A 121,896-nucleotide genomic window follows, 5' to 3' on the forward strand; every position below is an offset into this window, starting at 1 on the left:
TCCAACTCTTAATTAACTCTTTAATCCACTGTTTATTTCTGCCTTTCAAAAACTGAAAATTAACTTAATTGAATGGTCTGGAAACCTCCGTGATTTACTTGCTGGACAGTTTATTATTTCATATAGATGCCTTTTTTCTTTGTTCAGAGCAACATGCATAAAACATGCATAAGCCCTTAGTGTCTATATGCACTCATTAGATAACATAATACCAATCCGCCTTCTCATGAGCAACTAGAAACCTAGCTGGATTTTCAGGGTGAACACTCAATACTACTAAATGAGAAATCAATACAGCTCACTAGTGTATTTTGCAACACAAGTGCTGCTTTTACTCCCGACCCCATGCATGTAGCTTAACACAAAGATATCCTACTCAAGCAGAGAATGTCTCACCTACAGTCACAGCAGAGAACATGCTGCACAAGCAGGCTAAAATATCAATTCAGTCAGATATTTGATTGCATGTACTTGATAGAAAGAGTTTAATTTCCCTGCAGCAAGCAAGATATTCTTGAGAAATTTGAAAATGCACTTAAGTATCAGTTAGTAAAGATACTGTCGCTTCAATAAAATGAATCACAGGGCAACAATTTAGAACAGAAATGCTCATCATTTTAAAGCCAAAATCAGTATTGTACATAGTAGTTGTTGAATAAATATTCCTGGAAGATAGTACAGCCAGAAATAGAAGTCTATACATTATATATAAGGCCTGCATTGATCAAAGACTGTTTCTGCACAAAAGGATTTGTCAAATAGAAAAGAATCACAGTGGTGTAAAGCTACTGGTTTTAATCTATCTTTAGAAAATATACCTTTATTTTTTTAGTCTATATCAATGTCTATATCAAAGTCTTTATCAATTATCAGTGTGATATTCTGCTCTTGAGATTCAATGAGCAATGTACTAGGGAACCCACAAAACACACCCAGATGGCACATTCAGTCTGTGATGCAAGGCTTTCTCACTGTTGCCATAGTTCCAGCATTGGCAGCCACCTCTTGCTATGCTGGGCTAAGAGCATCTCAGGCTGCAGCAAAGAGGAAAACACTCATATCGACTCCACAGCACATAGTTTAGGAGGCTTTCCTACCTTTATAGAGGACAGTGCAAAGGGGAGAGACTGGTTTTATTACAAGCGATAGTCTCTCAAAAATTACTAGACTGTTACAAAATAAAAAGCCTTTAGAAATACCTTCTATTTGTGGTTTGTCTAAAGTTATTTTTAATGTCTCTTCCTCATGCACAGAATGTGTAACAAATGCAGTAATGGAATCATCACATTTATATACAGCCTGAATAATGCAATTTTTGACCCTTGTTGCAACCATCTTGACATGAACCTCAATGGAGATGACAGCACGTATATTTCTATGAAGAGTATACGTTTCCTCAGAGATTTTTTCCAAAAATCTTAACTACAGCCTCTCTGGCCTAATATAATACATGTCTTTATTCCAGTTCAATAGTAACATGCATATGCCAAACCCATATAGATTATGCACTCATCAATAAGGTTTTGTATCTACAACCATTATCTCCAGTCAGTCAGACAAGATCAACATTGCCACTTCCCTGCCTTTCACTGCTCATGGTGTGAACTTATTTACTTTTTTATGTCTGGCAAAATGCAGTTTCAAGGGGTCTTACACTCTCGAGATTTTCATGGGTGAAATTTCATCAAAGTACTTATGTTTTTGGAGTTTACTGTTACATATCTATAAGGAAAGTCTGGGAAAAAATTAGGACTAAGGGACAGACCTGTTTTTAACCCAGTAAGTATGGAGAGAGAAAAACTCAAGCTTTTAGGCTTAAGTGCCCCTGTTGTAGTACAATGGAAATTTCAGAGAAGAATAGTCAAAGAACAGTGTTGATTTTCTTAAATTGCTTGGATGACTGACTTCTCTCTCCAGTGGGCAGACAGATAGAGAATGGGGAGTCTCCTGCAACCTCAGGTCCCTACAAAAGTAGTGCATTGAAGGCTGTAATCACTTTCGTAAACTCACCAAGCTCACCAAGCTTTCTTTGAAAGCAAGAAGGTAGGTAGCCAACTGAGCAAATTGGGATCCAAAATGGTAAAGACTGATCAACCCACTTGCTCAGTTAAGCTCTAATAGGCATGACTTTAAGAACATCTAAGCTTTTTATGATATATCACAAGGGTATATCCCAAGAAGGGTCAATTTCATCCCAAAATCGCTATCATATTAACCTAAATCATCTTTTTCTCTGAGGATGTTTTTATTCCTGAGGCCACACATTTCCTCAAAGATCTAACACTGAGCACTTCATTCAGAAAGAGAGATGTATGCAAGCATGCAAACAGTACAAGCACTGCTCTACACTGAATATCTGTCCTTTGCTATTCCAAATTCAGACTCCTCCTCATGCAGGGCCACAAACAAAGGCTCTGCAGTTTATCACCAGGCAGTGCTCAGCATTCAATGTCTAATGCCTTGAACACTTCAAGAAATGTGTAACGAGGCAGAAAAAGGAAAGAAAGGATGGAAGGTCATCTTCAGTCACAAAACATCTTCATATTAGAAAAACATATCTGGAACATGTTCTTGAAAAACTCAGAAAATTAAGTCCAGTCTCTAGAATTGTTCTATTGTGGCTGCAATAGAATTGAGTGAAATTTTTATCTGCTAGTAATCTTGAGATGAAATTTAATTTGGAAAATATCTAGGGACTTGAGGTGAGATTTTTTTTTTTTGAGAGGGGCTTGCTTTTGGGGTTTTGGGTTTTTTCAATTTTTTTCCCTAACAGAAAACTTCTGTATTTAATATAGGATACTCAAGGCAAATAAATACATTAATTATATATAATAAAATCCTATCTACATATTAAATAATCAGTTATTTACAAACTTTATTGATTTATTTTCCATGCTTTTTGAAAGGTACTTGAATGTGACTCTAGGGCAAATAACAATGAAAAGCTAACAGTAAGGAAATTCTTTCGCTGTCTCACTTAGCATCACAGTCAAGAAATAGCTACAGTGGCATCTTTGCCAACTCTGTTCATGTGTCAATTGGTACTTGGATTATTTGGAGGCCACAGTCCAAAGAAACTGTCCTAGTGAGGACTGCAAATTAGTGGATCCTTATTCCTCATTTCAAAAATACTTAGGATTACTATATGAAGTATCAAACAAAATAAAATTTGGGAAATACCACTTCTACATGAGCCTGGAGCAACATAGCATCTAGATTTAATGGATGTCTTGAAAGGATTTAATCTGAAAACCATACCAAAAAATATTATTAAAAATCTACATTAAGAACAAAAACTAAAATATTTGTGTCTCATCTTCAGCTCCCCTTCACAGCTCCAGCATACATAGGTAGCTCTCTTCATGGTTAAAAAACAAATGTACAGGTTCCATTTTTCCATTTCTGTTTATAAAGAAAGTGTATAGATCTACGTCAATTCTTCCACAAAGACTGATTGAGAGAGAGAACACTTTAATTTAAAACCAAACCAAGCTCATGTGTTGCCAGCTCTGACAATGAGCAGGGCAAACCTGAGTCTGTTTGTACCTTACATCTGTCCCAGAGGATGGCAGAGAAAGGATCAGAAGAAATGCTGTGGCAGCTCCCTCAATCTCAGTTCACTGCTTTCTTCCTGTCCATTACAGGATTAAAAAGATGCTATTTCAGATTTGACAAAAAGATATGTATATCCTTCTTTTGATCTCTTTGGATTCTAACTGTCATTTCCTGTCCTCTCACACACACCATTTCTGCACAGTGAAACCATGCCAATACCACTCAGAAGACTTTTGCACTCCCACAGACCAGAAGCTAGACATGCATTTCATAAAGGTTAAAATACTGATGCTGAACATATCTTAGTAGTAGCAAGACAATACAGTGTTCCATACCAGATTTACTAAAATTTTCGGGAGCAAATGAAACCCAGTTCCATCCCACCAGGGAAAATAAGAATGAATATTCTGAGATAGAACTCAGCAAGGGCACTCTTTTAAATTAATAGTGTTAATTATTCCAATACATCGTATTGGAAGAGTAGCAAGAAACCCAGATACTCTACACAATTGAAATACATGCAAAATATTCCAACTGAATTTGTCACAGTATTTAAAGATCAAAGATAAAATTATTTCAGACAGGATGCTTTTTTTTCCAGACAACATGCTTAAGACTTAAAAAAAAAAAATTAATTAAGATTTTGGCACTGGCTTTTGAACATCACAAGTTTGTTAATTTTATGTAGCCCAAAATAGAATTATATTCTCAATAGACTTCAGCAAATTAAAAGAAAATATTTCCAGCAGCTAATTTGAAAAGGGATATCATTAAAGCACTGAATTCAATCTTATCTGTAGCTACCACTTAAACTTCTAGTCATGACACATTCATACAAAACAAAATAACAGATTGTAATGTGGGCTGATATCTGAAGGCATTTCATAAGCATACTCATGCTGAAGCCTAAATTTTACATGATCACTAGAGATTATCTTTGAACTACTTACAAAATGTTTAAATGCCTTTGTTCTGTCTCTGAATTGGCATGTGACATTGGAAAATTCAATATTATTTCTTACCATTTACTTCTTTGACTAGTTAACTAAAATAATATGCAACACAAAACTGGAGATAATTTTCTCTTCAAATAGGAGTGGTATTAGAGGCAGAAAAAAGATCAATCAGCTATTCAATTTACATAGCTTTCAAATTTACTGTCCAAAAATCCCAGGTTAGGGACATAAAGAATAGATATAATGGCCATTTTCTGCATTAGGATTATGATTTTCCTGTTTGTACTGGGTAACGCTGATACTTCAGTATGTTGTTGTGTTGGTTTGAAAGCAAAACCAGTGCGAGACTTCAAGTCAGTAATACAATTTAATAGGAAAAAAAAGAGAAAAAATAAAATACATGCAATAATACAAAAGAAAAACCACCGACAGAGTCAGAATACAACCTGACACCCAGTCAGGCAGAGTGTTGGCAGCAGTCTGTATAAATGGTGGCTGCAGTCCTCCTGGATGACAGGTGTGGTTCAGTTGAAGCAGTGCTCCTGTAGAAGGTGCAGTTTTCCTCCGAAGATTCAGTGATGATGTGGAAAAGGTTTGACTTTCCTCTGGGATCCAGTGGAAAGGTCTTCCTTCGCGTCCCAAACCCCAGTTTTTTATCTAGGTAGGAAAGGCTTGGCTCCTGCCCCTGGCTGGGGCATCTCCCAATGGGATGATGTAATCTTATCAGTCACACAATAGGACTTAATGGCCCATTAACAGAATACATCTTCTGGAGGAAGGATGGGTTGTGAAAAGAAAACGATGATCATCCCCCTGATTTTATCAGATGGCACATCAGCAGAGGATATCTCCCACAGAGATAAGGATCACCACCCCTCCCACATTTTAAGAGATGGTGATAGAATACACATTTTTGCATTGTACCCCAGGACAGTTGTTACATGAAAAAATTGCTTTTACACTTGTCACTGGATCTTGAGCTAGAAAATTAGTGAACACTGAAAACAGTGTTCTTAATCAGAACAGACAAAAGTACTGTACTGTTTGATGAAAACTACAATTTCTAACTGTCTCTATGTAAACCATTCACACTTAATGCCAAGTCCTTAATGATGAGTGCTGCTAGGAAACACTACTGGGCAGCTCTGTGCATGCACTCAGTTAATGATGACTTCAGTGGAGAACAGTTAAGGAGATTATGCACAGTTACAACACAATTAACTTATTCATAATTTCTTACATATCTGCAATGTTTGTCTATGTCTGGAGCACAGATTGTTTGCATATAATTTTAACCTTTCGTCAGAGGGGTCCAAATCTGTGAGAGTCCTGGTTTGAAAAAGACAGGTGTTCTAGGGAAAGCAGGGCCTTCCCTTGAAATGGAGAAAGTAAATCCCTCCCTCTGAATTAGTATAATTTTGAAATTAAGGGGCTCTCAGGCAAGGTTATGGGGATAGGAATTACAGTTCTTTACTAATATATATAACAAGGCAAACAAAGCAACAACAACTATGAAATTAACAACAAACAGAACAGGAACCCAGTAACAGTTCTTTTGGTTGTGGACACTTTTCCCCTGTGGTGCAGTTACCGTCCCAGTTGGCAGTCAGTGCCAGCCAGCTCCCGGTGGGCAGGGGCAGATGTGGTGATCCTGCGCAGCTGCAGGAGTGCTGGGGGTGATGGTGGCTGAGTGCCGCATGGGAAGGGTGGAGGAGAGACTCTGCTCGTGAATCCTTGGAGCAGTGTCGGTCCTGGTGCTCCAAACAGGATGCTTGGAGATGGCAGGCTGAAGCAGGAGAGCGTCTGAGCAGGGGTACGGGGTCTAACACCGGAAGAGGCAGCTCCCGGTGTTGGAATGGCAGGGCGAGGATTTCCTCCTTCAAGAGCCAAAAGCGAGCGAGAGCCAGCAACTGCCCCTCACCCTCCTTTACCTGCCTCTAATCTCGCAGTGTACCCCCTTTCCCTCCCCGCCAACCCCCCCCCCCCTTGCCCTGTGAGAGAAACTCCCAAAAAAACAGGGAGGCTCCCACTCCTGAGACAGGGAATTGAAAAGTAAGGAATAGTTCATCAAAAACCAAGGCAATGAGGAATGCCTGACATTTACTAGGCTTGCAAAAATCGGGAGGAGAGGCAGACTGCTTTGTGATAAATGGAGCCAGGACCTGCAAACAGGGTGAGGGGTACAAGGCTACCAGTGATAAGTAATAAATCCAAAACCCTAAACCAGCAAGAACTAATCTCACGGTCTGGAATGTGCCCAAATGGCTAAGACACATGCTCCAGAGACAAAGTTGAAAAGTTCAAGTGCGATGAAGAGTTTGGAAGCCTTCATCAGAGACCCCCGACAACCCCTGAGTTGGGGAGACGCAAGCACAAGAGGACTTTTGGTTCATTTGAATACAAAGCGAGAGTGGGCGGGACTAGTACATGAATACGTTTTAGGCGTATTGTGTATTCCTAGGCTTTTAGGGAACAAATAGAGCAGTAGTTTGAAGTTTCGGTGTGCATGCTTTGGGAGGAATTATCCCCGTGCACCTCAGCGCTGAATAAATACATACCTACTTTATAACTCTCATTTCCTATGAGTTATGGAGCCTTTTCTGTGTATCACTCCCCCCTTTCACTCGACATTAGTGACCTAGCCATCAGTGCATGTTAATGGAAAAAAAATTCCACAGACAGAGAGGAAAGGAAAAACCAACCCCCAACAAAGACTTTGTATGCCTTTTCTTTTTAATAGGAAAACAGACTAAATCACAGTGTTTGCAAACAAGCTTTGTCTCTGTCTCTTGTTTTTATGATTCCATATATAAAAATTAGCTAGATCTGTGCTTATTATAGTCACCTGCTGAAATTTCAACACCAAAATAAGATCTATAATTTGCTATGCAAAAAACAAGCTCTGAAATTACAGCATAGGCCTAAAATTTACAGCAAGGGTAGTGAAATTCTGCAGCAGTGTTTATATGTGGCTATCAGTAGCTGTACACCCACAGAATCTACCATTAGCAGTTTAAGAAGCCATGAAATAAAAAGATCCCTCACACACAACCTTCTACTTTCAGCAGGTTTGTGTGTTCTTGCAGGACCTTTACCATGTTCCCTCTACTGCTCTAAAAGGAGAGTATGGACCCCATGCTGTACAGGAGAAATGCATGCCATCTTCTCCATACCATATTTAGGAATCTAGATAAAGGAGAGATAAGAACATTTAATTCTTCAAGGCTTCCTCAAAATACTGTTGAAAAATATTCTCTTATAGCATGACAACAACATTTTTAGCTGATCTATTTTTAAATAGAACCTGTTAATATTTGCTATCAAGTCATGTATTTCTGTAATGATTAAAATCTATATACAAGACACAGGTAGAGAAATAGTCTCTTCTTCGTGTATAGCCTTAGTTTGTAGTTTTATTTATAGAATATTTTGGCATTTTATTTTTTAATCTCCCACTGAGTATAACTCCAGAAAAGCTCCTTGTACAGAAATATTGGCAGAAGTAAAGGATAGAGTTTTAGGAGTTTAGCCACTGTGTCACTTAAATTCAACCACATTTTGACTCAACAATACTAGTGGTTAGAATAATAACAGTTTGATTGGCAGTCACTAGCTACAACACCTAATTCTAAATCCATTGGAGAAGAATAAAATAAAATACTTCTACTATCAAATCATGGCATGGTATGTCATGACATACTACATTTGATACTGGAGACACATCCAAAGTTCAATCATGTTCTAGATCTTACAGATCCTGCTCCGGGTGGCCTCAAAACTCTGAGAACAAACCTCAAAATTCTCCAACATATATTGTGGACCTGGTCCAAGGTCTCGGATCAAATTTCATTCCCAATGATGATGGTAAGCAGAGAATTCAGACTGAAACATCCCGAAAATGTTATCCTGACCATGTAGAGCTCTGGTATGACTCAGAAGAGAAGGACAAATCTACTGCAAGTATAGATGTTTGTACAGCCTCTCCTTCTGACAGCTCCTTTTCCTCTGGAAGCAGAGAAATCAGTCAGAGGTGTTAATAGGGTGAGGTAGAACTGATAAAATTATTAAGGATGTTCTCCTTTCTGCCTCTCCAGATACGGTGGTGTTGACCAGGGAGTTACTCATACCATTTCCACAAGAACTGAGCATAGCTTTGTCTCGCAGAAAATATGGAGTGCTCTGGTGTTCTTGCTTCTCTTTCTCTCTGGCCTCCAAGAGAAACAATGACCCATAGTTGCCTATACAAGTTATAATAGTGCAAGGAACATACAAAATCAAAGAAAACCAGTTAAAATGAGGGGGGACTGTGAAAATAAAGTTAGTAAACAGAAGTGGGAAAAGAAACTTACAACCTCAGAACCTAAGTGAAGCTGCAAGCCGCATATGGCAAGGACACATGAATGTGTGTCCTGTCTCTTAGTTACACAGTCCAGAGAGGGCTTCTGTAAGCATCAAAAGTACATCACAGCATCAGTCTGACAGCCAGTAGCATTAACTAACTTAGGAGAAGCTGGGAGTTCAAGAATGGAGGAAGTTTCATTTTATGTTTTTAGCACACATATCAGCTTAAGGACCAAGCCAGTCAATGTTGTGCCTGTGAATGCAGGGAACTGACAATCCTATTATTGACAGGTACTTGTGAGTCCCTCCAAATGCTGTGGTACTAAATATACTGACTTTGGGAGTTGTAACACTGCAGGTGTACTTTAGCACAGGCAAACACTATTAGTTCACTAGGCCTGCTTGGGGCCCAGATAAGAGACTATTTATTTATTTATTACATTCCATTTCTGAACAATCTGATCTGCTTCATGGATCTGTTTTCTGAATACTGCAATATTTCCCTCACATTGCAAGCAGTCCAGATACAGAAAAGTCAGCTCTATCAAGCTCATTGAACTACCATTTTGGCTTGGGGTTTTCTTTACTTATCATTTTGGCTTTTCAAAAATCTTCAGTCATGGTAGCTTTTATATCATTTATATGGAAACTTAAGCATCTAATCTATTTCCTCACCTTTGCGTCAGTCAGATGGCACAGCAATTGTCACTTACTAACGCTTATAAGAAATACATTTTAAGCTATAGGAACTGCCTGGATAATTTACGAGTCCTAATATCTTAGCAGTAGCAATGCAACTTTAAAAATTACATTTTTTCATTTCTAGAGAAACCAAAGTGTTATCATGGCCAATTAGACCTGTATATTAGCTCAGATATTTACTACATTGTATCTTTATTCTTTCTCTCATTTTGGAGCTTATTGTACGCCTTCTATGTCTTCAGAGGGACAACCTGCACTGTTCAGTGTGCACAGCTTATTAAGAATGGTAAATTTGCTAACAGCACATTTTCTACTGCACACATTCATGTCTTTGGCCTATGTTTTTTGCTGCTTCCATCCTCCAAACTCACAAAACAGAACTCTCATTCCCTAGCACTGTGCCCATTGTGACATTTGTGCTTCCCTGCATCCTGTTACTTTTCATCTTTCAGTGGAATATTGTTGCCCTTGGGTTCAGCCTTCTGATCGTTGACAGATATTTTCTTGCAGTTTCTCACACTCTGTTATTGTAAATAATTAATGTTTTGCATTCCTCTTTGGAGGAAGAGAGAATTGATGGACTGTTGATGAGACCTATGGGGTCAGGAGGTATTTTCCTCACTGGCCAATCCATGGTCATTGTTGGAATTCTAGAAATAGACATGAAATGTAAATAAAGTGGTTCCTTTCCTGCTTGAATCCTCGGAGTCAGGGAGGATGAGTGTCTCTCTCTGCATCATTTGGTGACAGAACATCTTTCAGTTGTTCCATTTAACCCATCATCCTGTCCCTGAGAGTGAACGTAGGGAATGCTGTTTAGATAACACAAGAAAGAGTAACAGTATCTGCAACTCATTCCTCTAATATTCTTTTAACATCGGAAAGGGTTGCATGAGAGAGGCTAAAGGATACATTCCTGCCTAACCCTTCAGTATCCTTTTATAGACCTGTTGTATGTTATTTATTCTAATCTCTTGCAAATCTGCTGAAATTGTCTGCTTCTGAAACATGCTGAAAGGAGCTTGTACAATTCACTGCCTGCTGAGTAAAATACCAGGGCTTCATATAGTGCCAAGATCCTGCCCTCTGTCTTATTATAATGATCCCATTTTGCTGGTTCTTTTGGCTGTCGCACATTCAGCCATCAATTTCAGCAGTCTCGCAACTGACAGTGAGATATTCCTTTTGAGTTGCAATTGTTTGTTCTGAGCTGGCATTGTGGGGGAATCATTTGGGTGACTTTTACTTTGATCCATTAGATCACTTTAATCTGCTCTGAAGCTTGATCTGCTGCCTTCCTCCTCCACTGCCCCTCCCTTCACCCCAGCACTTCCTGAAGTCCTGCTGGAATTCCTCACCCTTAGCATACCGCATTTGACTTCTGAAACAAACTTAGTGACTACACTCTTGCAGACTTCGATGTTTATCTCCTCTGTTTCACTGACTGTGATTCCTGAGGATCCCTCTCTTGCCTCTTTTTCAACCTGAAGTGATGACTAATATTATGCTCAGACACAGTAGCAACTTAGTTTCCTTGATTGTTGAGAAACTTTCACCTGAGTCCTTGCTGTTCTTTCAATTCTGGAAGAGCAGAATGGGAAGACACTACAGAATTTTTTCTCCCTTTGATGATCATGATACTTCCTTGTGCAACTGAAGCACTGTTGCTTCCAAAGTGAGTTTAAAACAGTATGATTAACAAAGACAGAAAACTGACTATTCAGATATCTGCCCCTCCCTGCACCTGAGGAAACATTACTAATTGTTAAGAGCCATCTTTCCCCATGTTCCCCCAATAGCAACTTTGATCATTGGCTCTATATCAGGCCATGTAAAAGAGACAGGTAGACAAATTTATTCTTACCATAACCGAAACCTCTTCTCCTATTATAAAACTTTCACAGAATCACAGAATCATTAGGTTGGAAGAGACCTTCAAGATCAACGAGTCCAACCTATGCCCTAACACCTCGACTAAACCATGGCAACAAGTGCCACATCCATTAATGGTGACTCCACCACCTCCCCAGGCAGACAATTCCAGTACTTTATCACTCTTTCCATTAAAAACTTTTTCCTAATATCCAACCTATATTTTCCTTGGTGCAGCTTAAGATTATGTCCTCTTGTTCTACCAGTTGCTGCCTGGAGAAAGAGACCGACCCCCATCTGACTGCAACCACCTTTCAGAAAGTTGTAGAGAGTGATAAGGTCATCCCTGAGTCTCCTTTTCTCCAGGCTGAACAACCCCAGCTCCCTCAGTCGTTACTCACAGGGCTTGTGTTCCAAGCCCCTCACCAGCCTTATTGCTCTCTTCTGGATACACTCAAGCATCTCAACATCCTTTCTAAACTGAGGGGACCAGAACTGGACACAGCACTCAAGGTGCACTCACCAGTGCCAAGTACAGGGGCAGAATGACCTCCCTGCTTCTGCTGGCCACAGTATTCCTGATCCAGGCCAGGATACTGTTGGCCTTCTTGGCCATCAGGGCACACTGCTGGCTCGTTCAGTTGGCTGTTGACCAGTACCCCCAGGTCCCTTTTTGCCTGAGCACTGTCCAGCCACACCGTCTCCAGCCTATAATGTTTCAGGGGGTTAATGCAGGACTCGGCACTTGGACTTATTAAACTTCAACTTATTGGACTCTGCCCATTCATCTAACTGTTCCAGGTCTGTCTTTAGAGTCCTTCTACCTTCCAACAGACTGACACATGCTCCCAGCTTAGTGTTGTCTGCAAATTTACTAATGAAAGACTCAATACCTCATCCATGTTGTCAATAAAAATACTGACCAGAACTGGCTCCAGCACAGACCCCTGAGGAACACCACTGGTGACTGACTTGCATCAGTCCTCACCAAGAATATGTCTCAGATCAGGCGGTACTACATCTGGATAACAACCCCACCCTGTGAGGGCACATGTGGTAACCACACACAGTTCAAGAAGTCCTGATAAAAAACTGGGTTCTTAAGGGAAGAAATTTTTTTTAAGTCATGCCATGCAGACACAGCTCTGCATAGCATGCAACGGAACTGAACACTGTAGTGCCTTGTGGGAAAGAAAAAGACCCGTAGAATCAGGGTGGGAAAAACGCAATTAGGCTAGCATTTACTGCAAATTAGGAGGAAGAAATTCGTTGACTTGGAAGAGAGGGAAAGATGTGTGTCTTTTTCCTCATAGTCCTGTACCTATACAGTCAAATTGTACTTGATTCCTTTTCTGAGAGGAATTAGCATGTCATCCAGACACACCTATTTCTTTATTAAACAAATTCCTGTATAAAAGACCAAAACCTTTTCTTTAAGATCAGGGAGAATCATTCTGTGCCCATGTCATTCTTTGACCTTTGATAAAATAAAACTACAGGAACAATATCCATTGGATATATCCAAATAAACTCAGCAGTGTTGTTAGAGGATTAATTATTTGTAAAAGCAATGCTTGAAGAAAGTAAAAAAGAATGAAGAACAGCGTTTACTTCCTTAATGAAATTGTGGCAGAGCCTCAGCAGCTTCATCTGTTTGCTGAGTTTAACTGTTAGCCTCAATTGGGATGTACACTTGCTTCTTGACTGGCTTGATGACCTCAGCTACAATAGCTATGCGCAGCAAAAGTCAGACGTTTATAATGCCTTGTTCTCTTCCTAAAATGCCAGCTTCAATTTGCCTAAAGCCAGGGGTTCATATATATGTAGCACATAATTACATTTTAAAGGGTTATGGTTAAGAGACAAGGAAATGTGTGCATTTCAAAAGGGGAGGGAATTATTCCTGTGAAACAGTCACTGCTTTCAGTTTTCCCAATGGGAAACAATAAAACCATCAACTCTGCATCATGCAGAGGCAGATGCTGAGGATCTTGCAAGAAGTCTTACTTCTGTAGCTCACCAGATATTAAAGCACGTAGTGTCCTCAGTTCACCTCATTTTGTACAGCCACCACAGCACCTGAAACTGCCCATCACACCACTGCTACAGCACATTTAATTTCCTTTAACTTTGTTTTTCCTAATGACTGTAATAAGGCTCATTTGGTTGAGTAGGGGTTTGTACTTCAGCAGTTAAATGAAATTTAAGATTGCTACAAAACCTACAATGCATCAGAGCTGGCATTCTTTAAAAACACTGTTTAACAGGAACATTATTATTTATGAGGAAATGTTTCTGAAAATAAACTCCTACACATGTTTAATGTCTTCTTTCCTATATTTTTAGTCTATGCAGCAGGAAAGATTTAGAAAAAGAAAACAAGCCAAAACAATGAAAAATTACTTAATGGCCAGTAATAACTAACTATATGCAATATTGCTTTAAAAAAAAATCAGTTCAAGAGTTTGTTAATCTACCACATATCAATAGATAAAACACGACAAAAATATTAATTCAGTAGAACCTTAAATTAAAATTCAATCTAATAAGGGTCATTTGTCTTCGTGATGACTTATATCCAGGAGTGAGGAAAACACAATGTAAATTCTCTTAATCATCATCCCTTTTTGTGGAGGCAGATAAGCCTGCCACAGCTCTGCTCACAGCCCTGCCCTGGAGGGATGTCCCTCGAGTGGGCTGTGATTAGCTTATCTCAACCGTCCCCTGTGTCATGATCTGCTGTTAATACAGGCGAGAGTCCTGATGGTTCGTTTTAATCTCAGGGGCGAAAAAGACACAACAGGGAATAAAAACAGTTTGCTCACAGCACTTTTATTGAGTGCCAAAAACTCAGTTTTTCGATAGAGGGAGAGTTAAAGGAAACAAAGTAGAGAGAGAGAAAGAGAGATAGAGAGAGAAAGGAGGGAATGGGGAATAGCTACCAACAGATGAGACAGTCGTCCTCGTGGTCTGGCCAATAGACACTGGCATCCTCGTGGTCCCACCAATAGATGTGTCTTCTGTGGGGAGATCTCAAAAGCTTCTCCAGAGGGTCACTTTTCATAGTCCTTTTCCAAAGCGAGTGGCATCCGGCCTGTAGGTGGGGAGATTTATGGACTATTGTGAGAGTTGCTCCAAGAAACAGATGTACAGAACCTGCCACTCCAGATAGTGCCTGCTAGAGAGCAGTGTACCATGAAGTACAGTGAGCACCAGCAAACAGTCCCTTGGCAAGCCTCCACCTCGACCAGGCCAGAAACTCTTGTCCAAAGCTGACCAGGCCAGAACTGGGTGGGGGGTCCTTGGAGTCTTAGCCTCTATCCTCCCAATAGTCGTGAGGCATGTGAGGGAAAAATTCTGGACCAACTCTTACACCCTGGAGAATGGCCCTTAGGATTCTCCATTGTGATGGTGAGCTATTCCAAGGGTCCCAGTTATCCCACATGCCTTAGTACCCATAGTAATCCTTTGTAACCCACTGGTCTTTCCCCATTTGGTACCACCCTTGCTTTCCCCCATAAAAACCCCAGCATCTGCCCAGTTCAGTAGTGAGCTGTCGTCCCTGGCCCCCTTCATAGAGCTGCTGGATAATAAAGGAAGGTCTGTGGAATTTGCCATATGACACTTCTGTCTCTCTGTCCCTGCGTCAGCCTGGGATAACCTCACAAGCAGAGCTGAAATCACTGAGTTGACCTCACTGAGAGCTGACCACTTGCAGTCCCTGGCTGCAGCTTGCTGAGGTTTATCCGGCAGCTAGGAGACCTGCTAGAAGACTCCCCTTAGAAGGCTGTCTCTTGTAAAACCTTCTCTCTGGGAAGGTTGCAGCTTTCTGGTTTGGAGCAACAGACCTCCACAGACCCCCCTAGCCACTACACCTTTTTCATTTCTTATTTGCTGATGTATATCACATTACTGAATTTTAGAAAATGATGAGAAGAATTGGTGAGTGCTTCACCCTGCAAGCTTTCATTATTATTTTCCATTTGGCATATTGAATATGCTCAAGTTTCAAACAAATTTGAAGTATTTCTTTAATTAAGCCATTTTAGTTCTTCAAGTTAACAGAAAGTCACATGTAAAGCCCAATGTAGGCTGTGTTTCCTTTCTTTGTTCCATAAATCCACAGTTATGTGCCTACAGGTCATCCCAGAAACTACAAATTGCTCTTCTATAGAGAAAAAAAAATATAGAGGGTTATCAAATACCACACTGCTTTTAAGAGGAGGTGCACATCCAGATCATGAGCCATGATCCCTACTTCTCCCATACACAAGCATTCCCTTGTATTTCAGTATGCAGTGGAACTATGAAATGTGAGCTCCTTGAATTTGGCTGTCAATCAATGCAGAAGCCAGACTCCACTTCACATACACATAGCTAATCATAAGGAATCCACCACGGCTAAGAGGCTGTGTTACCAGAGATGCCCGGCACTTCCACTGCACATTTCTGCTTCCTATTTACGTGAGAAAAATGAGACTTGTTTGAATATCCTGTTTTCAGTCTGCAAAAGCCATTCTCTTGAAACAAACAAGTGGTAAAACCAGATACCTTTTCTGTTGTTCAACTTGATAGTGTAATTACACAAAAAACTGCAATATACCCAGCATGATCTTTGTTGATCCCTTCCAACTAAGGATATTCTATGACTTTATGAGTCCATCTTGTGAGGTGTTTTCAGTTAATTTAACTTGAAAAACTGCCTACTGCAGTTAGTTCCATCAGAAATTTAATTCTCAAATCAATAATGAACCATAGATAAAATTATACGTTCATCAATGTGAAAGTTAACCTACTTGGCATTTATATTCCTTAAACAGATAGATGGCATGTGTCTTTTCTATGAATATTGAAAAGTCAGAGGGAAAGCTCTGTTAAAAGATTTTATGGTTAATGCTATGACAGATGATTTTGACTGATAAATCAAGTTCTAGCCATGAGAACTTTGTTTTTTTATTACTTTATACCACGTCCTGTGATATGTCACATCTCTCTGCCTCAGTGTACCCAGAAGGGAAATATCTACTCACCTCACAAAGCACTGTTAAACGGAACCAATTTATAAGCCTCATGTAATCTAGGGTGTATCAATATAAGTGGAAGATATGTAGCACTTCTTAATAATGCTAGTGCCTTGCAGAATCACGTCTGTGCAGCTCCTTGAAGATCAAATACGTAGTAATCAAATGGAATCTATTTGCAGGCAAAGTTCAAAGTTGGCCTTCAAAACTTTGAAGGGAAATGCTACATATATTATTAATATTAGTCATCATTAGTCATCATGTCACTGGTTTGCATAATAGTAATCGCAGTAAGAGCTCCAGATTTTTTAATTATACTAGAATTAGAGTTAGATTGAATAATGAAGAGTAATACAATCAGATTTCAAAGGATTTGGACCATTTTGGTAATAAGGCCAGCAGATGGCAAATGTAGTTGAGTGTTGCAAAATGTAAAATAATTGGTCTGGGAATATGAGGAACAATCTGGGAATAAGAGGAACAATCATGTAAGAAAAAACATTATTTGGGGGGGTGGGGGGGTGTTGGGGGGAAATAAATCAGAGAAAGAGGGAAAGAAGCTGTGAGAATGGTGTGGTTTAGTTGCACCCAGGAACTAAAGCACCATGCAGTTACTTGCTCACTCCACAGCTCATCTGCCTTGGGAAGAGGGGTAATGGTACTGGAGCATGTCCAAAGAATGGCAAGGAAGATGGTCAAGAGGCTATCACATGAGGAGCAGCTGAAGGATCTGGTAGTGTTTAGCCTGGAGAAAAGAAGGCTTAAGGAGGGACCTTACTGCTCTCTAACAACTTCGTGAAAGGAGGTTGTAGCAAATGGGGGTCAGACTCTTCCCTCACATGACAAGAGACAGGGCAAGAGGAAATGGCCTCAAGTTGCACCAGGGGAGGTCTAGATTGAGAAAAATTTCTTCTGTGAGGGGTGGTCAGGCATTGGAATAAGCTGCCCAGGGAATGGTGGAAACAGCATCCCTGGAAGTGCTCAGAAAATGCATAGATATGATACTAGGGACCTTGTTTAGTGATCAAGATGCCAGTATTTGTAAGGTAAAGAATTGAACTTGGTGATCTTGAAGGTCTTTTCCAATCTTAACAACTTTATGATTTTAAAATGGGTCAATTTAGACCAGATATGAGGAATCTTTTTACAATGAGGGTGGTGAAATACTGGAACAGGTTGCTGAGATGGATACCCCATCCATCTCGAAACATCCAAAGTTAGGTTGGACAGGGCTCTGAGCAACCTGACATTATTGAAAATGCCCCTGGGCACTGCAGGGGCATTGGGCTAAGTATCTGTACAGATCATTTCAAGCCCAAACAAGTCTATGAATAATAATAATAATAGTAATGAAAAAAAGCTCCAAACAAAACAAAAACAATACAAAAAACTCCAAAACAAACAAAAACCCCCCCAACCGAATAAATAAAAATACCATATATCCCCCAAACACCTAAAAACTGAGGGGAAAAACTCCACGAATGATGCATAATACAATTGCTTACAACCTGCTCACTAATGCCCAGCTCAGCCCCAGCAGCAATTGCACCCTGTCAGCCAACTCCTCCTGCATTATGAGCATGACATTTAACAGTATGGAATAACCCTTTGGCCAGTTTTGAGTCAGATGTCCTGGCCATGCTATCCTGCCACTTCCTCATTGGCACAGAATGGGAAACTGAAAAGTCCTTGTCTTAGAATAAGCACTACTCAGCAACAATGAAAACATCAGCTTGTCATGAGCATTATTCTCATACTGAATCCTTAACACAGCACTGCTTCAGCTACCAAGAAGAAATTAATTTTATCCTAGCCAAAACCAAGACATCAAAATGATAGCTAAATAAGAAAACTGTTAAAAGGATTTGGTAAAAGGGATTTATTAGAAACTACAAGGTATAATGCATGTGAATTACTTTTTATAATCAAGTGATTCAGTCAGGAAATTATTTAATTAGGTAACAGAACCAACTAGTGTGAAAGTGCAAGTAAAATCAGAAGTATGCTACACCTAACAGGACATATTTGGCACCACATAGTATTAAATCTAAAGTCAGTAAAGTTCTTTGAAGATCAAGTGCACTAGGATATAACTAAGACCTTTTGAAGTTTGAAACCACAAACGAAAGAAAGCCAAGATGAAATGAGATACACTAACCTACCTGATGAATATTCAATATCCTGATGAAGAAATAACTTAGGAGTGTGTTTGTGTATGACACCAAAATTGCAGGGTCCTCATCGAAACTAGGCAGACCAAGGACTCTAAACACAGTCTTAATGACTGTATTATCAGTTGTTCCAGAGAGAGTTTCCCAATTCTGTTCTAAAGCAAAGATCCCTTTTCTTTAATTTCATTTAAAAGGTTGTAAATTAAATTTTTTCATAAAACCTGGAAAATCTACGCCCAATTTCTCTAGTTATAAACATCATGGATCACAACAGCACCGATATAATTGAAATAGGACAAAAACCTTGGTTACAAGCACTGTCTTGTACTAAAAAGACAGACCATGATAGCAACAGAAAGTAATCAGTTCTAGGTCACAGCAATGTAAAAGTATTGCAGAGTTGCCAGTTCTGGTACAAAGTGGTCCTCTTAAAAATGGATATAATGCAAATATGAAAACAAAAGGCTAAATTAAAAAGAAAGATCTGTGGAACACTGACAAATAGCACTGCTACACTTAAAGGATGCTATTACATGGGATCACTGACATTTCAAAACAATGAAATATATGCAAGCAAGTACAGGCAGTCATTGCCCATTTTCACTGAAAAAAATGGCATGGATATATGAAGAAAATCCTATTTTGTCACAACTACGGCCTTTTGTTTGCTATTTTTTCACACGCTAAAAGGTAAAAATATGTAATTTTTAAAAAGTCAATCTTATTTTGCCATCAGGGATATTTGCAGGTGCACAGAACTGGAGCAGGATTCCAGTCAAAAGTTAGAATTTGCAGAACAGGAAGCTAAATAGAAGAACAGCAGAAAGGCTGTAAAAAGCAGACAGGTAGGATTAAAGTCTCAATAAATATTAAACCCCACATTTCTAATCCTAAAATATCAATATTTCTTTTAATAAAATGGAAGAATTCTTCCCTTACACCATTAATTTCCTTCTTATCTGAACCTGCTAACTATATTTTCTGCTGACGCTATGATATGAAAGCACTTTGAGTACTTTTCTCTGTTTGCACTGGCAGAGTTATATGAACCATTACCTATCATTACTTTTATTTCAAACCTGTCAGTTTCCCCTCTTTGTAGCCAACAAGCGTAAGAAGGAAAAAAACGCAGTCTCTGTCAGGGAATAAAAACACATATACAAAAATGAGCTGAAAGGAGCACCTGAACAAAGGAGAAAGGAGGGTGAAGAAAGAGAGAGATAAGAGATTGATAAATCTGTTCACCCTCTCTGCAAAGGGCATTCTACTCTCCTGCCATTAGAAATTAATAAATAAATAAGATCATAACACTACCACATAATGCATGGTAGATGTAACTTCTGCCCCTGACTCTTCTTTATTCTTCCATACCATGCACTTAAAATACCTCAAACATTCCATAAATATTATGCAAATAAAACTAACATCGATACCACCTCCTCTTGCATGGAAAAATGCACATGAATTGAGCTTCAGTACGTGAGAGATGATGTGCTTCCCCCAGAGCTGTGTGTATCTTAGGAGGTGCTTTTCAGTAAATCCTTTATCAGCCACACATGTGATGAGTAAGTAGTGTTAATTAAAGAGCTCCCCTAACTATAGTGCTGCCAGGGACAAGTTAATGACCTCAAAACGCACTTGGATTTGAACCTCCTTTTCCTCCAGGTGCACGCCAGGCTGCCTTACCTCTGTAAAGCTGTGGCATACTGCAGCTGCCACCTCATGCATATGGAATGCCATTCCCATTTGCAGTAACATGCACCGTTCACCAGACACTGAAGTAGCCATTATAGAAGGGCACTGCAGACACAGCTCCAAGACTAAAACATGCCAGTAAGTTCTGATTTGTCTGCTTGAAACACCCAGGGAAGCCACATGCAATGACAAAATGACACCATACTGACAGGCAGACCACCACAAAGGCACAGGCATCCCCCCACCCCCCTGAGAGAGAAGACTATAGCTACTAGGTGTAGCCACAAATACTTAGCATAACAATGGGAAAAATTCCACAGAAAGAAAAGGGAACAATTCAACCCCCAACATTATCCACCCCTGAATTTTTCCCATACTAATATGCTATATCAAATTAAACCGTTACATTATATATATACATACATGCAGTTAGAGATATAGGCACAGTACTATAGGTATTTCACCCTAAAACACGGTCTCCTTGGGGTATGCATCGAATCTCTCCATCCCTTTGCATCACCCACCAGGTGCAACCTGGTCCCTGAGCGAATACAACTCCACGGATGGGATTGTCTTTGTTGGAGGCAGGATTCACCCAAACAGTTTTTCCTAGCATACCTCTCATGTGTACCACTGGAACCTTATCTCCATCTGATATTCCCAAGGGCTCAGATTGGGCAGGGCCTGCTCGGTTAGTGGAACCTCGGGTGTTCACTAACCATGTGGCCTTTGGTAGATTAATCTCCCAGTTCTTGAAAGTCCCCCTACCCAGTGCCTTCAAGGTGGTTTTAAGCAGGCCATTGCACCGTTCAACTTTGCCTGCAGCAGGTGCATGGTAGAGGGTATGGTACACACACTCAATGCTGTGCTCTCTAGCCCAGATGTTTATAAGACTGTTCTTGAAATGAGTCCTGTTGTCTTACTCAATTCTCTCAGGGGTACCACACCTCCAAAGAACTTGTTTTTCCAGGCCCAGGATGGTGTTCCGAGCAGTGGCATGAGGCACAGGGTAGGTCTCCAACCATCCAGTGGAGACTTCCATCATAGTCAGTACATAGCGCTTGCCCTGGCGGGTTTGAGGCAGTGTGATGTAATCAATCTGCCAGGCCTCTCCATTCTTATATTTGGACCATCACCCCCCATACCAGAGGGGCTTCACCCACTTGGCCTGCTTGATGGCAGCACACGTCTCACAGTCATGGATAATATGAGAAATACTGTCCATGGTTAGATCCACCCCTCGGTTTCGTGCCCACTTAGAGGTGGTGTCTCTGCCCTGGTGGCCTGAGGCATCATGGGCCCATTGAGCCAGGAACAACTCTCCTTTGTGCTGTCAATCTAAATCTATCTTTAACACCTCTATCTGTGCCACCTGATCTCCCTGCTCATTGTGTTGGTGTTCCTCATTTGCCCAACTCTTGGGGACATGGGCATCTATGTGACGGACTTTTACAGGCAGCCTCTCTACCCGGGTGGCAATGTCTTTCCATTCATTGGCAGCCCAGATTGGTCTTCCCCTACATTGCCAGTAAGCCTTTTTCCACCTTTCCAGCTAACCCCACAGAGCACTGGCTACCATCCATGAATCAGTGTAAAGGTAGAGTTTTGGCCACTTCTCTCTTTCAGCAATGTCCAGGGCCAGCTGAACAGCTTTGAGTTCAGCAAGTTGACTCGATCCACCTTCTCCTTCGGTAGCTTGTGCAACCTGTCGTGTGGGGCTCCATACGGCTGCTTTCCACTTCCAGTTCATCCCCACGATGTGGCAGGAACCATCAGTGAAAAGAACATAGCATGTTTCATCTGCTGGCAGTTGGTTATACGGTGGGGCTTCTTCAGCCTGGGTCACTTGTTCCTGTTCCTCTTCGTCGGCAAGACCAAAGTTTTCCCCTTCTGGCCAGTTGGTAATAATCTCCAAAATCCCAGGGCGATTCGGGTTTCCAATACGGGCACGTTGCATGATGAGGGCAATCCATTTCCTCCATGTGGTGTCAGTGGCATGGTGGGTAGAGAAAACCTTTTCTTTAAATATCCACGCCAGCACTGGTAGTCGGGATGCCAGGAGGAGTTGTGTTTCTGTGCCAATCACCTCTGAGGCAGCTTGAACCCCTTCATAGGCGGCCAAGATTTCCTTCTCCGTTGGAGTATAGTTGGCCTTGGACCCTCTGTAACTTTGACTCCAGAATCCCAGTGGTCAGCCTCGCGTCTCACCAGGCACCCTTTGCCAAAGCTCCAGGACAGACCATGGTTCCCGGCTGCAGAGTAGAGCACATTCTTCACATCTGGTCCTGTCCTGACTGGGCCAGGGGCTACTGCATGAGCTTGATCTGGGCAAAGGCTTGCTGCTGCTCAGGGCCCCAGTGGAAATTGTTCTTCTTGCGGGTGACCAGGTAAAGAGGGCTCACAATCTGGCTGTACTCAGGCATGTGCATCCTCCAAAAACCTATGGCACCTAGGAAAGCCTGTGTTTCCTTCTTGCTGGTTGGTGGAGACATTGCAGTAATCTTATTGATGACCTCACTGAGAATCTGGCGCTGTCCATCTTGCCACTTTACTCCCAGGAACTGGATCTCTTGGGCAGGCCCTTTGACTTTGCTCTTTTTAACGGCGAAGCCAGCTCCCAGCAGAATCTGGATGATCTTCTTTCTGAAATACTTCTATTGCCGTGTCCCCCACACAATGATGTCATCAATGTACTGCAGATGTTCTGGGGCTCCACCCTTCTCCCTAGCTGGGGGGCGTTGGGCTCTACTTTTGGGATCCATGACTCGCACTGGTGCTGCACTGATCTTCCTCACCTCTTCCCTTATATCCTTGATTTCCTCTTTGAGGTCCTTAACTACAGCAGAGACATGAGCCTGCACTGGGCCAGCCATCATACTCTCAAAATTCCTGAGCCTGTTGGCAACAGAACCCACTGTCACTTGGTTGGTATCAGCAATAATCATTGCAATAAAGATGGTATATTGAGATGGGCCTAGGTTTGCCAGATTCCACAACATCTGCCCTGTGCACCTGACCTTGTCAGAGTCATTGTCATGCTGTCCATCCCTCCCAAAGAGCACCTCCAGTATTGCTGCTTCTCTCAGCTGTTGGATCCCTTCCTCAAGGGTAGTCCAACCCGTTCTCTGGTGGTGCTCCTGCATTCTCTCTCTGTGGACAAACCTCTCTCACACCCCTTAAAAGTCGCTCCCAGAGGGAAAGGAGACCTGTCTCCCTTACAAATACCTGGTCCACACCTGAGTCCTGGGTCAAGGATTGAAAATTCCTTGCCTCAGTACCATCCAGTTGCACACCTGTATCCATAAGGTCCCAGACCCACAGTAACCAGGTTGTAAAAGCCTCACGGCCCCGTCGTACAATGTCTTTTCGCAGGTTACAGAGACTCTCGTATGACAGGGACTCAGTGATGATCTCAACTTCTGGCTCACCTACTGGTTGTGAGGGGCCTCCTTCCTGACCCTTATTATCTAGGTGCCTTGTTTTCATCTTAGACTTCCTAGTTTCCACAGGAGCAGCTGCTGCTGCTGAGTGCCCTTGCAGTTCAGCTGGAACCTGGACAGATGTAACATCTGTAGGTCCCACTGCTGCACCATCAGAGTCTGCCTCTTTAAGGCAGGGGGAGTGTTTCTCACCAGCTGGGGAAAGGTACTCCTTCAGCATCTGGCTCTTCTCACATATCCTTCGCTAGAACACCCACCGCTTCTGAGTGGTTTCTTTCCAAGGTGGGCTGTGGGGCAGGGTCAAACTCTGGGGTAATATCACTAGTCTCTGGAACAGGGTCAGGCTCTGGGGCAGCATCACTAGTAGTGTAAGGGTTGGTCCAAAGTTCCCCTCGATTTTGCCTCCTGACCGTTGCAAGGAGACCTTGAGGACCCCCACCCAGGCTGACTCCGAACAATGGTTTCCTGGCCGGGCCAGGTGGATGCTAGTGACTGTGTGCTGGTGTATTGTGTTCACTGGACTGTGCTGTTGTGACACCAACCAGAGGTTGTGTTGTATCAACTGAGGACTGCTTGTCTGTACCTGTCTCCTGCAGCACCACACAATGGTCCATAAATCTTCCCACCTCTTGCCCAGAGGCCACTTGCTTTGGAGAAGGACTATAAAGAGCGACCCTCTGGGAAAGACCCTTTGAGATCTCTCCACTGATGAAGACCCCCTGGAGAAGACCCCTGAGATCTCCCCACGGATGAAGACTCGTCTATCAGATGACCCGTGAGGACACCCGTCTCGTCTGTTGGTAGCTATTCTCCCATCCCTTTCTTTCCTTCCCCTTTCCCTATACTTTGTTTCCTATACGTCTCCCTTTTACCGTAACTGAATTGTTGGCATTTGATGAAATGCATTGCTGTTGTTGAATAAACTGATTTTCTGCTGTTGAATAAACTGATTTTGTCCCCTGCATTTTGCCTGTTTGCACCTTTGAGATCAAAAGAGCCATCACGACCCCCACTCTGCATTAATAGTGGAACATGACAGGTAGGTATCAGGGTTGTTATCCTAGTCAATCTCCCCTTATCTCTGAATGTTAGATAGAACAGGTTTAACAGGGATATCAGCAACACCAGCCACAGTACAATGTCATTAGCATTTAGAGCAGATTTGAACCCCTTGAAGACTGGTGGGGTGGACTTCAAAAACTGTGTGATGGGCTGGGAGAAAATTTCACCTGCTGTCACTTCCTCACAGTAAGTACCATTATTGAAGTAGCCCCAGAAACACACACTTAGAGTGTGATAGCTCTGAATCCATGTGGCCATCTTCCAGAGAAAATTAAAAATCCATGAATTCCTCAACTGATCAACCCACAAAATGAACCAGATAATAGCCACAGTAACCTTGGTTATGAGACTCATATTTTAAAAAGGGCTTGCAAATAGGAGAGATATAGCAGTGACCACATGGAGGGCAAACCAGGGTAAGCTGGACAGCATGGTGTCACCTACCACAAAGTTGGGTAATTCAAGAACTGTTATTCCCTTTTCTACCCCTCTCTCAATGCCCTCAGGCAATGCCCCACATCCTGGGCGCCAAAATCTGTCTTGGTTTGAAAGACAGGTATTTTTCTAAGGAAAGGCGAGAACCCCTTTCCTGAGATGCAGAGTGCAACCCCCTCCCTTCTAATTATTTTAGATTCAAATCAGAGGCTGTCAGGCAGGAGAAATGGGGATAGGAATAACAGTTCTTTACTGATATCTAACAAGGCAAAATAGCAGAAACAACAACAGCTATAAAAATTGACAACAAAACAGAACAGTATAGCTCACTTCCAGTCCCTTTATTTGACCACAGGCTCCCTCTCCCTGTGCTCAGTTACCGGTGCTGTGGGGGCAGGGCAGGTCCCGCGCAGTCGAAGAGGGCTGGGTGATGGCGGCAGCGGCCCAGGGGTGAGAGGGATGGAGGAGCGACTCCTCCCTGACGGTGTCAGTTGTGGTGCTCGGCAGAGTGTCCGGAGGTAGTAGGATGAAGTGGAAAAGCAGCAGAGCGATGTCCACTGGCAGGGAGCATGGATCTCGGTGCTGGGAGGGTGGGGGAGATGCTAGATCGGAGCACTGGCCGTCCTCCTTTCACTCCAGAAGTGAAGCGAGAGCCAGAGCCCGCTCCAGACCCCTCTCCCACCTTTCCTTTTCAGGTCTCCCCCCATCCCCCTGCAAGAGAAGACTGTAGCTACTAGGTGTAGCCACAAATACTTAGCATAACAATGGGAGAAATTCCACAGAAGGAAAAGGGAACAATTCAATCCCCAGCAAAGGGGAACAGCCAGGACTGTATCCACGTGCAGGGTGTGCAGCATGTCTGAGCAATTGCTGGATTGTATCATGTGGGGATTTCTGTGTTCCTCAAGGTTTGTGGATTTCTACTGAAATAGATACAAGTACTCAGAAGATCCCAAATTAAAAACCTTACAGACTATAAACCTTTCACTTTCTAAAAAACAGTATTTCCAGTCTAATTTTTACTGAACTTGAGGGCCATAGATTGAAAGTTGAATTAATGCATAGATTTAGAGTGAATACAGAACACTGCATTAAGGCAGTTCACAACATCTCTCCAATAGAAAGAAGAAAGTAGAGAAGCTTTCACTTTCTTCAAGGTATACCTCACATGCCACCTGCAATGAGCAATGCTCAGTAACCCACTTATCCATCACTGCAATCACTAACATACTTAAAATCGTCTCCTGACGAACGAGATTATATTAGTGCTTGAATCAGAGCTGATGGGAACTTGAAGCTTGAAGTACTAACCACCAATCAAAAAAAAAAAAAAAGAAAACTAAAAAACCCCAACAAACAATAAAACTAAAACAAAACCCCAATCAAAAACAAACAAAAAATAACCAAAAAAATACTACACCAAAACCCACAAAACACCAAATAGTGGACTGGTGGCACATATCTCACCAGCATTCTTCACCACTGATATTGCAAGAGAAAACATGAATAAACAAAACAGCAATCCAGGAAAGTATCACCTGCTTCTGCTGTGGAAAAACAAGAGCAACAAATTCTTGAAGTTAGTAGGAATGCTACAACAGCCTGGTTTTTATTCATTTGTCGTTTGCATATAAAGCCACGTTGTTAGTGTCCTGAAGCTTGATCTGATGATGAGTGACATTCCTCCAATAAAATAATTTCTTGCTTTCCTCATGAGTGTGTTGGATGTCATAACACTCACAGGAGCCATGCACTATGGAGATGTCTATGAAAGAAACTATTCACAAGATGTAGCCATTCCTGAACATGACAGAATGAGTCTGAAAAGAGGCCTCAGATACATTTGAGTATTTCCAAGTCTTCTCTTGCTCCTTCAAAATTTTTTTAAATTTTGCTTCACTTACAGAGAGCTAAAAAAAAAAAAAAGCCAAATTCAAAAACAAGCCTGGGCAAGTGAGCTAAGGATTTGATCTTCATATGAAATAATACAGGCAGGTACTGAAGTGCTGCCCAATACCACATTTCTATTATCCACAATGGTGCAAATCATGCCCAAAGACCACCTTTATAAAGAAATGCAAAACACTTAGAAAACAGTATCTATTTTTTAATTCTATGCAAGCTGAAAAGTTTTATTTTTAAAAATCTGTTAAAATTCCTGGCTACTTCAGTAGTCACAGTATTATCAGCCAAGTATAATAACAACTCCACAGAACTTCATGAGTCATAGGATTGGTAACAAAGTCGACTGATATCAAGGTGAAATATTATCTTCTCATTGACTTAAGAGTTTTGACTCAAGCCTATAGCAAAAGATATGAAGTGAAGCAATGCAAAAACACATGAAATAAGATAAAACACACCTTAAAATTAAAGACAAATTATTAAATGATATAGAATCTCCAGCACTCACTGCTATCCTTGTAGGATTTAATGCTATTTTCTATAGTTTCTATTCTGCAATGAACTAAGATTATTGGCAGCAGAGATTCCTGTAAGACATATCACTCTGCGATTGCAAATCCATAACCTTTTCCACCAGATTTTGTTATAAACTTCAATCTCACTCGTCCTTTGTAACAGCATACTAATTTAAGAAACTACTGAAACAAGCCTTAGCATAAACAAGTCAAAGTGTAATTTGAGGACAGAAAGCAGTGAAATCCAAAATATTTTCAAAATAAAAGTGATAAAGGGTTAGCTTTTGTGGCTGGAGGAAAGGTGTTGCAAATAGTCCAGTAGGGTTCAAATTATATAGGTGAACAAATACCTTCAACTAATATCCTTCTTTTTTTAGGTCTTAGAGTTTACTGTCAGAATTCACTGGAGGAAAGAGAGAGAATCTAGTTCTTCATAACCAAGTTCTAACTGACAAGCACAACCCAACATGAATTCTAACTAGTATTAACAAAGCATCTTAAAAGTTGTTTTCAATTGGTTGCTGATAGGCACGGGGCTAATACTACATGAGCTTTTTACTTTTTTTTTAATGCATTCCTTTTGAATTAGAAAACCTATCCAAACTGGAAGAAACTTTTTCAAAACTCATATCAATACTCATTTTCTGTTAATTGATATAAAATTCCACCTCATTAAGAAATGACAGAAATACTGTTGTAACTAATACTACAGATTCATTAGTGCCCAGAAGTAATAAGTGAGATATAAACAGAAGCAAGCATTGCTTTTCTAAGTGAAATCCACAGCAAATGCTAAAACTGAAAACTGCTGAGATCTGGGATTATCAGAGATAATATAGTTACATGCCACACTGTAACACACGCTAATTGCAAGTTTTGCTCTGACCACACCTTCTAATCACACTTTCCAGCCTGGCACTTCAGCGCATGTAAAATAACATATTGAAGTGCAACAGGACTTGACTGCCAAGTCCTGACACTGCACAGCAAGACAGCAAAGTAAACATTTTTAGTTAACTTTCCCCATGTGCTAATCTCTGTATTCTCAGTGATAGGCTTCCTGTGGGGGCACGTGATAATTTAAGGTGCTGGAAGGTTTAGCTGACAGCAAAACATATACTTCTCATTATCACAGCAAGGACAACTGCTGACTGCAAAACTCACTCTAAACCATGCACTTTTGTACTGGTTTGAAAGCAAAACCAGTGCGAGACTTCAAGTCAGTAATACAATTTAATAGGAAAAAAAGAGAAAAAATAAAATACATGCAATAATACAAAAGAAAAACCACCGACAGAGTCAGAATACAACCTGACACCCAGTCAGGCAGGGTGTTGGTAGCAGTCTGTATGAATGGTGGCTGCAGTCCTCCTGGATGACAGATGTGGTTCAGTTGAAGCAGTGCTTCTGTAGAAGGGTGCAGTTTTCCTCTAAAGGTCCAGTGATGATGTGGAAAAGGACTGACTTTCCTCTGGGATCCAGTGGAAAGGGCTGCTTTTGCATCCCAAACCCCAGTTTTTTATCTAGGTAGGAAAGGCTTGGCTCCTGCCCCTGGCTCGAGCATCTCCCAATGGGATGATGTAATCTTATCAGTCACACAATAGGACTTAATGGCCCATTAACGGAATATATCTTCTGGAGGAAGGATGGGTTGTGAAAAGATAACGATGATCATCCCCCTGATTTTATCAGATGGCACATCAGCAGAGGATATCTCCCACAGAGATAAGGATCACCACCCCTCCCACATTTCAACAGATGGTGATAGAATAGACGTTTTTGCATTGTACCCCAGGACAATGCCCTATCGTTCTCTGGGTTCATTTGTCAAATAAATTACTACATCAACCAGATAATCTGATTCCCCTCTCAAAGTGTATAAGAATTTGTTCATCCCTTACAGATTATTTAGCAGCTCTAGTATTTATTAATGGAAGGAGGAGGTGGCAGAGAAGCAGGAGTTAAGAAGAAAGTTTCAATGGATAGCCCAGTCGCACTAATAAATATGGGGGCAGATTGAGAGGAATGTTGAATTTGTCTTTACAAATGAGCTGTGGATCTGCTTGTAGATAAGGCTAGCACTGAGAGATAAAAGAAACAATGGGATGGATTCCACTGATTGATGAATGGAAAAAGATATTTGTCTTTACAAACAAACTGTAAGGCTGCTGATAAATGAAATTGGATATCGAAAGATGAAAGAAGCAACGGGGGGAAAATTATGGATTCTATAAGAATTAAAAATTAAAAGGGAGGGTTATACATTAGAGGGGAATTTCAGGTATCAGGCGTTCCGGGAAGTCTGTGCCTCTCAAGTACCTCAGCCAATGGGGAAAGAGAGAGGGAAATGCGGCCGGGAAAACAGGATGAAAAGGAGTCTGCGTCCTCCAAAAATTTGAGCGAATCCAGGGGAATGTCCTATGGCCTCTCCCTTTATTCGAATAAAGCAAAAAGGAGTCCTCTGTCTCCTTTTTGGACATAAACCTCTGGTGTTTGTGGATTAATTTTCCTGACAAGATGGTGCAAATACTTTGGTAATAAATAATAATTATTTGAAGTGTTGCAAACAAGAAGAAGTCTCTAGGGGTCTTGTGTCCTGGTTTAGGGTAAATTTGGGAGAAAACTCTGAATGGGGTCCCTCTAGGAAACAGATTCAAGCAGTCCCTCCCCCAACTGGTCCAGAGAAATATTTCCTCAGAGAGAAGTGGAAAAAAACCTGTTTATTTAACAGGCAAAGCACTTCCCAGCACAAAAATGAACAATACTAAACAGCAAAACCTCTCACTGCTTCGAAGAAATGACAAATTCAGAGGAGTCCCTTTCATGGGTTGCAGCCCGGCTCACTCAGTCTGTTCTCAGTCCCGCCAGTGTTGGGAAATGCCACAGCCCAGGCCAGGCCCGGTGGGCCATGGGTGCAAGCTCCTGGTGCTCCTCTGGGTTTTCAGTCCAGAGCAGGTTCAAACAATTCCAAGAAAAAGGGGAAAAAACCCACAGCCCAGGGAGCTTCTCTCCTTCAGCTAGCCAAAATAAGAGCAAATGAGAGCTCTCTCCTGCTGTCCACTGCAAACAACACAGTCTGTGTGAAGGATGCTGGAGAGTAAGTGCAGTCTCTGATAACAAACTCCACACCTCTTCTCTCCCCCTTCCCTCCCGGAACCAGTCTTAAAGCTGCAGAACTCACAATATTTAACACCAACAGAACAGAAGAGTGGGGATACAAGCATCATAAAGTCACAGCAAGGCATCTTGATAAAACAAGTTCTTGCACCACTGCACTGATTAACTTCTTGCTTCAATTATTTTATATACCTTTCAGTGAGAACTGAAAAACAACAGGATTCCTACAGGCTCCAGTAGGATGAAGGTTACAAAGTTTCAGGCAGCTATGCACAACAAACCTACCACATGAATCAATATTACAGCTGGACTTCTACTTATGTTTATTTTATGTTAAATCTTGCTACATTTTAAGCACAGTTTTGTTTAATGTTTCAAGATACACGTGTCCTCTTGATTAAATAGTACCAATGAGTGTGAAATCTTATGGGACTCTGGGAAGTCAAGAATTTATCCAAGGTAGGAAAGACTGAAAATTTGATCCAAAAATATTTTTCCTCCATTTTTGAGATAAATTGTGGAATGAGTAACAATTTCAGTCCAATACTATTATCTGCATATGAAACTTCATCTACGTTTAGGAAGGACAGCATCAAATAACATATGTATAAAGAGTACTAATTTATACCTCAGTCTTACTGCTTTAAAGGATCAGAGTGAGGCATAGAATAAGAATAGCTTAATTTTACTGCTTGAGTAAATGCAGAAGCAACACAATTGGAATCCTAGACAGGATGGCAGAACAACGACTGTATCTCAGCTAGCCCTCCAGCACATTAGCACAAACCTACCCTCTGTCATGGCTTGTGCCAATACAGGAAAGCAAGGACATGCGCCTCGTTTCCTGCTGCAGGGAAGGTGGTGTCTACACCTGGCACACAGGTGGAGAATAGGGCTGATACTGCAAAAGTTACCTCCCCAGGAGCTAGTAGCACAGGTGACAATGTTTCTGTCACCTACAAGAGACTCGTTTGGTGATTGTATTCAGATTGAGTCAGAATATGGGTCTTACTATTTCTTTCTCTCTTGCATGAAAAGGGAAGAAGAGACAGAGCACTCACTTCCCCTCTCATAAAGAATTTCTCTAAAGGCCCATAGACAAATATATATTCACACATTTCAATAAACCACGTTTCCTCTGCTGACTATATTTTCTCTCTACTTCCATTCCAACCTAGTTGAATGGGTTGTCAGTCACTGTTTGGCTAACTCTGACCCAATATGTAAATTAGACTCCTCCCCCCTTACTTTAATTCCCTAATATCCGTGGTTGGAGAGATGAGGGCATTCAAGTTTGGATCAGAAGCTGATTTTATTGAGTATTCAAGGCATTTATATAGAATTTTATGGCACTTATATAGGGTCCTAATTTTGCTAACAATTTCCCTTTGGTTACACATTCTTCATGACATCACATCACCTGGTAACCTTATCACAAAATTTCACAACATGTTTCTCGGTCACTTCTTGCCTAGGGAGCATTTATCTGTGTCCATCTCTCCCACGGCTTTTGCTCTATCAGGCCTAAGATATCAGGCCCCTTTATCAGTTCCATTGTACTCTCTGTTTTAATCCCTATACCCTAGAGAGGTATTTTTCTTGTATTTAAGTAATTTTACTACTTATTACTTGGACAATGAATCCAGACCTGGATGTTTGCCTATGCTAATAAATATATAACAATGAAATGAAGGTTTCTAGTGCTAGCACAGCGATATAAGAAGTACAATAAGAGTTCTAAGGTTTACTAATGATGTACTTAGGAAACATGTGGACAAACTGTAAAACTGAAGGTCAAAACATCTTTGAATCTTGACCAAAATCAAAATATGCAAAAATGAAATAAAAAATTAACATGCAACACCCAAGACCCAATTACTTTACTACACCAGTAGCAATTACTGAGGCAAGTCAGTCATCCAAGCAGGATCAGCCCTAGCCATAGGATATCAGGCACTGCATTCACCAGTTTACTACCAGGCAGCAGAGCAGATGAAGTCCATTCAGAAAATCCTCTACCCAATAAACAAACTTTCTAGACTGAATCCCAAACTTGACTACGTTTACCTAGTTTCAGCTGCACCACAGTTCTGTTTACTGCCACTGATAATGGGAAGAAAACATTCAGCCATGTCCGCACTTCACTAGCACAAAGAACTGTTGAGAATCAGATTCAGTTTCATTTCTGCCATAGGACTTTAACAGTTTCTCTGAAGTCCAGGATTATCAGCACTCAAAGGAAGAACAATAATGCTTTATTTCTTCAATCAAAACCATACCACCTCTTCAGTATCCTCACACCAACTTTGTGACAATCTGCTTACAACTGCAATATCTGAACAGGCTTTCCTTACTGGAAAATCCTCAAAGATTCAGTTCTTTTCTGAAGGCCCCACTCCAGGTCCCCAATATATTTCTTTTGCATTGTTAATGCAACTGTCTCTGAAATCAAAGTCACTGGAAATAATGTGACCTGGAGCCCAGACCTAGTATAACTGTGCTGGAGAAAAAAAAGTAGAAACAATTGTTTCTACAGTTGTTTTTGTTCCTTGACATCCAGGTGGAAGATTTCTATTACTATTATCCTCTAGATAATTCCACAGTGGGATATGAAAGCCAATATAGAAAGTGATTTTCAGCTCTCTCTTACAGAAGTAATCTCAGAGAAATAGCCCAATGGATGAATACTGAAGGTCAACTGTTTTTTTTTTAATTTTAAATTTTTTTTTTGGGTTAAATAAGCAGGTAGATTAGTAGCATTAGATAAGCCTTGTTCAGGAAACCTAAGTTAACAGTATGTAAAATGTACTGTGCTGCATAGACAGATATCTTAGAGGAGACAGCATTTCTTGGCATCCTGAACCACTTGGTAAGTTATAGTGGAGGGTCTTCTCCGGAGTGCAGAGTTTTTGAGAAGGTGAAGGTACATAGAGTCTGGAAAAAAAGAACTACTGCTACTTACAGACTGCATTGCTGGGTGGCAGTAATGGAGATTGATGATAGAAATCTGCTGGGCTCACCCATCCAACCTAGAAATCCAAGTAATATTAAGAGCTTTCCATTTTCTATCCAAATATGTACTTTTCTGGTCTAGCTTGGCCTGCCCTCCATCTTATATTAGTGGCTTCCAGCCACTGCAGGGGAAAGCTAGACTTTTTTCATGTTCAACCAGGTGTCAATGTGAGAGGTGTAGAATAGATATTTAATTGTTGGGGGTTGAATGCTTCCCTTTTCTTTCTGTGGAATTTCTCCCATTGTTATGCTAAGTGGCTACACCTTAAGATAATGTTCTCTAGCAGGGAGGTGGGTGGAGGGGGGGGGGGGAAACCGGAAAAAGGAAAGGTGGGATGGGGGTCGGGAGCTGGCTGGAACTCTCTCATTTAGCTCGTGGAGGGAGAGGACGCCCTGTGCTCGGATATGGCATCTCCCCTGCCACCCCAGTGCTGAGATCCACGCTCCCTGCCGTTGGACATCACTCTGCTGCTCTCCCACCTCGCCCTACTGCCTCCGGACACTCTGCTGAGCACCACGACCGGCACCGTGAGGGGGGAGTCACTTTCCCCATCCCTCTCACCCCTGGGCCACTGCCGTCATCACCCAGCCCTCTTCGACTGCGCGGGACCTGCCCTGCCCACAGCACCGGTAACTGAGCGCAGGGAGAGGGAGCCTGTGGCCAAATAAAGGGACTGGAACTGAGCTACACTGTTCTGTTCTGTTGTCAATTTTTACAGTTGTTGTTTTCTGCCTTGTTAGATATCAGTAAAGAACTGTTATCCTTATCCCCACATCTCCTGCCTGAAGGCCTCTGATTTGAAACTTTACATAACCCATATAGAAGTAAACAAAATGCTTCCTGAACAATTTCCCGTCTAGTACCATGAGACAGGAGATCATAATTGGAAAAATAAAATGTGTTCATAGACAGATATATTTCTTTCAGTCATGCATAAGGCAGCTGCATATCTATTCAGAATAATGTGTCATTGAATTTCTACCTCAGTAACACAGGAAGCCATAATCCAAAGTATGCCTTTGAGACGAAAGGTATATCATGTAACCTTCGTAGTTCCTACTGCAGGCCTGGCCCAGCAGAAAGATTCTTCTTTACATGCAGTAAAAACATAAGAATTGTCTTGTGAATTTGTAGAGTATCCCTTCTCCTGCAGAAACTACCCTGATGAAAAAGGCTTCCTATGCCATCACTCATGCATTGCCTTAATCTACACAGTAGCAGAAAACAACGGAAGAGAGATCAAAAGCGTTGTTAGAACAGCAACGTATTCTTATGCCATTACGACTACTTTTGGCCACTACTGTGAGCATCAGCAGAAAGAAAATACTCTGAAAGAGAAAGCTATGCTACCATACTAAAATGCTAACATCTAGAAAGGAAAAAAAAAGAACATATGGCAAAGCTGGAAGGGTTGGTTACTAAAGTTCCTTTGCCAAAGTTATTATTGCAATAATCTAACACATACTATCTCCTTTGGGTTTGCTTTAGCAGTGGTTTGAGGTGTCAAACCCAAACTCTTAGTCAAATCCCCCAGAGTTCTGTTTGAACAAGTCCTGTAGAAGCAGCCCTTTGACACAGTCTAAGTGTCCTGTGCTACTGTGAATTCCCTGCACATGTTGCTATCCTGGGCAAAGCAAGGAGGAAATACACACTTCAGAGATTATCCAATGTATTAAAACTTAATGAGCCATTGCCCCAGTATGAGCAAAGCACACAACAGCTCTAACATTCTGGCTTCAGACTGCAATTTACTAATCGGCTATTGAAGCTGAAGCACCTCAGCCCCAAAACAGTTACCAATTGATTGGCTAATAGTGAATCATGGTTTTAAAAAGTTAGAATTTTTGCTAAGGGTAGAAGTAGTTTCCATGACCAAGATGTAAGTTAGGTAGGTAAATGGTAGGTTAATAATTACTAGATGCTTAGGCTAGAGCTAATTGGTATAATTATTTGCTATTATAAATTTACGTACAGAAGAACGTAAAATAAGTAAACCATTAACCATGAAGCACAGGGCCTTGGATCGTGCCAGAGGGTCACTGAAACCTGATGAAGACTCTCCTGACTTCATCCTCCGAGACCACTGACCCATTTCGAGACCACCGACCTAATTCAAGAGAAGAACTGCGCATGCGTGGAGGACTAATGGGCTCATTTTAATATGGGGTGGGGATGGGAGGTGCTGGGGTTGTGCATGTGTATTGTATGTAAGATCTTAGGAATAAATAGATGGCAAAGAACCTTGTTTGGCACGGTCACGCCTTTCGGAGGTGACTCCCATGCCGCCTCCCGGTGAATAAACATACCATTTTCTAACTAATTAGTTAGAAATTAGTCTTTGTCTGTGATTATACCTTTTTTTTTAATGATTCAATAGAAGTTCCTACAGAGAGAATCTCACTTCCATAACGTAAGAATTTAATCCAATCTAAGATGATGAAACCACTTGCTGAAGCACTTCAATCCCAGAGTAGTTACTGAACTAATTCTGCAATTTGTGGTGATCCTTCAACCACTTGGACATCAGACTCCCACTTCTGTGTCTGGGGATCCTTCCACGTCATCACTGACTTGTGGGAGGATCCTGAACCGTCAGTAAAAATTGTCAGTGCTTTGAGAGGAGATTTACTTTGAATCAATTTAGGAACCAAATTAAACACTGATTTGAACAATCTGTGGCCTGGAAGGTGAATTGAAATTTGGCCTGGGTAGCTATCCAAGGCAAACTGGAGGCTCTCATTGAATTGGAGCAAATGCTCCAAATCTCCAATGGTTGCCAATGGGAGCATTATACATGTGAACTCATACCCTGCAAGAGAGTGGAGGCGAACCCTAGCCCTTTTTATTAAGTCTACCATTAGTTCCTGAGGTATTGTGATGGTTTTAGTGGGTTGGTGGTGTAAAAATACCCATTCTAAGATAATTAACGGGTGTCTTAATTGGTAGTCCCACTGAAAGATCGGCCCATAAAATCGAGGGACCTTACCCAAAATTGCCAGCTGGAAAGGTAGGGTCAGCTCAAATTGATGGGCTTGCCTCGATGACAAGGCTTCTTGTACCTTCTGGATGGAATCTCTGGCGTTGTTAGTAAGTTGATGTGGAGAGTCCAGGTCCTCGCTGCTGTGCAGGAGATTGAAGAGTGGGGAGAGGTCTTCCATCATAATTCCCAGGAGCGGATGCCCCCAGTTGATGGACCTGCAGAGTTGGTGGAGGTCCCGCAGGGTCTTGGGGTCATCTCTGATGGCAAGTTGCTGGGGTACGATGGTTTGTTCCCAGATCTGGAGGCCAAGGTAAGTCCAGGGACTGGTGAATTGTATTTTTTCTTTGCTAATTTCAAAGCCTGCAGATTCAATGGCTTGTATAGTTTTATTTAGTGTTGTATTTAAGTAGGTCAAGTCTGATGCACACATGAGAATGTTGTCCATGTAGTGTAAAATTATGGCATCAGGGAACAGGCTCCTAATTGGTGATAATATTTTTGCAACCATTTTGTACCATTGGCAAATTGTGGGTGAGTTTTTCATTCCTTGCTGGAGGACAAGCCAATGATATCGTTTTCAAGGGATTTGCCTGGTAGGTGATGGTACCGAGAAAGCAAATTTTGGGACATCTTGGGGATGGAGTGGGATGTTAAAGAAACAGTCCTTGATGTCAACAATCACAAGTTTCCAGTCCTGGGATAACAATGATGGTGAGGGCAAACCGGGCTGCAGGGGACCCATATCCTCAATGACCTCATTGATTTTTCTGAGGTGGTGGAGAAGACTCCACCTGTCTTTGCCAGGCTTTTTCAACACAAAGACAGGGGAGTTCCAAGGGCTGGTAGTTGCGACTATGTGGCCCTTGGAAAACTGCTCCTCCACGAGGGCCTCCAAAACGCACAGTTTTTGGTTGGAGAGGGGCCACTGGTCTACCCACACTGGACAGTCTTATTTCCAGGTGAGTCAAGGGGTGATAAGTGGTGAGTGCTGCTCAGCAGTGGCCCCCACTAAAAATCCCCACAGATTTTCATGGAGGCTCCCTGTTGGGCCAAGAGCTCCCTGCCCCAGAGGGTGATAGGTGCCCTCACTTCATATGGTCTGATGGCAGCCAATTTTCCCTCGGGACCTTCCACTACGATGTTGTGCTTGCTGCGCATTGATACCTCAACCCCTCCAATCCCAGATATCATGCCCGCCACAGGCTGAAGCTCCCAGTTGGATGGCCACTCGGAGCAGGTAATGATGATAACGTCTGCTCCGGTGTCCACCATGCCTGGGTGGAGAATTTTCTCCCCTTTAAAAAAAAGATTGCATTCTATAATAGGTTTGTTTGAGCCCGCAATTTGCACCCACATTACAGTTGGGTTGATGGGAACCTGTTCCGAGTAACTTGGTGGTAAGAGGAAGGCTTGGGCATTGGCGGGAAAGAGGCCATTTTGGGGTTGAGGAGCAGGAAAACTTGGATAAGAAGGGTGCAAAATGGTGGGGCTGGCCATGTTGCCGGTGCCATTTTGTGGGGGATTAACAGAGGTAGGAACTGGGTATGTGGGCACTGGTAAAAGGTTTAGGGGTCGGTGCAGAGTGGCACGGCCAGTGCCACTCCAGCAGGGGAAGAGAGGGGACTGGGAGGTGTCAGGGAGATGGAGGCAGCCCTGCATGTTGGAATGACCACCACCCATCAAACGCCCCTCGACAGAGAAGAGGGTTTAGGAGAACGGGGAGAGGAAAAAGGGGAAGGGGTTTGCAACTGAGGGCCCAAAACTTTCCCCATACTTTTCCCCATCAACTCAAAAGCTTTAACAATATTATGAAATAAAGGAAAAACTTAGCGACTGAGAGATTCCTGCTGGCCTGAACTTGATATAACCTTTTTCCCACATCATCCCAAAAAGAACTCAAACGAACAGAATTCCGATCCGTATTAGGAAACTGTTTAAAAACCAAATTAATAAACCTTTTTAAATTCCCCTTAGAAAACAAATCCTCTCACCAACAGGGTACCCACAACTTGGTAGTAAACATCTCTCTGAGGAGGGCTGAGCTTAGGATGGCTCAATCAGTTGCCCATCCTCTAAAACTCCTCCCTCCCAGCGTAAAAGAGAAACAGAAAGGAAAAAGTCCCAATGTTCAAAACTCACGGTTTTTCTTCGGGCTAAGCAATGCCCGCTGGGCTAACAGAAGAGCTGCTGGGGGGTTGTCCGGCCATCGACCGGTCTTTGGTGGTGTCTGATGAAGGTCCCAGTCTTCGCCCCACAAAAGAAAACATGAGACACCCTCCTTGGGGAGCTGGCTACCTGAGAGTGGCTTAATTCCTGCAGCCAAGGCTGCAGGAGACACTTCTCCAGGAACCGCTCCAAAGACAGCCCCTGTTTGAGCACCAGCCATCGTGGTGGGGCCTAGGGTGATGGTGGAGTTCCACTACCTTCCAGAGAAGCACCCTTAGAGTTTTGATTTAAAAAATTAATTTTTGACTAAACGAATAACATTATTATAACCAGTTTACTCCCAGCATTACTTTGCTTGACAACTCCTTCAAACTATTCCTTCACTTTATTCATGAAAGAGAAATCAATAATTGAAGGCTTTGTTGATTTAAATACCATCTCTTAGTCAGGGAAAACACTTTGATGCATATTCCCAACTCAACTGTTCAGCTAAATTTTTTCTTCTTTAACAAATTTAGCATAGATCTTTGTGTCTACTTTTTCCTATGTTGGGCCATCAGCTGGAATCTTATAACTGAGAATATGACATTTCTTGTTTGAGTATCAGTTATGAAACTGTGCTGCTGAAATGTTAGATCCATGACTTTTATATATACATAAAGTCATAGAGAGCCTGCAACAAGAGTTACAGCTCTTAATTTAGGAAGTAACAGGCCTCAGACACAACAGCTCTTTGAAAATTTCAGTTGAAAATTATAAGCAGAAGAACATTACACAAAATGCAATGCAAATGAAGCACAAGAAAAAAATAGTCTCGTTTCTACATGCTTTTCCCTCTATTCTTCTATAGCAGCCCAGGCCTGGATGGTATGGTCAGGTGCTACCTCAGAATCGGCAAAAGTCCAAAGGCAGAAAATAGAAAAGAGATGGACACAGTTCAGTGACCTGAAACATAAGAACTTTATTAAAGAGAAAACAACAAACAGTGGAATGAGAACTCAGTGTGGAGTGCACCAGAAAGGATGAGGAAGGGGTGAAACAGTAACTTATAAAAGGTAGGTTAGGGGCAGAGTCTGAGGATGAGGGTCCAATGAAAACTGGGGATTACAAATATGTAAAACAATGCACCATTTTTTAACCAATAGTAACAGGCAAGAAAAGAACTTACTAGAAACAATAATAGCTCCTAGGGGGCAATGTGGGTGAACTTCCACTCACTGTGACTAAGGGGATTTTTCCTACAGCCTTAAGCAGAACTCTTTGTCCTGCTCAACCCCTATATCTCCCCCTTTTTGTTTTTCTAATAAGAACACAGAACTCCCCAAAACTCTCAACACACAACTCAATAAACAAGGGAACAACACTACTACAATTATAACAACAACAAGAATTAACAGTCCCATCTTGATTAAAGACAACAGCCGCTTTGGCCAACTTGAAGCCTTGAACAGTCTGTTGATCTTTCTGTCTTCCTTTCTGTCTTCCTTCTGAAGCTTCTGGACTCCTTCCTTAAGAACCTGGATGCTGTGGTAGATGGACCTGCTGTGGTCGGAGAGGTTCATGCAGCACATGCCCTCAAAGTCCTCACAGCCATGTCCTTGGGCTAGCAGAAGGAAATCTAGAGCAGCCCTGTTCTGAAAGGTGGCATGCCTAACGTCCGTCAGTAGCTCACTTGGAGCAGGTAGCTCACTCAATGCCTTAGATGTAGTGTTGGTTTGTCTACTCAGCCAACACCCAAGATTATCCAACATTCTCAATGCTTTTGCTGCAGCACCCCAAGGGACCAAAGAGGATGCTGCTACTCTTTGGCCAAAATTCCAAAAGTCAATTTTGTCATCACAACCTTCTTCAAATTAATGAATAAATCTATTTTGCCTAATCTTTTTGCTTTTGATCATTGTAATGTTGGGTGTTAGTATGGTAAGTCTCCTCAAGCTACATGGTCTGCCCTCGATATGAGATAGAATGGTGGGCCATAGTCTGTCCCCACAGATGAAAAACATTCCCGATGGTAGTTGTAGTGGGGTATTCACCGGACCAAGAAAGAATGGGTGAGGTGTAATTACACCACATGCTTTCATTTTTATCGATGAGGTGACAGGGAGAAACATTCCACCATACTGTTCACTTATCTTTAATTTGTTGAATATCAATGCCATTTTGTATTTCTTGTACTGCTTCTGATTTGTCTACCAAATGAAATTTAACACAAAAGTCCATTTTAACCAACCCCAAAATTTCCAATTCTTAGGGTTCCGGTAGTTCATGCGGAAATTTCCAGGCCTAGTAATCCCAGTTATCCATGGGATTATGAATCCACTTATTTTGAGGGTGCAATTCACAGATGTCATCCTTAGTTAATGGCCACTTATCCCCTGGCAACCTCACTAGACAGGTGAAAAAGGGGTTGTTCGGAGTGGCCAGTGACGGATATAAGGTTTCCTGCTGCATGGTGTTAGCTAGTGTTACCCAAACATTTTATTTTGGCTGTGGGACTTCCCAGGTCTTTACGAGGAGCATGGCATTAACCGAGATGATAACAGCGTGCAGAAGTCCTTTAAGAGTCATGTGCAGTTGCAGTCTTGAGTCTGTCTTCCAATGAGGCATTCTGTGGTGTCGTGAGCTCCTGCAGCAGCTGCAGGTGGGGCTTGATGTTCTTGGCAGGAATTCACTTGGGTTCTGTATCTGTGAACACACAGGCAAATCTCTTTCCCCAGGTGATAAGAGGGAAAGGCCCTGAAACTTGTCCAGTTTCAGGGTCCCTTATTAATACTGGTGGTCTTTCTTTAAATTTTGCCTGTGTTATGTTTGTGAAGTGTCTGTAAATTGGTGGAACAGTCTCCATAAATGAATCGTTTAAAAAATCAAAAACATACATGGCTTTGCACAGTCTCTCCACTGTAGATAGAACCTCTAGTCCCCCTTTTTGTTTTTCTAAGAGGTCTTTTAATGATCTGTGGGCCCTTTCAATAATTGACTGGCCTGTAGAGGAGTAAGGTATGCTTGCTGTATGTTTGATGCCCCATAATTTGAAAAATTACGGCACTCTTTGAGAGGTATATCCTGGCCAATTGTCAGTTTTAATTTCTTAGGGAAGGCCTAAAGCTGAAAAGGCTTGGAGGAAGTGTTTCATTATATCTCTTGCCTTTTCTCCATTATAGGCTGAAGCAAACATGGCTCCCGAAAAGTTGTTAATGGATACATGTAAATATATAAATTGCCCAAATGATTGATAATGAGTTATATCGGATTGCCAGATTTGTAAGCTATTTAGACCTCTAGGATTAACCCTGTCTCCATTGATGGTATTGAATGTTTTTGGCAATCAGGGCAGGAGTGGACAATCATCTTTACCTGATCTTTAGTGATATTAAAAATTCTTGTAAGTATAGGGGCATTCTGATGAAAAAATGAATGACTTAAATGGGCTCGTTCAAAGACATTTGGTAATGTTTGTATGGCCATGGTTAAAAGGTCTGTGTGTGCATTACCTTCCACCATGAATCCTGGAAGAGAGGTATGAGACTGAATGTGTGTGATAAAATAAGGTTGTTGTATAAAGGAAAGCAGAAAAATTAATTTTTAAAGTAAAGAATATAATTTCTTGTTAGAGACTGTGTTGGTGGTTGAATTGTTCCCATTGTTATGCTAAGTATTTCTGGCTACACCTTAGCTAGTAACAGTTTCTCTTGCAGGGGGGTCAGGACAGGGGGAACATCAGAAAAGGAGGTGGGACGGGCCTGGGCTCTCTCTTTCGCTCACTCATGGAGTCGGAGGAAGATGGCCAGTGCTCCTACCTAGCATCCTCCCCACCATCCAAATGCTGGAAGCCACATTCCCTGCTGTCAGACATCGCACTGCTGCCTTCCCGCTTCATCCTACTACCTCTGGGCACTCTGTCAAGCACCACGACCGACACCGTGAGGGGTGAGTCCCTCCTTCATCCCTCTCACACTTGGGTCACCGCCACCATCACCCAGACCTCTTCAACTGCGCGGGACCTGCTCTGCCCCCACCATTGGCAACTGAGTGCAGAGAGAAGGAGCCTGTGGCCAAAAAAGGACTGGAACTGAGTTATAATGTTCTATTTTGTTGTCAGTTTTATAACTGTTGTTGTTTCTTTTGTTTGCCTTGTTAGCTATATTGGTAAGGAACTGTTATTCCTACCTCCCATATCTTCTGCCTAAAAGCCCCTGATTTCAAACTATAAAAATGGGGAGAGAATTGCACTCTCTATCTCAGGGAAGGGGATCTTGCCTTTCCTTAGCAAATACCTATCTTTCAAACCGAGACAGACTGTTTTAAGCAAGGATCCTTCTGCCCTTTCCACCACACCTGCAACATAAAAAGAATTGGTAATCAAATTAAAAGGAAACATAAATTTGGAAAAGACATAGACAACAGCTGCTAGTTCCATGATTTGTGGCGAGCCTTTCACTTTCCTGATGTCTGACTACCATTCTTTTGTATTCGGATTCTGCCATGTAATTACTGATTTTTTTGAGACTTCTCTGAGCCATCTGTGAAAAAAGCAATAGCATTAACAGGGGTATGACTTCCTAAAAGCTTTAAAATTAACTTAAAAGAGGAGTGTAATAACTTATGCTTGGGATAGTGAACCGAAATTTGTGTGGTAAAATTTACTTAAAGCAAATTGCAAGTATTCAGATTGCTGAATTAACCACTCTAAATGATTAGCAGATAATTATATAACTGAAAAATCTCTCCCCAAAAGGGAAAGAATCCAGGATCTAGCTTTTATAATTAATTGAGACATAATTTCAGAATTAGTTGTTATTATTTTGCTCAATTGGTATGATAGAAAGACCCATTCCAAGATCAATAAAGGGTCTGGTACTTCTTGATCCCATTGAAAAATGATACCATAACGTTGGGAGCTTTCCCCTAAAATCACAAATAAGAAAGGTAAATCAGGGTTGAATCTGTGTGTTAGGCATAGTTGGATGGCTGTTGACACTTTGTCTAAAGCATCTTGGGCTTCTTTGGTTAATTCCCTTGGTGAATTTAGAGCTGTGTCTCCTTTTAGTAAATCGAATAAAGGGGCCAATCTTGGTTGGTAATTCCCAATAAGGGCCACATCCAATTAATAATTCCCAAGAGCTGTTGCAAGTCGTTGAGTGTCTTCAGGTCACCTTGTATTTGAATTGCTTGGGGTGACAAGGTCTGCTTAGAAATTTAGTATTTGAGGTACTTCCATAGAGGAAGTAGTTGTATCTTTTCCTCAGCTACAATGAATCCAGCATCCTGCACGGCTGAGATAATCTCATCAGAGGTGGTCCTTAGAGATGAGCTATCCTCAGTTGCCAGGAGGATGTTGTCCATCTAGTGCAGGATGATGGTCTTGCTGAGATGTCTCAGAACACAGGTGAACTGTGGTCTTCCACGGTTTATCATTCTGGTCTATGTAACAAAACAATCATCAGAGGTGTTGCAATCTGGATTTGGCAACAAAAGCACTTGCGCACTAGTTAGTCCTTTTGGTATAAAACAGGGGGGATCAGGACACATAGCTAGTACACTAATCTCTTATGATGACGTCACTGACAACACTGATGGTATAACAAAATCCTTCAGCACTGGCTCTGTTCACTCCCACAATCAAAAACTCACATGGCTATTGTTCTGGGCCTAATTGTCCTGTTGAAATGGCATGATGTACAAACTCTGTTAGAATCACTGGCTAGGCTATTGACAGCTCCAGATGGGCATATGGGGGCATTGTGGCAGGGACGTCGGAGAGGAGGTGCTGCAGCTATGGGCCTGCTGGTCACTGATGATCTCTGGCACGGGTGACAGGGGTGCTTGTGTCCTTGCGCCACTGCCTTGTGCTCTGCTGACAGTTTCCCAACTGGTGGCAACAACATTCTGTACTTGGTAAAATTTATTAGTCCCATGACAATGCCCTCTGCACCCACAGTGTTTTGGAAATTACCTCCGTTTTGGTTTTTGGCAGTCCTTGGCAAAGTGTCCATCCCTACCACAATTGCGGCAAGGTATCTGTTTTCGATCCTGCTGCCTTTTAGCATTCTCTTGAAAAGTTGTTAATGCATCAGACAGGACTTGTGCTTGAAGCATGGCAGTGTGTTCAGGAGTGGCTAAACGATTACATGCATCAATAATTTGAGTGATGGTAGGCTCAGGCTCTGGTGGGAGCACACACAGCACCTTTTTACACTCTGGGCTGGAGTTTGCTACCGCTAGCCACTGCAATAGTTCCTCCCTTGCTCTATCCATAACAATCTGTTTGTCCAATGCCAGTTTTAGCTGATCAAGGAATTTCATATAAAACTCATCTGGGCCTTGTCGGATATCAGCAAAGTCCAAATTGGGTTTACTGCCATTAGGAACTTGTAGAAATGCTTTTCTAGCCACGTCTTTAACTGTCATTAAGAACAGGCCTAGGGAGGTTTTCTGCTTGTTGGTTAAGATCTGTATGGGCCCCTTCTTCAGCTAAGTGATCTAAGGTCAGTGCTGCCCTTGCTTGCTCTCCCATGTAGTCCCTCAATAGTTGGTTTAACAAGTGCTTCCACTCCAATTCCCATAGGGAATATTCCATAGGCGATAGTAATGAAGTCATTAGAGGGCACATATCATGCAGGGTCAGCACGCATGCAGAGAAAGTGGCAAGCACCTAATTGCCAAAGTACGGAAATTCCCTCCCATATTTTTGAGCTGCTTTGCACAACTCCTTAATCTTCCCAAAGGTGAAAGGCTCCCACCGAGGGTTAGCACCCTCCTTTGCATACCACACTGGCATTATGTTTAGTTTCGAAACCAAGCCCCACTCTCCCTCCTTCACTGCAGTTTTCCTTATCTTTTCCCATGGATCATTATTGAGCTCTGGTAAACAGAGGTCCTCTTCTGATGACGAGAAAGAGGGAGGAGGAAGAATCACCTGACACCACTTTGTCACTCTGGCATCTGTAAGTGTGGCTTGGGGGTTTTAAGATAGGCCTTGAGGTAAGCCTCCGTGTCGGTGACCTGGGCACCACCATCTTAGAGGTAGGTTCTTCCAGAACCCAGGTGGGCAGGATTCTGGTCTCATAGAAGTGGTGTGGCCTTTTGAGTTGGTTCCAAGGACAACAGGAAAGGAGTGGCCCAAGGTGGAAGGAGCATGCCATGAGGTGGAAAGAGCAGAGTTAGAGATAAAATCAGAAGGGGAAACTCCTGATGGACCAGCAAATCGACCAGAAGGTGTTTTGTTAATGTAATCTTTAGAATGGCCATTGATGTCAAAATGGCCATCTTCCAGATGGCAATTGGATTTTAAGATGGCGGACAGCTTGATGTTCGTAGGATAAGAGGGATGAGGAGAACATGAGGGTTTGGGTAGGACAGAGTAGGGGAGATCCAAGATGGCCTGCGCACTGCCATCTTGGGCCTCAAGTGGAGGTGGACACAGGGGGGCAGAGTCATCAGCTGAACCATTTTTCCATCCAAGCCCTCCACAGGCATATGCTCTTTCAGCAATCTTGGTCCTGTGTAGAGGAATGGCTTGCTGATCAGGGTCGTGGGTCTTTGGAAGCATTGTTCGAACAATCCCCTTGTTGATCAGAATAAGACAGGCTGTACATCATTTCACAAGTCTTGCAATGTGTGCTGATGTGACAAGGACACTGTAATCTTGTCATCCTGCTCTGTGTAACTTTAGAGAACTTTCTCACGAGAACAAGGAAGAACCCTGGCAGGAAGAAGCATTAAGGTAGAAATCTGTATGCAACCATTCAAAACGTGACAGCTGTATTTGTTGCTTGCTAAGTGTATAAAAAGCCATTGTAACAGAGAATAAACGGAGCTTGCTTTATCAATCATATTGATTGTCTGCATGCCTTCCCTCGCCATCGCTCGCATCATCCCGCAGTCCTGTATCTACCTCTGGAACAGTAGCAATCCCAGGTTTTTTCTGAATTTGAATAACTTAGTTTTTTCTTTTCTTCTGATTTTAATGTCTCCAAAATAAGCTGAAACATTGGTAGTAATTTCTGAGCAAAGGTATTTCTTTTAGTGGCTGAATTATATAATTTAACACCTACCGAGTCCTAAAATGCCAATGTTATGACATTAGGCACAGCATCAGGAAAACTTTTTAATGCCCATTTAATTATATTTTTTAGTTCTTGTTTTTCGAATTTCTTCCTCTGGGTCACCAACTTAAATTTTAAATCTCCATCTACGTCTCTCTCTGCTATTGACATCTACATGCCAATCTTTACATAGACAATATTGCAAACTATACTGCAGACTATAATCACAACTTTAAAGTATGTCAACCTATAGCGCAAACTATATGATGGGGCAGATAAAAGGTTTCCCTTCTCCTACCTGCTCTGCAGGTCTTCCTGCTGTCACCACAGGGTACTTATTCTTTGTGCCATCACTGAGGGAACTCCACTGGGGCCCAACGCCTCCCCAGTGGCTTGGGCTGCTCTCCCCTGAACACCTAAGCTGCCGAAGCTGCAGATGTCTTTGTCTCTGCAGTTGCAGTTGCCAGGCCTGGTTTGGATCCTCGACCAAACCAAAAATGGAGAAGGAATATCGTCCTAGTCAGCTTGAGGGACTTTTACCGACTCTGACAGGTCCCCTGAATATCAGGGGTCCCAGTTCAGGTGCCACCTGTAGAAACCTGGGCCCGGATGTTACAACCAGGTGCTACCTCAGAACTGGCAAAAGTCCGAAGGCAGCTGTCTTGGTTTGAAAAATAGGTGTTTGCTATAAGAGACAGGGCCTCTTTTTGAAAAGGAGAGTATAAACCTCTTCTCCCTTCACTTTACTATGATTTTGAAATTAAAGGGCTCTCAGGCGAAGATATGGCGGTAGGAATAACAGTTCTTTACAGATATATATATATGTAACAAGGGAAACAAAACACAACAACAATAACCGCGAGATCAACAGCAACAGAGCAGAAAATGCAGTAAACAGTTCTCTCGGTTGTGGACACCTTTCCTCTGTGGTGCAGTTACCGTTCTGGCGCTGTCTGCCAGCTCTCGGTGAGCAGGGAGGAGATGCGGTGATTCCATGTGGCTGGAGGGGTGCTGTGGTGAATGGCATCTGTGTCCCAGATGGAAGGGTGGAGGGGAGATGCTGCTCACGGATCCCAGTGCTCCAAAAGAATGTCTGAGCTCGGCAGGAGATGCAGGAGAGAGAGAGAGAGCATCCGAGCAGGGAGATTGTGGGATCCCACAGCCAAGGAAGGCAGCTCCCCCGTGTCGGGATGGCAGAGCGGAGTGTCTAAGCGACCGTCCTTCTCCGAGCCAGACAAGCGAGAGAGCCAGAGCCCAAGAGAGCAGGCCACTACCCCACCTCTCCTTTTCCGATGTTCCCCCTCTCCCCACCCCCTGCAAGAGAAACTTACTAGCTATCTGAGCTTGGGTGTGGCCCAAAATACTTAGCATAACAATGGGAAAAATTCCACAGAAAGAAAAGGGAAAAATTCAACCCCCAAAAGCAGCAAATAGAAAAGAGATGGACACAATTCAGTGACCGGAAACAGAAGAACTTTAATAAAGAGAAAACAACAAACAGTAGAACGCGAGCTCAATGTAGGGTGCACCAAAAAGGGCAAAGGCCAGCGTGAAACATTAACTTATAAAAGGTAGGTTAGAGGCGGACTCTGAGGATGAGGGTGCAATGGAACCTAGGGACTAAAAATATGTAAAACAATGCACCATTTTTAAACCAATGGTAACAGGAAAAGCAAAGAACTTACTAGGAACAATAACATAACACCTCCAGGCGGCAATGTGGGTGAACTTCCACTCACCATGATTTTTCCCACAGCCTTATGCAGAACTCTTTGTCCTGGTCAATCCCAACATTCTTCTTTGCTCCAAATGGACCAAAGTAAAAAAAAACAAATCTAGAAAGACTTTTTAAAGGTACCAATACAATTAAAAAGAACATATTAGTAAAATTTGGATCAAGTGAAATACTATCAATCACTTCCTTCTGCATTATCATCATAGACAGTCAACACAATAAGTTTATTTTACTTTAACACAGATGTAGCCTAGCCTCTGCTGTTTCCAAATGCAGTTTCCATTACTTGGAAAATATACCATAAAAGCAAACCACTATAACATATTCCTTATAGACTGAACTATATCTAAGTATAAACCTGACATAGTTCCAGAATTATAACTCAAACATTTAGAAAGCATTGTGCATTATAGCAGGTCCAAATCTAATGGAGTGATCGCCCTGTAGGTAAATCATACTGATTTTCAACTAAAAGAAACTAATCCCTAGGCAATTAGGAATCATACTAAAGGATGCATAGGTTCATAATGTAGATTTTCCAACAACTTAATCAAGATGCAATACCAAGACCGCAGTGATATGCTAGGAAATCCTCTTATGCCTCAAATAGTGGAACTTCACACTGGAAAAAAAAAGGATTTAATGAATTAAACAATAAGATTAGGACAGTACTCCCCCTCAGACAAGGTTAGTGGCACTGGACTTCCTCAAAGACTGCCTCTTCCAAATGGATTTACATGGACCTCAGCTAAAACAAGCCCAGAAACTACTTCACTTCCAGCTCAGGGTCCATAGACAACTGTGCAGCTAAGTGAGAGTTTCCAGGTTTGCCAGCACCTGATTCAAATCACATGCGTAGCCAATGCTCAGTGCAGCACTCCCAGGCAAGACACACCAGGTGAAACCAGTACAGAAAAGTGGTAATACACAGGTTCCTCATGGCCGAACCAAAGATGTCGGATCTCTTCAACAGCACAGCCTCTGAGGAATAGTGAATTCACCTTCTACACCAGGACCTATATGTAATTTACATGTTTTCATTACTGTTTATAGAAATTGCTTGCGCATATATATTTCTTGTGGTGTTTTATTTCTAGCCAAGTCTGACACTTATTTTTCACCTCATGAGTTATAACAATTTTGGTAGATAAAATAAAATTACACTATATCCCAATTAGGACATCAATGGCACTTTGATACAAGAACCCTCAAATCATGAGGTTGTTCATATCACCCAATCTATCACTGCATGCATGCATACACACATGGTCAGTAGATCATACAAGGCATCTCTGTTAGGTCCCTAAATGCTCTTTCCTCTGGTCAATAAAAATATCCTTTCCCAATCCTCAAGATCAGGTACATATTTTTGTATTTGCCATGTCCCATTACTGGTAGATAGACAAGTTGAATACATATTCCAGAGAGAAATAGTTCATTGTCACTATTAGTTCAAAGTTGAAGGAAAAAAAGAAAATGTATCTCTTTATACCAGCAGAGCAAGAAAAAAAAGTCTTTCAAGGTATACAGGTGATCCTAGGGGCATAAAAGTTTGAAAACATCCCTTACCATAGTTTGGTTCCAAATTTAGCAATCTCCTTCATTACTTTTCCCTGTAGGTCAATGTCTGATTTTTTTGATAGACTATGGATCTACTCTTCCAAAACTCGCAACCTCTGATTCAAAATCTAGCAGAGATTCCTGTCTATTCCTTATTTCGCGTGCTGAAATAAGACACTGCAGGCAGCCTGTGAAGTATCTAGCAAATACCCCAGTCTGAATACCCCATTCCCTGCTAAACCAAAAGGAGACCTCACACTCCACAAAAGAAGTAATTAGGCGTGGTAAGTACGACTTGCAAGAAAACAGATTTTAGACCTCAGACCCTAGAAACTAAAATTCAGAGGGTTCTTCTTTCAAATAAATGGAAGAGACTGCTTGTTTACGGTTTAAATTATATGCTGTTGGGTTTTTGCTCTCTACAACATTTCAATTTCCTCTCAGACATTAGTTAAATTCCTAAAGTAACAAGAGACTCAGAGCAAACCATCCCCTGGGTCTACCCCCCCCCTCAGATATGAGTCTACATAGTATTGAACTATCACAGCACAAATCTTTACGCAGAGCTATTTTCCTGTTCCAAGCCACAGCATGATCTATAAACACACTGCAATAAGGAACAAATATGTAGCTTTTCCCGCCTCAAAGTAAGCTGCTTCGAAAGGCAATTATTCCCTGTGATTGACTAGCTTCCTGTATATGGGTGTGTGGGCTTTCATTTCTTACCTACTCAGTTACTGGCAAAAGGCTGCAAAGGCAAAGATTCTTCTAATGGGATTTCTTTCTGAGAAAGGAATTAAAATAACATTGAGACAATTTAAATCACAAACAATGGCACTTCCTAGTCTTCCTCTCTCTGTAAGACAACACCGAATGCAGCTAAAATTCCAGAAGAATTGTTTGGGATGGATTTCAACACTTTTCTGCTGTCTACTCCCTTCTAAATAATATGCACAAAGAGCAGAAGTCAGTGTAATCAAGGCAGACTAAGTCTTTAAGTAACATGATTTTAATATTCATTAGGTTTTAACTTCTTAGCGACTATTTATGGAATCTTCTATTACGTCAGGCTTAAAAGAAAATAAAATAACCTGAAATTTACAATTTTTACACTAATAGAAACACATTAGATCTATATTTAGAACCTATCCTAATAACTGGGTTGCAGTGACCTGCCAGTCCCTACATAGTATCAAACAGTAACTAAATCCAGAGTTCATGGAGGACAATAGTAAAGAGAATAAATTTGTTACAGAAATAAAAACCATGTACTAAAGCTTCAGTCTGAAAAGCACAAGACATTGCATAGGCCCCTGCTAAATCAAAATGAAAATGGGATTTTCCTCAAACCAGAATTATCAAAGATTCTTAAATATTTCATTGGCATAAAGACTACCATACAGGCTTTACATTAGTTTACCTCATATGTGAAGAAGTTTCCTACAGGAGAGAAGGAAAAAGGCCACTCCAATGTTCTTTCCATCTCCTCAACATGTACAAGATGACCTTGGTCAATTTTCTATTGGAAAGGAATTTTTTCTTGGTCAGTCTTTGTTGAACAAGGGAAGGATATTTCCCAAGAAAAGGAATGTGACAATTTAAAACAAGATATTGTACAAGTAACTATAGATCACTGTCTGCTGAAGGGATCTCTGAACTGGTTCTTCTATAGCATTTCCAGGTAATTTATTTAAAATATAAACATATCAGAAAATTAGTGCTACGAAACATTGTTTATAATACATTTTCTTACTTGGATAAATTATCTTCTGCACGATTCAGAACTATTTAGCATCTCATACTGGATCTCGGGAAGATAAGAGGTTGCAAAGGTTCCAAGATACTTTCAAGTGCCTGTATGCACCACTGTCCTCTGCTGGAAGAAATCAGCCTCACTAATGTGTGTGTGACTGATCAGCTTCTGTTGTGAGTCGCTGACATAGAACACAGACGACATAAACAACAATAACAGCTCATATTCATTCTCATTTAAGCTCCACACGCCTGTGGCTTGGGATGGAATGTCATTAATTTTGTTATCTGTGTAATGTAGCTACGTAAACATTAAAGATGTTTGCATATGCCATGGACAAGACTCTTTATTACAACAGAACATCCCAAGACCGTGCAGAGACAACCTTGCTGCTCTACGTATGAGAAGTTAAGCTCCAAGATCCTCAGGTGCGTGGTACTGCATCATTTGTTGCCCAAGGCTTGCAAACGACTTCCGATAAAACAGCAGCCAATTTCGTGTCAGCGTAAGCCCAGAAGAAAACCACATACAACCCACACTGAGGACCTGAGCCACTTAATGCGTTTTAAACAGCAGCCAAGCAGCAATCTCTATTCCTCGCTCAAGCATTCCCGGGATATGCAGAGCACCGGCGGACCCAGATCTCGCCGGCGAGGCGGAGCCGGCGCCATGGCCAGCGGCCTGACGGGAGTTGTAGTCCGCCCTCACAGCCCGCGCTCCGCGCAACCATCCCGGACTGCATTTCCCAGAGGGGCGCTGCGGGCGCCTGGCAGCTGCTAGTGAGGCAATGGCGGCCATGGCAGCAATGGCGGCACGGGGCTGCGGCCGGGTCTGGTGCTGGGCGCGGCAGCGCTGCGCGGGGCGACCGGGACCCGGGTTTAGGTCCCGACCTTTCCCTCGCAGGCAGAGGACTGTCGCCTGTAACGCGAGAGGCGGGGCAGTGTCGGCGGGGAAGAGCGGGTACGGTGCTGGGAGAGAGGCCGGTGGAGCTAGATGCCCTGGAGCATCGTGCTCTCGGGGCGGAGCCGAGTCTGGGGCTCCGGGCTTAGGCTCGGGAGCGGCGGTGACTGCAGCGGGGCCCATTGTAAATTCCGGCTTCTGAGCGGTGTAAGGTATTGCTGCAGGAAGCGCTTGCTCAGCACGCGTTTATCTCGCAGCCCTCCCCGAAGCGCAGACGGTAATTGCCGCGCAGCGGGGCTATGACCCTTTGACACGCTTGGCTGCAGTAAGAGCTTGCAGCTCGGGGAATGTGAGCGGTCACGTGTGCCAAGAATCAATAGCATGGACTACACGAGCTTTAATAAGCGTGTTTTCGAGGGTTATTCTAGTCCAAAATAGGCTTTCTCTTCCAGTGGAGTATTGTGAGATTTGGGCGGTGTGCCTGAAACCGAGTATTTTATTTCTACTGCAACTGAAAGTCACTGAACAAGTCCTGAACAAGTCACTGAACTGAAATCCTGAACAAGTTCTCCCGTTCTCTGGTGTCCACGAGTTTCTGCACAGCTGATCGCTTCAAGAAAGTTGTCCAGACGCCGGCAGAAGTGTGCAGCTAATTCTTTAGAGACACAGATAAGCATAATCCTTGAACAAACACGGCAAGAAGCTCCAGGTGTCTCGTCAATATTGTTAGTAGGATTGAAGGACTTACTGGTGCACGTACTTTTTTATCTGAGTGTAAGCCAACACACCGATTAAGCAAAGGCTGATGTAATTTTTAATGCCATGTTATGACAGAAGGGCATTTCTGAAGAATACAAGAAACAATGGAATAACTTTGCCTCCAAAATGTAAAAGAAAACCCACACTATTTCTTAAACCTTGAGGCATTTGTATGATCAGTTGAAAATACTGAAGAATAATACTATTTCAGTGAATGAAAATATATTAGCTCCTTTAAACATCTCAACCTTAATCTTTCATGATAATCCTCTTCCTAAAGCATCAATATAAGTGGCATCTGCATCACTAGTTTGGTGTTTGTAGGGATGTCCTCAGCTGTTGGAGAGCAGACAGAGAACTAAAATCTTGGCAATGTAGAACGTTCGCCTTTGGAAGGAACACTCTAGTTGATATATTTGTTTGATGTTTTTCCATAGCTTGCTTATCTCCTATAGCTATCTGCGTACTCATACTGCTGAAGTATTCTGCCACAGAAATGTGATTACGTTAGTGAAATACTATTTGTGCACTTCTTTTGTACAAGGCCAGATAATTACTTGCAGAAACTGTCAAGCAATTCATACTGTAAAGGTGACCTTTTCTCTTATCCATATAAAGCTTATGGATGTAAGAATTGCAATTACTTTTTAGATGATATGGAGAAGCTTTATTCTGTGGACTACATTTAGAGAACAGTTGAAATTATTATTTCTGTATTACCAGATTACTAACGTTTATGCTAATACTCACTAATGTTGCTCTGGAGAGCCACCTTTCCCAGCATGCAAGTGTGTATCTGACAGCGAATACATAATTTATTACGTCACCTGTCTGTTGGAGATTTATCAGACTACCTGAGAAGTAATTCCTATTTATGATGATTTGGGGATTTTCACAAGGCACCAAATTAGGGTTCATCCAGCAAGCAAATGTGCCTTATTAATTTTTCTGAGATTTCTCATGTAAAGAATAGTTTAAAGGTTTAAACCATTACATTTTTATGACATTCTTTTTTATGTATAATGAACACTGCCATATAGTCCCCATAGCCTCTGTTCTCCAATATCACAGTACAACTTTTCCCATTACAGTGTATTTGTAACATTGTTTACAATGCTTTTACAATTATGGTTTAATTTTTTTAAATAAATTAAGTGTTCCTAATTCTTCTGTTTCTAGGTTTTCATGAATTTTGACGTCATCTGTATTTAAATTGTTTCTCCCTTCTCCTCTTTCCTTTTCAGTCTTGCTCCATGGATACCAGTTGTGGGTCTGGAAATTCATGCACAGATCAGTTCCAACTCAAAACTCTTCTCTGGTTCCCAAGTTCAGTTTGCAGCACCTCCCAACTCTTTGGTATCTTTCTTTGATGCCTCTTTACCAGGAACTTTACCAGTAAGTTAAGCTACAATTTCATTTATGTTAGGATTCATGTTAGACAACTTTGCTTATGCTTGTAATATTCTATTCTTTCCAGGATTTTACTAAAGTTATATATATGACCGCTTTTCCTTACTTTTCTAATATCTGTTTGTTTCATAACATAAGATGCCTAGGACTGTTTCTCTTCAATTTCCTCACTCCCTACTTACTGCTTCTGATACTTTATATCCACTGCAAAGGGGAAAAATCAGGAGTGCCTCTTCAACATAGTGAATGGATTGTGATATTCCTTTGAGGCCAGATTGGGTGTGTTTGGTTAGTACGCCACACAGGAAACTCCTTAAATATGAGAGATGCTTAAAGTCCAGTGAGAGAAGGACATCTTAGATTTCTGAGTGGCTATTTGATGTTATTTTGCTGTATGTTTGTTTATGTAGCTGTCATTTGCCATTTGGAATGTCTCACTGAGGAGTTACTGTGCTTCCTGAGTAGAAAGTTTCCAATTTAGGAAAGTGTCAATCATTCCTATTTCCAGAGCAATTATTAAAAAAAAAATCTGTGTGAGACACTGGGGATTAATAGGTCAGAATAACTAGCTAGCACTTAACAATAAAGTTTATTAGTGAAAACTTAATAAATGTTTGAATTCACAGATTAATTATCACTGTAATGGCTATGACAGTACTGCTGTGGATTCTCTCAGTATCTAACAAGTTTAATATTAAAATCAAAGTTTAAAATTATAACATAAGCTCTTACAATACAGTGAAAATAAATATTTAATAGACTTAGCATTGCCACATGCAGCAACTCTACAGAGACCATAATGGAATCTAATTATTTAAAGCAGAAACATTTCACTGACTATATTCATTAAAGTGCAAATTTGAATTCCAGTTACAGAAATGTATTTTTAAATCTAGTTGAAGCTTTTCAACACCATAAAGCAGCCTCATATAATCTAAAATTGAGAACTAATTTGAGGCTGGATGTCTAGGGTCTTGATATATGTTGTGATCCTTAAAAATAAAAATTATGTTGTTAATATTATTTTATTTTTATTCCTGTGTTTGCAAAGGTATTGGAAACTAAGGAAGTGAAGTTCAAATGCTGATAAAAATGAGACTTCACTCTGCTTGCACTGGAAATTCAGAGCTGAGTTTCAGATCTAATTATATGGAAATTCTGAAAACTTCCTGGGGGTAATGGGAATCTTATGCAATAACTTTAGAAGAGTCTAGCTAGACTTAAAGACAGAAAATTAGTTACTTTCATTTAGGGGCAGGGCTAGGTTAGTCAGAAAATCCAAAAGAGCTCAGGATCTGGTTTTGGACCTTCTACTTAAACTTCCATTAATGCACAGAAGTTCTCTTCAATTGTCTAATGTTTATCTGCAGCCAAGTAGAAAAGCTGTTCTTGAGTGAACAAAAATGAGTATTTATGAGAAGTTTAATTTTTCTGTACGTTACTGTTATATTAAGGGTGCTGTGTATGTGTGTGTGTGTCTATTTTCTTTATTAATAAGTCTTTAAAATGAGGCTTGGTATGACCTTTATAAGAAGACCCCAGTACATGTGGGCTTTGGTAGAGAAAATAACTGCACCTGAGGAAAAAAATGGTCAGGTTAATTTTAAAGTAGTGATGCTATGTTAGGTTCTACTAGCTGCTTTTATCTATACAAAGAGAAGAAAGATTTTTATTACTGTAGTACTGGTGAAAATAGAGTTGACAGTGGTTGTTACAAAATACATGTTCCTGAATGTCAGAATGTGATGCAAAATACAGTCAGTAGTCATAGCTTTATTATTCTATTGTACTTGCTGCTGCTGAGAGGCCAGCATTTCTTCTGGAATCAGATGGACTTATTTTCTATGTGTAAATTTGTATATGGCAGTAGTATCTGAAGCTGAATTGGATTTTGATGAATTATGAAAGATGGAAGGTAATTTTTGAAAATTTGGAGTATTTGTGGAATGAAACCAAACCAATAAAAACCATTTTAGTAAATGTTAGGTTATTGCCTAATAAGACTAATTAGAAGATAAGTATTTGGCCTTTCCTTTTGTTGAAAAACGAAAAAAAATAGCAGCAAAATAGTTGTGCTGTCTCTAGAAGCAAATGACTGCTGTTTCAACTTCAGAACTGCAGGGACAGTTTTCAGTGTCACAGGGATTTAAATTTACTGTGTGACAACGAGATGGTTGTGATAGAGAGCTGTCCTAGTATTTGCTCCTTCACAGTCAGACCAGAAATGATGGTGCTGAAGGGAGCTTTTCAGGTTGCTGTGCATTTCTGGGTCACAGTAATTGTTAGTGTGAGATTTGCCTGTGTTCTGCACAGGAGAGATGAAACTAGAAGAATATGTTTAGCCCTCCTCCTACTTTCCTTTTTATATTTGCTTCCTGTAACATTAATACAGCTTATTTTATGCTTCAGCAAATAGGCCTTGGGAGGGTCATCACAGTGGAAATGGCATGGCCATTTCACTGTGTTGTTCTCATAAAGTGCCTGTCCTGGTTTTGGGCAAATTTGGGGGAAAACCTCCAGAATGAGCCCCCAGACAGCAAACCCCACGACTCCTCCCACCCCCACCCCCCCCCCCGGGTTCGGGAAGAATTTCCTCAGAGAAGAGTGGGAGAAAAAACCTGTTTATTTAACAAGCAAGACACTCCCCAGCACAGGGAAAAAAAAAACAACGCCAGCTGACAAAAAAACTCTTTCACCGTTCTGAAGGGATGACAAACTCAGTCTCTCCGGCGAGTGGTCGCCCAGTTATCAGTCTCTGGCGCTGGGGAATGACTGCTGCAGGTGACAGAATGCAGACTCCCGGTGTTTCTTGGGGTTTCCCAGGTCCCCGTCCAGAACAGGTTCAGATGGTATCCAGGAGAGGGAGGGGACGGGGTGGAAAAGAAAACAGTCCAGGGAAAAGTTGGACTGCCTAGCTGAACTAACTAATGAGCAAAAAGCAAGGGCAAAGCGAAGGAAAGAAAAAGAGGCAGAAGCGAGCGAGCAGGCAAGCAAGCAGGCAAGCAAGCAAGCAAGCAAGCCGAGGTAAAACCTCTCCTAAACATAGACCATGGGGGAGGTGAGCCGGCTGATAACAAGACAAAACAAAGCTTCACTTTCAGAGTCAGTCCTGGAAGCACAGGACATAATACCAAACATAATCAGAACACACGATTGGAGATACAAACACCGTAACGTCACCCTAGGACATTCCACCCCTTATCTCCATATCGTGAGCATACTAAACAGCATGTAAAAATTTCAGCAAGTAGAAATTTCCATCTTTCACTTACTCGGACACATTTTCTTCCATCTCACTTGCTCAAACCTTCGACACTTACACATTTCCTTCTATCTCACTTGCTCAGACCTTTGACACTTACACATTTCCTTCTCTCTCATGCTGCCTCACCCCACAATCAGATCTCCCTGAGGTACACATCGTGTTGTTCCATCTCTCTGCATTATCCACCATGTACAAGCTGGTCCTTGAGCAAAGACAATCCCACGAATGGGTTTGTCTGTACTCGGGGCAGAATTGATCCAAACTGCCTTCCCTAACAAACCTCTGATATGTGCCACTGGGACTTTGTCTCCATCTACTATATTCAGGGACTCAGACTGGGCAGGGCCTGCTCTGTTGGTGGAACCTCGGGTGTTAACTAACCAAGTGGCCTTTGCTAAAGGCTGCTCCCAGTTTTTGAAAGATCCCCCACCCAATGCTCTCAAGGTGGTTTTTAACAGTCCATTGTACCTTTCCACTTTCCCTGCAGCTGGTGCATGGTAGGGGATATGGTACACCCACTCAATGCCATGTTCCCTAGCCCAGGTGTTGATAAGGCTATTCTTGAAATGAGTCCCATTGTCTGACTCAATCCTCTCAGGGGTACCATGCCTCCAAAAGACCTGCTTTTCAAGGCCCAGGATGGTGTTACGGGCTGTAGCATGAGACACAGGGTAGGTTTCCAACCATCCAGTGGAGACTTCCATCATAGTCAGTACATAGCGCTTGCCTTGGCGTGTCTGGGGCAGTGTGATGTAATCAATCTGCCAGGCCTCCCCATACTTGTACTTGGACCACCGCCCCCCATACCAGAGGGGCTTCACCTGCTTGGCCTGTTTGATGGCAGTGCACGTCTCACAGTCATGGATAACCTGAGAAATACTGTCCATGGTTAGATCCACCCCTCAGTCTCATGCCCACTTATAGGTGGCATCTCTACCCTGGTGGCCTGAGGCATCATGGGCCCATCGTGCTAGGAACTCTCCCTTGTGTTCCCAATCAAGGTCTATCTTCGACACCCCTATCTTTGCAGCCTGATCTACCTGCTGATTGTTTTGCTGCTCTTCATTAGCCCTACTTCTGGGAACATGGGCATCTACATGGCAAACCTTCACAGGTAGTTTCTCTAACCGGGTAGCGATATCTTTCCACTCTTCGGCAGCCCAAATTGGTTTTCCTCTATGCTGCCAGTTAGCCTCTTTCCATCTCTCCAAACATCCCCACAGAGCATTGGCTACCATCCATGAATTGGTATAAAGGTAAAGCTTTGGCCACTTCTCTCTTTCTGCAATGTCTAAGGCCAGTTGAACCGCTTTGAGTTCAGCAAGTTGACTGGATCCACCCTCTCCTTCAGTGGCCTCTGCTACCCGTCGTGTGGGGCTCCATACGGCTGCTTTCCACCTCCAATTCATCCCCACAATGCAACAGGAACCATCGGTGAATAGAGCATAGCGTGCTTCCTCTGCTGGCAGTTGGTTATATGGTGGAGCTTCTTCAGCCCGTGTCACTGGTTCTTGTTCCTCATCTGTGACACCAAAACTTTCACCTTCAGGCCAATTTGTAATTACTTCCAAAATCCCAGGGCGATTCAGTTTTCCAATCCGGGCGCGCTGTGTAATGAGGGCAATCCACTTGCTCCATGTAGCACTGGTGGCATGGTGGGTGGAGGGAACCTTTCCTCTGAACATCCACCCCAGCACCGGTAGTCGGGGTGCCAGAAGGAGTTGTGCTTCTGTGCCAACCACCTCTGAGGCTGCTTGGACCCCTTCGTAGGCGGCCAAGATTTCCTTCTCTGTTGGGGTGTAGTTAGCTTCAGACCCTCTGTAGCTCCGACTCCAAAATCCTAATGGTCACCCTCGAGTCTCGTCAGGCACCTTCTGCCAAAGGCTCCAGGACAGACCATGGTTCCCGGCTGCAGAGTAGAGCACGTTCTTCACATCTGGTCCTGTCCTGACTGGGCCAAGGGCTACTGCATGAGCAATTTCCTGCTTTATCTGGGCAAAAGCTTGTTGCTGCTCAGGGCCCCAATGGAAATCGTTCTTCTTGCGGGTAACCAGGTAAAGAGGGCTCATGATCTGACTGTACTCAGGAATGTGCATTCTCCAAAAACCTATGGCGCCTAAGAAAGCTTGTGTCTCCTTCTTGTTCGTTGGTGGGGACAGCTGTGATTTTGTTGATGACATCAGTAGGAATCTGACGCCGTCCATCTTGCCACTTCACTCCCAGGAACTGGATCTCTCGAGCAGGTCCCTTAACTTTACTCTTCTTGATGGCAAAGCCGGCTTCCAGGAGGATTCGGATGATTCTCTCTCCTTTCTCGAACACTTCTGCTGCTGTGTTCCCCCACACAATGATATCATCAATATATTGTAAATGTTCTGGAGCCTCACCCTTTTCTAGTGTAGTCTGGATCAATCCATGACAGATGGTAGGACTGTGCTTCCACCCCTGGGGCAGTCGATTCCAGGTGTACTGCACTTCCCTCCATGTGAAAGCAAACTGAGGCCTGCATTCTGCTGCCAGAGGAATGGAGAAAAATGCATTGGCAATATCGATAGTGACGTACCACTTTGCTGCCTTGGACTCCAGCTCATACTGCAGTTCCAGCATGTCTGGCACAGCAGCACTCAGTGGTGGAGTCACTTCATTCAATGCACGATAGTCTGCGGTCAATCTCCATTCTCCTTCAGATTTACGCACAGGCCAGATGGGGCTGTTGAAGGGTGAGTGAGTTTTGCTGACCACCCCTTGGCTCTCCAGCTCACGGATCATTTTATGGATGGGAACCACAGCATCTCGAGTTGTTCTGTATTGTCGGTGATGCACTATGGAAGTGGCAATTGGTACCTTTTGCTCTTCTCCTTTCAGAAGTCCTACAGTACTTGGATTCTCAGACAGTCCAGACAAGGTATTCAATCGCTGGATGCCCTCTGTCACCACAGCTGCTATCCCAAATGCCCACCTGAATCCTTTTGGATCTTTAAAATACCCCCTTCGGAGGTAATCTATGCCCAAAATGCATGGGGCCTCTGGGCCAGTCACAATAGGATGTTTTTTCCATTCATGTCCAGTCAAGCTCACATCAGCTTCCACCAAGGTAAAGTCCTGTGATCCACCTGTCACACCAGCAATAGAAACAGATTCTGCCCCCACATATCTTGATGGGACTAATGTGCATTGGGCACCAGTATCAACCAAAGCTTTATACTTTTGTGGTTCCGATGTGCCAGGCCAACGAATCCACACAGTCCAGAAAACACGATTTTCCCTCGCCTCTCCCTGGCTAGAGGCAGGGCCCCTCAGCCTGTTTATCCTTCTTTCCTTGGGCATATGTCTTAGAGGTTCCTTCAAGGGGATCAGACATATCATCATCATCATCACCATATTTGGCAGCTTGGATACAGGCAACTGGAGCTGCTCTCCTTTTGGTGGAACTTCCTCTTTGAGTCTTGCCTTCCTTCAATTCACGCACCCGTTGTGCCAGAGCAGCAGTAGATTTTCCGTCCCATCTCCTCATGTTTTCTCCGCAATCACGTAGGAAGAACCACAGCTCAGCTCGTGGGGTGTACCTCCTCTCCCCATCAGGGGAACATCTGTGTTGGATACCAGGGCCTCTAATTTGTACTGCTGAGATTTGGAGAAGGTCCTCTTTAATCTTCTCCCTGAGTCTTTTATGATTCTCCTCTATCTTGTCTTCTAATTTCTGCAGATGTGTTTCCACTGCTGCAATTCTGGCATGTGTTGGGCCATGCACAGCATCTGCATATGCTCGGAGCTTCTTTGCCATATCGAGCACGGTCTCATCCCTCTTGTCCCGCTTCATTATTGCTAAAGCAGAAGCATATTCATGGGACCCAAGCCGCACAAGTTTTCACCACATCACAGATGTACATGGTACCAAGTCCGGATTCCTAGTTGTTATGTCATCTGAGAAGATAATCTCTGCCACTGCCATTTCTCTCAGGCGTTGGATCCCTTGTTCTATCGTCTTCCAGTGGGTCTGCTGCATATAAAGATCGTCTGCACACAGGTATCTTTGTGCTACACTGTCCAGGACCCGTGCCCAGAGGCTGTGAGGGTTAGGCCCCCTCATCATTCCTTGGTCGATGACAGGATCATGTGACAGGGATCCCAAATGCCTGGCTTCAGTGCCATCCAGAATTGTAGCCTCACCTGCAGCATCCCAAAGACGGACCAACCAACTAATTATAGACTCATCAGGTCGTCGGGTGTAATCCTTTCTTAGGCCACGGAGGTCCTTTAGGGAAAAAGACTCAATATTGGCCTCTGATCTTGTACCAGTTGCTTTGACTCCTGGTTTTATGTCAGGAGGCGTTGAGGGTCCTTCTCCTGCATCATCATCATCATCGTCATCCACTGGTCGATCAGTCTTGTCTGTGTGCTTTCCACTTCTCGTGCTAGTAGCAACAGCCATTGGTTGAGGCTTACTGACTGGTTTAGCTGCTGGCTTAGGCTCACTGTCTGGTGTAGTTGTTGGCCTCGAGCCTGGGGTGTTGGCTACAGCCTGAGTGACTGGGATAGTGGCTGATTTATCTGCCTGTCCCCCTTCATCTGTCTGCTGCCCTACAGTATCTAGCAGGGTACAGTAAGCATATGCCAGGGCCCAGCTCACTGCAATGATCTTCTTCTCCTTAGAATTACCATGGCACTTCTCTTTCAGGTACTTTGCCACCTCAGCTGGGTTCTGAATTTGTTCACATGGAAAATCCCAGGATGTAGGGTCCGAAAATTCCTTTAAGATTTGGCCCATATCCTCCCATTTCCCACACCACTCAGGATTTCTCACGCCTGGCTCTACTCTGGGGTCAGGGGTCTCAGCCCCTCTAGAAATCTCAGCTCTCATTCTAGAGAAACTGCAAACTGTATAGAGAAAGCTTACCATATTAAACACCAGAAAGATGGTCTCTTTAACATTCAGGGGAAACTGAACATTCTCTAATAAGGATGTAACAAATTCAGAGGAGAAGAAGGAAAACAAAGGCTGAAAAGCCTCATCCCCTGCTTCTCCTCTAACAAACTTAGTACACAACCACAACCAAGAGCCATACATTCCTGGAACAGACTCCAGCACCTTTATAAATCTCCTGCAGGCCATTAAAACCAAGCCCAGCCCGATGGATATTTTGGTCAATGCCCCTCTGCTACAGAAACTACGTATTAGGGACAATACTGGAGCTATTTCTGGATAAGCAAATAAACCTAGGGACCACAGAGGTATTAAGACCTCAAAAAACCCTAGGGACCAAAAACCCATGCAGGCCTCCACCCCAAAAGACATGAATTCCAACAACCTAGCCAATAACTGCTCTATACCAACACAAAATAATTTGAACCAAATTATTATTAGAACAGGGGTTTTTTCCCACTTTCTCGAGCTCCACGTTGGGCGCCAATCTTTTTGTCCTGGTTTTGGGCAAATTTGGGGGAAAACCTCCAGAATGAGCCCCCAGACAGCAAACCCCACGACTCCTCCCACCCCCCCCCCCGGGTTCCGGAAGAATTTCCTCAGAGAAGAGTGGGAGAAAAAACCTGTTTATTTAACAAGCAAGACACTCCCCAGCACAGGGAAAAAAAAACAACGCCAGCTGACAAAAAAACTCTTTCACCGTTCTGAAGGGATGACAAACTCAGTCTCTCTGGCGAGTGGTCGCCCAGTTATCAGTCTCTGGCGCTGGGGAATGACTGCTGCAGGTGACAGAATGCAGACTCCCGGTGTTTCTTGGGGTTTCCCAGGTCCCCGTCCAGAACAGGTTCAGATGGTATCCAGGAGAGGGAGGGGACGGGGTGGAAAAGAAAACAGTCCAGGGAAAAGTTGGACTGCCTAGCTGAACTAACTAATGAGCAAAAAGCAAGGGCAAAGCGAAGGAAAGAAAAAGAGGCAGAAGCGAGCGAGCAGGCAAGCAAGCAGGCAAGCAAGCAAGCAAGCAAGCCGAGGTAAAACCTCTCCTAAACATAGACCATGGGGGAGGTGAGCCGGCTGATAACAAGACAAAACAAAGCTTCACTTTCAGAGTCAGTCCTGGAAGCACAGGACATAATACCAAACATAATCAGAACACACGATTGGAGATATAAACACCGTAACATCACCCTAGGACAGTGCCTCTCAGAGACAGCTACAGGCAAGAGGAGCTGTGCAGATGCCCTCCTATTTGGCATGAGATGGGAAAAAAATGATTATAGAATCGTAGAGACATGGGATGGTGTGAGTGCCAGGGACCTTAAAGCTCATCTGTTTCCAGCCCCCTGCCCTTCAGGGACTGCTTCCACTAGACCAGTCTGCTCAGAACTCCATCCAACCTGGCCTTAAACACTGCAGGGGTAAGGTAGTCACAGCTTCTCTAGGCAGCCTCACAATAAATAATTTCTTTGTAACATCTGATCTAAACCTGCCACGTGTCAATTTGAAACCAGGTCATTACAAGCCCTTGTAAAATGTCCCTCTGGCTCTCTTGTAGGCCCTCTTTGGGAACTGGAAAGTGCTGTAAGGTGTCTCCAGAGTTTTCTCTTCCCAATGCTGAACACCCCCAACTCTCTCAGCCTGTCTTCATACGAGGGGTGTTCCAGCCATCTGGTCATCTTCATGGGGCCATGAAGGGCCTCAGACCCTCTCCAGTAGGTGCATGTCCCTCATATGTTGGGGGTCCCAGAGCAGGATGCAGTACTCCAGTTGGGAACTCACAAGAGTACAGTAGAGGGGCAGAATCCTTTCCCTTGACCTATTGCCCACGTTGTTTTGGATGTAGGCCAGAACATGGTTTGCTTTCTGGACTACAAGTATGCTTTGCTGGCTCATGCTGAGTATCTCAACCAACACCCTCAAGTCCTTCTCCTTGGGGCTGCTGTCAATCCATTCTCTGCCCAGCCTGTGTTGTTGCTTGGGATTGTCCTGATGCAGGTGCAGGACTTTGCACTTGATCTTGTTGAACTTCATGAGGTTTGCACATGCTCACTTCTCAAGCCTGCCTAGATCTCTCTGGATGGCATCCCTCCCTCCAGCATGTAGACCACACCACACAGCTTGTTGTCATCAGCAAACCTGCTGAGAATGCTCCTGATCCCACTGTCCCCGTCACTGCCAAATATATTTTACAGCTCCAGTCCCAATAGTGACCCCAGAATACCACTGGTCTCCACTTGGACATTGAACTCTTGACCGCAGTTCTTGTAGTTCCACCATCCAGCCAATTCCGTGTCCACTGACATTTTGGGATTACATCTGACTACGTAGATTTCAGTTCATGTAATGAAATTTGCAAAAGCCTGCGGTTTTTAACTTGTGAATGGACTTTGCAATGATCCTGGCTTGGTATCTTCAGAAAACCTATTCTATATATGCTAGCAAATAGTGCATTAGACCTGCAGACTGGACTAAAATAATTAGTGGACTAATAATAATTAGAGGATCCATAAAGGTTGCCCTCCCAATCTGATTTAGCCTCTGAAAATTCTGAGAGGCTTTAGAAAAACTGGCTCACAGAAAAAGAATGCATGATTATCTATTTTCACAATGGAGGTGGCTTACTAGAAGTTAATTATACCTCAGACACAGAAATAAGATAGTGGATCTAGTAGCTAAAGGCTGAAACCTTTTTGTCAGTGTTTAGTCTTTGTTGCACATTTTACATTTGTCGCCAGCATGACTGAAGTGAAACCACGATCCTATTGTAGGCAATCCTTTGTAGGAAATTATAAAGAAATAATCTATGATTTACATAATCAAAGTTTAAATTTATAAGATTTGAGTGAATAGTAGCCCTACAGTTTTAAATATTTTGAATTTTTTGTATCTTCTCACCCATTTGAATTTCATTTTCCTCTTAGTGTGAACAGTGTCTGTTTTATCTTTTTTTTTACAACAGACTTTTCAGAAACACTTGGGGCAACCAGATCACTCCTCTTCATGGAAGAGTGCCGTGCTAGAGCAGCTATCAGCCCTTGTTCTTTTTGGCATTGCAGCTCTGGCACCTTCAGCTCCAAGCTCAGTCTTGTCCGAAGCTGGCAGATACCATGCAACTCTGCTTAGTTGCTGAGAGCACCTGAATCAGGCTGTTGCCTTGCCGTGCTGGGCTGCTGAGGGGGCTGCCCAAGCATGTGACAGGGCTAATATCCAGTTTGGGATTATAGAGGGTTTTTCCATCTGTTCTTGGCAGTAGCAGGTAACCAGTGTTTTTCCAGATGTTTTGGGTGATGGATTACCAGACTTAAATAACATCTACAATTCATCAGAATATACAGGATTTATCTGATGCATTTTCTTTTGAAGGTTCTGAGAGGCTTGTGTGAGATTTTGGTGGATGTGTCTGTCAGCTATTCATACTGGAATAGAAACAGTATTTGAGACCATAATTTATACTTTACAGCTGAAAGTAGATTTTTTTTTTAATATGTATCTTGTGCCTGTTAAATATGGTGCTTGCAACAGCTGCTTTACAAACTTGTGATTTCAGGTTTTTTTGACATTTCTGCTGGCATGCATGTGAATTTAGTCCCTTCTTGTACTACTTTGTTTTGAAAAAAAGCCTTCTTCTTAGCTTGACTTTTGGTAACTAGTTTTAATTGTGCACACTTTTCATGGGGAACTGAACAATCTTCTGGTCATTGTATGGATGACTTTTAGCTTCCATTACCTACATTTTCTTCTTTTCTGTGAAACAATATGATGGCTGGGTTTTTGTATCCATGAGCTGTCCTCTAAAAATAAATTAGTGGCAATGCTTGATGAAAAAAGTGAGTTCATGCTTGTTTTAAACCATTCACCTCTGACTAGGTTCATTTAAACTCCTCATTATTTATTTCACTAAAACTGGAGAAAAAAGGGAACTATTTTTTTAAATTGAATGTTATGCTTCTATCCTGTTGCAGTCCTTTCTTTCCTGATAATATTTGGGTTTGCAACAAGCATTGTATGGGCAGTGCTTGGGAGTCTTTTTTTTCTCACACAGTCCGAGCTTGCTATGCTTGCAGTCCAGAAAGCTTCTATAAAGAAAATCCCAAATAATTTAGAAAAAGACTAGAGGAGTGAATTAGGCTTTTAAACCATTGCTCCCTGAGGATGCATGCCTTTGTGTTCATAGACCCTTAAATGTCCAAGTTCATGGTAAGTTGAAGCCTGCCTACATAATTTCAAACTATTAATCAGTTCAAAGCTGTTGTACTGGTCAGAAGAGGCCTTTGAAATATTATTAGATGTTGGCTTCGGGTGACTTTCACGACTGGGTTATGGTGAAGGTTCTTATTCTATTTCTTAGCGTTTGTCTTGGTTTGAAAGACAGGTATCTGCTAAAAAAAAACCCCTCCCTCCAATTTACTGTAATTCGGAAATTAAAGGGCTCTCAGGCAAAGATATGGGGATAGGAATAACAGTTCTTTACTAATATATCTAACAAGACAAACGAAAAAACCCAACAACAGCTATGAAATTAACAACAAACAGAACAGTAAGTTTCCGCCGCAAACACCCTCTCCCTCCGCTGCAGTTACCGGTGGCGTGGGTAGGGTAGGTTCCACGCAGCTGCGGGAAGGCTGGGGGGTGATGGCGGCGGTGTCCCAGGTGGGAGAGGGATGGGGGAGAGACTTCTTTGCTCACGGTGTCGGTTGCGGTGCTCAGCAGGGTGCCCAGGGGGTGGCAGACTGAAAGCAGGAAGGCAGCAGTGCGGTGTCCGACTGCAGAGAACGTGGCTTCCGGCGTTGGGATGGCAGGGCGGGGGGTGGTAGGTAGCAGCACTGGCCGTCTTTTCCTCCAACTCTAGGAGCAAGAGAGAGGGCGACTGCCCAAAACCTCTCCTTTACCTGCTCCCAGGTATCTCGATGCTTTTTCGTTCCCCCCCTCCCTTTTCCCCCTGTCCCCAGGGCCTAGTCTACAGTTCTTTACATAACAATGGGGAAAATTCCACAGAGGGAAAAAAGGGAAAAGACCAATCCCCAGCAGTGTTCCATAGGATCATTCACTCAATTCTGTTATAAATGAGAGACAAAAGTCTCGATATTCAGCAAAATTTAGATTCCTTTATTTGATATAGAAAGAGCAAGCAGGGCGCTGGGGAACGTGAGGGGTCACTGCCCACTCCACGCTCCACCGAACCTTGGTTTGCAGCCTCTTCTTATACTGTGGGTTCTCGTTGTACACAAATTCACAAAGCTTTTGGGTGATAATCAGTCACAGAGAGCCATCCGGTCCTTGTAGATGACCACCAGGGAAGTTCTGGAGGTCTGGTCTTTTTAGATAACCACCAGAGAAGTTCTGGGAGTCTGGTTTTTGGGATAGGCAGTATTGATTAGACAAAGGCAGGAAGGGCTTTTTGGGAAGTCCGATTTTGCAAGCTGGTAGCCGATACAACTTACTTGAAAAACATAACATAATGTAACATAACAAGGTGATTTTAAACAGAATTATTTAATCATATAATTTCCTTTATCTAGTGTCCATGCTTCACTTCAGAGCTTAGTATTCTGGTTTATACAAACCCCAATGCTTTTGTGATTAACACGAATCTTTTATCAATTGTCACAATTCCATTCCTACCCTGGGATTTGAGAAATGTTGTATTTTGTCCATTACTGCTTAATGTTATGTCATACTTAGGTCATGTTTTCTGGACACCTCTCTGTTCTTGTGTGTTGAAGTATTTTGTGACATTTGTTGCTTCTCTCTCAAGCTTTGAAGGAATCTCTTGTAACATTTTCTCTCACTTTTTGCTAGGTGTCTTATATTTGTGAGTATTTCTGACCCTCACTGTGGGTGTTTTAATCTTTTTGTCAAGGCTGACAATTCAGATTGGGCTATTTCCTTAGCACTTCAGTAAGTGTTGACCTTTCTTTGTTCTTGTTTGGTTTACTGTTCTTCCTTAACAGGTCACTGTGGCTGATGCAAACTTGCCAGTTAGAATGGCATTAAGTTGATACAATATTGTGTTATCGACTATTTCAGTAGAACCTTCAATGCATCAATGATGTTGCCTGTGTGTTCTCTCTTACCTTCTTTTGTGTTGTTTCTTTTTAATCACTTTACCTTTTGTTTTACACAGGTATTTTTCTGCTTCTCAGTGAGGGAGCAGGGGCTGGCAGTGTCTTGATTCCTTTCTTTCACACAGTCCTATTACAGCAGTTATTCTGCCGTCTTTGACGCTATTGGACAGCACAGCCACTGCATGACATAAGTGTCCCCCTTTTCTGAATTAATTTGGAAATTGCTGATGGAATGCACATTATCTTTTTGCAGCAGCTTTCCTCAGTGGGCTGGGAATTTCTTTAAGTTGGACCTGAGAGGGGATTTATTGTTGCAAATTTCTATTATCTGTGTTATCAGTCACTATAGGTGTTGTGGCATCCTTAAGTTTTTGATTTGATTTCATTTTCTCACAGTATGTAGACAGTCTGGTTCCAGGTGACTCCATTTGAGGAAATCCAAGGTGATATGTTGTATATATGTGTATGTAAGCAGTGCTCTTTTAAGCAAAAGTTTCATGGTTCTACCAATTTCTTAGCATTTTAACCTTGCAAACGGACTTCTTGCTACTTCATTCCTCTTTTTAGCAATTATTTCTTTGAGTTTTTCATTAAAAGGTGTTTAGGGAAGCATTGTCTGACAGAAATTACAGTAATGATAATTGTAAACTGGGTCTTTGTTATCTTCATAGTTAGCTGCCTGATGAGTAATGTTGCATAACTGTCAGGTTTTTGTATTTTGTTTGAAACTTATCTTGTCTCAGTTAGTCTGTAATTGGTTCCTGGGGTAAAATTAATTTCCTTGTATTCTCTCTGATTATCAGTCACCTTGCCACCTTGGAAAATCTCACTGATTTTGAGAGGATTATGTAAACTTCTGCAAGTGATGTTTATTAGTTACATATGCAGATTTAGCCACAAGGACTGTTGTTTTCTATACAGAAATGCTTGTTTTGCAGTTTTGCTGCCAAGTTCAGCCAAACTTTCCTCCAAAAAATTTTAGGTTTGTAGAGGGTTGTTATGAATATATTAGCAAACATATGAAGAAGAAATTACCTATTTAGTCTCCCCACATATCGACGATTGAGAGAGAGACAGGGCCTACTGATTCATGATCAGAATCCAAATTTGCTGTGAGCTATATGCTTATATACCATTTTTAGGAAGGCTAGTAATTTTTTACTACATTTATTGAGTTAAACATCACACAAACTTTACATTTCTATTTTAGTTAATTCATCTTTCCTGCCGCCTATCTTGATCCAATCTTCTTGTAATCTTCAAAGCTCTGTTTGCTCTTGCCAAAGCATCTTGGTTATCAAACTGCATATGTTAATTAAATCTACAATACTCTCTGTCTCAGCTACCACATCTCCCCCATTCCTTTCAACCAAAAATACGCTCTTAAGAGACTTGTCTATTAATTTTTTCTCACACTGTAAAATGCAAGGAATAGCTATAACAATATATAATATAATGCCTAGTACATATAAGCCTATTTTAACTACATACACATTGCCTGCTTGTGTCCTGTAGTAGCCAGATCATAGAGCTTAATGCCAACCTTGTCCCAGTAGTGGAGGGTAAAAATAGAAGAAGGAGTGGTGTCGGGAAACTTGCGTGACATCCATCATAAAAGTGACTTAAGGTCGTGCTTTAGGATGAGGTAGCCATGCTTGGCCAGAAAAGCAAGCATGGTTTTATTATTGTCTCTCTCAGATATGTCCTGTCCCATAGTTCAATTCCCCTGGCTCGCCTGTCATGTCACAGCAGGACAGGTGATTGTGGGCCCGTATGTGGTTATTTCACCGACACAATCATTTCTGGAGACTCGCCAATTGCCATCAGGTAGGCCAGTTCTTCTCACGCAGGAGCAACAATTATCGATGATTAAGAGAGAGACATTTGCTTAGGTAAAACAAACTAGGGGTATTATTTAAAGGAAATTAGTCTGTTGGTTCTGCTTTAACTTTGTTAAAAGCAAATAATTTCCATTGCTCTCTTGCAATTTCTCTCAAGTAATTTCTCAATAGCTCTTTGCAAGACTTGTTGCATTATGTTGCCTGTTGTTTTCCCGAATTAGTATAATCTTTTATTTATGTATAAAAGACTGCTTCTGGTTTACTCCTGATTTGTATATTATGCTCTCTTAAGAGCTCTGGGTCAGTCTGCAGGGAAAGATGGCTGAGAACAGGTAAGTATCTTTTGGGAGATAGCTGTTAGAGAAAAAAGGAATGAGGGAGTCAGAGCAAAGGGCTGAGAGTTTAATTTATGTTTAGTGTGGGCTCTCAGACACACAAAAAGTGCAAGAAGGAGCAAAGGGCAGATACCAAGACTTAGAAATAATAGAAAATTACAGTAAATGGATATCAAAGGTCAGAATTTGTTACAACTCAGAAAACCACAGAGCTGGCTCTCACCAAGCCTACGAGCGAAGGACCATCTGCAAGGAGAAACAGGGTAGGAGGTGGTTCATAAACTATTTTGTTGTAAATGTTCTGAGTGTCTTCATTATGTTATGTTGAAGAAGGCAGATGATATTCACATTCAAAAGCTTTTTTTTTTCTGGAACTCAGTATAGGAAGAAAGGTATGAGATGGTTCTCCTTAAACATTTTGTTGCCTTTGGATTTGATCATAGTCTGTAACTTAACTTTTAGCCATTGCTCAGTCCTTTACCTCTAGCAGCAGTGAAATGTTATCACTGGTTATTCCTGCATTAAACATGCCTTGGATCAGATAGTATTAGCAGTGATTTAAATTCCAGCGGGCATTAGAGAGGGAACATCTTATGACAGATCAAAAAATGCCTTGTGCCAGGCTCAGAAGACTAATGCCAACAAGGACAGCATGAATGTTAGAGAGGTCCTGGACTTCTTTATGGGAGCACCACATAAGCACTGCATTTGGTTATGTATTTCATCAACCACTGTATCACCATTCTATTGTACTGTCTTCTCTGTGGGTTCTTCTGCTTGGAACTGGTTCTACAGGGTAGAATATTACTTATTTTTAGATGCTGCTGATGGGATAAGAATATGATCTGGATTGGCTGCTTCCCAGAAAGCAAATTTATTCTATTGAGACGTTGCCCACACAGTGGTCTGAATGGATTTTTCCTTCTGTGTTTCTTCTAGCAGCTCCTGTTGGGCTGAGAAACCTTAAAGTTGGTCATTATTGAAATGTCTTTGTATCTGGTGTTACCTTCTATTTTTCTTGGTCCCAGGAGTCAGCATTTCTTCCTTCTGCTGCTGCATTTTTCTTGTCATCATTAGCATTGATGCTTCCTCCATCCTAAGCCTTGTGATACCAGCTTTCAGCCTAGCTCTTCAGCTTTGAGAAAGTGTGCCCTCTTATTCTGAGTACACCTGAAGCAGTGTGTTTGGGAGCTGGATACTTCTTGATGGCAGAACTGCCTGGTTTTTACATGTGACTGGAATCATTGTGTGCTGCATCACCTCAAGCCAACTTTGCCACTAGACAAGGTTAGCAATAATATGATGTGTATAGCAATGTATAGCTTTGGTACTAGACTGTAGAAAGGTAAAGTTATAAAGTGCATTAATTATATTTAATGCCCCTCGTAACCTTTGCTGTTTCAGCTTCTGAGTTGCCATTTTGTTCTCTTAAGCTGGAATCTCTTTCAATAAAGCTAAGATCTCAATTTAAAATGTCTGGTGCTTCTTCCCCTTTGGTCTTGCCCCTTTCCTTAGAAATAAGAACATAATGCTTATACTGGGGCAGCAAACATGCTGTGAAATAGATGCTGGACTAAGTGCAGAGGACACTAAACTGAAGCTTTAAAAAATTTCCCTGAAATTTGAGACCTCAGGTTTTGGAACGAGGGTTCTTTGAACACCTAACAAATGACAGCACTTAAGTTGTCTTGTTTTTTAAAGTCTTACTGTGTGCTTTGGGGAACGGAGTTTGATCGTAACCAATTGAAATAAATCTGGGAAATCGTCAGCTCTTGGTTTGTTGTATGTATATTCTGTATGTGCATAGCTCCTGTTGGTCCCTTCTCTGTGAATGGGAGGCAGAATGTTGCAGAGCAGTAAGTACTCATCTACAGTGTCAGACTGAACACCACAGTTACACCAGGACTAAGTACATATAAGGGTATTCTATTTTGAAGTTTAACTTACGATTGCACTTCAAGGAACCATATACTGCAGCAATTTGATACTTTTAACACGGCTAGAATAGTAAGACTGAGTATATCCATTAGTAGAAGCAAATCAGAGAGAGATTAAATAGGAGTACTTGAAAACGTGATTAGATATATCTATTGAGGTTTCTAAAGATTAGTGTCTGGTGTACAGAGAGCTGGCTGAGTACATTGTACTACTTCCTTCTTTCAGATATTTTGAATAAAAAGGAGCTAAAATTGAATGTTTCTTAGATAAACAGTCCTGTAGTTAATCTGATTAATGCTGATTTTTTCATGATTGTAGGACTGAAGGTCTTAAGATAGCCAGTGAATATTAAATCTACTTTATTGAAATGTGTGACCTAGAATCAAAAACTTCACAAATTCCTGGGGAATTGTTTTGATTTTACTGTTTTTAGTATAAGGAATATTTTCTTCTGTAAGATAGGCTTCATGAGTGCAAATTTTATTGCAGAGGTGTTTTGTGGGGTTTTTTTGTAAAAGGTAGCTAAAATGAACTTTTTCATTTTAGAGTTATTTAGATATTTCTTCTTTTTCCTCCCCAATTATCCTATATAAAACTTATTAGCAAAACAAGAAGCTGCATGCCTACCCTCTTTAAAATCTAACATGGTAATTTACTAAATATGGGAACATATGTCTTTATGCAAAAGGGTGCCAACATTCTTTAATATATTAATATAAGGACTAAACCTGTTGTTAAAGAAAAAGCTGTTAGAAAATTGTTTTTAGGTGGGAATTTGCTGTTGAAGGTATTGTGGATAATTTTAAATAGCTATTGAATATTGTATTTAAAACTAAGGTACTGACTAAACTGAACTTGCAAATAAATACTTAAAGGGAGTCTTTCCACTTGTGATCTAGATGTAAAGAATAGACAAGTAGCAGGAAAAGAGAGATGTTGGTTGGACTGTTCTTCCATTCCTTTAGTGCTCAGTTACCATGGTGCTGTAGCAGGAGACCATAGCTACAAGGGAAATGGTGCTAGTGTTGTAATGCCATTTTTAAGGTTTTTCATGAGTTTCTAATACAAACAATTTACATTTCCTTTTGTATAGTTCTCTAGGATTTTCTTCAAATACTAGGAGGTATGCATCTGATTTAGAAGAGCAGAAATATTGAAGAAGTCTTTATAGACTATTGTGTTTTGTCCATAGCTACTGCAGGAACTACACAGCTTGCTTTCAAGGCCAGCACTTTGCTAACATAGCAGACAGGCAGCTTGTCAGTTCAAGCGAGTAATTTAAATCTTTGGTGCTAGTCAAAGCTGTCAACTTAATAACAGCTTACTGCAAAACAAGCTAGAGGACTCACTCTAGATCATTAGTATGGGAAGTTTCACATACTGAATTGATATTTATCACTGCAGATTATTTGAAAAGCAAGACTTGTTTGAAGGAAAGGTAGTAATTTTCTTAAACAATTCTGCTTGGTGCTTAGAGCCTTGATCATGACAGTGTGTAGTAAAACTCACTTCAGACATGAAGCAGTATTAGATGCCTTTTGATTTTTGAAGAAGAGGGTCATCTGGTTGGGCTTGGGTTGGTTTTTTTTAAAGGGCAGAGGAAGCAGATTGGCACAGTAGCCATCTCAGTATGACATAGCAGGAAAATCTGCTTTGCGGAGCATTCTCTCACCACTGAGATCAATGAAGGAATAGCATGGGAAGTTGAATGAGTAATGGTACATATACAATGATTTGGCTACGATGATCCAGTACATTGGGGACACATACACATCAGAGTTAGCTAAATGCTTAGTCATACTACATAAAAAATAATCAGTACTTCATGTTTTTATGCCAGTTTTCCCCTGAAGCTGCTGAAATGATTCATCAGCAGTAGAGCAAAATACTCTCTCGGGTTTAAGTAGTATGTATGTGGGGATTGTTTCTTTCACCTCAAAACAGTGTTATTCATTAGGACAATGAGTAAGATACACACTATCCTATTTGAAGAAAAATTGAAGAGCAATGAAGTACTATGAAGCTTTCACTGATTGTGACTTGGGAGTTGGGTTTTGTCTTGTTTGCTGATTGCAGCCAGTCACAACCCCTGTACTGTCAGGAATTGTAGCAAGATACTGGTTCACTGCTTTGAAGCAGTGTTTTGAGTCTACCAGTCCTTATGGAGCTTAATGGGTTTCTGGTGGCCATTTTTTAAAGGACTGACTGGCAAGGTTCTCACTAATTTGTAAAGCTGAGCAGGATCGTGCCATAAGGCTTTAGTAAGAGGAAATTCGCCTGTGTATTTAGAAATACGAAGCTATTTTAAAAAACTGAATTGTTTGATTACCGTTGTTACTGAATTCCTTAAATAGTAAAAAGAAAGTGTCTGTACTGTCAGAAACATTTAATTATTGAAAACAGAAGCATCTACAATATAATTAACTGCAATTATGCTACTAAAATTAATTAATATTTTGTAGTTACCAATTTTCTTTAGCTTCAAATCGGGATGAATTGTGTGCATTTTGCTATGGATTGGTATTTCAAAGGGAGATTGTTCTTCCTTTTTTCTTGTCTAGAATTTGCTTTATGTATGTCTTAAATTTTTAATAAGTAAAATATGCCTGAACAGATGATGTGTTCTAGTTAGCCATATATAGCTACACTAAAGATCTGAAAGTTTCCTTGATAAATGTCTTAAATATTTAATTTCTTTTCTGTATAAGCAATTTTAAAGTTTTTGTTACATGAAGAGTTGTCCCTATCCTCTCTTACTATTTTGATTTTTTAAAACTAAATGAGTAAAATAAAGAGATGTGTTTTCTGGCTGAAGATGTGGGATGATGGGAAATGTACAGCTGCTTAATATGTTTTCAGAAATCAGGCTGGAGAATACTTCATCTGCATTGACCAGAACATAGAAGGCTTAAATAATGTTTTCTTCCATGTTTCTGACAGTATTTACATTTTATAATGTGCATTCTTTTATGTAATGTGCTGCTTTAATGGTCCTGGAAATAGACTTCTTGGCAGTTGTATGGTGCAGAATAAGATGGATAAAGTTCTATTCCTGTTTCAAAATGCTGTAAGTGTGAGCATGTCAGAATTGTACTAAGACAAATTCAGTGTTTTTTCCTTTTCAGTTTCATCCATTTGATGTTAGTTAAATGAACTGTTAAATTAATGAGAGCACATCTGAAAAAACCCATAATTTGTCAGTAGTTTTTGGAGTGAAATTTTCTTTCTCTTCTGGATCCTGACCCTCCTGAGGAAATTGAAAGGTGTAGTGCTGAGAATGATGAGTCCATGGTGAAAAACTGCATTTAACTCCTTTATTTCTTTGTGAAGACCTCGCTGGATCTTTTGATCACATGGCATTCTGCCAAAACCTTAATCACATGGGTTTCTTGGGTGCTGGAAACGTATATACTTTTAGCCATGGGATCAGTTGCTATCTTTTGGGTTCTGTTTTAGCTAAGATTTAAGTGTGCATCATTTCATCCTGGTTAAGCAAAGCATTAAAATCTATGGTAAGTGTAGGTACTCATAAATTAACTGTGGTTCTGTGGGTACAGGTGATCTGAAGTGTTTACTGTACGGCATTGCAGTCCCTAATGCAAATCCCCCATGTTTCAAATCCCCAGTATGATCTGGTTACAAGTCGGTTATCTTGTGCTGTGATTTGTCTCCTGTACCCTCAAAATTCAAAAGCACTGAATGTTTGCAAAAGTGACAAGCCAGAGGAGTGCACACCTCCATGTGTGGTATGACAAAATGAATGAATAGCTTGTTTTTTCATCTTAAAGCTTTGCAGGTTTACAGCTACCACAACTTTAATGATGAATAAGAACTACCCACACAAAGAAAGAGATCTAATGGTGACTGAAGGCAAGTGAAATTGAATATATATTCCATATAAGGCAGTATGTGGGAGACACATTTGTAACATACGGAGTATCTGAACAAAACTGTGTGTCATGTTTCCTTAGGTTCTCAATAGGAGATGTGTAGAAGCAGCAGTGATGACAGGCCTGGCTCTCAACTGCCACATAAACAAGAAGTCCTTGTTTGACAGAAAACACTACTTTTATGCAGATCTGCCTGTAAGTATGCAGTATGACTGGTCCCTCCTGGGGTCTAGGAAGGACAAGTCTAGAGTACAAATGGCAGTAGGGGAGGAGTGCAGAGATGCTTTTTCTGATTTCATGCAGTGCTCTGCTCACCCCAACAGGATGCTGCACTGTGTCCTGATGGAATAGGCAGCTGTACCCTGGTGATCACTGATTGAATATGATTTCTCTGATTGCTGACTCCTTGCTTAGCTGCACAATTCCAGTAGCCTAATGTAATTGGATTGGAGCTGGAGCTGCTTTGTCCCTGAAGTTGTCTATTCCTGGTGTTTTGTACTAATTGTCTGTTAGGGTAAAAGCAATCTGATAAAAGTCCTTCATTTAAAATGGATGTATAACTAACATAGGCTCCAGTGGAATAACACACTACTGTCTTTTTTGTATGTGCTTATGGACCTAAAAATACTTAATTTCCCTTCAAAACTTTCCCAGTCATGGTTCCAATAAATAAAAAACCATAACAACTGAGAAATTTAGTCTTTGTAGTGTCGTTTGTTGGTAGATTTCATATTGTGTAGAAGGTCCCACTGGAAGTCACTGTGTTTTGCTGTATTGATATGGATGTAGAAATATTGAAATAGTTTAAGAACCTGACTTCTAACCTTGCAACAAGATGCAGCAGTGTTTGAGCCTTTTTTCTCTCTAATGACATTAAACCTTTCTAACTTATTTTTGTGTGAGTTTATTTGTACTGAATGTTCAGTTTAACACTAATCTGTCAAAGGGAAGAAGCTATTTTTAGTTTCTGGTTTTTTGGGGTGAAGATCTGATGACATTAAAATAAAAATATGTGGGTTTGTTTTACTTGGGAAAGATCAGGCATGTTACCTTATCTTCTCTTTAGGTGACAAGTCTCAGACATCCAGAAGCAGAGTGGGAGACCTCTCAGATCACAGATCAATCTGTAGAGGTGCTATATTATTAACCAAATTACTTTCTTTCCCACTCTTATTCAGGCATTGAAAATATTTTGAAGTTGCACAAACCATTTTCAAATAGAATTGCTTCCCACCTTAGAAAGAGAATTATATTATAGTTGTCCACTGGAGACCTGTATTTCAAAAGAGATTTCTGGTTTTTCTTCTAGGTTGGGAACTTCTGGGTTTTCTGTGAAGTTGCTATAATTTTGATTTGATTTCTGGGGATAACTTTGCAAATAGTTATTAGCCATTAAGAGGCCCTTCTACTGGGAGCTGTGCAGTGACCTGCTGGGAATGTGAAAAGCAAACTTAGCAGCTTGAATTGCTGATACTTTTTTTAAACATGTAGAGCTATCTTAAAGCCCATTTCAAGACCTGAAGGGGGAAAAGGTGAAATAACTATGACTTTCGAAATTCCTTTGCACATCACGAAGAAACATCAAAGACATCACAGACAAATTGTTGGTAATTTACCTTTAGTGCTTACGTGTTAAACTGAAATCACTCTCATATTCTTGTGATGTCTGCTGCTGTCAGTTTACTGATAGCAGCTATATTGGTGAATGTTGTTCTGGGAGAGAATCCACATCCATGTGTCCAAGAGAACAGTTGAGGTGGAAGAATCTGTAGGACTCTGCATTACAGGAATGAATTACAGGATTCTCTGGTCACATAAGCATGGAGATTTGGTCAGAGAGATGCTGACACATTTTATTAGCTTGAAACATGTAATTCTGGCTTTTTACTGACTGACTTCTGCAGTTTAAACACTGACAAACTGCCTGACCTGCATTTTATAGTCTAGTCAGGAACTCTGTAATAAGATGCAGAGTTTAGGTTAATGAGCTGAATAGAACAGATAAATCCTGATTTTAGGGTCATTTGACAATGACCGTCCTGAAAACGGGTCTTTGGATGGGAAATGGGATTCATATTATTTATTGTCACTCAATATTTCAGGCTTTTAAAAAATCATGTTAATGAGAACTTTTAGGAGATGAGAAAAGCCATGACTAACATAGGCTGCAGAGAGTCAGTTATTTTATTTTTCTTACAGTGATTATGTCTAGGAGGTCATGCACTTCACTGCATGTATAAATTGGGGTGTTTGACAGGGCCAGACCACTGTTCTCCATTCTAATGCCCTAGAATTCACCATCTCTACATTTTAGAGTAAGCTCATCATACCTGCAAAGTATGCAAATACTCCTCCCAAATAATTTGTGTCTGGCAGACTTAAAAAATTTTAACCACTAGTGCCATAGGCTGGTGAGAAAGGAGGAAGCAAAGGGGACCCCACCTTAGCTGTCATTGATTCACTTCTCTATTTTTGTATCATTGCAGTTATTCCAATACCTTGTCACTGTCAGCCGCTATTTTGGCCAGGAGTTTCCCCTTTGAGTGGAATTCCAGGCATGTGGTGGCATTTATCAGCCTTATGTGGAGTTTCAGTGTCTTATCATTTAAATTGCTACATTAATGAAATAGAGCTTTCTCATTTTCTTGATTTCTACTCCTCCACCCCTTTCCTCTTCTCCCCTATAATGAGTACCATTTGGAACAGACAGAGAGGGATATGCAGCCTGTTGGGAGGATGAGTGATAGTCCCAGCTTGGGGATGGATGTACAGTAACTGACTTCAAATAAGATGTAACATGATCATGGGATCACAGGTGTGAAGAACCTCCTCCAGTCCATTTCCTGCCCCAGGGCAGTATCAGAGATGTCTGTCATCCTTGGCAAGAGATTGTGCAGTTGATTATTGCTTATTTCAGCATTAATGTGGTATTGTATATTTGTCTGTATTGAGGAGTCCTCCTGTTTTTTCCAGGCTTACAGCTTCTTACCATTATGTTGAATTCTAGACTTATCTTCTAGCTTGCTTCCTTTCCATCTAAGCAAAGTAATTTTTGAATTTACATGTGCATGTATTCTCTCCTCTTATATAGGTCACTATGAAAGATGTTGCATTTTCAGTTTTGTTCTTAGTCGATTATATTTGCACTTGGTCTGTTTTCTGAAAAGTGAATGTTTCAGTTGCATATAAAGCTAATTTTATTGACAGGCTGGCTATCAAATCACTCAGCAAAGAGTTCCTATTGCAGTGAATGGAAGTCTGTCATATAGTCTCTGCATAGACAACAAGATGAGCCAGATGGTGACCAAAACTGTGAGGATTAAACAAATTCAGTTGGAGCAAGACAGTGGAAAAAGTCTCCGTGATGACACGAGGAGCCAAACCCTTGTGGACTTGAATAGGGCTGGTAGGCTTGGATTATTTTCCTATTTTTCTCCTCCTTTTGGGTTAGGATGGGTCTTTAAAGGTAAATAGATGACAGGAAACAGGCAAAAAATAAAAACAGCTTTATGACTCTGTCCTTGAAAAACTAATTCATGAAAATGACTGTTACACTTGAAAAGGGTGAATACTTGATTTTTTTAATGGCCAGTAAACCTTTCCCATTTGCTGTTGGTTGATGACAATTGGCAGTAGCAAGTTAGAAATCCCTTGGCTCCAGTTTGCTCAAAACTGTGTCAGTCAAATAGACCCCCTCATCTATTTCAGCTCTGCACTGTATGTGTTACTAAAAAAAGTAAAATGTAACACATCTAGTGAATAAAGTTTGTATATAGAAAGAGCAGCTGTTGGAATCTGTTGGTGCATGAATCAGACATTTCTTTTAATTATTAGCTTTGAAGAAATGTAGATTTTCTCTTTTAACTTGGCAATTGTAAATGGAGTGATCCAAAGGACTGGACAACATCGGCAGCAACGTATGGGCAGCATCCTGGCTGGCCTAGCCTAACTGGGACGAAGTACTCTGGCATCCATTGAAGCTGAGGGCTGTGGCTGCTCAGATTCCTTGAAAGCTAGGTCCTGAAGCTAAAAACTAGACTATATCTGTTTCCAGTTCTACCTGCTCTAGAATTAGTTTAAGATAAATAAATTTGCATCTGGAAGCCAATCAGCTTTAAATGAGAGTCCTTCTAGAGAAAGGCAGAAGAGGAATGGGTCCTTCTGATCTGCATATCATCAAAGGGTGGAGGGTTATCTGCAGTTTACTTTAAAAAAATAGCAGGAAAAGTTTTTATAGCTTTTTATATGCAGCTAGATCCATTGTGATAGTTTCTAAATAATACATGGGGGATTTATATATTTTTATTATTAATTTTTAAGAAGGTCAGGTTCTTTCATGTGTTACCCAGTTGCACTCCCATATGCCACGATCAAAAGCTATTGTTAAAAATCTCCTGTCTCTTTCCCATACAGGAGTCGGTCTCATGGAGCTTGTCATGGAGCCTGATATGTGCTGTGGGGAAGAAGCAGCTGCAGCAGTCAGAGAGCTTCAGCTCATTCTGCAAACACTTGGGAGCAGCCAGGCAGTCATGGCAGGTACTGAGGGGAGAAAGGCATGTTCCCTTGTCACCAGTAATTCTCTGCATTTGCAGAAGTTTTGTAGCTTCTGGTTATTTTGCTCTGTGATTGCTTATAATAGACCTTTCTAGCTGTTGTTTTTACTATCCTAGAGTCTGTCATAATGTCTACCATGCTTATAGGCCTGTCTTTGTCTGCAGAGCTTTTGCCGTGCTAGATGTTACGTTTCCTCACACAATAATTTTACAGGATAAAACTAGGCAGAAAGAAACGTCCCCAGGGCTCTTGTAGTGCTTCTCTCCTTGCTTGCCATAGCACTGCAACACAGAAGATCTGTAGCAAGGATTATTTATAGAGTATAGAAGGGACAAAGGGATAAAGTAGTGGGAGCATGGATCATCTTCTAAGTGTCAGGTCTCAGCTAGTCATAAAATTGATGTAGGCAGTAAACTTGTGCTGGTGTCATGGATGAGATGGAGTAAACAGCAGCATGTACAGAAATGGTTGCTGGGGTTAATTTTAGCCAAGATTACCTATCTTTCTGAGACAACTTCTTGCAGGAAGAGTTTCTTCTGGCACCAACTCTTTCTATAATTTTAAGGCCCCAATTTTCACAATAGGTGATATGCAGAAGCACAGCCTGCATTCAGCTCCTAACTGGTAATTCTGTCTCATTGATTATAAAATTCAGATCATGCTGTTTTTCCTCAGTCTTAATGTTACCAAAATTTACAACCAGCCCATGAGTACAGGTAGCATATAGCAGACATCTGCTTAAGAACTTAAAAGTAGTTTCAGGCATTTATCCTCTCCACACATATCTACAATTAGCACCTGCTTATTAAAGTTCAGAGTCTAAGCTATATTTTTTGCCTGTGACAATTGGCCTCACTGTCTGGCAATAAATTCAGTCCATTATACAAGTGGATGTCTCCTGGAAAATTGAGTCAGAGTGGTTCATGCATCACACAATAAATGAGATCTAATAAATGTTGGCTACTGATGCAACTTTAATTTAATGTAGTGGGAAATAATAATAGCTAGACATTATCTATTTCTCTGAATCTTTTCTCACACAAGTGTCCCAACTGTCAAATAAAGCACAGTTGTCAGTATTAAGCAGCGAGTTTGGGTGCTTCTTCAAGGGCCTTCATGGGCATGCACATACACAATCATTTTTACCTACTGAATTTGGCCCTAAGATTGCTATTGGAATTACATGGAATTACATCTTTTATTGCAGGGGGATTTCTGACTTTATATGAGAATCCCAATATTGGAAAATTTTTTTCTTCCAGGATAGTTTGCTATAAAAGTATTTGGATTTTTTTTCTAAGTGAAGGTTTTAAGGGCTTTAGCATGTACAGTGAAGACATGTGCCCGGTTTTATCAGATGTTATTTCATTAACAACAAACAGACGAAAAGATACTTTTATTGTAAAGTGAAAGAAAAGTAAGCTGGGCTTAAAGAAAAAAAGCCCTTTTTTGTTTGTTTTTCTTTTAGGAACTTTTGCAGCCTGGGTCTTTTGCTTATGCTTGATTAAATTCATTGTCTGCTCAAACTGACACCTACATCCAAGTAGAAACAGGTTGCGTCTCAAATGAAGCAAGGGCAGGACAAGACTACTCCTCATTTGGAACAAGTACAAGTTTCACCCCAAAGAGGGAGCACATGCAAAACACTTCCCGTGAAAGAGATGTTAGGTCATTCCAGCATCTTTGTCTCATTTGCATGTCTAGCAAGGCTCTGTGAAGACAGAGGAAATTCATGCGCTGTCATCCAGCCTGCTTTTATAAATTGTACGAAGGCCTCACCAGTCAATTTAAATCTGTTGACCAGAATGGGTTCTGAAGATGTAGCATCTTTACAGTTTCAACTCTGAGGCATTTTGCATTCTCATTTATAATTCTATAATATTATAATGCACCTAATCAGTAGGCATTTGTTTCTTTTTATCTGTATTTAAAATAAAAAAATGAATTTAAAAAAACCACAAGGGAAGGCTATAGATGTTCACAGTGTAATATGGGGAAAATAATGTTTCTTAATATCCCAGGATGTAATACAACCTCCTGTTCGTGTATTCCCAGCAGCTGATAACTGTGGCAAGCCTGTTCCTCTCAGAAGAGATGTCTTTAGAGGGACAGTACTTAGAAAGATACAATTATGATTTCCTTGTGGTTGAGTCATTAAAAATTTTTAAGGATATTGGTCCATTTTGGACTTAGAGTGAATGATGCTTTTATATAAAACTTTGTACAGTTTTTGGCAGTCAGGGACATTTTGGAGGGTAAGATTGCAATTCCCTGAAGGAGAGGAGAAAATTACAAAAAAAATCCACTGCTTCTCACATTTTGTCCTTGAGCTGTAAATTTCCAAGAACACCTTAGTAAATCTGCTCAACATAACCTTAAGTTCATGTGTTTCATGCAAGGATAGTATATATCCATCAAATTGTATTTCCAAAAGATATTTTTGTGCTGCTTTGAGAGGAATGGAAGCTCACAATCCACTATTTTGCTTGTCTAATTCTCCCCTTTATTTAAGTGCTGTAAATCAGACGCTCTTTTCACTGTATGGCTTAGAGGACCTTTGCTGCATTGCACCATGCAGTTTTCAAGAGGAATTATGAGCAATAATTTAAAACTATTTTTAATGATTCAAGGCAGTGCCTTGAGATGGAATCACAAATACCATGCTATCATGAAATGGTTGTTAGTCCTTTCTGAACACAGAGAAGTCTGCTATTCAGGTTCTGCACATAACATGCAGTTTATTAATACATGCCAAGGTTTTTATCTCTGGTGTACAGGACAGACTGTTCTGTTAATAAAATTTCCTTTTACAGAGGGTCAGCTGAGAGTGGATGCCAATGTTTCTGTGCATCACCCTGGAGAGCCTTATGGAGTAAGGACTGAAGTGAAGAATATCAATAGCATACGATTTCTGGCAAAAGCAGTAGGTAAATGGTGGTTGCTTCATTTCAAGAGCATTGTAGGTATTTTATGTAGTCTGAGAGGAAATGTATCAGACTCCTGAGTGCAGTAATTGGCCTTAAATGCCCTGACAAGCGTGTCTCTTCCATGTGCCTTGCCTGTGGGTACAGGAGTCCCATTTAGGCTCAGGCTGGGGCCTTCAGACCTTGCCTGGGTGGCTGCGTCACAGGTGTGCCAGTTTTCAGTCCTGTCTCCTGAAGGACCTTAGACCTGTTCTGTAGTCTTGTTCCCAGTCCTGTCTCAGGACTTAGCTCCTTCTGCTTCTCCCTGAGCTCCCTGAATGGGAGCTGGGCTCAGCTCATCCCCTCACTTCGACAGAGGACTCTGTTAGTAGCATCTGCCCCTTCTCAGAACATGAGGGCATGGCCTGGGCTCTGGTCACCCTTCACTCCTGGCTTATCCCTCTTTATGGAGCAGTCCCACTCTTGCTGCTCCCTGACAGAATAAATCTTCGTATGTGATATTCTGGGAAGAGCAGGCATGCTAGTCTGCAGGATTTTTGCAGCAAAACCTCTCTCTGCAAGAATGAAGCAGGTGGTTCAGTGCCTGGCATGTACTAAAATATGGTAACAGTGGTTTTGTGTCCTCCAGTGGAGATGATTGCTTCCCACTGAGTATGGTGTGTGATGTATGTGAAGATCAGATGCAGCTTGGGTATGAGGGGAAAAAAACCTGATTGTTACATCTCCAAAAGGAGACTGAACTGAGTGGCTGCAAGGTCACCATGAATGTATGACTTGACTGCAGTGCCTGGGAGAAAATGGTTTTTCCATTTAAAGGAAATGAAAGCAGATGAGAAAAATGCACAAAGAAAGAAACAGTGCTGGAGGGAGAGACTGACTGATAATTCTGCCCATAACTACTGCTGTTGATTTCATTAAGGGTAAAACAACTAAGTCTTCCATTATAGTGTAGCAGTGAAAAATGAAATAGTGGAGTGCACTAAAGCTAATAAAGTGCAGTCTAACAAGCTTAGTCTTTTTTCTTTTATTACTGTCAGACTATGAAATACAGAGGCAAATTGAAGAACTTGAAAATGGAGGGACAATTCTGAATGAAACACGAGCCTTTGATTCCAAGCTTGGGTGAGTTTTTGTTTTGCAGGAGCATAGGAATAGCTGCTTTAGAGTGCTCACATATACCTAGTGACATGATCAGGAGCCATAACAGAGTATTGCTCAGTTTGTGTCCTCTAAAGCTTATGTTTCCAAGGATAGTCTCCTCATAGGTAGTAATTTAAAGTTGAAGCTTTTTCACAAAAGCTTGTGTGCTGCATCAAGCAGTATCTGTGAAAATTACTGCCCTCTTACATGCACTCATTCTTTGAAGTGATTTTAAGAGGCTCTCCTAATCTTCATGGGGCAGAGGTTTTGGGTTGTGGTTTTGCCATAAAACTGATTCTGTGGTGTATCTCTTACCACATCTTGTTTTGTTTTTATTTCAGGTGCACAGTACCAATGAGAGACAAAGAAGGAAAACAGGATTATCGGTATTTCTTTAATAGACTTAACATTTCATTAACTGAGAACTTACTAAATTTCTGAACTGTAGCCAATGTAATAAGGGTGTAAAGTTAGTCAGTACAGTGAGTATGTGTTGGAAGTTTACCTTCCACTGGAATGGGCAGAGACCTATCACAATCCTTGCTAGTCTGAGCAGTTTGGATCTGGATTTGTGTCTCATTTCTGGTAAAATCCCTGGACCTTTCCCAAAGACTAGGCTGGGAGTACTTCAGCTCAAAGTGGGAAACTTGAAGGTTTACTGTATGGCCAGTATAAGTGTATTCTTAAGAATGCCTGACATAAAACATCAGAATATTCTGAGTTCAGCATTGCACCTGCTTTAAGTAAATACAGAGGGAAACGATTTTCAGCTACCAGGCCCTGCCTCTCCATACTTAGATTCTGTGATCACAGATTACAAACACTGTTTGAAAATCCTAGCTGCTGTTGAAAGATGTCAGCATTTCATGGGCAGATTTCTACCTTGCAGTTCTTTGTAGACGTAATGAAGATGTTGCCTTGCTAAGTACTTTGGCTTCCATAAGTGTGAGATGACAATCACTGAACCATAAAGTCACCCAGGAAGGATTTGGCTGTAGACCTGAGGGACAAGACATTAGTCCTGTTGGAAAGCAATGCTGCTGGGAACAAGTTTTGAGGCAATACTGCAAGGCAGCAGCACGGCTGCTTAGGGCCATCATAGTGCCAATCCTCCCAGTAGTTCCCTAGCTTTGCATCTCAGAGAGTGTCCTGTTACTCTCAGAGTTCACTTTCTAGCAGGAGACTTGCAGTTCTGCAGGAGGACTTCCAGAGCCTCTTAGCTTTGTCAGCTCTCTGTTCCTGTTAGATCTTATATTTTACCACTGATCTTGCTACAGCAGAGCAACAATTTTGAAAATATCCCACAAACTTTGAATTTAAATCTACTTTTTACATTATATTTTTGTAGAAATGTAGCAGTGATCATTTTGTGAATTCCTTCTTATAGTAGGGGCAGGCATGAGGCTTATTTAAAATGACTAATTTGAAAAAATGCAAAAGAAGATTAATTAAAACCTAGACAAAACTGTAAAGTCTAAGATATTTTAAAAAACACTATAAAGATTATTACTAGTACTAAGATTATGAACAGTATTAAACTGTAAACTATATTTTTTAGGATTTTTTGTAACTTAGTGCTGTGCATTATACATTAATGTTAAAATCTATGTTTAGGCAGATTTTAAGTAGAAATCATTTTAGCCCAATGCCTTTTATTCTAGTGGTTTTGAACCCCTCATTTGATCATGTAAGAGTGAAGTTTGTGCTTCAATTGCAGTTATTTGAGTCATTTGAATTGGCCTTTTCTTTAAGGGTGGCTTTTGTTCTGTGATAGCACCCTGCTGAGCACAGTAACTTTGCTTTTAGCACAGCATGAGATTTCATCAAGATTTTTGCAGTTTTACTGGAAAAGGTAATAACCTGCTCAGATCACTCCTGGCAGTTGGCTGTCAATCGAAGTTCTTTCCTTCCAGTCCACTCCCATTTTTGTCCACATCTGTAATTCATCCTTGATGCCAAAAATAGTGGGCTGTTTCCATATCTTTTACTGGTGATATTGGGGCTTTTTATTAGTATTTTTTGAGCAGAAGTGTTTGAATTATGTATTATGAATTTAACAATTTTTACAGTTAACAATTGGTGGAAAATTCCTGAAGAAAAAAAAAATAGAGGCTTTGCAACAATTTGGGGCCTGATTTGTTTCTACTTACCAGTAATATACCAAGTCATTAATTTTTAATATTTTGTTTAGTTGAAAGGGTGATACAACTTTCAGGGAAGTATAAACTTGTGATATAAAATTCATTCCTTGTTGTTTAGCTTCTGAGTGAAAATAATTGTAAAGGAGTTTTTCTTCATTTTTACTAGGTTCATGCCAGAGCCAAATCTTCCCCCATTGATTCTGTATGATGCAAAATCTTTGCCAGCTAATATGAACCATCAGCAAGTGATAAATATTGATTGGATTCATGAGAGACTTCCTGACCTCCCCAGTGTGAAGAGAGAAAAGCTTGTTGAACAGTATGGGATTCTTCCTGAGCACAGCTTCACCTTATTGGTAGGTCTGTAGATCAAGAGCTAAAATAAGCCTAGAAACTTCAAAGTTGCACGGTTCTTGAAAAGATGTACAGACGTCATATTAACCAGCTGTCAGTTCTTATGAATATTCTAACTTGGAAGTGTATCCAATGCATGCTTATTACCACGGAGCCATACACATAGAATGGTAGAAAAAAAATGAACCAGACACAGTGTGCCAAGAAGTGTTTCTCACACAAAGTGCAGTTAAATTACTGGTACTTAATATTGGTCTTAATCTATCTAGACAATGATGCACCCCTGACTAACTGCAACAAATGTGCAGCTTCTAGATACAGAACCTTGTCTACAAGTGTCTGCTCTTCAGCTCTGGGCCTGCTGCAAGGCTGGTTACATTGACCAGATTTGATGAACACGAATCAAAATCCAAAGACTAAATCTTTCAGCTTCATGTGCTCCTTGACCTACTGTCACTGTTAAGACACAGAGAGGGGGAGAGAGAGAGAGAGAGAGAGAGTGACACTCACACACCTGACTCCAAGGATTCACGAAGGAAAAAGCCCCTTTATTTACATTACATGTCTATTTATAGAATTCCAACAATGAGCATAGATTGGACAGTGATGGTGTTACCTCTTGACTCCATTGGTTCATGACATGTCCCTCAAGTCTCTCTTCCGCCAAGGAGGAATGCAAAACATCCACTGTTTACCAGAAAGAGTATGAGAAAGCGTAAAAGAAATCTGTCAACATCAGAAGGCTGAAACACCAGGGAAACAACCTACCTTTCACATTATTGGAAACACTCCCCCTCCTTCCCCCCATATTTATTCCTAGGGAAATATACCAAATGGTTGCACAGCATGAACTTTGACCTCATAGTGCAGTTTATCAGGGATACGTTCAGAGAGGGGATGAGAGGGGAAACGATGTGGCAAATACAGCTGTAAATAAGGAAGTGACAGCAAAATCTCATAACTCCCAAAATTATTCTAGAGGAATATGAGCTTCTTAAATGCAGTCTGTCATCTCTCTTTGCCAGTGGTAACTCTGGGGAGGGAGTTTGTATACTCATCCTAGATTAGACATTTCACATACCCAGCTAAGCTAGGAGAATGTCTTGCTTTGGTTACCACTATCATTAGTGGAGACAGAAGGAAAAGGACTTTTTCAGAGTGAGATTCAGAACAGAACTGTAAGTACTTTAAATTGTCCTCTGGAGGAGATCCTTTCCTTTGACTATAAATGAAGGGAGAGCAGTGCACATAACTACCTCATATCCCTTCTTTGTATGTCAGTAATTTAATACACTTGTACAGAGGCTGATTCTACAGGAAGAAAATTATTCAGTGTTCTGAGGAAAGCTGTTAGGGAAACTGCTTTTATGCTGCTGTGCCATTTTAGTGAGTTGCAGACTGTTTGGTGGGCAGGTGAGTCATAATTCTTACCAAAGTCACAAGACTGCAGTCATAGTGAGAGGTGTCAGCAGTTTATTACCTTTCTATTTAATTGTATAAGCTGCAAAATATGTTTTTGTGTCCAGTGTTCCTGTCCATGCATGCATTTTTTCACGTATTTCTAACATATTAAAATAAACAAGGGTAGAAAGGGTAGATAGATCCTGCATCCTTTTTTCTGAATTTTTCTATTTCTTCCTCTCTCTAGTTGGTCCTGCCAGCTGCCAAGTACTACAGCTGCTTGCTCATTTTCCAAGACAATAGTACAGGGAGGAGATTAGGAAAAGCAAAAGTAAGGCTCATTATTTGAGAGAAACACTTAAGTGAAGGAATGGAATATGGGAAAACTTAAAAATGATGCAATAACAATTACTCACCACTCCCACGAGAAGACTGATGTAGTGCCAGTCTGCAGCTAATGACACTGACTGCATCCGCCAAAATGCCCTTCCCTTGGTTTTTCTTGTTGAGCAGGGCATGGAATATAACCAGTTTGGGTTGGCTGTTAGACTGTGTCCCCAGTTGGCTTTGTGCTCAACCTTGGCCTATTTGCTGTGGAGGACAGAGTGGAGAAAGAAAGTGCTGCTCAGCAGTAGCCAAAACACGTGTGTGTTGTCAGCGTTGTGGTCACAAATCCAAACCACAGCACCCTCTTTAGAACACAAACTCCATGGCAACCACACCCAGGGCACCCACTCCTTTCACTTGCCATCAGCCCACCTTCTATCAAGTTGCTGATATGGATGGTTTCTGTCATCTCTGCCAACTAGCCCCTATATATTTGCCTCATCAACTCCCTTTCTTTCAGCTGTTCTCTGAAATCCTTTATTGCCTTTGCTTTTCACCTTTTCCTTTTTTTTTTTTGTGACATGTAAGACAATTAATGAGCTCCAAGTTGAAATTTGGGATTCAGCTTGTAATAAACTAATGCATTCATTTGAATGCATAAAGCAAGCATATTCTTCAATGTTGGTCTCCTTTTATTGTGCATTAGAATGTCAGCCTGCACACCCCCACCAGAGCTGCTTGCCTGTGCACTTGGGACACCCATTAACCTTAATTCATTGGGAAGCACCATGTCTGTCACTGCGTTCAGCTTGCATCCGAGGCTGCACGTGATTGCTGATAGAGTCAGATACACACATCTAATGAGCATTCTTTCAGGTTAGAGTGCCCAGGAGAGCTCATTAAATAAATGGCAGTTGTAGAGGAATGGCTCTAAAATGCAAAGGCTGTTCTGCACCAACTTGATGGAGAAAGCATTTTGCGCCAAAGTTACAATCAAACATACATAGCTCCAGCATGCAGGTTAGTTCTTGAGCTTGCTTCCAGAGCTTTGTCCTCATACATAGGAGCTGCCTGTACATATTGTGGTGTTGAGAAACTGAGATTCCTCCTTTGCCTAATTACAGGATATATTGAAAGGGAAGAAGTACCCTATTAATATCTTCATATCTGAAATGCCTCAAGTGTAAACTGCTCCCTTTTTGGCAGTTTCATATAAATTGCAGAAATAAATGATGTTTCTGATTTTTCTTCATGCAGAACTATTCTTACTCATAAGGATATAATTCTTTGAGCCATGTAGACTCATGGTATTTGGGTACTCAATTTCTTAATGAAATTTTTTACTTTGCTCTGTAAATTGGTAAGCTGGCAAATACGTCAGTCAAGAAGGATCTCCAACAATTTTGCCAGTTACGGTATTACAGTATTTTCATCTTGCTAACTATTGAGTAAAAAAATAAGATATATTGGCATAGACATTAATGTATTAATGTGTTAATGCAACACATCATTTTCAAAATGCATGATGAGGTCCAGGGAGGTCCAACCAGAAAATAAACCGATTCTCACAGTACAGCATGAGAAAAAAACAGTCTGATGACTTCCTTTGTCCTGTGAATTCCAACTCTTCCTGTACATCTACTGTTCCTCTGCTTACTCAGATAAAACTGGCTGTTCCGCTTGGGCTGATTGCCCTGGTGGAACAATCACATTGGTGACTCCTTCAAACGGTCAAAAGTGGGTTGCTGGACAAATTGGTTTGACCATTTTGTTTTCTGCTATGCCATTTTCATACATGTTAGTGTGCAGGTGAACTTTTGCTCATTTTTAAAATACAAATCATTTTACAAGAAGCTTTAGGAAAAGGTTTGACTTCCTTTGACTGGTCTGCTTGTCTACTGGATGTTCTGGGCTTTTTTTCCTGATAGTCTTGTACATTTTTCCAGCAGTTGTTACCTCACATTTGGTTATTGTAGGAGCTGTGCTGGTGAAAATGGGAATAACAATGCAGCAAATGACATTTTATTTATGAATATTGAAGCACTTTTCTTCTTTAGTTCTTTGGGAAGCTTTACTGGTCTTTAAAAGAATAAGTTTGCCTTACAGTCCCAATGTCCCTAAAGATTGTACCCATGGTATTCTGTAAAATAAAGTACTGTTTTAAACTTGTTTAAAAGATACCTGAAATCACTACACCACTAGGGTTTTTGTATATCTCAGTGCTGTGAAACGAACCATATATAAGAAAGAAATTTGCATCTGATTGAAATATTGGTTTGTCAGGTTTCATGCTAGTGAGAGTCACATGAATAAATTAAGGCATATTTAGTGTGTAATGGGAACATGGAGTAGCCTGGATCACAAGCATGATACTACCATTCCATATTTCTGGTTTTCTTTTAATGAAGTTTAGACTAGAGTATTCAGAATGAAGAGAGAACAGGCAGTCAGCATTCCTGTAAATCTGGCATGTTGGAGTATGCAGTGGTTTTCAGCTCAGATTTGCCGCAAGGAACAGATCTGTGGGTGTGTTGGTAGTTGGAGTGAATATGGCAGGAAGAAAGTTTACCAAAATGTAAACCAAAGTAAAGCCAAGTAGTGCAATATCTAGAAAGTGAACAAGTTATACCTACTTTTTTTTTCTTTAAATGACAAGAAAATAAGGAAAATGTTTCATTTCTGTCAGTCATTCTGATGTTTTGACACTCTGTCTTACTCATTTCAGTCTAGCATTATTGGGTTTTCCTTCTCTTTGGCTACAGAAAATGACAGTCACTTTAAAAAACCCAAAATGAAATGCAAGGGAATTTTGGCGAATGTGTCTGGTTATGTGTGCACAAGTAGTGAGTATGGGGTTCAGAGACTTGGTAGCATATGTAAGTCTGTCTCCCTGAGTTTTCCTGGGCTTTTCTGCACTTGCCGCCTGGAAATCATCTGATTAAAATGCAAAAGTGCATATGTTTGTCATCGATTTTTCAAAGGTTTGGCAGCAGGATTAGAACTGTGACTCCAGCCAGGCTGTAAGTATCCAGAAATCTGGATGTGCCCACTGCTGGGGATACGTGCTGTGACCTATGCATGATGGAAGTGCTGGACATGCTGTGTCTAAGCTGTGTAGCTGCATTCAGACATGTGGCATCTGCAGGCCTTATTTGCCTGTGCATAATGTTGTAGCTAGACCTACTCTGCCTGGGATGTTTGTAAAACCTTCTGCAGTATGTAAAAAAGCCAGCATTCAGACATGCTCACTTTTTCCTGCCTAATTTGGACAATCGTTGCTGTGTAAAGGAACGCTCTGCTGAAAAAATGAGTGTTTGTGCTATTGAATCCTGAGGTGAATTAGAAAGAGTACAGTACTTGGTAATATATCATTGTAGGAATTCTGCTTAACATACACACTTTTTAATCAAGTTTACTATGCTTTGGTAATCGTGTCATTCCTTTACTGTTTTCGTAAAGTCAAATTTGTTCCTCTAGTCTATTCAGCTTTAGTTTTGCATAATTTGATTAGAGAGTAACAGCTAGTTAAATTAGAATGCTGGCAAAGAAGAGAATGATGTCTATGTGTATTAGATAACTAGTGGGAGTTAGAAGGTTTACCTTGGTTCACAAAAGACCTCAGTGGTTTCCCAGGCTGAGAACTTTGTTTCTTTGGTCATGGTCTCATGGTGAAGGGGATGGGTCTGATTTTTGTCACACCAGTTTTACAGCACAGACATTAATCTGGGTACATTTTGTTCTATTTATTGAACAGAGATCAATTGTTTGCAGTCTTCTCTAAAGACATACATCATTATCAATGAAAAATGTGGTACCCAGAGCTTTTGGAAGTTTGTGTTGTGAAAGTTTTGAGAAGAAAAGTCTAAAATTCTGTATTGCTGTGGCAGATAATGGCCTTTTAAAAACAAGGACAAATTAGACTGTTTTGGTGGGATGTGAGTGGAGAACTCAGGCTTTGTTTTTTGGTTACCCTACTCTCTTTTGCTCATAACTGTTCAGAGATCTGGCTGCAATCAGTATGTGCTGGAGAAATGTTTTTGATGTGATGACTGTATACTTAAAATAGCTCCTTGGCTATCTCTGAGCTGTTTCCTCCTGACTTCTGAGAGCTGGCTTCTCCTCTTGTGTGTTTATGGCACATAATGCAGAAGTCCAGTGGCACACTGGATTTGGATTCCTCCTTTAAAAGGTAGGAACTGCCACTTCATACCTCTTCAGCCTTCGGTAAACCTAATGAGTTCTGTGCTACATGTGTCCATCAATGCCTTGATGACAAACACCACAGCATTCAATAGACTGTGCAGTATCTGATCTTCTAAAAACAGCCTCAGATTTCACTTAGACTATAAATTGAATCGCCCCTGTCATATCTTCTGAGCTTTTAGTGTGCTGTGTAAAAGCTTACATATGACCTTTCCATATCACTGAAGGGTAAATGCAGGCTAAACGTACTAATGCAATCCAAAATAAATAGAAGTGATTTCAAGATCAAGAGTGAAGTAGCTGCAGGCAATTTCAGGAAAAGGCTCTTCTGGGTAAAAGGTAGCATGACAGCCTGTGAGATGGCAGCATTGTATTTTCTAGCATTTTACATAAAACATTTCCAAAGATGAGAAAGCTTCTGTCCAAATGCTAATTTTAGGGAGGCATTAAGAGAAAAATGATCACTCATTTGTTGGAAGTTCCACTGAAACAGGCAGGTTGACAGATAAACTGTATATTCCTGTTCTAGGCGTAAGATTGTTTGCTGTTATGTTAATAACATTACTCCAAATACTTGTGACTTTGCAATGAATTCACAGCTGAAGGTAAGTTTAGGACTGAGCATTTATATGCAGGGTGTAAGTGTATAATTAATTGTGACCTATGTCACCTGCTCCAGGTGACCCTGCCTTGGCAGTGGGGTTGGACTGGATGATCTCCAGAGGTCCCTTCCAACCCTAACGATTCTGTGATTCTGTAATCATGTTTGCTCTCCAGTATCCCTTTGACACATTTAACTTTTCTTAAACAGAATGAAGACGGACTAGCAGAATTCTTTGAAAGTGTGGTAAAACAGACCCAAATGAAGCCAAAGAAGGTGATCGGCTGGATTCTAAACGACCTGCTCAGTTACTTGAAACAACATTCCCTTACAGTAAAGGAAAGGTCAGTTGTCTACATTGCTACAGTGGTGAAACAAAGTGATCCTTTTCTCATGACTGGTACCGTGTGACTCCACTGCTTGCAGTTGTTTTAGTTGCTACCTGTGAAGTTTGTTACTCCAGGCAGTTCTGCACAGGCCTTGGCTCTGTCCTGCTGAATGGAGTTAGACAAATACATGGCAGAGAAGAGGATCATGTAGTTAAGAGTAGCAGTCAGTCTTCAGAATGTGATGATGGTAAGGCCATTAGTACCGAACATGGGGAAAAATAGCTTGTCATACTGAACTGTGTGATCTTTAGACAAGCAGCAGTAGCACAGATACATTACACCACATTCTCTGAAGTAACTTCTGCCCACTTTATCCCTAGCCCAGTCAGTTCTTTTCTCCTGGCTGACCTCTTGAATCTGCTGGAAAAAAAAGAAATTTCTTCTACAGCAGCAAAGCAGGTAAGTACCTTTTTGATTTTGCTGTACTCTGCATATGTGGCTGCTTACTTCAGTTGTGTAGCAATTTTATAATCATTGTGTAGCAGTACAATAGTTGCTTTAAAGGGCAATTATTACAGTGTGGATAAAGGACAACTTCTGTATCTATACTATATACACATAATAGATGCAAATGCCTTATGTTTGTATATTATCTTAGAGATATATATGCATATTGACTTTTAGAAGAGGGCAAAAGCCAAATAGTAGACTTAAACAATGTGAACTGAACTCAAATCCTACTTTTGAACAGAGCAGACAGTAGATCTCAGTTTCACTATTCCAGTTAGGCCTATGGGAAAGGTCAGTGGGAACTAATCCATGGCTTGCAGTTAAGATGAGAGTATCAGTTACTAGATTCCTAGTAAGGAATAAGGTCTACGTTCCCAAGCATTAGCACATGGGAAAGGATAGAATTCATCCAAGTGTAGTCACAAAAAGAGTTCTGCATTGGTGTACCTGAGTCAAAAGTGGAAGAAGTCTTGCCTTTCTTTTATCCTTGCTTCTTTAAGCAAGTGCTATCATGAAGCTGTCAAGCAAGTAAAGCTGTTTGGTTTTTTTTTCATCTTGCCTAGGACTGCCTGAAAAATCAGCTCTTGATGATTTATATCTAAAATTGTCAGCTGGTTATGATGGGAATAATACTGCTGTGTTTGTAGACAAAATTTAGAGGGCTTTTTGTGATGGGCTATAATCAGTCATTCACCTTAAATTGCTGCAAGTGCATTTATATGGAACGATTTGTCTTTTCAGGTTAATTATTATACTCTAAATAAGTGTATTAAGTGACTGTTTCAGTGTTTATCAGTGAAACTGTTAATGAACTGTGAATGAACTTTTTGGTTTGTCTTCTTTTTTTGGAGATGTTTGTTCTTAATTAAGTTTGTCTGTGTCTGTGGATAGCCAGCTGCATAAGACAGGTTTCAAAATTAGGGATTTAAGTGCCTGGCTTCAGGCATGTGTGTTTGGAAATTTTGTATTGGAAAAGTAAAAGCTTCAAAAAGGAGATAAAGTATTAAGAGGAAAACCACTGGAATGCAGAGCAGCTCTGTGCCTTCGGGGTGTGGCCCACCCATCAGTTTGGTGTCTGCATTTGAAAAGGAGGCTTCAGAACTCCAGTCTGAAGTCTCTTCCTTGTGGAGGTAGGGACAGGTTACTAAGGGATTTTCTGCTTAGTAATGTATTTGTGTGCCAGGCACTTCTGACAGGTTGCAAAATGTCAAGAATTTCAGAAATGCATTTGATATTTAATTACCAACTCCTTGTAATGTGCATGTTGTCCTCAGTGATCTGAAACTGGACCCAGAAACTACAGTTTCCCCTCACCGATTGATGATGCTATCAAACTGCAGAAACCTTGCCTCATTTAGAAAAGTATTTTGCCTGGATGTCAGAATAACAAATGTTTATAACAATTCTCAGCAGTAGGCTGAGATGCTGGATGGCCTGATGACAGAAAGGGCTATATATACAGCAGCAGATGAATTGCAGCTCTTGGGGAGGGGAGCATGATCTGCAGTGGCAGATACTGATCGAACGGGAAGGGATGGAAGGGTTCAATGGGGTGAGCACACAGACATGCATACACATATGTGTTCAGTGTGGGAAGCTATTAACCACTTAAATTATTTAAAAGGTTTTGGTTATCACAGTAGATCAAAGCTGTGAGCACTGGCTGTACATGCTGAGCATTGTGTGGTGGGATGCAGTGCCAAGCTAAGGGCACTGTGTGCTCACATAATTACCATGTAGATAATTACAGAGCTCATGCCCAACTTGCCATCAAACGTAGTGTCCCACTCCAGAGGTCTCTGAAGCAGTTCAGGTTGGCATGCCTGTGCAAAGGAGGGAGTAGCTTCCAGCTCTGCTGGCATGTGGGGCTGTGGGTGAGCATGTCCTGCATCAAACAGATACACTCTGCCTGTGGCCCAGCCCAGAGGTGCCATTTTGAAGCCCACAGTACGAGGAGTCGGTGCTGCTCACCCAGGGCTGAAACCAGTCCAATGGGGAGTGTGCCTGAGATGGGGCCTTGCCCCTCAAGTTGTCAGGCTGGCAGCAGGTCCACGTCTGGCAAAACAGACCTGCCTGTCAGTTATAGCATTATGGGAGGAGGCTGATTCCTGGGCCAGGGAAGTGGAAATTTGTCCTTCCTGCCAACAGCCATGCTGGAGCAACTCTTATGTAGACACCCTTGTCACTGGTTCATGAGGGACTCATGCCCAGCAGGCCAAGGAGTAGAGAATACCTTGGGTTTTGCTGGCTTCTGCAGTTGCATAGGTCACCTGCATAGGAATAACTTCAACAGACCTGCTTGGCACCCATGCTTTAAAGTAGATAGCAGGGAAGTGAGTACAGTACCCATATCTAAACAGAACCATCTGCTTTGACAATTATGACTACACCATCTGGAGGATTGCACCCAACCTTCCCCCTGCTTCTCTGAGAGGCTGAGGGACACCTGCCAGACATGAAGGCTTCCGTCACTGGAAAGGAGAGGTACCCACAGGAATTGCTGGAATGGTGCTGCCTGCTGCTTTCCTCCTGCCCTTGGCAGCAAATCACTGCAGACAGAGTTTCCAGTTGGAGCATTCTTAGGCACAGCAGTCAGCTGGCACAGTCACCAGTTGCAAAAATGTTCGATATGATGCCTATGACAGCCAGACGTGTAAATCCTGATTAATTCATCTTGACCAATGCTGCTGTGCCTGCATTGGTGGAGACCACAGCATTAAAATCTGATCACGCTCAGGCAATAATCAATAGTAGAAGCTACTGAGATTTCAGTAATGGAAATGAGGCCTGAGATTCACGTTCTGGTTCTGGAGACTTCATAATTTGATCCTCCTGTGCTGATGCAGGCAGTTTGTGTAAATGAGTTGAAATAGTTTTTTAAACTGCTTTCTCTAGATTTGTACTCCTTGCCAAGAGGAGAAACACATCTTTTAAAAGTGCATCTTTGACAAGTCTTGGCGACATCTCTTTCTGCTTTCCCACATACCTGTAAACAAGCAAGGGCCTTGATAACATTGTTGCTCTTCTAAGTGGAGATGCTTGTTACCAAATGGGAAGGGACACAGGATGCAGCTGTCACAGAGAGAATCTGGTGCCTTCAAGGTTTCTAATGAGCAAGCTTTCCTCAGTGCCAGGAAATATTTGACATAGGCATAACAGGGAATCAGAGCTGGATCTCTGACTGTCAAGCTGTCCTGCCCCTGGTCTAAGCCTGATGTACGTCTTGCTCCTGGGTAACTCTATCTTGATTGGCTACATAGATTTTGTTTGTTGCAGATCTCCTCTTCCTGCAGCCCATGGCATCCTGCTTGAATACATACCAGTCCTAAAAATCCCATCTGCCTTTTTCCAGGAGAGTGAAAAGGCTTATTCATTGTCCACTCTGATTTGTGCAGTACTTTAGACTGTCCAGAGTGTTTTGCTAGCTACTGTGCTGTGCCTGGCAAGGACAGGGCTCATTCTGACAGGTGATATACAGTATGAGTGCTTTGGAAGGCTTCCAGGACAGAAACCTGTAGGGAACATATTGAGAAAGTAAGAAAATTACAGCCTGAAAAATGTTCCAGGCTGGAGCTTTTCAGCTCTGTTTCCAGCCAATAAGTTGGTCCAGCTCAAGGCTAGGGAGAATTACTCCCAGGGTGATAATTTGGTCAAAATAAAAAGGAATTAATAACAAAGATAGAACACCTGTTGTGGTGCGTGACCAGGCCCTGGGAATGGGGTGCCTTCTCTCTGAGCCAATCACCTTTTCTCTACTCTTGGAATTGTGAGTCATGCTATAAAACCAAGTGTGTTTCTGAATAAACTGGTCTCTTTCTTTCTGTCATGAAAGACGACCACGTAGCTGTGCATTTTATTTCCACCGCACTTAAAGGGTTAAAACCCCTTTCCACGGCTACATTTGGAGGCCTCCACCGAGCAACAGAAACCTTCCTGTTTCATCCCTCAGGGAAGAAGTAGAAGGGCTGCCTGGAGTAGCAACTGAGTGCAACAAGAACAAAAAGACCAATACACACACACACAAAAAAAACACCACCAAAAAATCATCACCACAAAAAGAGGCAAGCAGCTGCAGACTGGCTGAATCTCTGTTGGATACAATATATTTATTTCTAGGCTTATTCTAGGTAGCACTGGCATGATGATTTTTAAATATCATACTAAAAGGAAGATCTTGTAGGAGACATCATATACAGCACTGATCTATTCAGTATGAAGATCTGAAAGCTTTACTTATAGCTGTTGTAACTCTGGCTGCTAATCAGTAACTTCAGTATTGTGATCTGCCTTTGGCCCTCTCTCAAGGAAAAATTAAGGTGTAGCTGCCACAATACAGTCATGTGTCATTACCCTCTCACAACATCTCCAGAAGAGTTGGTAAGATCCCATAAAAAGCTTCAGAGTGCCACTGACAAACAAATATCCTCTTGCAGCAGTTATAAGAACTGTTGTACAGTTCTTAAATACTTGCTGTGAATAGAAAAGTCTTTAACCAAAGGTCTTTTGTACCTGAAAATTTGTCATGCTGAAGCAAATTGCTGGGGTAGTTAAGATCCCATCCCATGTACATCATTCTACCCGAGTTGTCTTGCTGCCCTTCAAATTATTTAACATGCAGTTTGAATGCTGCTCCTTGTCTTCCCATCCCAGCCTCTTCTTCATCCTACAGGGAATATTTAATGCTGAAATTTTGACATGATATTCATTTCCATATTGGGACACAGCAATGGCCCAAACATTCAATTGTATCTTCAGCTCTGGATGGAGCACAACGAGCTGTTTTAATAAGGGTTTTCTTAATTTCTTCCCACGGCCCTGAAATAAAAGCAAAAGGAATACAGAAAATGACTGCCCAATAAAATTATTTTTTTTATAAATGTTCTCTCCTCTCAAGTGTATTCCAGGGCAATAGCCCTGCTGCAGTGTAGGAAAACACTAACATTAACAAGTGATTATTCCACAGGCCTAGATTTGTCCAGCAGTCCAGTACTTGGAGATGATGCACAGGTGGGCTGAAGCTGGCTGCATTCATTCTGCTTGGCACCATTTTTCTTCTGCTTTGTCATATACATCCTCATTACAGCCTGCTAGCAAGGACTGGTAATTGGATGAGTTACTTTGTACAATAGTTAGCTAATTCAGTCAGTTCCCGGGCAGAGCCATTGCTCATGGAGATCTATTTCCTTGCTTCTCCCAAGCAGTTCTGTGAATGACAGGAGAAGAGCAGGAGTACTGGCAGAGGAGCAGCCTTGCAGCCGTCCCTGCTGTGGTGGCTCCTCTCCCAGCTAGGGAGCGGCAGCTCCAGGCATGAGAAACAGGGTTGTGCTCAGCAAACCCCTCTGGAGAGACCCCAGCACTGCGGGAGTGGGCAGGGCCTGAACTGCGGGAGGCTGCACAGCACCTGCTGCGAACCACTAACCTAGACTCATGCAGGAAGTGGCAATGCTTTGTCTCAGTACAGGTGGCAGAAAAGGAGGGGGGTACAAAGGCTCTTTCAGAGAGGCACATGATTAAATCTTGGGCTTTTTCATGTTTAGACAATCTGTTCTTGGTGAAAATAGGGCTTCTTGGATCCATAACCAAAATACTGTATGTAAACAATGTTGTCAAGCCACTGACCTTTGTTGCTTTTATTGTGATTTTCAGGTGCTTGCAGAATTGTGGAAGGGAGAAGGGAAGACTCCCCTTGAAACTGTTAAAGAACAGAAACTTGAACTGTTACAGGATCAAAAAGAACTTGAACAGATCTGCCAGGCAGTGATTGATGGACAAGAAAGTGAGGTGATTATGGTGGTGCTGGGAACCTTCTGCACTGTGGTAGTCTGTGACACTGAAAGGGGGTTAAAATAACCTCTCTTTTTTTCCCTTTTGGTGGCATTTGAGCTCTAGAGCCAGAGCAGTAAAGCTGCTGCCAAAATATTGTGTTTTTCTTCTCCTTTCTTATTTTACTAAGTGGATTTTTTGAAACTGAAGCTTACCCAAAAAGATCTGCAGAACAAATTACCAGTCTGGTTAATGTGCTAAGTCATTCTGAGAGCCCACACAACTTTAATGCAGGAAAGCAAAACTGCCCTGTCCCTCTCTAGCTGTACTGCCATTAACCTGACCCTGCCACCCAGCCACGTAATTCTGACTTTTATGTCATCTATTGTGATATTGGGGCAACACTATTAAACTGTTCTGAAGCTGGAGAATGAAGTTACCTGCTAGCAAGGTATATATTAGTTATGGAATTAGAGAATGTATCAGAGCTAGCAAGGCAGAAATTCTACTTGCATCTGACTTTTTGCCATGTCCCTGTCTCCATCCACTGCCAAAGAGAGAAGCCTTGCTGGCTCTCCTGCCTGACAGTGGTTGTGGGGTGGGGAGGAGCCAGAGCCCTGTGGCAGCAGCAGCGGCTCCAGAGCTGCTGCCCACTCTGCTGTTCTGCTGGGCTGTGGCAGCAACACAACCCATAGGGGTTGATTGGCTCTTCCCCATCTCCTTGGAAAGACACACAGCAGCCAGTGTGGCTTAGTCTGACAAGGTCTGAGCTGGGAAAAAGAAAGAACTCTTGCTGATCATGAAGGGGAGGAATGGGAAGGGATCTTGACAGAGTCTATAAAATCTGCTTTATAAAAGCAAAATGAAAACAAGTGCTTATGTATTCTCTGGAGCAAAAATGTAAAAGCAGAAGTGAATAGCTTACTTCTAATATAAACAAGGTCTAGCTCCATTTGCCATTTAGAAAAAAAAATTAACATATTTTGAGAACAATGCCACCCACTCCAGATCTCATTGGGGGATGCTAACAGCTCTGCAAGAGCTTTTGATAAAATGAGCTTGCAGTAGGTCAACATGACCTCCATCTGACTTGACTCATTTGCAGAGCCTGATAAAAGTGCTGCTGTATTTCCAGGCTAGTATGAAAGAACAGGCAGGGAGGGAGAGAACTGTAGAACTGACTGGGAAGTGCGGGAGCTGAAGGTCCATAACCACACTACCATTTCAATGTGTTTTGAGAGTAACTTTTTCCAGAACAAAATAACTTCTAAGCAGCTGCTCGAACCAATACTGAGCACTTTATAACAGTGCAGCACCGGGACTGTACCACACTCTGCCCCACACAGGTAATTTCTAGCAGATCCAGACTAATGAGTCCTTTCCACTGTGCAACATAACAGAGAAGAGTTTAGACTGACAATAATTCAGATACTATCATGAGAAGCAGTATTTGTATCTGAATTTGGTATTGGCACAGTGCATGGTGGCAACCCTTCCCTGAGTATCTGCAAATATGTCATCCTGGTTTTTTGCATCGATTGTGTTCTGCCCTGTAACTCTTACAATGTAGAGAATGCCTTCCCTGCCCTACAAACAGTAGGAAGGCCAGGTGCTTGTCTTTCAGCAGCAGCATCTCCTTTAGGAAGGCCCAAAGGAGAAATTTCTGATCCTTTCTTTTAGAAAGACCTTTTCTTTAGCTTTTAAACATGGCCCTTGCAATGTAGCAGGTGTTTGTGCATCTAAGGCTGTCTGATAGGAGGTCATATTTGACCAGTTAATTAATCATGATGTTGCAAAGGATTATGCACTTGACAGAAACAAAAAACACCTATGTCTGTGCTTGAAGGACCTCACCAATATTATCAAATATATTTTTATTCAATTCAAATTACCTGTTAGGACATTATATTCAGTAAAATGGTAGATCCTATAAGCAAGGAAAGTCCATCTCACTTCTCCAGTTCTTTTCCAGGAAGTTGCTGTGCAAGCTAAAGACAGTGTAAAATCCAAAAGTGTTTTTCTGACTCTTTCATTAAGAGGAGCTCTTTCTATTTATTTGTAAGGCCCTGTTGCTGTAGGGACCTGCAATAAGCTCCTGCTTTGCTCCCATGAGAGAACAGCAAGGCTGAAGGCAGTGTTTATAAATAACACTTTAGCCCAAAATGCAGTCTTTTATCACAATAGTCCCAAGAACAAAAATATTCATACCTTGGTTGGGAATGAGTGATGATGTTCAGTTTTCCTGTAACAATGATGTCTGTTGCTTTTTTTTTTTTTTTTTTTAAAGGTTATGGCGATAAAGGCAGGAAATAGAAAAGTTCTAAATAAGTTAATTGGTCTGGTACAAAAGAAAACACAAGGACGGTCCAATCCTCTTCTGGTGAAGCAATTATTAGAGAAGAAGCTATCAGAGTAGCCACAAGAGAAAAAGCACACAAGCAACTAAAGAAGCATGTGCTTCATTTTGTCTGCAAATGAACTTCAGTGTCTCCTGGTGCAGCAGCGTGCTTGTTCTTTATACTTCAAGCAGCTTGAAGTCCCAGCCTTCCCTGGAAGCATCAGCCAAAAGCAGATGGGCCAGAGAACAGCAGGATACAGCCATTTGCATCTCCCATGCTTTGATGTGGCACTTGGAAATGTGATTTCCACACAGCTCTGAGAAACAAGCTCCCAGGGGTGTCTGTGAGACGTGAATGCAGAGAGCTGAAACTGCGTGGGTTACTTTTCCAATTAAGCGGGTACAGACTCAGCTTTTCTGTCTGCCTGTTTGTGAGAAGGGAGATTCATAATCTCAAATACTCAGTCTGGGCATGCACACTGTAACTCACTGTCAGTGTGAGCACAACAGTAACAATGATTAAAACACCCAGAAGTAATTGAGGAGACCACGTGTGTCTCAATGCCTAACAGAAGGGAAAAAAAGTTCACTGCTATCATTCTTTCTGTTTTCTGAGGAAAGGGGAAAGGATGAAGCCATGGGCTGCTTAACTTGTGTGCCTATGGGTAGTGCCATAGACAGACGTGCCGGCATCTCACCGTGTCACATTGCTTGCTTGCCTTCTCCCATTTCTGTACCCATACCTGCTGTGCCTGCTCTCAGATCTGTGGAGTGCCTGAGAGGTGTGTGCCTGAGCCCTTCTGAGGGTCATACCCCATTCTGGTCTCACAGAGGTTCAGAACAGCAGATGTGCTTCCATCAGCCCTGTACAATCTATAGCAGTAGAATCATAGAATAGCTGGAATTGGAAGACACTCAAAAGGATCATTGGAGTCCAGCTCCTGGCCCTGCATAGGACATCCCCAGCTCGTTTTGGTTTTTTTTCCTCTGCAGGCAAGAACTTGGCCCCATGTGACAAATGCCCAATGGCCAGGGCTGCTGCTTCTCTGGCATGTGGTTTTCTGGCACCAGGTTCCAGTGCACCTGGAGCTGCACTGCTTTGGGGAAGGAATGGAACATGCAGTTGACTTAGTAAAACTGAGCTGGATTCAGCTGGTGTTCAGTGTTTCTCTGTTACTTAATCCTAAGGGGTGTTTTGTGTTAGTAGTTTTTATTTAGGGGTTTTTACATTTTTTGTTTTTCAGTTCCTGGCTTTTAGTACTCACTGAAATGCAGAGATCTGGAATAAACTTCCCCATCCCAATTAACTTTAACTGATTGAGCCATTAACAAGAAATGCAAACAGAAGAAGCCTGTAAAGTTTTCATGTAGTGGGGAGATAAATCTCATTTAGATGCTTGAAGTTCTTAAATCTCTCCTAGAGACTGCTAAGCCATACTTTTTAAAGATCACACCTATCTCAGGCCTCATAGCTACTTCTTTAGAATTGTTCTCGAGGATGTGCCTGCAAGGCAGGCATTGTCCTAGGAGTGTGGCAGGTGTGGCCCGGGGACTTCAGTCACCTTTGGCAAATGTGGTACTTGCAACACTAGTTCAAAGCAGGCTGATGGCAGTTCCTCCAGCTGGCAGCGCTGGTGTTATATCTTGAGGAGGACATTGCACTTGAACCTCAGCCAGTTGTACAGCAAACTCCTTCATCTGAAGGAAAAAACCCTTTGGCTTTAAATACATTTAATGAATAAAATGTATAACCATTATTCACAAAATGTATATTTACAATTCAATCATCATACAGCTTTCAAAAAGCAGTAGCATGATTACAGTCAAAAACTGACCCTCCAAAAACCAGTCAACCAAACAAAAACACCTAAACCTCAAAAAACTCCCCAAATCACACCACGCCCAGGATTTTCATGTAATTTGACCTTCACACTAAGACTTCTATCACTTTTCACATCATGAGCAAAACCTACCAATTTTACTTAAGAGTGGTATGAGTTTTCAGGTAAGTGTTCAGTCAATAAAGGTTTAGATTGTACAACAAACTATTGGAATTCTGTTCAACTCTTGCCATGGCAGCAAGAAACAAGAAGGCACAAGGGTTTCTGCATGAAATCTTGAATCTTAGAGATATTCCTCAGTTTAGAAAAACACAGTTGTTTCCCATAGGTGGTCCTTCCATGTTAGTGTTTGTTGTGGCACAGCTGGATGTTGCTATGCTGAGTTCCCCACTGCTGCAATGGGTGTCTTTTAAAGAGAAATCAAAACAGTAAGTAAGGTGATTTAAAAGAAGGAAGCATCTCAACCAATGTAGCAAGGCTACTGCTGATAATTCTCTCAGTGGGCTACTCCTTCTTAGCCAGTCTTTTACTATAGAATTATACTTTGCTAATATGGTGCAAATCCTGTTAAAAATCATCAGCCAGGTTCTCTTTGAGTAGAGTCTGTGTCAGTACATCATGTACCTGGGTCTGTGCAAAGCACTGGACACTGTCCTGCATGGCATTCTTATGTCTGAACTGGAGAAATATGGATTTCATGGGTGGGCCACTTGGGGGATAAGAAATTTGCTGGCTGGTTGCACTCAAAAGAGCTGCGGTCAGTATCTTGATGTCCAGGTGGAGGCCAGTGATGAGTGGGGTGTCTGGGCATCGTCACTATGCCTGGCCCTGTTTCACATCTTTGCTGGTGACATGGACAATGGTATTGAGTACTCCCTTATTTAACAGCACATTCTCTGATGACAAGCTGTATAGCATGATTCACACACTGCAGGACAGGAATACCATCCAGAGGGATCTGGACGGGCTTGAGAAGTGGGGCTGTGCAAAGAAGTGGGACATAGGGGTACTGGGGGATGACAAACTTGACATGAGCTGGCAATGTGCACTCACAGCCCAGAAAGCCAAGTACATCCTGGGCTGCATCCAAAGCCCTGTGGGCAGCAGGGCAAGGGAGAGGATTCTGCCCCTCTGCTTTGCTCTGGTGAGACCCCACCTGCAGTGCTGCATCCAGCTCTGAGTCCCAGCATAGGAAGGACAGGGACCTGTTGAGGAGACCGGGCTGGAACATCTCACCTGTGAGGACAGGCTGAGACTGCTTGGGCTGTTCAGCCTGGAGAAGAGAAGGCTCTGTAGAGACCTTATAATGCCTTCCAGTACCTCAAGAGGGCCAACGAGAGAGCTGGAGATGGACATGGGCATGTAGTGGTAGGATGAGGGGGAATGGCTTTAAGATGAGAGGTTTAGATTGGTTATTAGGAAAAAAGTGTCTACTGTGAAGCGCTGGAACTGGTTGGCCATAAAAGCTGTAGATGCCTCTTCACTATAAGTCTTTAAGGCCAGGTTGCTTTGATCAACCTGGTCTAGTGGAAGGTGTCCCTGCCCATGGTGAGGGGGTTAGAATTAGATTAAGGTCCCTTCCAGCCATTCTGTGATTTACTGTTAAGTCTCAATCTGTTTTCACCTCCACCTGCCAAACACAAGATAACAAGAAAGAATAAAAATGGATAATTTAAATACGCTTTTCTTCCAGGGAAGGTAAAGAGCAGCCATAATCTAGAAATTTTGCATTGTATTATGAAACAGTCACTTCTGCAGTTTTTAAAGAACTCTTCTACAGACACACACAAAGTGTAAATTTCTTTTTGATAGAAAAAAGAAAAGTGGTTTGAGTCAATTAAGACCAACATAATGAAGCTTTTAAACATTTGTGGAGATACCAGCTACCAACTTCAAAGCAGTAGTAGCTGGCAGTGCTTAGACCTAGCAATGGGAAGGTTCACTAGAGCCAGGTCACATTGCTTAGACTATCCAAGCCTGCATTAAGGGGCTCATCAGTCACCTTGCACCCTTTTGGCTGAACCAATACAGCCAAAACATAGGAGACTTTTTGCCTGCCAAGGCCCTTATACAGCAGCATAAATACAACCACCACCTTCCCATTCCCCTAAATGGAGCTCAAGGCGAATTCTAAATACTCAACAAGTGGAGCGCTGTACTGAGCAAAACAAACAGCTTTGGATTGTATCTGCTTAGCAGTAGTTGAGCACATAAAAAAAGCAAAAGCAGCTTCCTCAAGGAAGCCTCAGTATCTGCTATTGTAAAGACAGATAAAACAATCCTACAGGACAGGTGGGTCTTCAGATTAGAAGGCAGAGCCTGACTCTGAAGTTTTGGCTGTAGAACATCCTGCAGACCAGGAGGCTGTTCCAAATATGGTTGTATCGAGGCTGGAACTCCGGAATGAAGATTGAGGCTTTGACCCCAACTTGGAAGTCTCGTTTAGCTACTCCAGTGCTCTCTGATCTAATGATTGCAGATGTCATCTGTGCAACAGCATCAAGCAGGGTGAATTAAGGACAGTTTCATGCAGATTTTCAGCAGTTACTATCCATGAACAGAGCACCAAGGAAAATGCTCATAGGTTAAAAGCTGACACCAGACACTGTCACGCCCATCTCATCTAGTCATTGCTGGAAGTCTTTTAGGAGGTCAGGCCTGAGGATGAAGAGCTGATACTTAGCATGGGATACATGTAGCTGAAGTATCCTGTATCTGAGGCTGTAGAAGAAGAGAAGAAAGTTGTTCTAAAAAGATGCTGGCCATGCTCTAAATAGTGAATAAAGAATTTCTAGTGCACAGCCTTGGCTGCCAAGTTTAATTTTAACGGCGTTAAAAATAGAAGCACACAATAGGAACCTTAACTAAAAAAATTACAGCAGAACATTCACCTGTGATTTCAGTGCAGCCCCTTTCCACCCTGCTTTGCAGTGTGGCATTGGGGTTCTGGGATGCTCTCATGTCTCTTCTGAGCACCTTCTATCTACACTTACACAACCACTGACCTCAGCAGCCCCTTCCCAGGGATTTATGGCCTTGTGTGTATGCTCAACCTGGAGAGTGTTTGTTTTTTCACACATAAAGAAAAACAAATTGGATTTTCAGTCAGCTCTCTGTTCTCAAAGTGCGTGGGAGAGAAGAAAGAATAGCACACTCCTGGTTCATTTGCCCTTGTTGCCAGCATCTTCTTAAAATGCTATTTACACAAACACACATACTAGATTCTGAATCATGCAGTGGCCACTTAAAACCAAGTTACAGCAAAGAGGAGGTCTCAACCCAAATGCTCAGAAGCTTCCCTGCATTGGGTTGGCTTCAAGTGCAATTTATCCCATCCCCTCAGAAGCAACAAATATGCAGGTAATACAGAGAGAGGATTCTATTGCTAAACAGCGTGAGGAATGCAGTAAAATACAAAATCCCAAGTTGTCATGACCTGTAATTTGCTGCATGTTTTTCTGCCCATTGTGATGCCAAATTTAGACTCCATCTTCAAGATCCCCTGGGCCAAGCCACATCAGTAACGAGAGATGACTGCAGTGGAAATACAAAACCACTGAGAACCACTTCCCTCCTGACTGTACTCCAACCCACATCCCACATTAGGCTAGATAGCCTGAATTTTGACTGCAATAAAGCAAACTGCAGAAATGCTCAGGCGCCACCATGAGGGAACAAAGCTGCAGAAAGAAGGTAGTTTAGTGAGCAACATAGCTGTGCATGCTCCCAGTGGAACTGAGCCTTCCCTCTAGGACCATCCTAGTCCCAGATCCTTGAGATCTCCTGTACAGGCATTTCACAACTGTCTGCAGCATTTGCTGACCAGCTGCAGAAATTAAGAAGTGAGAGATCAGACCTTTGATTTCTCCCCTTTATCTGTGTGGGAGGGTACAATTCATGATCCTATGAACGATTCCCATCTTGTCTGCTAGCTTTGCCAAAGAAAAAGACTGGTGACAGTTGTGCTGGATCCCATGCTATTCCACCTCTACACAGGCAGCAAAGTAACCCATGCAACGTTCCCTGCCTTGTCATTGCAGGCCGTTGGAGAAAGGCCTCCATATGAGTCCAGTACTTGGAGTTGCAGTGATTCTTTACTGTAGGGAATGTTCCCTCCATGAACAGCCTTTTGTGTAGGCACAAGGCAAAAGTTCTCCCAATGTATGGTTGCATCAGCCACAGCTGTAATTGTCTAAACCACTAAGCAGGCATAACCATCAGTAAGTTGTATTTTAGCTGCTCAAGTGGCCATACTTTCAGCCTGGTCTTAGAGGCTGCTAGATTATTTCACACTGAAGCTCAGAAACCACTGTTATGACCTCTGAGATTTACAAAAGACACTGATCAGTGTTTCTAAACACCAAGCTGTGCTTGGACACCTAGAGACAAGAGTTGTTGGCTCAAGCTGTAGCAAGGGATACTGAGGCCCAGAGCCACTCCCACTCCTTTGGTCTAGACCCAAGCTAGTTATTTTTAAAGTAGACTGAAATAAAACACAGCTGCTGTGGAATTGGCTTCATGAGAGATGTAGGTTTGAAGGTATCTAGTCCACAGTACATAATTCTAAGTGGGCAGTCTGAAGTGCCAAAGTTGAGAAATTCAGCCTTTTCACAAAAGTTCCATCAGGGCTTTTAGCCCAGAAACTTCAGTCTTAATTTAATCCAGCAGCCACACAAGAACCATTATAATCAATGAGCAAAAACATGGTAATATAGTGATTCCTATAGGTTGCATGCAAATGTTAGAGAATTTGTATCTTGTATTAGATTGGTTAGTGGAAATTAGAATATTCAACATAGAAGATTTAATGTATTGTAAACGGGAAAATCGCTCTCTTATGCTCTCTCTTCGTTCTTACTTTCTTAAGCTCTCTTCTTTTACTCTCACTCTGTCCCTCTCTCTGCCCTGCTCTGAGCTGCAGTTCCTAGCAGGGCCTTATACATACCCACGCCCTACAAAATAAACTGCAAACTTTAAGACCAGAATAAAGAGAGCGCCTGAGTTTGTCCCAACCGTCCCAAGGCAGCGATTCCTACAGAGTGGCGCCATCAACGTGTCTCAAGGGCTGACTCCGCTTCTTCAGCTGTGGGAAACTCCTTCATGGACGGTAACTAAAAAAACACTCCTAATTGCTTTCTTGGTATCGTGAGCACGGCAGTGCGTTGCAGTGCAGCGTTATGAGCTGGAGCTCTTAAAAAATCTGTCGAGGCAGTGCTGGACCAAGGGAAGCCGAGCTCTAAAAGGACAAGCCTGACATCCCTCGAGCACAGCCGGGCACTGCTTAGTATCGCCTGCGCTGAAGCTCGAAGTGTGTGAGTCGAGGAGGGTCCCGAGCGCGCTAAGCTGTTGCCCAGCAACGCCTAAAAGCACAGCTCACAGGAGGGGACCGGGAATACAGCGAGAGATCGCCTGGCCAGCGTCCACGCCGCAGCTTGGATCACAGATCACGCTGTATCAGCGATACCGAGGTTAGTACACGACTCTATTAATGGAACAAACTCACTCTGCTCACAAGAGAGCTCTCTATAAGCAACTAAAGCACTTACTAAGCTCCAGTCAAAATAACCTGCCAAAGCAGGAGTTAAAGAATCTTTTAGAATGGACTTTGATTAACTTCCCAAACCCTGATCATTCTGCAGTCTTCACCAGACTTTTGAGACAAAGTTGGGATAAAGCTTTTTAATCATATATCCCGCCGAGATATGGCTGCCGCAGAGCTGATACCAGCCTGTAGAGCGCTAGTGGAGCTTTTCGCTGACAAACAGTCGCCCCCTCCCTGCCACGTGTCCAGCCCTAATCATGCAAGCAACCACCACCCCCCACGCTTCCGCGGCCCTTCCCCCCTCCCTCGCAGTTCCGGACCCAGTCCTCACGACCCCAGCCGTTGTCTCCGCCCCTACTGTGTCCGCACCCGTTCCGCCCCCTACCGTGTTCAACCCTGCCGTGCCCACCCCCGTAGCCTCTGCTGCTGTCATCCCCGTCCCGAATGCCTCCTCCGCCCCTGTTCCCTCGGTAACCGCGGGTCCCGCCCCTGCCAACGTCATCGCCTCGACCCCGCCCCTCGGCTCCGCCCCTGCACACCCACCCGCCACCGTCACGGCCCCTCCCCCCGCTGCTAGCGTCATGCCGACCCCGACCCCCTCCCTCGCTCCCGCCAGCCCCCGCGAGCATGGCCGAACCCCTCATGGCTGCAGCAACCATCATTGCGAATGCCCTACAAGCACGCGTGGCCGAATCAATCCCAAACCCACAAGCGCCGTTAGTGCCAGAAATTCCATCCCCGCATGTTGCGGCCACACTGCCGTTCCCAGCACTGGGAGACGGGAGGACCCCACCTCCCAAGCCGTCCCGCATCCCCCCGGAGCCGATCACGGCGGCCGCCTCAGTTCGGCCCACAGCCGCCTGGTGCCCGCATGCTGTGTATCAGCCTCCGCCAGGGCCGCCTGCAGAGATGTCGGCGCTCGCCCGCCCCTCCGTTCCTGGCGCGGCCGCACCGCAGCCTCGGCTCCCCTCCCCGGACCACCCAGCGTGCCCATGCCGGGTGTAGCGCAATCGCCGTTCGCCACCATTGGGCAGGATCACACCATGCCGTCTCCACCGCAGCTTCCCGCTTCAGAACTGCTGAGCGCGGCGGCCTCGCCTCCACCTCCCGCCTCAGCCACCACGGACACAGCTCCACTGTCCGCTTCTACCAGCACCGAACGGCCTTCTCCAGCCCCCTCTCAGAGCGGAAAGTTCGCTCGCCATCCAAACTACTAGCATCCTCCATGCCGCGCCGGAAACTGACATGGCACATGCGCAGAAACCACCAGCGCCTCCTGCACATGCGCTGCTTTCGCAGCCTCCGTCCTCCCTGGGTCCTAAAGCCCAACTCCAGCTGTATTCATCCGCGGTTCTCTCTAAACCGGATCTTCATGTAACGCGCACACAGCTTTATCACCGAGGGATCCCTCCGCATCCCGTGATCTGGTTCACCACATCCCTCCAGTACCCTCGCCGCCTTCATCAAGCGACGTAACCAGCACAGCCACTTGGCACGCACATTATGCAAGACAAAGGGGGAGCTGGTGTATCCACATTAATAAATACAGGACAGACAGAGAACTATTTTACACATGCAAATGCTAATTCTTTGCCCCCTCTAGAAAAGACATTCCCACTTCAAGATGAGGCACTGTATCCTGAAAACTCTCCAGAATTAAACTCCCCAAAATATTATGATAATAGTCAAAGGACAAACTGGCAGGAGATAAGAAGACAAATTTGCAAAGATGAAAACCACGATTTATTAGCTATGCCAGTGATATTCAGCCAACAGGCAGGTGGCCCAAGAACATGGACTGCCATTCCATCTCATGAAATTAAAGAATTTAAAAAAGCGATAAAGGACAGCGGCATTTGTTCACCATATTTTAAACAGCTACTGAAAAGCACATTAGAAGGACATACCCTCACACCAAATGACTGTAAAAATCTTGCCAGCATAGCTCTCACAGATTCGCAATACATGTCCTGGGAATTAAAATGGAAACGAATGCTCACAGAAATATTAGCTATTTACAGGCAAAGTACCAATGCAGATCTCCGTACCCTCACCATATCGAAACTAACAGGTGATCACCCCGATGACAGAAATGAGGATCAAGTGAATTTACCCAGAATAGCATTAGAAGACATTAAGAAAATGGCCCATAGGGCCTTTTTGCAAATTCAGCCTGCAGGGAATTTTGAAAAGGCTTATAATCTGATTACCCAAGAACTGTCTGAGCCTTTCACTACATTTGTGGACAGAGTAATCCAAGCAGCAGAAAGACAATGTAGTGATGACATAGCTCACCCAGTAATGATACGAAATATAATTGAAAACAATGCCAATGCAGAATGTAAAAGGGTTATCAAAGCCCTGGGAAAAGAGAAACCCACGGTGCCTGAAATGATAGATGCCTGCAACAAAATTGGAAGTCCTCAGCAGGTAGGTACGATCCAAGCGACTGAACTTGGAAAAGCTCTGGGAGAACAAATTAAAAAGGCACTCACAGTCCAAACAACACAAGCAGCTGTACTGGCAGCCCAGGCAGAAGCACGAGACCAGAAGCTCATGGAGATCCTAGGTGCTCTGCACCTGAACTCTCAGCAACGAAGTAACACCATGGCTGTGATGCCTGCCAGCATAACCCCAGGACCTCGTTATTTCTGCAAAAACCCAGGTCATATCGTGAGGAACTGCCCAGAAGTTAAAAGAATGGCACAAACATCAGATTGCTATTCTACCTGCAAGAAGGGACATAATTTTTCATGGCAGTGCCGAACCAGACCCGATATGAGCAGAAAACAGAGTCCAAAAAACTCCAGAAAGAATGTGCCTCGCCATCGCGTGATAAAAGAAATAATGGCTCCACAGACTCCCAAGGGAGAATTTGTAACTATTCTGGCTCAGAAGCCCTTCGCTACATCACCAGCAGAACCCCAAGTAACACCTCAGGTTTATTACCCCCAGGGTTCTGGTGTACTTTGGCAACCTCCAAGCCAACAACATTTTTGAAAGACAGTGGCTATGACTATATTCCAACAGGGATTACTGGGACTTCTCAATGTAGACAAGATTTTTTAGTTATTGGTAAAGAGAGGAATGGTATTCTAGGACTGCTTGGTTTGCCTTGTGTAATCTCTGTCAATTGCAATGAAGAATTATGAGTGTTAGCCAATGCCTGCTATCCCCCGTTGCATATATCACCTAACACCCCTATAGCTATTGCTATAGCACTATTTATGGGGACAGCAGATCACATGCCACTTTGCGGTCCCTTACCTGCTCATGAAAACCCCGAAGTCCTATGGATTCAACACATAAGCACACAATGACCAATGATAACTTATGAATTGTCCATTGGTGGGGTTTGAGCTAGAATTAACGGGATGATTGATACCTGTATACACCAGCAGATGTTACTGTGATCTCCTATTACTATTGGCCAGCAGAATGGAAGTTAATAACTCCTCCAGGCACTCTCACAGGCATCAGAAGTGTCACTCCATGCTTGCAGAGCAAATCTGTAATCAGTATTACAGGACCGCAAGGGAGAAAGGCATCGATCCATCCCTATGTAGTGCAGAGACACATCACAGTGTGGGGAAGGGATTTGCTTTCTCAATGGGGAGCCAGAATTGAACTGGATTTTTTGTAGGGATCGCTGAAACACTCAACACTTTAAAACTGACCTGGAAAACTGACACCCCTGTCTGGGTCCCACAGTGGCCCCTAATAGATAATAAGCAGAGTGTCCTTAAAAACCTAGTGGCTGAACAACTGCAAAAAGGCCACATCAAACCCACCAACAGCCCCTGGAGTGCCCCTATATTCATAATCCACAAGAAAACTTCAGGCACCTGGCGATTGTTACATGATCTCAGAAAAATTAACGCAGTGATTGAGAACATGGGCCCTCTACAACCTGGCCTGCCCAACCTTTCCATGATCCCAAGGAACTGGCCACATGCTATTATCGATTTAAAGGACTGTTTCTTTAACATTCCGCTGCATCCTGATGATGCACCTCGTTTTGCTTTCTCTGTTCCAAGCACAAACTTGCAGGAGCCACTTCAAAGGTACCGTTGGCTTGTCTTACCGCAAGGCATGAAGAATTCACCAACCATCTGCCAATATTTTGTAGTGCGTGCCTTATCTCCAGTCTATGAACAATTCCCACAATCAGTCATTCTTCACTACATGGACGATTTACTCATAGCAGCGCCAACACAGGAACAAATGGAAAAAACTCAAGATGGTGGTGTTGTTGAAATCAAAAAGGCTGGACTGGTGGTATCTGAATCAAAAATACAAGAGATTGCTCCCTGGAAATACTTGGGTTGGAAACTAACAGAACAATCTATTATGCCTCAGAAAATACAAGTCCAAACAGATGTTCACACTTTACAAGATTTACAACAGCTTTTGGGCGAAATTAACTGGGTCAGGCCTGTGTTGGGAATCACTGCTGATGAGCTTGCTCCACTTTTCAATCTGTTGAGAGGGGACAATGACATTAGATTCCCTAGGTCTCTCACTCCCGAGGCTTATACAGCCTTAGAAAAAATTACTGATGCCCTGCAGACCAGGCAGGCACATCACTGTATCCCAGATAAACCCTTTTTTCTTGCAGTTTTAGGAAAAGAGCTGAGACTATGTGGTCTAATTTTTCAATGGGACCCCTCTCAAAAAGATCTATTACTAATAATTGAATGGGTTTTCATTTCTTACAGGTTGCCAAAGACAATCCTCACACCTTTAGAAATTATGTCTCAAATCATCATCAAGGGCAGAGCAAGGCTTCTTTCAATAGCAGGCTGCGAATTCGCAATTATCTATTTGCCCATGCAGAAAACTTATTTTGAGTGGCCAATGTAGAAGTCAGAGGAATTGCTGTATGCCTTACTCGATTTTCCAGGCGTTTGCTCCATTCACTATCCGGCACACAAAATGATCAAAGCTAAATTATGCTACAAAGAAAAACCTCTGATCAGTGAAGAACCTTTAGATGCAATTACTATCTTCACTGATGGGTCAGGGCAAACGCACAATTCAGTAGTTACATGGTAGAACAAAGAAACAAAAGTCTGGGAACAAGATGTCCAAAAGGTTGAAGGTTCTCCTCAGATTGTTGAATTGGCAGCAGTTGTAAGGGCTTTTCAGCTCTTTTCAGAACCTTTCAACCTGATCACTGATTCGGCATACGCTGCCAATATTATTAAGAGAATTGAAGGATCAGTTTTAAAGGATGTGAACAGCGACAAGTTGTGTCTTTGGCTCACCTGTCTCTACCAAATTCTATCTCACAGAACTAATCCTTATTTTGTTTTTCACATTAGAGCCCATTCAGGCCTCCCAGGATTTATGGCAGAAGGAAATGCCTGAGCAGATGCTCTGGCATCAGCTGCATCCGGTGACGAAGTTGCAGCAGACATTGAAAATTCTACCTCAGTGCTTGCTGCAGCTACGCTGCCTAACACTATTGAACAAGCAAAATTGAGCCATGCATTTTTTCACCAAAATGCACAGGCAATCAAACGAGATTTTCACATCACTTTGGAGCAAGCACAAAATATTGTACGAGCTTGCCCAGATTGTCAGCTTGTTTAGCCTCTTCCTGCTTCAGGAGCAACCAACCCAAGAGGGTTGGAGAGCTTACAGAAATGGCAAACAGATGTTACTAAGTATCCCTCTTTTGGGAAACTTAAAAATATTCATGTCTCTATTGATATGTTTTCAAATGCAGTTTTAGCTTCTGTATATACAGGAGAAACAGCTAAGCATGTTTGCCAGCATTTTTCACAGGCCTTTTCCTATCTGGGTGTTCCCCAAGAAATTAAAACTAATAATGGTCCTTCATATGCTTCACAAGAATTAGCTGCATTTCTAAATGACTGGGGTATCCGCCATACATTTGGCGTTCCCCACTCTCCCACAGGTCAAGGAATAATAGAAAGAACACATCAAACCCTAAAACGCATTTTAGATCAACAGAAAGGGGGACAAGCTCAGGCTACACCTCAAAGGAGGTTAAATAAGGCTTTGTATGTCTATAACTTTCTGAACAGCTCTGCAGAAGAGCCTGACACCCCCCCCCCCCCCCCCCCCATTTATAAACACTTCTTGAACAACAAAAAAGCAAAACTAAAAGAGCACCCCCCAGTTCTGGTTAAAAACTTAGAAACAGGACAAATAGAAGGACCGTACAACCTTATAACATAGGGAAAGGGGTTTGCGTGTGTTTCTACAGGTGGAGGACTCAAATAGATTCCAGCAAAGAATGTGAAGCCCTACTGCACATCAAAGCCTGCTGAAGCCTCCACATCAGCCAGTGACCCCGCAAGAAGAAGCCAGGAAGCAAGCACCCAGACCTGAATTGTGCAGAGTCATCCAGAGAAAGTGATCAGCCAGAAACAGCTGAAAAAAGAATGGAGTTTTATTGTTTGCGCCAATGCATGCTGTTTTTCTTCTTTTGTTTTAGTTTTTGTAGTGAAGCTTTACCTGTAAATCAACCAAAGATGAATGTTTGGGTTGTTCTAGCCAAGTCTGCAGGCTCAGATACTATCTGCCTATCTGACACAAGTCCTGACAAACCTTTTTCAACCTGTTTAGCAGGAGTACCTTTTCCAGAGAGTTTCGATAATGTTACCCTTGAGAAATATTGGCCATATGATGATCACAATGTATCCCCAACTCCCAGCCAGAAACACCAAACTTATATTGATAACTTTAAAGTTGATAAATCAACTCGAACTTTCAAGAGCTCGAAATCCTAGGCTCAGTAACTATGGACAGTTGCTACTTCTTTCATTTCCTGAAAGAAGACCGTCCTCATTTAAATGTTACCCCACACCACCCAGTTTATAGCAATGTAACTTTTCAGTGTAATCAAACTAAACTTCTTACATATTTTTAACCTCATGCAAGTCAATTTAGCAAACTACCAATACGATTTCCCAAAGGAATTTGGCTCATCTGTGGAAACAGAGCCTGGCAGGGTATATCTTCATATATAGAGAGTGGCCCCTGTGCCCTGGGACAACTTAGAATAATAGCCCCCAGTGTTAAAGAAGTAGTCAAAAAGAAAAACAGAAAGATTAGATCCTCCACAGGACACCAATATGATCGTGATAGTGACTTTCACCCTTGGAACTCTGGAAAATCAATTGTCACAAGCATTTTTCTACCTCAGCTGAGTTCTTCAGTTACACTGTGTCTTGGTTTAATTCTGTTTCTCGGCCAATGTACCAAATTGTGTTTTCGTTTTGATTTGCCAATTTAAATAAACTTATTTTCCTGTTGTGAGACAGAACCAGGAGCAAAAGAGCAAGGCAGGCTTAAAACTTGAGAGTATGAAAAAAAAAGCAATTTATTAACTACACAAACAAAGAGAAGGGAAAAAAAATTCAGAGTAAGATTTTTTCAAACTCTTCCTTCCTCCCCCCCCAACTTTCATAACAACAAAAGAAACATATAACAAATACTTCGATCAGACCCTAATTTAGTCTATTTCACTTCACTTCTGGAGAGAGAAGCCTCTTCTTGTTGAAAGCTGTAGGGATTTTCCTACAAGAAGGAAGAAAACAGTCTTCTCGTGGTTTCATCTTTCACGATTTGCATCCGCCCGGACCTGCAATCGTGACGCTCCTCCCAACTCCATAGCCTTCCTGTAGCTGTAGATGTGGGCCATGTTTGTCTCATGGGCTATTATTTTTAAGAATGAAATGTTTTACAGCAAAGGTTCTCTTCATCTCCTTTCTCTCTGTTCAGGCTACATCCTCAGAAAACCGAAATCTTTCTTTTTCAGGGCAAAATTCTCAACACAGGTGCTCTTTAGTCAAATCATCTATTAAATGGAACATTTCCATCCCCCCATGTCTTTTTCATGGTTTATAGGAATATCCAGTACATCAGTTCATCCCTACAATTTTACAAAAAGATTTTCAGCCATTTCAGCATCTTCTCACTCTCCTTCCATCTAAAAAACTTAGCTCTTACATCACTGACTTCAGAAATCTTCTTCTTCCCTTTCATATTCAAAGGAAAGGCTGAAGGCTTTGCAAATCTTATCTGAGTACTAGAGAGTTAAAGTTTAACACAACTACAAAAGTTGGGCCAGGCTCAGGCCGCGCTGGGGGGGGCAGCTGAGGTGTTAATCAGCCTTTCTGGGACTGGGCTGCAGCCCCACACTGCTCATGGCCACCTGGGCAGGTCCAGCCCGTCCGACACTGCTCCGAGCTAGCAGCAGGGGCCGGGCCCCCCCCACCCCAGAGCCGCAAGCCTGTGGAGGAGGAAGCAGTAAAGGTCTTATCAAAAAAACCTTCTTCTCCTCCCAGCCATCGGGTCTCCTCGTTTGCAAACGGGGCCCAAGCGGCCTCCTGAGCCTCCCTCCCAGCATGGGGGGAAGCTCGGGTTGATGTTACCTGCTCAGCAGCCGGAAAGACAAAGAGACTCAGTTCTGGATTACCTCCTTCAAAATGTGTGTGCACGGAGCGAACTAACTTTCTCTAATTGGCTGTTGCAGGTGTCCCAACCCCCACAGAGCAAATTCCCTTAGAGAGAACCTCTCTCTGAATTTCTTCTTCCCATGTCAACCTATCACACACTGAGACAGTTAAATAAGTTGGGATGTTGGCTCAGTAAAGAAGTAAATGCTACCTCAACTGCGATCAGTGATTTGTTGACAGACGAAGAGGCAGTCAGACATGCCACTTTACAAAATAGAGCTGCCCTTGATTATCTTTTACTAGGTCATGGACATGGCTGTGAAGATTTTCAAGGATTGTGCTGCATGAATTTATCAGATTTCCATTCATAAACAGCTACAAAACCTAAAGGATTTAGCTAACCAAATTACAACAGATGACCCATCATGGCTAGACAGTTTGTTTGAAGGTTGGAGCTTTGCACCTTGGCTAAAGGAACTCTATAAAATAGGCTTGTTTATTTTAACAGTAGTAATTGTGGTTTTATTATTAGTACCCTGTATACTTCAATGTGCGCAGCAAATAATGAATTAGAGAATGTCTAATATCTTAGTTGTTCAACAGAAAGGGGGAGATGTTGGGAAGGATGAATTAGGGAAATCTTATAAATACGGGTGCCTAGCAAAAGACTTTGAGAATATGGAAAATATAAGCTAAATAGAAATGATAGCAATTTTCGACTGTGTGGCTGAAAGCAACTGAATGCCTGAAGGCCCCTTTGTTTAGATAATGTTAGATGCTGCAAATACCAAGAAACAAACAGACATCCTCCCTAGGCACGGCAGGAAGAGTCCCAGATAAAATTTAGAGATAAGAAAAGCAGTAAAACATGGTAATATAGTGATTCCTATAGGTTGCATGCAAATGTTAGAGAATTTGTATCTTGTATTAGATTGGTTAGTGGAAATTAGAATATTCAACATAGAAGATTTAATGTATTGTAAACAGGAAAATCGCTCTCTTATGCTCTCTCTTCGTTCATACTTTTTAAAGCTCTCTTAAGCTCTCTTCTTTTACTCTCACTCTGTCCCTCTCTCTGCCCTGCTCTGAGCTGCAGTTCCTAGCAGGGCCTTATATATACCCACGCCCTACAAAATAAACTGCAAACTTTAAGACCAGAATAAAGAGAGCGCCTGAGTTTGTCCCGACCGTCCCAAGGCAACGATTCCTACATAGGTCATATTAATTCTTCAAGTTCGAGCTTTTTTTTCTGGTCCCGGATAAAGCAGAGCAACACAAAGGTAAATTCTGCATTTCACAGAGAGGGAAGTGCCCGCTGCTAATCTGTGGCATTTTACCTTTGGTTTGCTCATCAATGTAAGCAGTCCAAGTGCCATGCATCCTCCATTTCTGCTGATGATACTCAAAGAGTGCAAGGAGGAACATACTCTGATTATCTAAATTGGATCTAGACATAGTATCTGTTACAGTTACTGTACAGTGCCAGAGCTATCTGAGTAAAAGAGAAGAAAGAGGAAAATTCCAGTATTCTATTCACAAACACAAATGCAATTTAAATGTTACAAATGTAATGGGAGCTGTCATAAGAACTGCAGGCACGACATAGTAATTTCAGTAAATAAAGCAGAGTAAATTTCTTATTAAAACAATCCATTCTCAAACAGGAACTGTGGCTACAAATTCAAATGGTACAATGACATAATTTAACTGCAACAAATCACACTGCTCTCATCCTTTTCTTTTCAACCCTGAGATTTTGGAGCATCTTAGGAGAGCTAAAAAACTTTCCTGAAAAACAAAACCTTCTGAGAGGCTTAAGCAGAGTGCACAAAAGAGTAGTGAGTGTGTACACACTGTACTGGATGGTGAATTTCTCTTGGTAAACAGAATTTAACCTCAACTTAAACCCTTTGACTCTGCAGGATGCTGCAAGTTTGTTTGCAAATGTTTTTCTCTGAAGGACTGAACAGACCACTTGGGCTTTGTGCACAGGCCAAATAGCGGCATTGGTGGCAGGAATGCTGCTCAGGCTTCCTATGTATCCAGTCCTGCTCCCATTCCAAAGCATGGCCTCCTGCTGATGTCCAAGGTCCACCTCAATCACATTTTGGTAAATTTCCTAGGATGGGAGAA

At 42.0% G+C, this 121,896-nt stretch overlaps 1 protein-coding gene and 4 long non-coding RNA genes across 6 annotated transcripts; 2 read left to right on the forward strand and 3 right to left on the reverse strand.

Annotated features, from left to right (window-relative positions):
* Positions 1 to 39,887: 39,887 nt before the first annotated feature.
* LOC148223985 (uncharacterized) lies at positions 39,888 to 48,310 on the reverse strand. Its single transcript, XR_015803225.1, has 2 exons — positions 47,931 to 48,310; positions 39,888 to 41,631 (listed from the first exon to the last, which is right to left on the reverse strand). It is a non-coding gene; the product is annotated as an uncharacterized LOC148223985 (long non-coding RNA).
* Positions 48,311 to 48,442: 132 nt separating this feature from the next.
* LOC148223986 (uncharacterized) lies at positions 48,443 to 52,717 on the reverse strand. Its single transcript, XR_015803224.1, has 4 exons — positions 52,040 to 52,717; positions 51,707 to 51,805; positions 51,013 to 51,070; positions 48,443 to 49,348 (listed from the first exon to the last, which is right to left on the reverse strand). It is a non-coding gene; the product is annotated as an uncharacterized LOC148223986 (long non-coding RNA).
* A 75-nt stretch (positions 52,718 to 52,792) lies between these two features.
* On the forward strand, positions 52,793 to 105,099 carry GATB (glutamyl-tRNA amidotransferase subunit B). 2 transcript variants are annotated; one of them, XM_014890697.2, is made up of 13 exons: positions 52,793 to 52,999; positions 54,943 to 55,093; positions 77,445 to 77,558; positions 80,571 to 80,769; positions 81,777 to 81,899; positions 84,731 to 84,844; positions 85,879 to 85,963; positions 86,323 to 86,367; positions 88,289 to 88,478; positions 95,219 to 95,352; positions 95,718 to 95,796; positions 101,494 to 101,628; positions 103,898 to 105,099. In XM_014890697.2, the coding sequence occupies exons 1-13, from the start codon at positions 52,827 to 52,829 to the stop codon at positions 104,024 to 104,026; spliced, it is 1,671 nt and encodes a 556-aa protein (XP_014746183.1). In that variant the 5' UTR covers positions 52,793 to 52,826; the 3' UTR covers positions 104,027 to 105,099. The 2 variants fall into 2 exon arrangements, with proteins under 2 accessions (XP_014746183.1, XP_088019871.1); XM_088163745.1 differs by lacking the exon at positions 77,445 to 77,558 and having other exon boundaries at positions 52,801 to 52,999.
* Positions 89,004 to 111,830, reverse strand: LOC148223987 (uncharacterized). Its single transcript, XR_015803226.1, has 3 exons — positions 111,717 to 111,830; positions 90,294 to 108,510; positions 89,004 to 89,163 (listed from the first exon to the last, which is right to left on the reverse strand). It is a non-coding gene; the product is annotated as an uncharacterized LOC148223987 (long non-coding RNA).
* Positions 111,135 to 120,927, forward strand: LOC148223988 (uncharacterized). The gene is made up of 2 exons (XR_015803227.1): positions 111,135 to 111,257; positions 117,567 to 120,927. It is a non-coding gene; the product is annotated as an uncharacterized LOC148223988 (long non-coding RNA).
* Positions 120,928 to 121,896: the final 969 nt, after the last annotated feature.

The sequence above is a fragment of the Sturnus vulgaris genome, chromosome 4, assembly GCF_052056855.1.
Source record: "Sturnus vulgaris isolate bStuVul1 chromosome 4, bStuVul1.hap1, whole genome shotgun sequence".
Taxonomy (NCBI): Eukaryota; Metazoa; Chordata; class Aves; order Passeriformes; family Sturnidae; genus Sturnus; species Sturnus vulgaris.

Bases quoted from the DNA above. Each gene is read 5' to 3' on its own strand.
- GATB (XM_014890697.2), top strand. From the start codon at position 52,827: ATGGCGGCCATGGCAGCAATGGCGGCACGGGGCTGCGGCCGGGTCTGG. The intron at 53,000-54,942 runs GTACGGTGCTGG...TTTCCTTTTCAG, and splicing joins GTGTCGGCGGGGAAGAGCGG to TCTTGCTCCATGGATACCAG. The intron at 88,479-95,218 runs GTAGGTCTGTAG...TTTCTTAAACAG, and splicing joins AGCACAGCTTCACCTTATTG to AATGAAGACGGACTAGCAGA.